The 144,179-nt window shown below is 43.0% G+C and overlaps 4 protein-coding genes and 2 non-coding genes across 15 annotated transcripts in view; 4 read left to right on the plus strand and 2 right to left on the minus strand.

Moving 5' to 3' along the window:
* GJB2 (gap junction protein beta 2) overlaps window positions 1-4,106 on the plus strand; it is a 4,717-nt gene extending 611 nt beyond the window's left edge. Inside the window, exon 2 of the mRNA XM_061133078.1 lies at window positions 2,242-4,106. Coding sequence (XP_060989061.1) covers window positions 2,264-2,944 — 681 coding nt within the window. The 5' untranslated portion in view covers window positions 2,242-2,263 and the 3' untranslated portion in view covers window positions 2,945-4,106. The remainder of the gene's footprint in view (window positions 1-2,241) is intronic.
* A 27,284-nt stretch (window positions 4,107-31,390) lies between these two features.
* On the plus strand, window positions 31,391-32,635 carry GJA3 (gap junction protein alpha 3). The gene has a single exon (XM_061133693.1). It carries the CDS (start codon window positions 31,391-31,393, stop codon window positions 32,633-32,635), a length of 1,245 nt encoding a protein of 414 aa, XP_060989676.1.
* Window positions 32,636-43,858: 11,223 nt separating this feature from the next.
* Window positions 43,859-43,931, plus strand: TRNAC-GCA (transfer RNA cysteine (anticodon GCA)). Its single transcript has one exon. It is a non-coding gene; the product is annotated as a tRNA-Cys (tRNA).
* Window positions 43,932-49,676: 5,745 nt separating this feature from the next.
* ZMYM2 (zinc finger MYM-type containing 2) lies at window positions 49,677-111,309 on the minus strand. Of its 10 annotated transcripts, XM_061133367.1 has the most exons (28): window positions 111,071-111,168; window positions 110,066-110,134; window positions 108,095-108,211; window positions 92,691-93,192; window positions 92,336-92,429; window positions 87,976-88,261; window positions 86,509-86,674; window positions 85,536-85,748; window positions 83,147-83,218; window positions 81,669-81,746; window positions 78,042-78,192; window positions 77,466-77,581; window positions 74,632-74,748; window positions 72,486-72,636; window positions 70,136-70,308; window positions 64,142-64,307; window positions 62,997-63,031; window positions 60,372-60,501; window positions 59,547-59,662; window positions 58,852-59,017; window positions 57,664-57,789; window positions 56,772-56,866; window positions 55,436-55,604; window positions 55,035-55,186; window positions 52,676-52,790; window positions 51,803-52,054; window positions 51,395-51,515; window positions 49,677-50,340 (listed from the first exon to the last, which is right to left on the minus strand). In XM_061133367.1, exons 3-28 carry the CDS (start codon window positions 108,139-108,141, stop codon window positions 50,148-50,150), a joined length of 4,002 nt encoding a protein of 1,333 aa, XP_060989350.1. In that variant the 5' UTR covers window positions 108,142-108,211; window positions 110,066-110,134; window positions 111,071-111,168; the 3' UTR covers window positions 49,677-50,147. The 10 variants fall into 10 exon arrangements, with proteins under 10 accessions (XP_060989350.1, XP_060989343.1, XP_060989342.1 ...); XM_061133360.1 differs by lacking the exon at window positions 111,071-111,168 and adding an exon at window positions 111,181-111,309 and having other exon boundaries at window positions 92,336-93,192; XM_061133359.1 differs by having other exon boundaries at window positions 92,336-93,192.
* A 107-nt stretch (window positions 111,310-111,416) lies between these two features.
* Window positions 111,417-120,909, minus strand: LOC133049336 (basic proline-rich protein-like). The gene is made up of 4 exons (XM_061133327.1): window positions 120,716-120,909; window positions 120,284-120,598; window positions 119,743-120,154; window positions 111,417-112,415 (listed from the first exon to the last, which is right to left on the minus strand). The coding sequence occupies exons 1-4, from the start codon at window positions 120,907-120,909 to the stop codon at window positions 111,417-111,419; spliced, it is 1,920 nt and encodes a 639-aa protein (XP_060989310.1).
* Window positions 120,910-139,262: 18,353 nt separating this feature from the next.
* On the plus strand, window positions 139,263-139,366 carry LOC133049792 (U6 spliceosomal RNA). The gene has a single exon (XR_009691472.1). It is a non-coding gene; the product is annotated as a U6 spliceosomal RNA (small nuclear RNA).
* The last annotated feature ends 4,813 nt before the right edge of the window (window positions 139,367-144,179 follow it).

Here is a 144,179-nt window from a genome sequence, read left to right on the forward strand (position 1 = left end):
CTCCCCGAGCTCCAGTTCCGAGCGGGGCTTCCAGGCGCAGTAGTGGGGGCGACTTTCAGGGCGCCGGTTACACACGGGGAGCAGTGCTTCGGGGTGTCCCCCCGCCGGCCGGGGCCCAAGCCTCACAGTCCTCCCGCGTCCTGAGATCTGACCCCCGCGCCCCCATCTCTAGATGAGGTGACAGCCGCGTCCCCATCCGCCCTTTGAGTCGGGGGCGGGGTCTGTGGAGACAAGGGCCACCACCCAAACCGTGAGGGTTGAGGAATTAACGGGTGAAGGACTCCTGGTGACCTTTCTTCAACCTGCACCTCACCCAGCAGCGCCCCCCACCCCCCGAAGGTCGCCCCTTCACCCACAGGGCAGGTGGTGTGGACAGGTCGGGAAGGGCAGGGGTCAGCGCCAGGATGAATTTGAGAATGCTTTCGTCCGGCCAGGTCACCTGGCCAGCCCTCCTCTCCTGTCACCCTGTCCCATGGGGGTCAAACTTTAATTAGCTTCTCTGCCTCAAGGATCTTTGGACAGGAAGCTGCCCCCCAACCAAGAGATTTTACAGAAGGACAAGGATGGGGGGTTTACTTGCCACTGTGTTTTCTGAACATCAGCCGCTGGTTGACTGGTTAGAGGAGTGTGGGTCCTGGGCTGGCACCCACTCCACCCCCAATCTTTAGCCAGTTGCACTGATACAAGTCAGACAGGCTGTTTCAGAGAGTGTCCTATTGGCACTTGGTAATTAAGGCAGAGAAGTGGAGGGTCTGATTTCACAGGGATGGTGGTCATGCTGCCGGCCAGGACGGGCCAGCTCAGAGGGACCTAAGGCCCCCAGGCCATCTGTGTTCAGGGTCAGGGCTGAGCCTTTTCCAGGTGATGTTTCCCTCTTTCAAGCCGAGCTGCCCAAGTGTCTCAGAGCTCATAGCTCTCCTGTCCTGACTTTCTCGTGTCTAGGCTGCCTCCTCTGAAGTGGCCATGGATGGTTTCAGCCAGGCCTGGGTGCCCCAAGCAGTGCCCCATAGGCAGCGGGGTGATCACACTACCCCCTCCCGCCCCCCGCCGCTGACCCTGGCTGCTTGGGAAGTCTAGCGGGAAACAGGACCTGACTTGCTCAGAATAAGAACACTAAGCTTTTAGGCAAGAAGAAGCACTGAGAACCAGTACGGAGAGTGTAGACACAGATTACTCATCAGATTGTGGAGGGTGGAGCCTTGTTATAAGAGGCTTGATTGAGACAGATGGGTGTGACTGCATGTAAATGAAAACAGTTCATACCCTGTGATGAGAAGGCCACCAGCTCCTGGAGCGAATGCCCGGGCTCCCCAGGTCCCCTCCAGCGGGCAGCACGTCACCCGGCAGCATCCACATTGACCCTCAATACCATGAGGATGCCTGTGACGGCCAGTCCCTGGGGATTCACTGAGTTAAACTTTCATTTATTTTCTTAGGATGCACCTCTTTAGAAGCACTTCTAAATTAAAACCATAGCCACAATAAAAATGCACCATCTGAACAGTTTTCAAACCCAAGTACTGACTGATTGGTCAGTCCTATCAGGACAGCAAGGACCCCAGCCCACACATAGGGCGCACACAGAAACCGAGGCACACACTGGCTCTTCTCTGAGGAAGGATCGTTTCTAACCAGCTCCCTTTTGTACAGGAAAAGGAGGTGAAGCCCATTGGGAAATGTTAAACATGAATTTTACCCTTGGGGGCAGTCATTTCGACACTGCATCCTATGTCCGGAAAACTGAAATACTTTAAGAAAGGAGTTGCTGTGGGAAGACATGGCCTCTTGGCCTTGAAGGCGAGGTCGGCCCCAGCAGGCATGAGCCCAGAGTACCACTCAGAGCTAGAGGCCAGCAAACACTTGGGAGTGCTGAATGCCACTGGAGGGTTGGGAGACCCGAACAGGGGGTGTCAGCATACCCAGGGCCCTGGGTCAGTGGGCACGTTTGCTGGGGTGCTCCCTCCCCACCCCACGAGTTGATTGTGCTGAAGGCTGGCTGCATTACTGGGGTGAGTACACCCCTCTTTACTAGAGAACAGAGAACGCGTCCACGATGGACTACCTGCTGCCCAGCAAACCCCATGACAAGCCTGGTTGCTCTTGTTTCCCCTTGTTGAGGGAGGCTGTGTAAGAACTGGCCCTTTGAGATGGCTGGTGCTCACGGGCTAGGCCCCCTGAGCCTCCCCAAGCCAGTCCCACACGCTCACCCCCTGTCACGCTGTATCACTCTGTCTTTTCCAGCACAAGCCACCCAAACGAGACAATGGACTGGGGCGCACTGCAGACGATCCTGGGGGGTGTGAACAAGCACTCTACCAGCATTGGCAAGATCTGGCTGACCGTCCTCTTCATCTTCCGAATCATGATCTTGGTGGTGGCCGCCAAGGAGGTGTGGGGGGACGAGCAGGCCGACTTCACATGCAACACCCTGCAGCCTGGCTGCAAGAACGTGTGCTACGACCACTACTTCCCCATCTCGCACATCCGGCTCTGGGCGCTGCAGCTCATCTTCGTGTCCACACCCGCCCTGCTGGTGGCCATGCACGTGGCCTACTACAGGCATGAGAAGAAGCGCAAGTTCATCAAGGGAGAGATAAAGACCGAGTTCAAGGACATCGAAGAGATCAAGAAGCAGAAGGTCCGGATCGAGGGGTCTCTGTGGTGGACCTACACAGGCAGCATCTTCTTCCGAGTCATCTTCGAGGCTGCCTTCATGTACGTCTTCTACGTGATGTATGATGGCTTTGCCATGCAGCGCCTAGTGAAGTGCAATGCCTGGCCCTGCCCCAACACGGTGGACTGCTTCGTGTCCAGGCCCACGGAGAAGACCGTCTTCACGGTCTTCATGATCGCAGTGTCTGGAATTTGCATCCTGCTCAATGTCACTGAGCTGTGTTACTTGCTGATTCGATTTTGTTCCGGAAAGTCCAAAAAACCAGTGTAACTATAGTGGTCGCCAGGTTTAGATAAAAGAGGAGTGCGATCTGTGCTCAGCTGAGAGGCACAGTCAGCCGGCCCCCCTGCCCCAGGTACAGCTCGAATTCAGGACCACCTTTGACCCCCTCCCCGGTAGATCGGACATGCAACCCCAGATGCCTCTAGAGGCTGTGCCCCCCACCCCACCCCTGCAAGTGTCCCATTGAAGGCAGACTCAGAGCCTCTGCCACTTTTCTCTGAAATCGGTCCTTGTGGGGCCGAGCTGGCCCGGGTGGCCATGCCTATTTAGACAAAGGACATGGCGTTTGTCTCCGTTTCTTTGAGGAAAGGAGAGAAACGCCAGGGCCTGAAAAGCACAGGGTCTGGTTGACCCACTTAGGGCTCTCTTTGCCATTTCCCCTGCATTAAAGGTGAACACAGAGAATCTTCGTTCTTTTATTTGCTTTGACATTTCAGTCTTCAACAGTGGACGCGCTCCCTAATGCTTCAAACTCTGTTACACGTTTTTTAAGTGAAAATTTAAAATATGACGTGTTCTTTTGATCTGCAAGGAACCATTCATTATAGGTTCCTCTTATTTCAAAGGCTCAGATTATGATATGTAAACGGGGTATAATTAGATGCTTTTGTTGAATTTAACTATGGCCTTTCAGGTGTGAGTGGTTTGCACTGCCCCCAAGAGGCTGTGTGTTGTGTGACGTGTGGTGTGTGCTACAGGGACGCATTTTAGCTTCCCTCAGTGAAACAAACTAGCAGCCCTTGGTGATGGCTTCTAATAGCAAACTGCCTCGTTTCAAAAGCTTAGATGTGATTTTGCATGAGGAATACAGACTTTATATACCATGAGTTACTACCAATGGTGGGGTGGTTCAAGACACCCTGAGCTTCCTTACGGTGGTGCCTTTTCCACTCCCACGGGAAGAATGCTGACTTACAGAGATTGCTTGGGATTATTTTATTGCCACAGTATGATTTAATGGTGCAGAAGAAAATGGCAAATTGAGGGGGATGGGGCAGTAAATGTTTCTAAAAAAGAGGTGTAAAAACTAGACTCTCAATTCTGACAATTAAAAATGAGTTTCATCTACTTCAAAGATTTGTTCACTTCCCTTTTCAGCATCCAGGCTTTTAAAGTGAAAATAGATTTAATAGACATTTTTTAAAAAGTAGAAACTAGGGTTTAGATAACTATTTAGCAGTTCTGTAAGACAGACAGAATCCTAATATTTTCATGATGCTTGACATGGTTTTAAAAAAATGGTCCTTAGTATACGTCAATGAGAGTAAATACTTTTCTGTTGCCAAGAATAGCTTTATAAAAACATTTTATAATAATACATAATAGTTTTAATTACGTACTTGTAATTAAAATAATTTTGTAACATCTCATATATCATTTAAATATTAAAATATAATTGATTCATATAATGGTTATTTAAAATCTATTACAGAATGTGTGCTAAGTAGCTTCAGTCACATCCAACTCTTTGCGACCCCATGGACTGTAGCCCTCCAAGATCCTCTGTCCATGGGATTCTCTAGGCAAGAACACTGGAGTGGGTTGCCATGCCCTCCTCCAGGGATCTTCCCGACCCAGGGATGTGCAACCTGAATCTCATGTCTCCTGTATTGGCAGGCAAGTTCTTTACCACTAGCACCACCTGGGAAGCCCTTTTAATAGAATAGGATAGTAGCTTTTAATTTCATCTATAGCTGGTTTTGTAAAAGTATGTGAAAATTTCATAACACTAAATGGGTAAGTTACCACTGTGTCTGTCTGAGACTCTGGGACCCTTCCGCCCCAGTTACAGAAAAGCCTGTGTCACCAGAAGGACAGTCGGGAAAGGAGGAAAAAGGGTTATTCCTGCCCCGTGCTCACCACTAGCGGGTTCCTGAGAAACACGCACAGTATAGGTGTGGACAGGCTTTGCCACTTAGAGGACGCTAAGCTGGGGTCATGTGACCAGGTTGGCTCCTAGAAGAATCATTCAAAGATGTTAAAATGTTATTCACAGTCAAAGTTGGCTGAGGCATGAGGAAAATTCAATCAGGTGTCTTTTCTATGGGGTTTCCTATGGGATTTCATGTCCATTTGTGTGCAACCAAACTGGTCTTATCACCTGTCTTCTGTTCCGGGAGCACCTTCCAGTCCGTGAATGTGGCCTGCTGCCCAGCGCACTCTTAGGATGCCAGAAACACCCAAGGTGGTCGGAGACCTCATCCAGGGACCTGAAAGCACTTTACACATTGGTAATTACAAGTGTGTTTATGGGGAACCATACACTCCTTTGTTGTTTGTTTAGTCTCTAAGTCATGTCCAACTCTTTGTGACCCCCTGGAATGTAGCCTGCCAGGCTCCTCTGTCCATGAGATTCTCCAGGCAAGAATACTGGAGTGGGTGGCCATTTCCTTCTCCTGGGGATCTTCCCGACCCAGGGATTGAATCCACATTTCCTGCTTGTTACCAGGCAGATTCTTTACCACTGAGCCACCTGGGAAGCCCATACAGTTTGTAGATGGGTTTAGAAGGACAGAAAGCAGTCACTTTTCCTCCAGATGATAGAGAAGGGATAAGAAATGGTCCCTGGCCACCTTCCAGGCTGCCCTCCACACAGCCTGTGACAGGAACACGTGACTTTTTAAATAGATGCACTCACAAGCTATGAAGATTATGACTCTTGGGTATTAAAAGACTGGGTCAAAATAATTACAGATGACTACTGACCGCTTTTAAGAATTTACAGACAGGTTTGGCCACATGCCTGAAAGTTAGAGCTTGAACTCTAAAAACGATCATTCTAATATATATCTCAAGCCACTCATTTATAATTTGTTGTAGGTGTAAAAAAGCTCTCCTTTTGTATTATTTGTGAAGAGTCCACCCAAGTTCCCCATGTCAGGTTGGCCACACTAAGCCTGTAAGAGGCAGTGGGAACAGCCCAGCTGCTAAGGCTTTCTTGTTTGGGGTTTATTAGGACACCTCGATTCTTCCATGCATGGGCAGCTGTGGGCAGGTAAATCTGGGTTGAATCAGGAAGACGAAGGTGGGAATCTGGGGGTGACCAGGGCCTGAGTGGTCCCTCACGCTGTCCCTGACCTTGGGGAAGGGCCTGGGGAGAGGCAGGGCACTGAGGGGTCTGTCGTGGGTACAGGGAGCTCACTCACTTGTCAGACCTGGTTCCTCATCTTAAAGCTCTGGCTAAACAGTACCCGAGGGTCACAGAAACCCAAGAAGGTAATTTACATCAAAGTGTCCACGCAGCAAAGTGCTAAGTGATATACACTTGTCTCTGTTTTCCACCAGGTGGATCCCAGGCTGCGGGGTGGATGGATGGGGTTCTCGAAGGAATGACCCTCCCAAAGCTTGGGGAAAGCGCCTGTTTACTCAAAGTCTGAAATAAGCACAATTTGGGGGGGGCAGGGGGTGGAGTGGCTGAGACCACCAAGAAGGGGAGGAGAGGCTCTGTTACCCTGCACCTGGAGAAAGATCTTGAAAGAAAAAAGCTTTTTTTTTTCCATTTATTTTTATTAGTTGGAGGCTAATTACTTTACAATATTGTAGTGGTTTTTGCCATACATTGACATGAATCAGCCATGGATTTACATGTATTCCGCATCCTGATCCCCCCTCCCACCTCCCTCCCCACCCCATCCCTCTGGGTCTTCCTAGTGCACCAGCCCCAAGCACTTGTCTCATGCATCCAACCTGGGCTGGCGATCTGTTTCACCCTTGATAATATACATGTTTCAATGCTGTTCTCTCAAAACATCCCATCCTCGCCTTTTCCCACAGAGTCCAAAAGTCTGTCCTGTACATCTGTGTCTCTTTTTCTGTTTTGCACATAGGGTTATCGTTACCATCTTTCTAAATTCCATATATATGTGTTAGTATATTGTATTGGTCTTTATCTTTCTGGCTTACTTCACTCTGTATAATGGGCTCCAGTTTTGATTCACATTGTTAGGGTCACTTCACACCTCCTTCTGAGTTACCAAGTGCTCCAGAGCTGCCCAGCAATGCCCCGGGGTGGCCACGCCTCCTCCGTGTGGGGGGTGCAGCTCAGGGCAGGAGCACGGTGGTGGGGGGAGCAATTCTGGAGCTGGGGAGTTACTTCCGGAAGCTGACAGCCCTTTCATCCCACACTGGCAGGGCTGAGGGGCCCCCTCTGGTGACACCGCCTTCCATTCCTGCCAGTCGCTAATTATTTATTTACTCAGCCAAGATTTACAGAGTGCCCACTGAGCACCAGGAACTGTTGGGCAACAGGACTGGGAGCAAACAAAATACCAACAAATACCTGAAGATGAGCGCAGTGGAGAGGAATAAACAGGAAAGAGGCGGTGCCAGGGGCCAGATGGTATGGTGTGGCCAAGGGGAGGCCTCTGGGCTGGGGTGATGCCTCCCCCAGGACACCTGCTTCCAGCATCTGTCCTGCCCTCTGCTGGACCCAGAGGAGTCTGTCTGCCTCTCAGGAACCTACCATCACCAAGAAAATGTCCAAGTTCAACCCTAGCTTCATTCTCCAGCCACACGGGTCCGCATTTCCATTAGCAGACTCTGACTTGTTTATTCATCACGATGAAGCAGCTCCTGTGTCCAGATCCACCAGGTCCAGGCAGAGAAGGAACAAGACAGGCCTCACCCTGACCTCTGCCATGGAGCCCTGGTTAGTCCCTGACCGGGTCCAGCAGCAGGGGCTCCTCCCGGTCCTCTGAGCACAGACAGCCTGGCCACAGACAGACGCAGCCTGTGGCTAAAGCGGTGGGATCTCGAGTTTGCTTTTTAACAGCTGCCCCATCTTTCCTCATGATCAATCAAAAAGGTCAGTGATGTGATGTATGAGATTGTGGAATTAATATAGAAGTACATTGGCTTTGAGATTAAATACGGAAGCAAAGTCCAGGTGCAGGTCTCCTCTGCAGCCCTGCTCGATGTATTAACCCCTGGATGCAAACCTGCCCCAGAGGTCCTGCACCGCAGATATTCACACTCAAACCCATGCAAATGCACACGGCCACGTCAGTCTGCTTTTCTTACGTCATTTTCTCTGTGATGGTGTCTCAGTAATACGCCCGAGAACTCTCTGCAGGTCTGTGTGTAGCTCTAACTTGATCTTTTTTTACAGAGGAACAATGTTCAGAGTGGTAATCCTGCCTTGTTAGTGCCTAGCTGTCACACTGTTTCCAGTTTTTCACAAAAGGTAACCCCCCTTCCCTGCTGCCCGCCACCTCCGTCTCCTTTCAAACTACCCTTCCCTTTGTGGCAAGCACCGTGTGGATTTTCAAGCCTAACTCAGGGCTTCACCTTTTCCTGGGTGGATTCCAACCTGCTGACCTTGGCCTATCCCTTGGCTCCATTAGACCCTCCGTGGCCCCATATTCAGTTTATATGAATATGTTGAAAGCAATTCCTTCCAACTTCATGTCACCTGTCAGTCTAACGAGCCTAAGGCCACTTCAGCCAGTAAAAACATTGACCGTGGAATGCCTCCAGACTCTTCTTTGCGCTCCACCACAGTTCATTTACCAGCAGGATTTGAGTTTGGAGTTTTCCAGGTAAATGTACTTCGCTGCCTCTGGTTTATACGTTTTCTTCTTAAGAGTAAGGATACTATGACAGACGGGGCGAACAGCCTTCCGCACACACCTGAGTGCGTTTACGACTCTGGTGTCCTCTCTAAGGACACGCTCACCAAGGTCTCCACGGGTGGGGAGTACTGATAAACACAGAGATGATTCTAGAAGCAGTCATGGTGTGGAGGGCAGGTGTGTCCAAACAAACCGGCGATGTGCTGGCATACCACGCACCACAGGAGAGACCTGGGCCAGAAACGGTTTCTTCAGGGCCTAAAGGAGCACAAAGTAAGCCTGGAAGACGCAGCCTTTGGCCAGGAAGGGAGACAGTGTGCAGCCTGGCATTCTTCCTTTTCTTTGAGATGCTGCATGACTTATCAAGGCCTCTTTCTACCACTTGGTGTTACAACTGGCCGGCCGGTTTCTGGGGGGCCCAGTATTTTGAAGTCTTACCATCCAGGGCCATAAATCCTCTGCTGAGATTATTTCTTATTCAGGACTCATCTATGGGGCAGGGAAGTCTCTTATTTAAAATGTTTTTTAAGCCATCATCTAATATTAACACAGCAACTCTAAATATTCAGTGTTATTTGGTCTTAATTCTGTTATATTGTCTAGGTGGGAAAATCACCTAATAACATTCCAATCAAAATTCTCAGGCACTTTACTAATTGTGATATTTACACAATTAATATTGACAAGACATAAAAAGTGGTTTTGGGCAATTGTGACTCACAAGAACTCAATAAAGCATTAATTTTTCTCATTTGCCCTGACTTTTCCAAAAGAAACAGATCTCAGTGTTAACAGATGTGTGTTTGCCCATGTTCATAGCAGTTTTATTCACACTTGCCAAAAACTAGAAGCACTACAGGTGTCCATCGATAAATGAACAGATTTTTTAAAATGTGGCTCACATACGCAACAAAATATTATTCAGCCTGCAAAAAAAAAAAAAAAGGGAAATTCCAACACAGGCTACCACATGGGTGAAAACTAACATCATGCTCAGTGAAATAAATCAAACACAAAAGGACAAATACTGTAGGATTCCACTTCCATGAGGTCCCCAGATTAGTCACATTCATGGAGACAGAAGGGTGGCTTCCATGGTCTGGTGGGAGAAGGGGCATAACTAATGGGCAGACGGTCTCAGCCTGAGAGGACAAAAAGCTTCTGGAGCTGGTGCTGGGGATGGTCTCACAGTGATGTGAGTGTGCTTCAAAGTGCACACACAAAATGGCTAATACGGTGAACTTTATGTCATGTGTATTTTACTGTAATTTTTTAAGATGTCTTTTCTTAACACAGGAGACAATGGATTGTCTTCACACAAGACACTGCTGGTGACCATAAGCACTAAGAAGAGTTCTGAGCTCAGACATACCTCAGACACTGCGAACGTCTCCAAACCAGTTTATTAGTGCTATAACGCCCCCAAATAACTCCCTAAACCCATAGATTAGCCGTAAACACGACACAAATACAGGTCTGAGCACAGGGCCTTCCTGCTCCGCAGAGAACACTCCTTTTCACGTCCATTCAGGTCGTCCAGAGAAGAGGCCCCATGTTCAGACACAGGAGGGACTTCCCTCACCTTGGAAGTGCGCACCGTGGTCTCCGTCACCTGTGTCAGGAGAACATTGCAAACAGAGCTACTCTCGGGGGGGAGGGGGGCGGGGGGATGGATAGAGATGAAAGGCTGAGGAAATGGGAGGTGGAGCACGTTTGCATCCCTGCAGTGACTGCCTGGGCTTCACTTCTGCCCCAGACAGATGCAGGAGCGCCTGTGGCACTCACACAAGTCCAGAAACACGTGGGGGAAGAGTTTGCTCCTGACGGCCAGCACAGCTTTTACTCACAAGAAGAATTTTGATGGATTTTTTTGTTCTCAAGCATCATGACTACCTTTGCATTTCTGAAAACGTACACAAAGCTCCCAGAACAGCAAACAGAGCCATCATCTTTACAAGAAGCAGAAAATGGACATCTCTGTGGTTGTCACCCTTTTTTGAAAAATGATTTATCTCTGTTTTGTCGGGACAGGAAAGTCCTTCTGTTTATTGCCTGTGAGGTGGTGAGGCAGAGCTGAGCTGCTGTGTGTGTTGCTGCCTCGGCGCCATCCTGAGCAGCCAGGAGACGGGGCTGAGGCTGGGCGTAGGGGGACCCCAGCCCCTCATACACTCAGACCCTGGACAGCAGGGGCAGAGCCCCCGTGATCTTTCTGTCCTGACCCGCCCGAGCCTCCCCCGTGTGCCCTAAGATGAGACCCTAAGGAACTGAACAAAATCCCAGTCTTTCGTTTGAATTGACCAGCCCCGCCTTACCCCCAGACCCTAATAAAGGGCACCCAGGTCCTGCCTCCCCTCCCCACTCTTCTATCTGTACCTGCGTCAACCCGTCCTCCCAGTGTGTCCTCCAGGACCCTCAAGTCCTCAGCTTCTCTGTCCCAACTCCCGGGTCACTGTTCAGACTGCGTGCCCTGCTTCACCGGGGCTCAGAGCAGAGGGTGGAGATGTGGTCCCGTCGGAAGGAGAGGAAGAGACCAGAACTGGTGGATGTTCAGCACTTGGACTTCCATGTGCAGGAAAGCCCGAGGCCGACAAGGAAACCCAGCTGACCCCAGGGATGAAGAGGGAACAGTTCTAGACTCGTCCAGGCTGGCCCCACATGGCTCTCCTTGCAGAAGGAGAGAGGACTGCTCACCTCCTCACAGCTGGTGACAGTGCCAGAGGGAGTAGGCAGAGGCGGCAGGGGGCTGGCCAGGCCTCAGGGCCCTTCAATCAGAGAGGACGGCGCTGAAGAGGGAATGGCGCTCACTTGCAGATTCTAAGACAAACAGTTCCTTGGTTCTTTCGCATTTGGCCATCCCTGAAGCAGAGAGCTGTGTCCTACCACTGATGACATCTCAGTATCATGACTGAGCCTTGATTCTAGTAGAACAAAGTACAGGGAGCCCTGCCTCTCAAAAGTTCACTTTACGTGGCTTTGCTTTTACCAAAGACCTGCCTTCATGCCCATTTACCATCGGTTGTGCTATGGGGTCGATGGAGCTCAGCGTGTGTGTTGGCGAGGTGCCTGTTCGGTGGCCGTCGCGTTGGACCGCGAGTTTCCAGGACGCAGTGACTGGCTCAGCCCGCGGCTGCACCCCCAGCCTGGTGGATGCTTTGCTGGGCCCCTGGCAGCCGGGTGGCGGGTCTTTCACGGGAAGCAGACTGTCCTTGCCTCTTCCACCAGAGCTCAGAGTCCCTGTGACGGCGCTGCCTGCCCTAGGCACTTGCCAAGTGAACGGCGTTCAAGCTGGATGGAGAGTGTCTACCCCCGACGGGCCTGTGTTCATTGAGAGAAAGGAAAGGATTAAACATGCCTCATTCTTCTCGAAGGAGAAGTGCTAGCAAGAGTGCACACGGCCTGTGTGTTCTCTTCCTTGGCCAACGGCCAGCCCGGCCTCTGAAAAGAGAGTACTGCTTCCTGAAACCTGCACACATGATCTTTCCTGTCGCCCTTGTGGCAACACTCTCTGCCTCGGGGACGTTACACGGGAATCACTTGAAAGCAGTGTCAGTTTTTTTTTCTTCTCCAGAGGGTCGGCAATGTGAAGACAATGACTCACCTGTATACTCCCGGCAGCTGTAAGCCACTTACAGACACGTTCCCACGCAGGTGAAATGAATCTGGAACACACAGAAAAGTAAGTCAGTCCCCGTGTGTGGGGACACGGGGCTCCTGGTCTGGGCGCCTCGGTGTGCGTGCACAGGGCAGGAGCTCCGGCCAGGTGCCCAGCATCCCTTCAGCCTCTGCCCTGCTGGCCCCCAGGGGGCCGTGGAGGAACAGAAAGGAGAAAGAGGATATAATAGGGTGTCCTGTGTCTGCCTGTTCACTCAGAACTAACCTGTGACACTGGGTCCCCAGTTGCTTCTCTCAGCAACTTTCTGAGGACTTCACTAATTATAGATGCACCTCTGGTCACTCTAAGGAGCTTTCTCTGAGAACAGGAATCATGAGGTGCAGACCAGTGTTTCTCAGACTGTCTGCAGTGAAAGATTGTTTTTTCCCCCTCATCTCTTGGGGACCGATACTTTTGTAAATTACAATATAAATGTCACAGCAATGATGATAAATTGCTGGAAAAGTTTCCAAGTACTAGTAATAAGAGCCATTTGGGGGCGGCAGCTGTGTACTGTATTAGACTACTTCATACACGGGCCACCTGGATTCATCTTCAAAACCATCCCATGGGGATTTCTCTGGTGGCACAGAGAATCTGCCTGCTAGTGCAGGGGACATAGGTTCAATCCCTCATCTGGGAAGACTCCACATGCCATGGGGCAACAAGTCTGTGATCTACAACTACTGAGTCCATGCTGCAACTAAGATGCAAGGCAGCCAAATAAATTAATTAATTAAGGGGAAAAAATCTGACCTCTTAGAGAAAACTACAGACTACATAGATGTTGTCCATTTCATGCCATTTTGGGCAAGTGAAACTTAATGAACGGGGAGCCGATTAGGGTCAGGTCTGTGATTTGAGTTTAGACATCCTCTCAGTTATCTGAAGAACATACTTAGCTCTTGTCTGATCATCGCTGCTGAGGGCAGGGACTCTGTCAGCAGGAGTTATCGAGGGGAAGGGGGCTTGCCCGCCCACCTCTGTTCATTCCCATCACAGATGTGGGGTGTGGAGCGGGAGCCGTCCACCCCGAGGAATATGGGGAGGGAAACAAGAATGATACGTTAGGTAAAAGTAAAATTAAAATGAGAGGGTGACAAAGAAAATGTATCTGGTAGAAGTCAAGAAGGAAACAAGTAGAAAGTAGTTGAAACAGGTGATCAGTGAAAAAAGTCTGGTTAATCAAGAGCCTGGCTGCGGTGGGGCCGAGCCTCAGACGCGGCTGTCCCCCCCAACACCACCCCAGGGCAGAGGCTGCGTCAGAAGCCATCTCAGGGGTCCCAGGGCGGCCAGTGCTCTTCTGGCCCCTCTCTCTCTGTGCCCAGAGGACCCCAGGCTCCCAGCAGGTGAGGAAGGCCCCCCTCCTCCTGCCCTTACACAAGACGGCTCAGATGTCCTTCTGACAAATGTCCAAAGTCAGCGAGGTCACCTAGTAGGTTTTATTTAAAGTGCTGACACTCTGAGCTGGTATCCAGCCTTGATGGGATCTGAACTCATTCCTCCCTTGTGGAAAGCTGTCCTCCTCATCTCTCCACCGTGCAGTTCCAGCACCTTTCACCGTGGTGTGTCCTTCCTGCCCCCCAACCTGACCCTGCAGGGCTTCCAGCAGCGGGACCCAACCCCTTCTAGAGGACTCCAAGGCACTTGTAATGGACTGAAGCAAAAGCCATTCTCCTTCCTTGGTGGCTCAGACGGTAAAGAATCTGCCTGCAATGCAGAAGACACAGGTTCAATCCCTGGGTTAGGAAGATCTCCTGGAGGATGGCATGGCAACCCACTCCAGTATTCTTTTTTTTTTTTTAATTTATTTTTTATTGAAGGATAATTGCTTTACAGAAGTTTGTTGTTTTCTTTCAAACTTCAACATGAATCAGCCATAGGTATACATATATCCGCTCCGTTTTGAAACTACCCCCCATCTCCCTCCCCATCCCACCTCTCTAGGTTGATACAGAGTCCCTGTTTGAGTTTCCTGAGTCATAACAGCTAATTCCTGTTGGCTATCTGTTTTACATATGGTAATATAAGTTTCCATGCTACTCTTTCCATACATCTCACCCTCTCCTCCCCTCTCCCCATGTCCATAAGTCTATTCTCTATGTTTGTTTCTCCATAGCTGCCCTGTAAATAAATTCTTCAGAACCATTTTTCTAGATTCCATATACGTGCATTAGAATACCATATTTATCTTTCTCTTTCTGACTCACTTCACTCTGTATAATAGGTTCTAGGTTCATCCACCTCATCAGAACTGACTCAAATATGTTCTTTTTATGGCTGAGTAATACTCCATTGTGTATATGTACCACAACTTCTTTATCCATTCACCAGTCGATGGGTATCTAGGTTGCTTCCATGTTCTAGCTATTGTGAATAGTGCTGCAATGAACAATAAGATACATGTGTCTTTTTCAACCCTGGTTTCCTCAGGGTATATGCCTAGGAGTGGGATTGCTGGGTCATATGGTGGTTTTATTCCTAGTTTTTTAAGGAATCTCCATACCATCTTCTGTAGTGGCTGTATCAATTTGCATTCCCACCAACAGTGCAAGAGTATTTCCTTTTCTCCACACCCTCTCCAGCATTTATTGTTTTTAGACTTTTTGATGATGGCCATTCTGACTGATGTGAGGTGATATCTCATTGTGATTTTGATTTGTATTTCTCTAATAATGAGCAATGTTGAACATCTTTTCATGTGTTTGTTAGCCATCTGTATGTCTTCTTTGCAGAGATCTTTGTTTAGGTCTTTTTCCCACTTTTTGATTGGGTTGTTTGTTTTCCTGGTATTGAGTTGTATGAGCTGCTTGTATATTTTGGAAATTAATCCTTTGTCAGTTGTTTCCTTTGCTATTATTTTCTCCCATTCCGAGGGCTGTCTTTTCACCTTGCTTATAGTTTCCTTTGCTGTGCAAAAGCTTTTAAGTTTAATCAGGTCTCACTTTACTTTTGTTTTTATTTCCATTACTCTAGGAGGTGGGTCATAGAGGATCTTGCTTTGATTTATGTCATCAAGTGCTCTGCCTATGTTTTCCCCTAAGAGTTTTATAGTTTCTGGTCTTATATTTAGGTCTTTAATCCATTTTGAGTTTATCTTTGTGTATGGTGTTAGGAGGTATTCTAATTTCATTCTTTTACACATAGCTGTCCAGTTTCCCAGCACCATTTATTGAAGGTGCTGTCTTTGCCCCATTGTATATTCTTGCCTCCTTTGTCAAAAATAAGGTGCACACAGGTTCATGCGTTTATCTCTGGACTCTGCAAGATAGAGTGTCCATTGGTCTATATTTCTGTTTTTGTGCCAGTACCATGGTGTCTTGGTGACTGCAGCTTTGTAGTATAACCTGAAGTCAGGAAGCCTGATTCCTCCAGCTCCACTCTTCTTTCTCAAGACTGCTTTGGCTATCCAGGGTCTTTTGTGCTTCCATATGAATTGTGACATTTTTTGTCCTAGTTCTGTGAAAAATGCCACTGGTAACTTGATAGGGATCACATTGAATCTATATATTGCTTTTAATAATATAGTCATTTTCACAATATTGATTCTTCCTACCCAGAAACTTGGAATATCTCCCCATCTGTTTATGTCATCTTTGATTTTTTCATCAGTGTCTTATAACTTTTTGTGTACAGCTCTTTTGTCTCCTTAGGTAAGTTTATTCCTAGATATTTAATTCTTTTTGTTGCAATGGTGAATGGGATTGATTCCTTAATTTCTCTTTCTGATTTTTCCTTGTTAGTATACAGAAACACAAGTGATTTTTGTGTATTGACTTTGTATCCTGCAACTTTGCTAAATTCACTGGTTAGCTCTAGTAATTTTCTGATACTATCTTTAGGGTTTTCTATGTATAATATCATGTCATCTGCAAACAATGAAAGCTTTACTTCTTTTTTCTGACCTGGATTCCTTTTATTTCTTTTTCTCCTCTGATTGCTGTAGCTAGGACTTCCAGAATTATTTTGAATAATAGTGGTGAGTGGACACCCTTGTCTTGCTCCTAATCTTAGAGGGAATGCTTTTATTCTCACCACTGAGAATAATGTTTGCTATAGGTTTATCATATATGGCCCTTACTACGTTGAGGTAAGTTCCTTCTATGCCCATTTTTAGAAGAGTTTTAATCATAAATAGGTGCTGAATTTTGTCAAAGGCTTTTCCTGCATCTATTGAGATTATTATATGGCTTTTATCTTTCAATTTGTTAATATGGTGTATCACGTTGATTGATTTGCATATGTTGAAGAATCCTTGCATTCCTAGAATAAAGCCAACTTTATCATGGTATATGAGCTTTTTTGATGTATTGCTGAATTCTGTTTGCTAAAATTTTGTTGAGGATTTTTGCATCTATGTTCATCAGTGATATCGTAGTTTTTGTGTGTGTGTGTGTATTGTCTTTGTCTGGTTTTGATATCAGGGTAATGGTGGCCTTGTAGAATGAATTTGGAAGTGTTCCTTCCTCTGCAATTTTTTGAAAGAGTTTTATAAGGATGGGCATTAGCTCTTCTCTAAATGTTTGATAGAATTCTCCTGTGAAGCCATCTGGTCCTGAGCTTTTGTTTTTGGGGAGATTTTTGATCATAGCTTCGATTTCAGTGCTTATAATTGGGTTGCTCATAATTTCTATTTCTTCCTGGTTCAGTCTTGGAAGATTGAACTTTTCTTATAATCTGTCCATTTCTTCCAGCTTATCCATTTTATTGCCATATAGTTGTTCATAATAGTATCTTATAATCCTTTGTATTTCTGCATTGTCTGTTGTAACCTCTCCTTTTTCATTTCTAGTTTTGTTGATTAGAAAAAAAAAATTAGTAGAAGGAAAGAAATCATAAAGAGCCGAACAGAAATAAATGAAAAAGAAATGAAAGAAACAATAGTAAAGATTAATAAAACTAAAAGCTGGTTCTTTGAGAAGATAAACAAAATTGACAAGCCTTTAGCCAGACTCATCAAGAAAAAAATAGAGAAGAATCAAATCACTCCAATATTCTTGCCTGGAGAACCCCATGGTCAGAGGAGCCTGGCAGGCTACAGTCCTTAGGGTCTCAAAGAGTTGGACATGACTGAAATGACTTAGTACACATGTACTGTCTTTGTTGCTGGTCAGTTACTAAGTCGTGTCCAACTCTTTGCTACCCCATTTACTGTAGCACACCAAGCTTGCCTGTCCTTCACCATCTCCCAGAATTTGCTCAAACTCATGTCTGTTGAGTCAATGATGCCATCCAACCATCTCATCCTCTGTCATCCCACTCTCCTCCTGCTCTCAATCTTTCCCAGCATCAGGGTCTTTTCCAATGAGTCAGTTGTTTCCATCACATGGCCAAAGTATTGGAGTTTCAGCTTCATCATCAATTCTTCCAACGAATATTCAGGACTGATTTCCTTTAGGATAGACTAGTGTGATCTCCATGCAGTTCAAGTAACTCTCAAGAGTCTTCTCCAACACCATAGTTCAACAGCATCAATTCTTCAGTGCTCAGCTTTCTTTATAGTCCAACTCTCATATCCATACATGACTACTGGAAAAACCATAGCTTTGACTACATAGACCTTTGTTGGCAAAGTGATGTCTCTGCTTTTTAATATGCTGTCTAGGTTTGCCATAGCTTTCCTTCCAAGGAGCAAGCATCTTTTAATTTCATGGCACTGTCTTAGTTTCCCCAGTTCCCAAATAGACAAAATAACATAACATCTCCCCAGGTGATGACAGGGGATAAAGCTTCTGCAGACAGTGACAGATGGAAGTGCATGAGGACCCCAGAAACACCAGCCCAGCATCACAACCCACGGCCTGACCCTTCCCGGGTGTTATAGGACTTTCCTCATTCATAAATGATGAAGTTCTTCTCCTCATCAGCCTCACAAGTCTTGTGGTTTTATACAAAAAGTACTATTAATAGATTCATAGTCCAAAGTGTTAGCTGCTGAGCTGTTTACAAGCAGTGGTAAAAGTCCCCTCCCTGCATCCCAGCTTCTTTCTCCATAACACAGGGAAGTGCCCCCATCCTCACACTTGTGCTGTGAGGCTCAAGTCTGATCAAGCAGATTGAAAGCTAAAAGTTAAAAACCACCCAGCAGCTGTGAGCAGCTGCATTTTTATTGTTAGAGGGAAGACCGTTTTCAACCAAAATGGTCTTTATTTCTGAAGAGCATGAAACACCAGGAAGAGGGCTGTGCTCTGGGGTGATAACCCGGTAGGCAGGGCCTCCCACACGCTTGTTTTATCAGCTGTGTTCTACTTGCTTTAGAAATCACACTCTTCAACTTGAGGAGATGGAATTCAGCTGCCCAAATCACCTCCCTGTTAACCCCTCTGTTCACGTTTCTTTTAGGGTCATACAGTATGAGGCTTTTTTCACTTTTTTATTGTGGTAAAAAACACATAACATAAAATGTATCATTGTAAATATTTCTAAGTGTGCAATTAAATGGTTTTAATACATTCAAAATGTTGTGCAATTACCACCACCATCTGTCCCCAGAATTCTATCTTGCAAAACTGAAGCTCTGCCCCCCCCCCATTTAAGCACCAGCTCCCCACCTCCCTCCCTGCCCTCACCCATCCTACTTTCTGTCTCCTTGAATCTGACTAATCTAGGGGCCTCCTTTATGAGGAATCACTCAGTATTTGTCTTTTTGTGACTGGCTTATTTCACTTAGCGTAATGTTCTCAAAATCCATCCACGTGCAACCTGCATCAGAACTTCCACCCTTTTGAATTCTGAGTTATGCTCCACTGTATGCATGGACCACATTTTGAATTCTGAATTATGTTCCGCTCTATGCATGGACCGCATTTTGCTAATCCATTCATCTGTCAGTGGACACTGGGTTTCCTCTGCCTTAAAGCCACTGTGACTAACACTGCTGTGAACACTAATGTACAAACATCTCTTTGAGACCCTGCTTTCAATTTTTTTGGTAATTCCCAAAAGTGGGATTATTGAATCATATGGTAAGTTTATTTTGTTTTATTTTTTAAAGAACTTCCATACTGTTTTCCATGGCTTCCCTGGTTCTTTCAGTGGTAAAGAATCCACCTGCCAATGCAGGAGACACGGCTTCGATCCCTGAGTCAGGAAGATCCCCTGGAGGAGAACGTGGCCACCAACTCCAGTATTCTTACCTGGAGAATCCCATGGACAGAGGAGTCTGGCGGGCTACGGTCCATGAGGTCACAGAGTCAGACACGATTTACCAACAAAACAACAACAGCAATTCAGAATAGGCTGCAAATTCCTCCAGTGAGCAGGATAGGGCCCAGAGCTCAGCACAAGAAATTCTTTGAGTGGAGAAAGTGGGGATCTTCACACCTCTTCCAGCACTCATCCGTGGCCTTGAATGAGTGGATGTTTTATAAAAATAGTAGTTGAATTAATTTTCAAAAGTACCATAGAAGATATGTACACCTCACAAGTAACTAAAATACCATGCATCACCTATTAGTATAAGTATGTAATGAATTTTAAACTAAAAGGAAAAAACCAAGTAACAACTTTTTATGAACCTTAAATCTGGCTATTTAAAGAAAAGCACCAAAAAATTCTGCTATCCACGATTACAGCAGGGTTACTGTGTTTACTCTGGGCCATCGTATTCAGGAAGGACATCTATATTGAAGGAGTATTTGTTGAACTTCTCTTTGTATACAAAGCGCAGATGCACCCAGATTCAACACAGGCCCTGAAGGTTAGTTCCGGCTTTGACCGCCAGAGGGCAGCAGAGGCGAGCGCATCTTTGCGGTCTCCGGGAAGGACCAGAGTGGGCGATGCCTTCCAGGGACCACGAGCGTGGGTCTCCGGGCTGTCTTCACTGCACGCTTTTTTCAGATACACATATTACTCGCATGTGGAAATGGGGTCTATCGGTTGAGGATTCAGCTCTAAGCAGGTTGGCATATGCGTATGTATTTGTATATATATGTATTTTCCCCTGAAATTATCCTAACCACAATCTCTCTTGAAACCAAATGGGCAGTCTTTACATCTAAAACTGAAACCATACGATTAACATCTTAGTTGTCTAGGTAGAGAATATACGTGCAAAGAAACCACTGTTTCCTAATTTTGGTAGTCTTTACACAATGTCACTGATATTTTTTATTGTAGTAAAACCTACATGATATAAAATTTACCATTTTAGCCACTTTAATCGTTCAGTTCTCTGTGTTAGTACATTCGAACTGCTCTGCACCACCATCGTAACTTCATCTTCTCAAACTGAAACTGTTCCCACTAAACACTAACTCCCATCCAGCCCTGCCCCTGCACCCACCACCCTACTTTCTGACAACTTTAGATACTTCATAAGTGGAATTATACAGTATTTTGTGACTGTTAACTTCACTTAACATCATGTCCTCAAGAGTCATCTGTGTGGCAGCCTGTGTCAGAATCTCCTCCCCTTTTTAGGGTGGATAATATTTCATTCTGCATAGAAGCACATTTTTTAAGCCATTCATGGAGTTGTCCCCACCTTTTGGCAATTGTGAATCAGGTTGCTATGACATGGTGTGCAAGTATTTGAGTGACACAATATCATTTTAAATCTGCATTTTTAATAAAAAGTTTTAAATCATTGCAGTGTTGTATTTACATATTTTAGCCGTGGGATACCAATAAGTGTTCGGCAAAGAGGCTATAAATATTAAGAAATTTTAGTTCTATGATCAAGAAAAAATAAAGCTATTCTTGCACTTCTCAGAGAGAATTAAAAAGTGAGAAAATATCTGAAGACCTATTGTGTGTGTGTGTGTGTGTGTGTGTTGGTCACTCAGACGTGTCTGACTTTTTGTGACCCCATGGATTGTTGCCTGCCAGGCTCCTCGGTCCTTGGGATTCTCCAGGCAAGAATACTGGAGTGGGTTGCCATGCCCTCCTCCAGGGGATCTTTCTGGCCCAGGGATGGAACTCTGGTCTCATGCATTGCAGGCAGATTATTTACTGTATGGGCCACCAGGGAAGCCTTCTATAGTAATATTTCTCGATTTAAAAACAAAACCTAAAAACCAAAAAAAAAAAAAAAAAAACCCAAAAACCCTAACAACCAAAACACCTAGGTCCAGATAACCATCACTTACTAAACACACACACACACACAAACACACACACACATACGTCCAAATTCTACAAGGGAAGGTGTTTTAGACGAGTCTTTAACCAGCGTAGCTTTCTTTCCCGTGGGTTGCCCTCAAGTTCAGATCCCACCTGAACAGGTAAACTCTGCGGGGCGCGCAGCTTGCTCGGCAGATCTGAGCGCTAATCAAGCAACCTTGGAAGCAAACAGAGACTCGGTTGTTCTTTTTTTTTTTTTTTTTTTTTCTATTTATTTTTATTAGTTGGAGGCTAATTACTTTCCAAAAAAAAAAAGAATCCCAGGGCCCTGGACTGAATTAAGTGTGTCTGACGCGCGCCAGGCTCGCCGCGCTATTTATAGCCCCCGGCCAGCACCACTACTGCCCCCGCGACAGCGTGGGCCGCTGCGACCGGGCACCCCGCACCCTGCGTGGAGCCTGCACTCCGCATTCACGTCCCACACCCGCACCCCTACTCCCCTAAGCGAGCGGGCGGGAGGTGCGGAGTGGGGGGTGCGGGACGTGGAGCCACAGCTTGGCCGGGGAGAAGCGGGAGGATGCGGGTGTGGAATGCGGGAGTTCTGCGTGTGAACTAGGGGCGGGAAGCGGGATGCGGGTGCAGGATGCGGGGTGCGAGCGTGGGACGAGTGATGTGGGCGGGACCCGGCGGGGCGGGGCGCGGGGCCCTGGCGCGGGGTGCAGGACGGGGGTGCGAGTGTGGGATGTGGGGTGTGGGCGGGGGATGGGGCGGGGCGCGGGGCGGGGCGCGGGGCCCGGGCGCGGGGCGCAGCGCGGGGCGCGGGGATGGCGCCGGGGCGGGGAGCCCGGGTGGCCGGGCGCACGCGTCGAGCCGAGCGCACGGAGACGGGGTGTCCGGCAGAGCGGCCCGAGACCTGCCCGCGGGAGGAGCGACCGGGTCGGCGCGGCGGGTAAGCGCGGACTGGGGGCGACCCTTGGGGGTGCGGGCAAGTTTGGGAACAGCGGGCCGGTCGGCGCGGCTCGGGCACTCCTGGGGACCTCTGGAGCTCGGTGCGACTATGGCTTTTTCGGGGTGTGGGGTGTGGCCGGCGATGGCTTCAGACCTTTCCCTGGGCTGCGCCCCTCAGGGGCCCCGGACCTGCCCAGAGACCTTGTGGGCGCCGGCGCTCCCGCTGGGCGCGCGCCGCTCTTCCCCAAGGTTTTGGCTCGCCTGCGCTCCTTTAAGAAACTCTCTCAAAGTTTTTTTAAAGACAGACTGGCTCTGAGCGCCTCGGCCTCGTTTCTTGCCTCGTGTGCGCGTGGCGGCGGGTTTCAGCAGAATTTGCGGAGAGTGGACTGGTCCCGCGTCTGCGCTCTTACGGCCGCGCTCTGGGGCTGAGGGCGCGGGCACGTGCTCGCTGTCAGGCCCGGTGAGACCCTTCCATCCCGGTGGGCAGACCCCTCGGTCCAGAGCAGCTGCGACATGGACTTCAGCAACCAGGGCAGTCCGACAGGGTTTGCTTCATCAAGGTTTCGCCCAAATGTGCCATTTAAAAATGTTCATATGCAAACAGCAGGGGAGTGGATGGCGCTTTGGTTTTTAATCACCCAAGAATTCAAAATGATGGTTTATGACATGGGCTTCACTTCGCTGGCAGGCCCTCCGTGTGCTGGGAAATGTATTGCAAATCAGACATTAAAAGATTAGAGTGGAAAACGGACTTATTTCCCAAAGGTCAGTGTATTCAAAGTAAACCTCAGCTAATCTGGCGCTGATTCCACTGGTTCAGCAGTTTGGTTCTTGCCGAGATAAGCATCTGTTGAGGGCAGTGCACGTGTTTTGTAGTGAAAAGTAATTCACAGAAACTTTACAACTGTAACAGATTAGACAATGCTGTTCTTGTCAACCAGCAAATGCTAATTGGCTTAAAGCTGCCTGATAATAATGGCGTGTAACAGAATTTCATTGTTGGCCAAGGAGAAAGAGAATTTTGACATAATTTCTTTGAATGTTCTTACATTTTGTGTTCATTTTCTTAACTAAGGTAACTTTTACCCTGCACATTTGAAACTCTAAAATAATTATAGTCACAGCCATTTTACACAGTCTCACACGAGTCAAGAATTTAAATCTAATTTGCCTTTCACTTGTTACCATTACTTGAACACACACCTTTTACAGAATAAGTAGGACACACATGTCTTTAGGATTTTACCTCAGTACAGCACGTAAATATAGCAATAAGCACATAGTCTTTGTAATGTACTAAAATATTCCCAGAACATTCTAGACAGTGTGAAGGCCTTTGAGGTTGCCCAGGGTCTGTATGGGAAAAAATTCAGCCAAACTCAGTTGCCATCTTAATGTACCCGCCTTTCTCCCTGTGCGGTGTTTGGTCTCCCCACCCACCATGGCCATGCCCAGCACCATGTAACGCGTGTGGTGCTACCTTTTGAGCAGTTTGACAAGCCTGCCTCTCCCGCTGGATGAGAGGGTGGACAGGGTCTGGATTATTTTGGTCACTCCATGTGTAGCACAGTCCCACACACGTAATAAGTATTTGATAAATATTTACTAACTTGAAGAGGGCAAAAAATCCAATACATGTGGCCCTAAATAGCACACACATGTCTCCAAAAACACTATGTTTTTGCAATTTCAATGTAATTCTTAAAAGCAATAAAATAGCAATAGATTTTCATGTTACTTTTAATTCCTACACTGGTGGAAGATGTATCTCAAGAGCTAGATTAGTACTATGCTGCTTGCTTTGGGGGATCTCTGTGTCTTCAAAGGTGTGACACTAATGATTCATGTAAGGTTTCTGCATTCTTACGTTTTCTTTAATTTGAAGTTTGTGGCTTGCTTTAAGTTTCCTGTTAATAGACTATTGATAAATGATGCTTAATGTAAAAATCACTTAATTTTTTTCACTTGGATCACATGATTAGCTCCTGAATGCTCATGTGTTCATGAAACTCCATTTCCTCTTAGCTTTAAAATGAATCTTTTATTCTAGAACAGAGAAGAGAGTTCTGCTTTGTACTAATAGAAATAGATTCAAATAAGAAAATTCTGTTTATACTATAGAAATTATTATTTCTGCAGAACATAGAAAACATTTTGACAGATATAATTTGTGTCTGTAATATAAATGGAACAATAAAATGCCATAATTATAAGGCTGTGAGGTTTTGTTCACTAAGCAAGAGTAAAGAAAATATTGAATTTGCTTTAAAATGACAATTCCAATTTATATGATGAGGTAGCTGGCTGTTGTTAGCAGTCAAAAATATTTGAAAATTTTAGACATTCTAGACTGGAAGAAAAGAGCAAAGCCTAAAACATACTCTAACCCGTGTTTCTACACGTCTCTTTTAAAGTGTGGTAGAAACAGCTCAAAAGGCACCTGTTGTCATCTGGACCGTGTGCCTGGTGCTTAATCCCATGAGGTCACGTGGACGGGGACCCAGAGCAGAAAGTCAGGAGTTCTTGTGCCAACTTCAGCCCTGCATGCTGTGCAACCTCAGGGAAATCACAGAACCTCTCTGGGCCTCCATTTTCTGATCTGCAAAGTGAGGATGACAGTAGGGCCACTTCTAAGGTCATTCCAGCTCTAAGATGCTGCAATTCCATGTTCCTTTCATGGATTATGAATAAGATTCCTGAAAGGTGTCACTGGGATTTAAGTAGAGAAATTACCTTCTAACTGCATTTATGAGGTCAGTGTCTGGTGTACTATTCAGACATCCTGACCTTGTGTTTCAGGCATAATGAGCTGCTCAGAACACAGGAAGCTGTCACACCCTATAGTTTTCTTGATTGTTATTTACTCTTGGCCCAAACCAGCCTTCAGAAGGTTGTACACTGACATGAGGGTGACCACTTCTTTTTTCACTATTCAGTTATTAAAACCTTGAGGGCTAATGTTGAAGTACATTAAAAGTAACACATCACTAAAATGTCTAGATAAAACATTTGAGTGAGTGAAAATTACTAATGGTGTTCTTCGGTCTTTCGCAGAGTTCATTCTAGAAATGTGCAATGTGGTTTAATAAAGGGCGGGAGGAGCTGACAAGGCAGTGGGCAGGGGACTGTTTGAAGGGCTTGGAGAGGGTGCCCAGCGTGGCATGAATAGCCTTGGAAGACAGTCATGTTTCTAATTTCACTGCAGACTATCTACGTTTTCTGTCAACTGAACTGAAGCACAACCAGCTGGTAACTTTCTAGCTTAATATTAGAACTCTAATTGTGGAACTGTGATGTGATACTCGTAGCTGAAGGGAATATTTATTTTATTCAAGTATTTTAAGAAAAAATGCTGTGGCTAAAATCTTAAGTGTACTTTTAATTTTGCCATTCTTGAATATACAAGCTTGAAGACATTTGTTCTTTAACATAGTTGCTTAAATTGCTTTTGACTTAAAATTAGCTCTCACTAAGTTTGTATGTTACAGAAGGTCAAAAACAAAGACTGGTGAGTCCTTCCTTTTGCCTAAAAATCATAGTGTCACCCATATTTACCTTCACCAAATTAAGATTAAGGAGCATATGATTTTTTGCAAATTCACAAGTAATTAAATTCCCCCCATGAAAGAGAAGATATGAGAATAATAATAATAATACATGGATAGCAGGAACTTTTATAAATGTTTTCATACATTCTTAATGAATAAATAAGATAATGAAATTAAAATATGAATTTAAAACAGTTTCATGTTTCTGGAGATTTATTCTTTGACAGTAAAATATACAACTTAGAAATGCTTTAGAATTACTAATAAGGAAGCTGAAAAGTTAGTTTTTTATAATTCCACTAAATCAGTCAGTTCTGGGTGAGAGTGATATTTCCTGCCAGAGCTTCAGATTATTGAAAAGTTAAATTTCCATTTAAAATTAGGAAGGGAAACCCCTAGATATAATAAGAAGTAATTTTACACTAAGGTCAAGGATACTCTTAAATTGCATATCAAAATTGATTCTTTATTAAAAGAAAAACTTCTAACAAGACTAATACTTTAACAGTCTCAAACAATATTTGGAACCAAACAAAGGAATCTAACTACAGATATCATGGAGTCTTAGCATCATAAGAAAATACCATGAATAATTTTATGCCAATAAATTTGAAACTTGGATGAACTGGAAAATTCTCTAAAAGATATAAATGATCAAAAATGACTTTAGCAAACCTACTTCTGTTAATAACAGCTAATGAGACTGAATTTGTGAGCTAGTCCTCCCAACCACTCAAAATAAACAAAAAGACTTTAGGCCCAAGAGCTTTCATGGGACATTTTTTTTTTCTCTCTTTAGGTAAGAAGTAGATTTATTCAGATTCAGAGAGAGCACACTCCGGAGACAGAGTGTGGGCCATCACAGAGGGCAAGTGCAGCCTATTGGACATTTTTATACAAGCTTTTTACACAGAGAATTTTAAAATAACTTTTTTTTCAAAATCCAATGACAGTACAAAAAACAATAAGATCAATCTCAAGTATGAACAAACAATAATCTAAAATAAAGTTGTAGCCAGTTTAATTTGATCATATATTAAAAATAAAGTCACGACCGAGAAGATGCTTTACCATCTGAAAGTCACCATAGATGCAGAGAAAAAAGTATTCCACCAAATCCAATATTCATTCATGATTTAGAAAATAAAGCAGACAAAGATTGAAGGAAAATTTCTCCACCTGATACAAGTTGAAACATCACACTCAATGATAAAACTTCAGAAGCATCATTTTCAGGCTGAAACCAGGGAAAATGTCACCATTCCACATTGTACCAGAAGTCCAAGCCAATGCAAGAAGACAAGAAAAAGAAAAAACAGGGATTCAAATTAGAAGAGGAAGAGACACATCTCTTCTTAAGAGGATAGGATTGTGCATCTTTCACAGAAAATCCAAAGGAATCTCCTGACTGGTCCATCTAGGAGGGGCTTTCTACCAGGTTGCTGAATACAAGATCAATATACAGAAATAAGATTCCTGCTGCTGCTGCTAAGTCGCTTCAGTCACGTCTGACTCTGTGCAACCCCATAGATGGCAGCCCACCAGGCTCCTCCATCCCTGAGATTTTCCAGGCAAGAGTACTGGAGTGGGTTGCCATTGCCTTCTCTGAATACGGTTCCTAGGTACCGATAACAACTATTCAGAAATTATAATGAAAACAACTATTTAGAATGAAGAATTAGAACAACTACAAAGTTATCTCTGAATAAGTCTAACAAAAGGTGTGTAAGACCTGTTGGGACAGCATCCTAATGGCATAAAGATGCCCTTCATCTATGGAGCAGTAGTGCTCAGCAGTGGGAGCACTAGATTGTAAAGAGGTAAATTTGATTCATCTGTGAATTCCATGCAATTCCAATCAAAACTGTGTCTCAGATTTTTGTGGAACTTGACAAGTTCTGCCTAAAGTTCATATGCAACAAATAAAAATAGATTGTTGTGACAAATATGAAGAATGAAGCTGGAGGACTTGTCCTTTGAGGCGTGGAGTGTGTCTGCAGCCACTGCCGCTGGGTGTCCTGCCTCTTGCTGTCGTCAGTCCCTTTCTTCTGGAGAACAAGTGTCCCGTTAGTCAGTGTGAAACTTTGGAGGTTCAGCTTTTTCCTCTTTCATGCTCGTCTCTGTGGTTGATCTTTTCTATGCTGGCTCTTACAGGCCTGGCTTCCGTCTTGCTCTTGGGATTCCAAAGCCACATGTTAGGGTCACCTCCAAAGAGCAGAAGAATGAATCTTTTGTTATTTTGAGAAACTTATTTTCAGTTCGATTTCCTCTTTAAAGAGTCAGACCAGAATTATAAAAAGGTGTGGTAAGTATGATAAAGGTGGTGCTAGAGGTAAAGAACCCACCTGCCAATGCAGGAGACATAAGAGATGCAAGCTCAGTCCTGGGTTGGGAAGATCCCCTGGAGGAGGGCATGGCAACCCACTCCAGTATTCTTGCCTGGAGAATCCCATGGACAGAGGAGCCCGGCAGGCTACAGTCCATAGGGTCACAAACAGTTGGACACGACTGAAGCAGCTTAGCATGTGTTGTTGTTCAGTTGCTCAGTCATGTCCGACTCTTTGTGACCCCATGGACTGCAGCACCCCAGGCTTCCCTGTCCTTCACCATCTCCCGGAGTTTGCTTAAACTCAAGTCCATTAGGTCGGTGATGCCCATTGAGTCAGCATGCATGCAAGTACGTAATGCCATAGGCTAGGTCTCTTGGCATATAGAAATTATTGTCTTAAGTGTGAGAGCTGGAAATAGGCATGTAAAATGTGGGGAAAAAAAAAAGCGAAAGAAACAGTCTTTCCAATGGCTAAAAAGATAACCAGAATAGCCCACTTTTCACTATACCAAACCCACTTTTCACAGCCTACCAATTCCTTTTAGCTTTGTGCCAAGTCAGGGGTTGCAAAAAAATAGCATCCAGGCCACTACTGCCCATGCCAAACTCTGGCAAACGATACTAGTTAAACATAGAACTCTTTCTGGTTTGGCTTGCACGTCAGTATCCAGATCCTACTTGTGGTGTTCCAGGAAATCACAAGAAAACACGGAATGAATATGCCTGGTCATTCTATTGCCTCCAATTCATAAACCTAGTAGGAGTGTTTCTAGTGTCAGTCTGTTACAAAAGGGAGTCTAGTGCAATGCAAATTGTACATTTTGCTCTTGTTCATTCTAGAGTCTCAACTAAAACTTGCATTTCCAGGTGGGCAGCTCATGGTCCTCTGGATGCTGGAGCACCTGGCTTGATCTCCAGCCCCTTTGCACTGCCTTCCCCACCCCCGGCCCCGCCCCTGGCCCCGTCCCAGTCCTTAGAGGACCTCAGTGTTGTCTCAGGGTTTCGTGATTACTTGATCTCTAATGCGTGTCTAATAGACATTTCAGGCTGAACGTTCCTAAATAAAACTGTTCGTCCTCTGACCCCACCGCCCCACCCTCTGACCCTCCGCCCCTCCGCTTTCACCCTTGTCCCGGAGATAGTTCTCAGCACCAGTACCACTGGTCCCATAAAGACGTGGGATTGTATCACAGCTGTTCAACGCTGCACCCCCCCCACCCCCCCACCCCCCCACCCCCCGCCCCGCCAGTACCTTCCCAACTCACCCAGAGTCAGAGCCCAGGCTCTGGTAACTGACCGCAGTGGTCCACCTGCCTCCCGTTCACTGGACCTCTGACCTGCTCCACGCAGTCCCACCCTCACCCCCTCCCCACCCCCGCTCCCCTCCCCACCCCCACCCCCCTCCCCAGCTCTACCCCCACCCCTCTCCCCATCTCCGCAGGGTCTCCTCTGCTCCGTCCTCACTTGCCCAGCCCAGCAGGCTTGCTCCGCTCTGAGAGCCCTGTTATGCCCGGTCTCTCCTCAAGCCCCGCAACCCACCTCCAGCTCCCGGCTTCTCCAGGGCACCCCGGCTTGACCGCTCTGTTCCCACGTTCCAAACTCTTCTCCAGCTCTGAGCCTGTCCTTGCCTGAAAGAAGCCCTCTTGACTCTCGGGAGAGGAGTCTCATCTCCTTGCAGCTGCCGCACCCCTCCCCCATCCTCCCTCCCTCCCTCCCCCCTCCCTCTCCCTCCCTCCCCCCCCTCCCTCTCCCTCCCCCTCCCTCCCTCCCCCTCCCTCCCCCTCCCTCCTCCGGGCAACAGGAGCCCACAGCGCCCATCCTCCTCCTCCGGGGCCCAGGCTGACAGGTCCCTGTCACCCCCTGGGTCTCCAACCCGCCCCACGTGCTCCCTGGGCCTGGCCCGCGGCCGGGTCACTGGAAGGGCATCCGTGGCCTCCTCGTCGTGAGATCAAAGGGCCTCTTCTCTGCTTCTTCTCCCGAAGTGGACGCCTTAGTCACCGGCTCCCCCTAAGCCCGCCAGCGTCCCCGGCTCCGCGGGTCCAGCCCCTCGGGCTCCCCTCCTCCCCCGCACCTGCTGCCCCGCAGGGTCTGGTCTGGGGAAGCTGGGAGTGCTGCTTGACCCTCTACCCCTAAGGTTAGAATTTCCTAGAAATCACTTTTCCCAGAAGACTCAGGGGAAAACCGTAATACAGATAACAGATAAAACAAGATTTCAGAGCATACGCTCCCTGGAGCACCCGCGGCCCCCATCCAGGGCCCTGCCTCCGTCCAGGCTCAGCCCAGGCCCTCCCCCTGTAGTTGGACCCCCCTCCCCCATCTCTCCGGCCTGTCTCCCTCCAGCCGGTCCTTCCGCAGGACACGGGGCCATGCGGCCGCCCCGCCCCAGCATTGCAGCCCGCAGTCCGGCCCCACGGGCGCGGGACACAGGCCCCTTCCTTTGGGAAGGACAGGCTATCGCCCCGCTCCCCCGGCCCGTCCTCCCTGGTTGGGCGTGCACACCAGTCCTGCTCTGTTCCGTTTTCACGAAGTGTCCCTTTCTGTCCTACCCTACACCAGTCGACCCTCCTATCACCCGCCGGCCTTCGGCAGTCACCCGAGACCTCACAAGGCCCTTCTTTCTGAACGACACCAGCGGTCAGGTTAGGAATCGGCCCAGCTGTGTGCAGAGCGCCAGGGCCAGAGAGCCACCGGTAGACGAGGCCGGGAAGGGGCGGGGGCTTCCCTCAGGCAGCCCTCCTGGGGCCTGCGGTTGCCTCCCTCCTGCTGGCACCAGTGCAGCATGACCTCTGCTCATGGCCACAGGTGCTGGGGACAGTTATCAAACCCCGCTCAGGGGGACACCGGGCATCCTCACACCTGTTCCTGCATCCATCCACACACACACACACACACACCTGTACTTGCATCCATACATATACATACACACACCTGGACATGTACATACAAACATACCTGTGCTGCACACACACCTGTACATGTACATACACACCTGTACACACATGTGCTTCACATGTACATACACATCTGTATGCGTATACACACGCCTGTGTCTGCAAACACACGTATACATGTACGTGCACAGCTGGGCATGTACACACACCTGTGCACGTACAAACATGTGCATGTACATACACACCTGCTCCTGCATAGGTGTATGGACACTCACAACCTTCCCTGGAGGGCTCCCGCTGGGGAGGGGGAGCACAGCTCCCCATATCCCACGCACATCGGGGCCCAGGGCTGCCCGGGGGCTGTGCCCTCGGCTCGCCTGGCCAGCCGGCCTAGTAACGAGCCTGTTCCCCTGCAGGTTAGCAGTCTGAAGCGATGGGCGACTGGAGCTTCCTGGGGAGACTCCTAGAGAACGCCCAGGAGCACTCCACTGTCATCGGCAAGGTCTGGCTGACGGTGCTGTTCATCTTCAGGATCCTGGTGCTGGGGGCCGCGGCCGAGGAGGTGTGGGGGGACGAGCAGTCGGACTTCACCTGCAACACGCAGCAGCCCGGCTGCGAGAACGTGTGCTACGACCGCGCCTTCCCCATCTCGCATGTGCGATTCTGGGTGCTGCAGATCATTTTCGTGTCCACGCCCACGCTCATCTACCTGGGCCACGTGCTGCACCTGGTGCGCATGGAGGAGAAGCGGAAGGAGCGCGAGGAGGAGCCGCCGAAGGCCGCCAGCCCGGCCGAGGGGCACCAGGGCCCGGCCCCGGTGCGCGACGACCGCGGCAAGGTGCGCATCGCCGGCGCCCTGCTCCGCACCTATGTCTTCAACATCATCTTCAAGACGCTGTTCGAGGTGGGCTTCATCGCCGGGCAGTACTTCCTGTACGGCTTCCAGCTGAAGCCGCTGTACCGCTGCGACCGCTGGCCCTGCCCCAACACGGTGGACTGCTTCATCTCACGGCCCACGGAGAAGACCATCTTCATCCTCTTCATGCTGGCCGTGGCCTGCTTGTCCCTGCTCCTCAACGTGCTGGAGATCTACCACCTGGGCTGGAAGAAGCTGAAACAGGGGATGACCAGCCCCTTCCGCCCGGACACCCCTGGTTCCAGGGCGGGGTCCGCAAAGCCGGTGGGGGGGAGCCCCCTCCTCCTGCCCCCCAACTCCGCCCCGCCCGCCGTCACCATCGGGTTCCCGCCCTATTACGCGCCCTCCGCCTCCTCCCTGGGGCAGGCGTCTGCCCCGGGCTACCCCGAGCCGCCCCCGCCCGCGGCCCTGCCCGGGACCCCCGGGACCCCCGACACCCCCGGAACCCCCAGCGGCGGTGGCAACCAGGGCCTGCGCGCGCCGGCGCAGAACTGGGCCAACCGCGAGGCTGAGCCGCAGACTTCGGCCAAGAAGGCCTCCCCGCCCGCGTCGACGCCTCCTGCAGCCGCGACCCCCGCTGGGGGCCCCCAGCAGTCCCTTCCGGAGGGCGCGGCGGGGAGCTCGGGCGACAGCGACGGGGAGGGGGCGGTGACGGCCGTGGAGCTGCACGCGCCCCCCGATCCCCCCGCAGACCCCGGCCGGTCCAGCAAGGCCAGTAAGTCCAGCGGCGGCCGGGCCAGGGCCGGCGATTTGGCCATCTAGCGGCGGCCCAGCGTCCAGGCCCAGGGCGTTCACCGGCGGGTGGCGGCCTGGAGGTGGGAGGGGCTGGAGCGGGCGGAGGGGGCGAGCGAGGGTCGGGTCCGTGTGTCAGTGCTTGCTGTTCCTAGCGCTGTGAGGTAGTGGGGGGCGCATCCGAGACGGGAGGGGGCACAGGGGCCGGGGGCCTCCAAAGATTCTCCCAGCAGCCTTCGAGCCCGGAGCCGGGCGGCCTTCCCGGAGATGCTGCGGCCGGGTGGAGGCTGTGGTGCCTGTCTGCTGTGGGAAGACAGAGGGTCTGCATCACTTCAGGTTGGGGCTACGCCCCCCGGAGCCTTTGGACCGCCCAGCAAGTCTAGAAGCTCTTAGCCTTATCTCTGTTTGAGACTTTAACTTAGAGTTGAATTATATTTGGGATATTTGCCAAACCGTACTAAAAAAAGATTCCATACAGTCACTGAGTTTCTGACAGGTCTCTGAAGCCCAGGACATCAAACCACACCCTTCATGACAAGTGACAAGCAGCCACCCAACAGGGGCAGAGATGTGGCGGGCAGGCAGGAGAGCCTGTGAGAGGCGGACCCTTGAGATAAGTTTGAATGGCCGAGGAAACTGAGTAAAAGTGTGACAAGTATGCCTTAGGTATTTATTTTTTAAATGGCATTTTGTGCTTTGATCTGAATTGTACAGATATGCCTATTTTTCCCCCATTTACTATCTTTCAGGAAAAATGAAGCAAATAGTCTTGTTAAAATGGATACTGATCAAGAGAGTGCACATTTGTCCTTTACATACTAGTAAAGATTTGAACTTTAAAAGAAATTCTTCGACTTTATGAGTCAGTTAATTACTGTGAGAATGTACCTTATACAACTGAAGCCAGCGTTGGGAAATCTCTAAGTACAGTTCAAATGCTTGAAGTTGTGAAGTTTTTGAGTGGGAGGTTAAAAGTTAACCACTGTTGCCAGAAAATTTATTTATACAGATGAATCCATGACCTACATTTTTTTAACAGTACAAAATAAAACTCTTCAAGTCTCCTGACCATTGTTTGTGGGTAGCCTGTTTGCTTTTGGAGGTGTGAGTGACAGTGTCGTGGTTGCCTACATGGGTGCTGGTTGGGATGGGGCCATGAGGTGTCCACACTGTTCTGCACTGACCGCAGAGGTGGGTTCTGTGCACCTGCGGCTGGAGGACAGCACAGGGTCCCAGTAGCTCCTTGTTTACAAGCCAGTGAACAGTGGTGATGCTGAGCCCGGTGCTTATCACACCTTACCTCGAACCTCCTCTGCATCTCATCAGTCCTTGTCCCAAAAACTGTACCTTGTCCCACCTGGTTCATTTTTTACTAATAACTTTACCTTCCTGATAATGTATGTGGGGCCACACTCCACAGCAGACTGTGTTTTATATCATAAACAGTGACCCACTGACAATATGATGAAAGGATGACCATGTGGAGCTGGCTGGTAGTGCCTGCTTGGAAGGCGCATCCCTTCTCAACCTCGCTGAAGGCATGGTTAAGAAACTAGCTCTTTAACCATTAACGCAACAGGAAAATCTCCATCCAGCATGTCTGCACAGCCAGGTCTCCGAGACTGCCTCCATTACTCAGATGATTTAATCTGGATGAGACACAAAACAGCCACCAGGAACCCTCACATCTTGGAGTTGACCCATTTGGCAAACCCAGCTGAAGCTGGAATGGTCCTTCCCTGTTCCCCTGTGTTTTAGGCCTCGAGATTCGCTCCACTCACCCTCTAAGCTTTGCCTTGGGACACTATCCCTGATGAGAAGTGATCCGTGGCCTCCAGATGGAGGGGGTGGGACCACAGGAGGCCCGAGGGCCAGGAACGGACACCCTGAGACTGTCCTGCCCAGCTTCTGTCTTGCTGGGTCCCCCATGGGTTGAGGGAGGGGCAGGATGGGCAGAGCTGCCTGGAAGGGGCACCCCCTCATCCCAGCCCCTGCACTTCAGATTGGGTTCTGCTCACATCTAAACTTCCTCTGACACAGGTTGGAGCAGTGGAGGGTATGGTTTCAGAGACACTCTCTCCTGGCCAGGCTGGTGGATTCCTTCTGTAAAACCAACTCTACTGAGACAGACCTCGAGTTTGCCCTGAGTGGGCCAAAGTGCCACCAGCTCTGGGGCTGAGCCCCTCATCCATGGGCTCCTGTGCCTCTACGGTCACCTCTCCTTCAGCTCCTCCCCCCAGGGCTCCACACTTCCACGGAAGGGGACGCAGGTTCAATCCCTGGTCAGGGAACTAAGATCCTACAAGCTGCGTGGCAAAAAAATAAATAAATAAAAGTTTAAAAAAGAAATAAATGAAATGAGGCTCCATGAGTGAGATTAAACAGAAACAACAGAAAGCAGAAATAGACCTACAAGGAATTCAGATTCTAGACTTATCAGAGTATAATTGAATTATGCCTACTATGTTAAAAGGCAAGGTTAATAATAAGTGCAGAGAACAAGAAATTATAACTAATGACCAAACAGGAGTTCTAGAAATTTTAAAAAATAACAATAGTTGAAATTTAAGACAACAGATAGATTTAACACACAGCTGAAGAAATACTAAAGGTACAGTTGAAGGGATGACCAGAATGCTGCTCAGAGAGTCACAGAAATGGGAAGCACGAAAAAGAGGTTCCATGTCATGAGGACAGAGAGGGAGGGTCCCAGGTATGCCTAATCAGTAACCAGGAGGACAGGGAACAGAGAGGAGCAGAGACAATATTTGAAAAGCCACAGCAGAGAATTTGCCAGGATTAATCGAAGATCCCACCCATAGCTTCAAAAGGCCCCCAAAAAGTCTATACCAAGATATGTGATACTGAAAGTACAAAGATCAAAGCAGGAAGAAAAATGTACAGGACATTTAAAATCCCACCACCCAGAGATAAATCTTTGCTAACATTTTGATTTTTCTATAGATATTTTCTAAGTGATCATATTTATTCTGATTTTTTCCCTACTATATTACGAACATTTCTTTAGGTTAATACATTTTCTTCAAATTCATAATTTTAAAGGCTTCCTGACTTTCCACCATATAAATTTATGATAGTTTGTTTAAGCAGAATCTATATGTTGGACATGTAAATTATTTCCAATTTTTTACTCTTTTAAATAGTGTATGTTGTACATAAATCTCTTCCACATCCCTGTTTCATTAGGACACATTCGTAGAAGTGGAATTACTGATCAAAAGACAGAAACCACACTGAGACTTGTGATGTATCTGCCCCTCTGCTTCCCAAAGAGACCAGCACTCCCATGGGAGGACATCTCCCCGCCCAAGATCACTCTAGCGAATTCCGGACAGCTTGGTGGACACACTTCCCAAATTAACCAACTTTCACTTACACATGGATCCAAAGCCAAATAACCCGATGCTGCTAAACTAGTAAAAGGGTATCAGTTCCTACACTGTGTGGGGACTAAAGTGACCCAAGTCCCTCAGGAATGTTAAAAATACGAGCATTTGAAAACTTTTCAACTCTTTCAAAATTTTGCCTCCCTGTTTTCCAAAATGACTGTGCTTCATTCACTTGAACAAAACAGTTTAAAATGCAGTCGTCATCTATTCTGTGCCTCCAAGAGCCAAGCGGCTGTTTATAATAAAGGTGGTCTTAGTTCACGCCGCATGACCAAGGGCATTCAGCCTCTAATCACAGCCGTAATCTCGCTTTCACATTCTCTCTGGCCCATCCTACTTGACCCTGCTTATTGAAGCACTTTCATTGTGCTGGCTCAAAGGACAAGAGATGAACAGGGACAAAAGTGAGGTCTGAGGGTTGTGTTTATGCTTGTCCCCTATCCAACTCCTCTGTCGATGAATAAACTCCCTGGAATCCAGCCAAGTCACGTGATGGAAAACTGATTCCCAAAAAGCATTCCTGGTGCTTTTTTAAAGCATTTCAATCTGCCCAGGTCGAAAGAGAAAGCTCTGACTGCTCACAATAGGAGCACAGCTAGCTAGGTAGCCAGCTGTATCTGCTAGGGTTCCTCCAATCTCCTGTGAAGGGATGGATAGTTAATGTTTTAGATGTTTCAAGCCAGACAGTCTCTGGTGCCACTGCTCAGTTCTTTTGCCACTGCTTAAAGGCAGACTCTGAGCCCCTGTGGCCTGAGTGCCCCGAACCACCCCAGTTCCCCAGAGACCCAGGGAATGACCTGGCTGGCAGGCAGCAGCTTCCCCTGGTCCTCACCTGACTGTTACCTCCAGGGTCCCCTCCAGCCCTGAAATTCTTTGAATCTGTCACTAGGCTTGGCATTCGGCATTTGGAGTTAGGCTGTGCCATGTTAGCTGGTGTAGGGGTTTGAGGGTGAAATTGAAATCCCATTGGTATGCAGAGATGGACCCCTGCAGCCCCACGGTCTAGCTCTTAGATACGCCCTGTTGGTCCTTCTCTCTCTTCTCCTTACATGTGGCCATTCCCAGAGTCCCTGTCCTTTTCTCTCTTCCCTTTAGAGTTCTCCTGAGAGCCTGTCCACACCTAGTCTGATCTGTGATCAAGGAGGTGCCCCTTGGTCTTCAGGGCCCCACCTGGATCCCAGATGGAGCACAGCCAAAGCTGACAGAGGGTTGGCCAGGGCTGGACGCTGCTCCCGATGGGCCTCCTTCAAAACCTCAGAATGACCACCAGCTCCCTTCCCCTCGATCCCAAATTGTGTCCCCTCTTCAGCCCGTTTCTCTGCTAGCAACTCTCACATTTGTTTCTGCCACTTGCTCCACTCGACTGTGTTCTCTGCCTGCAGGCTGGGCCCTGTTCAGCCCATCTGGAACAAAACCACTCAGATTTATATTTTAAAGCTCCATTTTAAAGTCACACACCTACTTATAAACCATCTGTGAGTCCCATTTAAATAAAGCTTTGAGGCCACACAATCCAGCTCCAGCTGTTACTGGCTTTTTGGGGCACTGTTTCCCAGCGTGGACTCTGCACCTGCACTGAGGAAGACCACCCACAGTACCCACTGTTCTCCCAACTCAGGTCCTTCCTCAGGAACTGCTCCTCTCAGTCTCTGAGAGTTGAATGTCTTCTGTCTTTCCCAAACCACTCTTGACCCCAATTTCAAGTCCAACCCCTCCAGATGTCTCCCCACACCACCGAGGTGGACGGCAGCTCCTTCAGCCTCCTTGCACCGCAGCCCTGAGTTTGCAGCCCTCTCATCCCCTGGGTCACGTGTCACCCAAAGGTGGAGGTGCGCCTGCTGGTCTCCAGGCTCCCTGACTGCTCTGTGACCATGCGTCCCCTGAATCGTCTTGTCCACTGCTGATGTCAATCAATACTGACCACGTGAAGAAGAGTGGGTGAGGGAATGGTGCTGTTTCTACCGTTCCTGGGGAGAATATCCTTTGTGTTTGGGGGCTGGGGTTTTGTTTTTTTCTCTTTTAAGTCATTTCACAGACTGGCACAGACACATATTTTACAGGCGAGTCTTAATCTTAACAAAATCAGCAGCAACGAGTAAAGTACAAGGGAGGGAGGCCTTTTCCCAATGACCTTATGCTTAAAAAAATTTAAGAAGTCATAGTAAACTACAGAAATAGTTTATGTAATCAACAATCCTCAGAGGAACTACATAAAAAATACTTATGCTCTATCAGTGCAAAAGCGGAATATGAATGTAATTGTATTTATATACCAGTTATATGCACGTATGGGTAAGGACCACGTGGGCAGAATGTGAATACTCCAAGAGGATGAACTTTCAGATATATTTGTTGTATTAAGATGTTTCCCCCTTATGGGAAAAATTTAACATTCTTTATTCCTTTCACAAAATAATCTGGCCCAAAATATTTTTTTAAGTCTAAAACAGAATATTTACCAAAAAGAGAATTGTCCAGAAAGCCATTACTTACACATCCTAACTCCAAAATGTAGTCACTTTCTACCACCTCTAAAAAGCTCTCTGGAATCTTCTTTGCCTCCTCCCCTATTTCCTGCATGTTACCACGTGTGTCCATTAGCCTCTCCCCACAGGGTCACTGAGTGGCTGTGGCCTTCTGTTGCATGCTGACTGAAAGCTTGACTACATGATTATTTCAGAGATTCGGTTCAACAAGGTGGAGTTCTGGGCCACATCACCAGACTAGGGGAGGAGAAAGACAAACGGGGATTTAAATAAACACCTCTTATTTCAGAAGGTTTGCTTTTTCACAAACATCTAGATTTGAGAGCTTCTATAATCTGTCCTGGTGATGCTAGTGGTAAAGAATCCAGCTGCCAATACAGGAGACTCAGGTTCCCTCCCTGGGTCAGGAAGACCCCTGGAGAAGGAAATGGCAACACACTCCAGTATTCTTGCCTGGGAAATCTCATGGACAGAGAGCCTAGTGGGCTACTGTTCGTGGGGTCTCAAAGAGTTGGACCCCACTTAGCAGGGACCCACATAATCTACCACAAAGCCGATTTCAGTTACAAAGGAGACCTGCTTCTTTCCTGACTCTTACTCTCCCGTGTCACTGGAAATGTCCCCCATGTTGCCAGGGGGTAAACCTGGTTCTTTCTGGCACACCGGGTCGTTTGTGTGTGCATATGTGAATGTGCCCAACCAACAAACACAGGACTTCCAAAACGTGGGGCCTGGAGCTGCTTCACCAGAGCTTGACAGAACACAGTTTTTTCACCCAAAGGAGTGAGCTCAAGTGTACCCAGACAGGTCCCCAGACAACAGCTAGTACTTTAATACAGGTTGTTTTTTTTTTTCTTTCAAGTTCTGGGGGAAGGGCATGATTTTCTTTCTGAAGCTTGTCAACTGAAATTTTGTAAGAATTTTGTCAGTCAACTTCCTGTAATAACAGTAACAAGGGTTGCGCTTCAGCACCCACTGTGCCCAAGCCTGGCTGCAAGGCCAGCCCCTCCTCTGTGGGTGGGAGGCGGGGGCCGGCCCGGTGATGGGGGTGTGCAGTCTACAGGCACAAAAGACGACCAGAACGGAACCAGGCGGAGAAAGATGGACTTTGCAGAAGGGGCAGCAGGTGTGGCTGACCTAAGCCATCTGATGGGAAGCGACACTGCGCGGATGCCCTGTCGCCTCTAGAGGATCCTCTGTCTGCCGACTGGGTACAAACCAAGGCCTCCCCGGCGGACTTTAGAGAGGCTGGTCCTCCATCCAGGCCTCTCGAGTCGCTGCCACTTCTGGGTCAGCAACCCCGTTAAAAAAAGAGCGATCAGATGTTTAAAAAGATTGTGTGGAAACCGTGCCAGCAGCGCACTCAGCCCTCCCCCCCGCGGCCTGCTCTGAGAAGCCAGTCAGCTCTGTGGCCAGTCCGGGCCACACCAGAGCCAGGTGCTCCGCGTACCCGGGACCCTGCGCATCCCGGACCCCCAGCGTTCGAGACCCCTGTGTATCCAGGACCCACCCTCACGCATCCGGGACCCCCAGCATCCGAGGACCCCACGCCCGCTCTTTGGCGCAGAAGCAGCCTCACCCCCGGTGCAAACCATCCTCTCGCCGGCCGCCTAGCGCCTCCCAGATGGTGACTCTACCCGGGGTCACGCCTGTTGGAGCCTCGGCCCCAGGGACCCCGAACACAGCGCTTTGTCCACCGCTCAGCCAGACTTGGACTCGGGGGTCTGCGGAACCGCGGGAGAAAGGCTTACCCCCTCCCCCACCCCCACCGCTCACTGAGCGGAAGACAGGGGTCCCGTGTGACCGCGGGGGCTCCGCGAGGGCTGTTGCCCACCCCCGCCCCCTGCAGCCGCAGGTGCGCCCTGGTTGGGGGAGGGGCGGCTGGGCCCCACGAGCAACTCTGGACACACCTGGTTCCTCTCTGGGGCGAGAACACGACCTAGGTGAGGAAGGGGCGCACCTTGACTTGGCACAAAAATTAGCTAATTAACTAACATTCACGCTCCAGCTGAAGCTCAAGTGCATGTGTGCTGAGTGGCTCACTCCTGTCCTCTTTTGAGATCCCACAGACTAGCCCGCCGGGCTCCTCTGTCCACGGGCTTCTCCAGGCAGGAATAATGAAGTGGGATGCCATAAAGATGACTCTTAAGTATGCAACCATGGTGGGGAATGGGGGTGGTGGGGACCAGCTGCTGTCGCCAGGATGGAGGGAGACTGCCCACCCCACCCGGTTGGACCTGGTGCGCCCGTGGCCTGCAGGGGGCAGAGGTGGGTGAGGGGCCAACACTGAGGTTTCCTAGAACCCTGGCAGCCTGAGGCCTGAAATTCAAGAGGCGCCAGCCCCTTCCCTCCTCTCCCTCCGCCGAGGCCCCACACCGATATGGCAAAGAGAAGGGATGTAAAGGTAAGGGTGCAGGTCCTGAGCTAGCCCGGCAGAGACCACCGGGTCCTGACCCTCCACCTCCAGTCAGTGCTCCCTCCCGTCCTGTCCCTGGGCCCATGTCTCCCTTTCCTTCAGTCACCTCACTTCGGGGAGTAGAATCACTCCTTGACAAATGCACCTAAGAGGTAAACTTTGAGAACTTTTATATCTGAGCACATTCTGGTAGTTTGAGATAACGAATTCCAAACTGGAATAATCATTTTTTGTCGGAATCTTAAAGGCACTGGGGCATCGTTTTCTAACTCGAAGCACTGCTGTTAAAAAGCCTGACACTCCCACTCCCTAGCCTCTGTTTGTGGGTTTTTTTGGATTTTTTAAAAAATTCTGCCTCTGGGGAACCTTTTAGAATCTTTTCTTCACATGAAGATTTTTTCCCAGCAGTGTGTCTTGGTCTGAATCCCTAAAGTGATCACTCTGTGGGCTGGGGGCCCTTTCACCTGGGGTGACCTGCTCCTCCTTCCTCCCCTGCACTTTATTCTTTCTGTAAGTCTGCCTGTTTCACATTGCACCTCCTGAACCTTGAGTTTTCTTCTCTTACTTTGCCTTTCTTCATCTTCTTGCAGGACTTTTATGAAAATCTTCTCAAACTTGTTATTTACTTGGTATTTCCAGTATTTTTCATTTTCTTGTCTGACATTCCTTTTCCATAGCCTGTTTATTATGTTTATCTTTTCCTGAATATCACTTCCAGTTTTCTTCCTTTTCCACTGCAGTTCCCCCTCCCCCCCACCTTCCTTTTATTCTGATGTCCATCTTCCCTGTTGAAAGCTTCCATCCTTGCTCTAAAACAAGAAGACACCTGACAGCAGGCTGCAGACACAAGTAGAGGCTCCTGCCAGGTTCAAGGACAGCTCACAATGCAGTGGGATCTCTGCCTCCCATCCTGGGCTAACCTGCTTTCCAGAGAGGCCGCCTGTAGCCTGCCCTCCAGCCTTCTGGGCGCCAGACCAGGTCTCCCTCCAGCCTCCAACTGTCACACATGGTGCCTGAGGCCCTGGGTCTCACCCTCCCCTAAACCTCCAGACTCCATGGGTGTGGGGAAAGTGCATTGCAGGAGAAAGGCTTCTTTCACAGACTCTTAAACCACATACTGGGGCATCCCTGGTGGCTCAGATGGTAAAGGATCTGTCCACAAAGCTGGCGACCTGGGTTCGATCCCCAGGTCAGGAAGATCCCTTGGAGAAGGGAATGGCAACCCACTGCAGTATCCCTGTCTGGGACAGTCCATGGACAGAGGAGCCTGGAGGGCTATGTCTGTGGGGTCACTTTTACACCCAATCTTCAGGCGATCTTGCTCCTCCAATTCTTGAGATGCTGGGGCATAAATCACTAGCTCTGTTGGATATGTTCAGCATCTGGACACCACAGTGCAGTGACTGAACACGTGGTGTCTGGAGCTGCCCGTGGGAACCCTGGTTCCATAACCTCCTGGGTGCTGAGCTCACTAAGTTATTTGGCCTTTGTAAATCAGTTTCTCCATCTGCAAAGTGGAGTAATAATACAGCTACCCCACAGTGGCTCATAGAGACGGCCATTTTGCAACCCACAGCCCAGATCTGGCCCACAGCCTGTGTCTATATACCCTGTGGGCTAAGAAAGGCTTTACATTTTTAAAAGGTTGGGGTGGGGGCGGGGGGAAGCACCAAAACTATTAAGAGGCTCACAAAGCCTAGGGGACTTTTCTGTAAGTCCAATGGCTGTGACTCCACATTCCCAATGTTGGGGGCCCAGGTTCAACTCCTGGTTGGGGAACTGAATCCCACATGCTGCAACTATGACCCAGTGCAGCCAAATAATTTTTTTTAAAGAGCACCTCCCCTCAAAATAAAATACATGAAACCGAACAGATTAATTTTGCAATCAACTTTGATGATAGTGAACAGACTCTGAAACCCAACTAAGCAAGGTGGGCGCTCCCCCAAAACCTTTCATCCCCCTCATTGTAGCTGTTAGGAAATCTTATTCTCAATTGTATTTGAATATTGTCAGTAAAAAATGTGTGGCAATTTGTTTTCTAAGTACCTACACACTGTGCTCCACATTGCCTAAGATATTGATCCTCTGGTCCTATTTACATGGGTTTGCTGACCTCTGAGCTTAAGAATGGGGGAAAGTATTAGAGATGTGAGAGGAAAAGGTCTGGAAACAGTGAGTGGATAGAGCAGTGGGTGGGGGGCAGGTACCTGCTCCAGGTGGGGTGTGGGGCTGTTCGTGGCCCCGTCTGTCTCCCTACCTTCCAGAATGTCCTGCAGCTCAGTCTTTACTCCTGCCTGGGTATCTGCTTACAAAATACCTGTTCTGTCAACAGCAGCAGCTCCCAGATGACTGGGGTAGACCAGAAGTGGCCAGCATGGGTGAAGGAGCACACTGCCTGCAAGATGACCTAAACTGGGCCCAGCTGCACCCCTTACTGAGTCAACACTACTCTGTGGGCTTTCCCACAGAAAGGAGGCTAGTGACTATTTAGCTTATCCCCACGGCCACTCTTGAGAAACAACATCCTCAAAGTCATGCAAACAGGCAGAGAAAAGGCCCATCTCAAATGAGCCACACGCCCCTTGGTTACAGCAATACCTAAAGACTGTGTCTGTAACAGTTCACAGTTCTCTGGAGCTCGACGTAAGTGAACGGGAGACTCCAGTTAATGAGTCCTTCCACAAACGTAGGCTTCCTTAGTTTCCCAAAGGCAGGCTTTCAAACTTTGAAAAGCATGTTCCAATACACAAGTACAAAACAATTTTCATAAGAAAAATGCCTCTATTGGCTTCTATTCAACTCTTCCATCTCTTCTAAAGGAAATGTTAGTGAGGTTTTGACTGTAGATATTGGGTTTTGAACCCAGCTCTCTGGGACCCACTCCGAATCTACTAAATGAACCTCCCAGAGACAGGTCAGAATCTGCATTTTGGGGGCTTCCCTGGTGGCTCAGATGGTAAAGCGTCTGCCTGCAATGCAGGAGACCCGGGTTCGATCCCTGGGTCAGGAAGATCCCCTGGAGAAGGAAATGGCAACCCACTCCAATACTCTTGCCTGGAAAATTCCATGGATGGAGGAGCCAGGTGGGCTACAGTCCATAGGGTCACAAAGAGTCGGACATGACTGAGCGACTTCACTTCACTTCAGTGACTTCTAAGTATTTCTATTTTGAACATAACTATGAACCACCAAACCTACATCCCAACTCCCTCAGCCCTCATAGACGGAAGGTCACAGGCAACCAGCAGCTCCAGAGAATGCAGGGCTGATCAGACTGACTCCTAAAGATGCAGACCAGTGTTCAGAGGTGAACCCAAAGCAGGTGCTCTTTCATGGATGATGGGTCATGCTTCCCACAGGTCACGTTCTAGGTGCTTGACTTTAAAAGTGCTTACAATCAGTAATTCACTCAACAAATGTTTATGAACACCTTCCCTGTGCAGGGTTTTTGCAGGTGCTGGGGGTGGAGCCGGGATGCACTCTCACCTCTGCCTGTGACCTTATCTCTGGTGAGACACTTGCTCCTGCCCTGCGGCCCCCTCGGGAACCTGGTTGAGGGGGGTGGGGGGCATAACCAAGGCAGGCAGCCGGGAAGCCAGTAACACAGTATGGACCTGGCCTGGCCTATAATCAGGGTCAGAAAGCTGGGCTAAGAGCAGTCTGTATAAATTACTTGACCTGTGTATTAAATTTTATTGTTTAATACAGGTGATTGTGTTTGGTAAGGCCCATGGCTCCATCTTATTTTGGCATTCCATCACACTTTCCCTTCTCCCCAGGTAGACCACACCTTTTGAGCAGAGGTACTGTGTTCCCAGCACCTTGCTTAGGTCACCTGAGAGAATAATAGTCACTTGAGAGTGTGTGTTGGATGAATAAACAGCTCTGGGACATAACATGAGCCACTCGAAAAAGGCTTTTGAGCAGAACAGTCATGCTACAATATCTGAGGAAAAAGGAAAATAAAATCAATTGTTCTTAAGCTTCAGAACTCAATGATAGTTCTACAACTGCCACTGTATTTATGCCTGTTCCCTGCCATTTTCAGTAGGCAAATTTTACAGAAAGCTTTCAGCTACCTCTACCCAACTGAGCAACACGAGAAAAAAAATACTAGATGTTTCATTGAATGAAAACAGTAGATCTGCCATTACTTTTATTACAGATCTGCAATCCCTCATCAGCAACTCTGAGACCCCAAGTCTTTTGTACTTTTGGCCCTGTTGCACAGCATGCAGGATCTTTGTTCCCTGAGCAGAGATCAAACCTGTGCCCTCTGCACTGGAAGTGTGGAGTCCTAACCACTGGACTTCCTGGGACGTCCCATGGCACATTTTTTTTATTTTTGAAAGAAAATTCTGGATTCTAAATCCCCAAGAATTTCTGATGAAGAGGTACAGTATATTTACAGTTGTATAAACAAAAAAGAGCAACTGAAGCTTGGGGCTGCACACTACTGCCACCTGCTGACAGCAGCTTAGAAGCACAGATATAATCAAAATGGAAAACTTTGACTCTTGCACACAGGGCTAGGAACAGCACACTGGGTGACTTAAAAAAAAAAAAACACACACCTGAGATTTTTTTTTTTTTTCCCAAAACCAATTGCTATGAAATAAATCCTCAGTGGATGAAGCAATATATTGGATCTTATGTGTTCCATGCACATCACACAACCTAGAAGCTGTTACCTTAGTTGCACGCGGTTCCACAGTTTGGTATCGCCTCTGACTCACCAGTGCTACCTGCCTCTCTGGGCTCTGTTACAAATTGGTCTGGACCACAGGTGAGCAGGGATGCCACCAAAATGGAACCATTAAACTAACCAGTAATGGCTCCTGACCACTTGCTACAGAGCCATGAGCAATGTCAAGATTACAGGAATCTAAATAAACCACAGGTGGTGGCTGAAGTCTATGAAGTCTATGCAGACTAGATCTTAACAGTACTATCAGACAATTTCCAAGTATCCATAATCTTCTCTGCTTTAAACTATCATGGATATATTCCCTAGTGCTCCTCAGTTCAATATCCTTACAAGTATATCTTGTTCACCCTCAAAATTGTAACCTTTGGAACCCTATCTTCATCTTTTACTTTCTCTTCCTAACTACCATAGTTCGCAGTAGCTCTCTGGCACAGAGAAAATATGAACGAAGATCTGTGGTTTAAGTTTTGTGATAACGAATTTCCATATGCTAAGTGTACCTCTGATGGGTTATCTAACAGGATTCATAAAACTAGGTCTAATGCCCTTTGTGTTCAGGCTATTTTAGGAAAGATTGCTCCACTCTCCAAAAAATCATGTTGCTAAATAAATCATATGGATGCAAACATAAATCTGCAAAAATTTAATAAAAACTCTTAAGTATAATATTAACCATACTTAATTTGAAATTCCACAGTCAGAAATCCAAGGCAAAGCCTTCATTTTACAAATAAACTGAGACCCAGACAGAATAAAGGACCCGGTCCCTTATTTATTCCCAGAGCTGACTGCTCTTCCCCTGGACCCCAGCAGGATCTACATCTGCTTCATTCAACAAAAACAGGGACCTCCAATGGTATACCCACAGGGTGTGTGGGCCCCTCTGGTTCTATTCCTAATATACACTTGATTCACAGATTAAATCTTAGTTTCTCTTTTGTTCTTTTATCTCAAAAGGTCTAAATTCATGGACCGTTTAACTCGGTAATGAATTAGGACATTATGTGTCCAGATATTAAGAACTTTCTCTTGTCCAGTATCATTTTCAGGCAGTAACCGCAATTTACTTGCAGTACCCCTCTAAGATTTAGCTTCTAAGTAATGGGGGGGGGGGGGGGGAGTACAAACTGAGACACCATTCTAAGTGTTTCTACTCAGACTGACACAATTAACCTGTTCTGGACATCAAATTCTAATTTGTAAGATTTTGTTAGTGGTATCATTTTCAAGCATGCTATATACTCAGGAATGGCAAAAAAAAAAAAAGTACTTAATATTGGGGGGAAAAAACCATTAACAACTGTCTACCTCTAAGAACACAGCAGAATGGAATAACTGAAATCCAAAGAACTGCTCTAAAAATGAGTATGGGGCTTACTGAGGGGGAAAATCCAACTGTATTATAATTTAATTAAAGAAATTTACTCTCTAAAAAATGTTTTCACATACTTTCGTGATCACATTGTTTGAGGGAAACAAGATGACGGTGCAGGCAGTGTTCACTTGGGAACATAAGTGATACCTGTGTAATAGTACATTCTGGAAATAACTGGAAAAATAAAAGTGTAAATTTTTATAGTGATTTGAGACTGCAAAACATTTAAGATCTCAGGTTAAATGGACCAGTATTAAGAGTAGTACAAACCAAAACTGTACAATGTTATCAGTTCTATATCACTGTGACCCTTAACATGGTGCACATACAACCACCCTAACCGCAAGCCACAGTCGCCCAGGACAGAATGAGACCCCATCAGGAGGCAGTAACAGACGTGTGACGCACAACACAATACACAGCCTCCTCTCCCTGTCTCAGTGTGTGTAATCCGCTGGTAACAACTCCACACAGCAGAAAAAAATTAGGTACTATTTAAAATAATGTACTGTTATGGCCAAAAGAAGAGTTGAGTTTCTTGCCTAGAAAAGTCCTTTAATATCTTACATTACCCAATACAGTCAGAAGTCTAGGTAAAAAGAAAAGCGTTAATGAAGATTCAATTTTGCATGGGAAATTCACTTTTCTCAATATGAATAAAAACTTTTTCATTAATTCATTTTAAATGGCAAAATCTTCAGAACAGAAAAACAGAGCATCTGCAACAGCAATCTGAAGGCAACAACATTATAGTTATAGGGCACTGTGATCAGAACCACTGAGGAGCAAAATGAACTATCATTTCATTGCCCCTTTCTCACGGTCATGTAGGACCACAAACCAAGGAGGTCCAGGAAGCAACAAAATGTACTCCAGGTGAAGTGGTTTCACAAAACAAACAGTCCTCACAAAATAGGATTATTTTCTTCTTTTGCCCCTGAGAGTCAAGTTAACCAGTCCTTGGACTGCAGTCAAGACAGACAGAAGTTCTAAATCCTCAATCGTATCAACATCAGAACTATGCGGACATTTCTGTTGAGAAAAGAGGGAAGCCTTTTTCACAAGAAAGAGAAAGAAAATAGCAAGACAAGGTGCTATGAATAGTGGGGCCACAGCAGGATGTATGGCATTTGGTAAAACACACATGAGGTGACATTTAGGGAAAACGTTATTGCTCTGGGTGGAATACAGCACCAGCTCAAAGAATAAAAGATGGTTAGAATTCATCTCCTTTAATCAACATGTGTTTATAGGAAAAGTGCTTAAAGCCATAGTTCTTAAAAAGGTGAGGATGAGAAAAATTTTGTATTATTGTAAATGTTACCTACTTCATTAAACAATGAGCAATCTGTATCTATTTAAGTAATATCAGATTTGCTGTCAATCTGACTATCAAATCCACAAATATAAAACCAGTTAAGGGACAAAAATGTTATTCAAACTTATAAAACAAGTTAGAACCTTATAATTTCTATGCCAAAAATATTTCTGTTAATTATTGCTTAAATATACAGCTGAATACACTCATGAAATTTCCCAAATCATGACTGAGGAGACGTTTTTCTGAACACTAACATTTATCCCAAGGAAGAGAGAAATGTTTAAGGGATGTACAGACACTGCTTAACCACTGTGGAAAGTAGCCCAATTTCCCCCAGTTTTAATAATGAACATCACTGTAGTGACTCAGGAACTGGAAACAAGACCATGTGATCACAATCAAGCTCTATGAAGTCGAAGCCAAAGGATTTCTTCAAGATAATCACAGTTGGCACTTTCTCAGTCTAGACAGTAGGATTTTATGTAAACTTCCTTGTTCTAAAAGAAAAGGTCTGAATGGATAAATCAACATGCAGCAGTACAAAGCTTTTTAATGCAATCTTCTATAAGAAGTAATTAAAAAAGCCAAACAATCTAACATGGAACGTGATTTCCTTCGAGATACACTTGATCCATTAGTCTCCTTCTCTGCCCTCCGATCACCTGAACTGGCAGAGTCATTGTACTGCTAATCCTCAGAGTGAAATGGCTCCTATCTTATTTCAACTCACTCTTTTCCATAATGACGGTCTCAGGAGTGGCATTTCTGAACGTAATTTTACCTAGCATGAGGGCAGGTACAAAAATTCTCATAATAAAGTTTTAAAGCTACAGAGTCCTATCCAGGGACCCAAACGTGATCTGTGTCCTCAAGGGCAGAGGAAAAACAATGCTTATATAGTGAAGGGGCACTTAGGGTTGATATAAAAAACAGAATTTTATATTTTCATCAGATGTTTTCACAAAGAAAATGTCTCTATGATGTATTAACATCATCCTTTATATGTGTGCGTGTACACAAACGTACACACATACACCCACACACATATATATACAAGTGTGTATATGTACCTGTGTGTGTATACATAAAAAACAATTGTTGTTTGGGATGCTACGGAAAGCCACAAGTGAGGAAAGGACACCAAGGTTTTAACACGGGGAACAGAGAGGTCGGCCTGCAGTATGGACTCATGTAACAGTTCACCATCATCCACACCAGGATCAATAGCATTCCCTCATCTCTTTTTGGTACAAAAGATGGTATCTCTCTATATAAGCTTGTACGGCTTTAGGAACTAAAGCATAAATCAAACAAACAAAACCCCCAGAAAAACAAAACAAAAACCCCAGCCCATTAGTTTACAGTTTATTTTAAAAATTCTGAAAGACACTGCAAGTTCTAAACTTTTAGTAGGTGCTCCCCACACACAACCATCTGGTCAGAAACCCAGCAGAAGAGCCCCCTTTCCAGGAAGCTTTGCAACAGCAGAGTGGTGCAATATGGATGTTTCTTACTACAAGAAAAAATTATACATGGCACATTCTCATTCATATTTTGTAATGTAAAAAGTTACAAACATACCTAATCAAATAAATAATAATAAAAAAAAAAAGAATTTGAATGTATTTGTAAGTATCCTAAAACCACTACATAGAATAATGGCAACTTCACTCACAGATTATTTACATGGTAGTACCCGGTGTGGGTGCACTGCTACAAAACCCAGAACAGGAGAAGTAAACCTGAAATGTTTCCATAATGAAGATCTAGCAGCATGACTGCCTAACGCTGTTATCCCGACTGCTTCTGAATCCTTCCTTTTTTTAGTCTGTGTCTTCATCCAGTTCGTAATTGTCTTTATCATAAATATCTTTTACTAAAAGAACCCGTACAAGCATGTTTTCCAAGGTGTTTCGGTCCAGTGAGGCGGACGAGTACCAGACAGGGCTGTCTGCAGAGCTAGAGCATTCTGGTTGCAAATAAAAAACATCCATTCTCTGATTAAGATTCTGTGGACTTTGGAAGAAAGAATAAAGTCAATTTCACAGTATATATAACAAAATTCCTCACAACTTACTTTTTTCTTTCAAGAATAACTCTGCTACCATTACCACATTACATGGGCAGACCACATGCATGATTAACTACATTAAACATTCTATCACTTGAGACATTCTGAAAGTTAATTTCTATAAAATAAGATTATTTTCCCAGCATAATTTAAATTCTGTATTTCACCGAATCCAAGATACCATTGATAGAAACATTATTTTTAATCTTATTTTAATACTGCCATTAAACAAGTAAAGCACTGCCAATTATAATTCTTCAAGATTCATCCCAGTTCCAGAGACAGAATAAAATATGACTGAAAGATCCAAATACTGGTATAGCCACACAGGGCTACCCAAAACCACCTGAAATACTAATTAATAAAAATAATCATCCTAGAGGTGACATTACTGTTTTTATGGTTCTTGACAGCTAACCTGGGGACAGTTTATAAAACTGATTACCTAAGAAAATACATGTCTGAGTTCATGTTTACCTTTTAAAAATTAGAGGGTGCATATATAAAATAATGAACAAGCATAAAATAATTTGTGATCTCTAAAAATTTCACTGGCTACAAGAGAGACTCAAAGTCCCCAAACCTTACAGTGTTTACTGTCTGACCCTTTACAACAGCAATAATTTCCTTAGTAGAGAGCAATTTCTTAACATATGCTTAGGAGATACAAGCTGGGTGCTTTATAATAACAGGACTAAAAATATTATAATTGAAGCAAGAAAAGAGAAAAATTTTAAAAAGGATCAATGAAAAAAAGTCACCTCTTGGTAATGATAAATTCACAGCACCTAACTGTTATTACCATTTAAAAAAATCAAGTATCATAGCAACCCACTCCAGTATTCTTGCCTGGAAAAGTCCATGGACAGAGGAGCTTGGCGGGCTGCAGTCCATGGGGTTACATGACTGAGCATGTGTACACGAGGGTGGAGGGAGATGGGTTGGTAGCAATAAAGTGGTAGAACTTAAAAAAAAAAATCAAGTATCATAAACACTCACCTCTTAGATAAGTAGCATTCAAACATTTTCACAGGACATCTAGAAGGATTGGTTGTATTTTCAATTTGTTCAAATACTGGCTCATCATCTTCATGTTTTCTTTTTCCAGTAGTAATTTTATCTTAAGAAATAAAAATCACATAAACTCTCTACGACCAGCCTTCAAGAAAGGTGACCCGACTCACTGTGTTCATTCCCACTGCTCTTACACCAAAGGACGGGACAGGTTGTGCTCAGAGCCAGAAGCTGTGGCTTCTGGTAATTCCTAATTTTAACACGACCTGGGCCGTCTTATCTTATGGAAGCGACAGTCCTTGAGTTCTTAACAGGGGACCCATATGGCCTCTAGTCAGGCAAGAAGCAGCTATCCCTGCCACAGCCAATCCCAAACGAGACCGGTTACACTACCTTCACTATCTGTTCCGCACAAGGAAGACACCTGGTACCGAAGACAGGCTTTATTTTCCATGGTTAAAGGGTTTTTTTTCCAGTGCCTAAACACAGTGCCAAAGGAAAGCCGTAAGTGCTGTTCCACTGTTTTCAGGCCAAAATACTTAGTGTTAAAGTAGAACAGGGTGTTCAGAAGAGCTACTGGAGAGTGTGATCCTAGCTGTTTTATCCTCCAGAGATAATCTTCTTCAACTCGAGAAAATATTGACCCTTAAATAGAGAGAAATATTTTTAAAGAATTATAATAAACAGTTTTCCTGTAACTGTCTAGGAACAGATAGTTAACTCAAGAATAAACCTAATCCAATCCTCCATTCACTCCAGGGCAACTAGAATGAATTTCAGCATCCCCTACTCGGCTCCAAAACAACACAGAGCCAGAACCACAACACACTACACAACTAGACCCTGGGGCCAGGCCTAGGGTCTGCTCCTGGTCTTCCAGGTGACGAGCAGACTGTGGTCAGAAGGGGATTTAAATCTGCAGAAATCCTGGAAAAAAACAGGTCATTTCCATTCAAACAAGCTTTCTTTATATATCTAAAACAGGTTTCTAAGAAAAATTTATATCAGAATCTCTACTAAAGGGCTTCAGAAACAAACATCCAGTTTCTTTCTTATTCCAGAGAAATTGAGTCACATTTATTACAAAGTTCTTCATAAACACTAGTTATCAATCACATTCAGTTCTAATTCAACAAAGGACAATCTGATGCATTCATGAATAAGTACTCCCTAATTTAAATTATTTCTTATTTTTAGCCACACTTTCTATAGAAACAAGGAGATCCCAGCAGAAAGTCATTGCCATTGTATTTAAAAGAGCATTACCGTCTGGAAGTATGCTTGGTTGCCAACTTCGGAGTATCTTATTCAATTCTTGCTCAAATGTCTGGTATCCTGGATCAATAAATATGTTGTCTTTTCGATTACTACCACACAAGTACTATTAAAAAAAAAAAAAAAAACAAACCTTGAAGGAAAATCAACTAATTGTATATCACTTATACTCTTTTATTTCCTAAGAAAAAAATAAACACCTTATGTCTCTCTATTAGCACACTTATAAAATGGGAAATTATCTTTATCTATATACTTAGAAAACGAAAGAAACATAAGTTACCAATTAATCTGTTCCTGAAAATACTGCAAGCTGAGGTACACACCTAAGAGCTCAGGATGTAAGAGTTTGAGAGCCTTTAGTCTGTCAGGTAAGAACAGAGCAGGTGGCTCCACTGCTACATGCAGGGTCCAGGGGATGCAGGGTGAGGCTCGGGGCAGGAGTTGGCTTCCCACACCTGTGACGGCCTCACAGAGCGGTCCGAGAGGCTCTCTATGCTCCATTCTCAAGTCAGTGCAAACTTATGAATCTTATCGCTTCCTATGACAATCCTTAACAGTGAAGGTTGTTAAAGAATGATGTAAACACCAAAGTCCATCTCCAATGAGTAAAAATAAAGTATAAGGGAAACATGTGACAGGCGCACAAAGCCTGGGAGGTGGGAACCAAGACCATACACAGCATGAGAGTGTCATGTGTATAACAGGGCACGAAGACATGGAGGGCGAAAATGAGTCACTGAAGATGCATGTTGTAAATCCATTAGAAATCATCAAGATGCATAAAAAATACCAATGGTGGAGGTAAATGTAACCAAAACTGTATGCAGAGCAGCTAAGAAAATCCTTTACAATTCCCTAGTATTTTCAAAAAGGTCAGTTTTCATTCCAATCCCAAAGAAGGGCAATGCCAAATAATGTTCAAACTACCATACAACTGCTCTCATTTCACATGCTAGCAAGGTTATACTCAAAATCCTTCAAGCTAAGCTTCAACAGAATGTGAACCAAGAACTTCCAGATGTACAAGGTAGGTTCCGAAGAGGCAGAGTAACCAGAGAGCAAATTGCCAACATTCATTAGATCACAGAAAAAGCAAGGGAATTCCAGAAAAACATCTACTTCTGCTTCACTGACTACACCAAAGCCTTTGATCATGTGGATCACAACAAACTGTGGAAAATTCTAAAAGAGATGCGAATACCAGACCACCTTACTTGTCTCCTAAGAAACCTGTATGGGGGTCAAGAAGCAACAATTAAAACTGGACATAGAACATCTGACTGGTTCAAAACTGGGGAAGGAGTACATCAAGGCTATATATATTGTCACCCTGCTTATGTAAATCATATGCAGAATACATCATGCGAAATGCCAGGCTGGATAAATCACAAGCTGGAATTAAGATTGCCAGGAGAAATATCAACAACCTCAGACAGGCAGATGATACTACTATATGGCAGAAAGTGAAGAGGAACTAAAGAGGCTCTTAATGAGGGTGAAAGAGGAGAGTGAAAAAGCTGTCTTGAAACTCACCATACAAAAAACTAAGATCACGGCATCTAGTCCCATCACCTCATGGCAAAACAAAAGGGGGAAAAGTGAAAGCAGTGACAAGATTTTATTTTCCTGGGCTCCAAAATTACTATGGACAGTGACTGCAGCCATGAAATTAAAAAACACTTGTTTCTTAGATGGAAAGCTACAACAAACCTAGATAGCCTATTAAAATGCAGAGACATCACTTTGCCAACAAAGCTATGGTTTTTCTAGTAGTCATGTACGGATATGAGAGATGGACCATAAAGAAGGCTGAAAGCCGAAGAACTGATGCTTTGGAATTGTGCTGGAGAAGACTCTTGAGAGTCCCTTGGACTGCAAGGAGATCAAACCAGTCAATCCTAAAGGAACTCAACCTTGAATATTCATTGGAAGGATTGATGCTGAAGCTGAAGCTCCAATACTTTGGCCACCTGATGCAAAGAGCCGACTCTCTGGAAAAGACCCTGATGTTGGGAAACACTGAAGGCAAAAGGAGAAGAGAATGGCAGAGGATGAGATGGTTAGATAGCAACACTGACTCAATGGACATGAATTTGAGAAAACTCCGAGAGATACTGAAGGACAAGGGACCCTGGCGTGCTGCAGTGCACAAGGTTGGAAAGAGTGGGACACAACTTAGCAACTGAACAACAACAACAACCCTATTTCAAGTAAATTATTTTTGCCTTGCTTGATAAGCCAATAAATCCTTGTTACATAATATCTTTGAAGCAAAACATTTTTCTCGAGAACTGCCATAACAACCTTCCTTTACAACATTATATTTCAGAGCTGTGGAACTACTGACCTCCTGAATTCCAAGGCAGAGATAGTAGATGCTATCGGGTGCATAGTTCTCCCCATTGGGCCTTCGGATCTCATTGACAAAGTGGGCCAGGCCATAGTCCAGCTCAGCCGTGGTGTGAGAGAGCAGATCCTCTTTCAACTTCACTGACTTAGCTAAGAAAAGAAATTTAAAGTAATTGCTATTTATCTGAAGTAATTGCTATTTGTCAGAATAGTATAGTAATCGCTGTTTGTCTGAAGAATAAGAAACCTTCTGAAATCAATATAAGAATTCAAATGTAAAAAAAAAAAAGAATTCAGATGTATTTTAAGTTCCAGTCATCCTTTTCAAAATCAAAGGTGGTGGGTAACAAAAATCTGATTTTAAACAGGAAACAGTGAAGACAAAACCAGAGCACTTACGAGGTGTCAGCCCGTCTAACACCAGAAGGTCTTCCTCGAGCCGCCTCGTCCGGACCCAGTGTCTCCAGGCATTGACCCCATACGCGTACTTGAAAGGGAAGCTGCACTCGGAATTGTCAGAGCTGTCGTCGTGAGACTGGTAGCCTGACACCGCCTTCCTCTTGGTGCCCTGGTCATGAAACACCATAGTCACATCTTCTCTTCCTTAAGCCTATTTATCTCATGACTTTATGTAAGCCACCTCTCAACAAATTATAGAGAGCTGACTGGAACTTCTGATTTGAGAACAGCTACCTATAACATGAAATCTCTCTCCAGGAATGCTGTATTTCTGCATAAATTACTTTGTACAACAAAATTATATTAACTTTTGCTGTGAGTTGAGAGTGACTGATGATGAAACAATAAAGACACAAATAATAAACTAAAGATTTGAAGTAAGAGGATTCCAAATATTCATGTAAGAGAGAACTAAAGAACTTCTCCCAGACTCCACCTCAGGGAATAACTCAGTGCCTCCTGCTTCCCTGATGTACTGTTTGCCACACAAAAACTTGAAATGTGGATATAATCCAATTCTCCTATCTTCCCTCTTATTCCTGAGCTTTTAGTGTCAGATCCAAGAAACTATGCCTGACACAAGTTAAACAAGATTTAGGCCTCTGTTTTCTTCCCAGAGTTCTAGTTCTTACATCCAGGTCTCTGATTCACTCTGAGTTAATTTCTGTGCATGGTGTCAAGTACAAGTCCCATTTCATTCTACCACAGGCCTCACTCCTCTTTCAATTTTTCCTTTCTTTACAGAGAAATTTGTGAAAGTCATATTTTTCTTTTATTTAGATCTTGCTTTATGTTGGAAACCAGAAATACAGAAAGTTGTTAATAAAACATTCAGAACACTGATACCTGTTCGTTTGTTTAGGCCTGAGAGCCCTGAATGACTGAACTCTCCAGCCCATCTTCCTATGTGCTGGAAGGTTTCACAGAGACCAGACATAACCAACTGTGAACCTAAACTTCACCAAAAGTCATAGGGGGAAAAACAGCATCAACTGCTATAAAAGTAGTGAATTTACTTTTGTAGAAAGTATGTCAGCCTTTAATCAAGATAAAAATAAAAAATAAAAGCTAAATTGCAATGATATTCCCTCTTCTATGAAGTTACAACTATAACAGGAGATCCTTTACTTAGAAATGAAGTAATAAAAACTTTACCTTTAAGCCATTTTAATCCTGGAAGAGGAAGTATCTTTCCACCAGTATCTCTGGTGTACAACTGAAGCTCACTACTCACACAGATGTGATGTGAGTACAAGAACACCATCACGATTCATACCTTTTTTTTAGATCGAGGTCTAGGCTGTTCCTCATATTCTTCTCCAAAAACAGGTGGTAATAAAAACTCATTTTCCATATCAAGCTCCTCAGCAGCTGACAATCAAATCAGAAGAACTTTCACTCCAAACATAATAGCACAGGCTTGTGTCACATAAACTCAACCAACAAAAGGACCAATCCCTGACTCTGCACAATACTACACACAGGGCAGCCTGTGCTGGCTGGAGAACCAACCATTTCTCTACCTAACCTGATCTATGAGATCTGATAACATCTGTTCAGACTCTTAAAACACACATATAATGCACATCAACATGGAATTCCATGGAATGTTTGATAGAAAAATTACTAAAACCTGAATTTCAATTATAAGATCTACATAATCTCATCACAAATCTGTTTCAACCTATTACATCTTTTCCGAAGTTAAACGCTTTACATCCCGTTCAGTACACTTACTGGCTGTAAGTAGATTAAGAAAATAATGAAAAACAGAATACACTTCTTTTACAACGAAAGACCTAAAAACATCTTCATTCCCTGTGAAGGTCAACTTAATTTTCAAAAAGGTTTTAAGAAAAATACTACCTATTTTATTTAAATTTTTAAAAAGACGCCAACACTTCTTTACTCTTTATCTCCAAAAGTTCCTATAATGAAATAGTTTTAAGGTTTTTAAGGCTCTGGGAAATCCTGTTAATTAAGCTCCTACAATTCAACATGTGCTTCCTTTTGGAAGAAAACTGCTGAGTTTTATTTGCATGAAAAAGACAAATAACAGTACAGGCAATGACACGAACATGAGATTGTTTCATAACCACAATGATGACCCCATAGCTCAAGTCTAGAAACACACTTCATACTCTAAGAGCAAACTGCACGCTCAGTACCTCTGGGAAAGTCTATTTCAATATCCAACTCTGGCTCATATGGCACATCAGGCATGCTGGACTGGGTCTCAGGCTCAGCACTCTTTAAGAGGTCAGAACCAATTATGTCCGTTTCAATAATGACACCTGTAATCAAGCCGTAGTATCATCAGAAATCAAAACAGAAAATTGTAACAATACTGATATTTAATCTGGGAAAAGCTACTTAATTATAAATTCAAAACAAGAATCTTTAATTTATCACAAAAGAAAAGAGCATGCAGCTACTTTCAAATGTAAGCTACTATAAGCTTTGAATTAGACAATCATGAATACACAAAACTTTCAATCCTGTAAGTTTTCACTGCGCCTCTACAAAGAGAAAAAGCATGTTTTTAGAGTAAACAACTCTATAGAGAATTGCTAAGAGCAATCTCTGGTCAAAAATAAACTTATGAGCAGAGACAACTGGAATTTTCAACATTCTTTTTGAATTGTGACCTAGGTTTTCCACATCATTCAATATATGCTTATTTACAACTGCCTTCTAATGTTTTGATCAGTTGTTTTAAACACTTTCGTACTGAAACCCACTGAGAAAGGCATCTTACTGAGTTCAGGGTGCAGTGGGAAACAGACATGCGCACACTGGGAACAAAAGTTGCACAAAATAACAGCCTTTCTAGGAGGGATTCATGCCAACACAGCGCTGCGCTCTGGGTGAGAGGAACAGGAGGACAAAGGTGGAGAAACGTGCTCAGACACAGAAGCGTCCAGCACACACGCGTCCAGCTACCCCATCTGGCCAGCACTGCCCTAACACAAGCCCTGGTTTAAATAATGCAACTTACTTCCTTACTATAAATGAATAAAACAAAACTGGGGATAACCATCATAAAATACTAGTTTGGATCTTTATAAAACCTCCGACAAGTCAGTTTTGTGTCTGAGCTCACTCACTGAAACAAGCATTAATTTAGATTTGATTTTAAAAACCAAATCTTGTCAACCATTAAAACAGGGACCATTTGAAATAGGTTATGAATTGCTGGGCTTGGCATCACAGAGCAACTGCAGATCTGACGTGGGTCTCAACCCGTAATCACCTCTGCAGCAGTGTGTCTCCCACACCCGCCAAGGCTGAAGTTCAGTGAGGGGCCAGCCCAGACCCCCACCCGCTCTGCCCACCCCGGGCAGTGGGGAGCTCACTGTGGAGGTCGGCGCCTTCCGCCTTCCCCTCGTCCTCAGTCATGTCCGTCATGGTCAGCAGCTCTGTACCCAGGGCATCTGAAGAACCTGTGCTTTTCAGCTCTTCGGCCACAGCAGTCTTCTCACCACTGTCCAGGGGGGCAGGCAGAAACACAGGGACTGGCACCTAAGGGAACAGAGGACCTATCATCAGGCTCACTTGCTTACAAGGTACTTTTCCAAATTAAAAATTATTCTGACATGTGATCTACTTCATAATACTGGATTTGTTAGAAGCTTTGAAAAGAACTTGTATGTTAACTGTCACAAGGGAAGCCCCAAATACAAACAGCTACTTTTTTTTAAGTAAAAATTAATTTCTGAGGTATTTCCATCGCCAGGGGCCTCCAGCAGCCACACCCTGACACAGGGACCCAGCAGTACACGTAATGACATCTGTATGTGGCTCCATACCATGTGTGAACCTTCTGGTTCACAAATCTTCCTTTCTTCTAAAACAAACATGAATACAAAACACAGTATATGTAAAGCAGACACAGACATCGGTTGGAACTATTTACCTAATTAAACACAGAGTAACCCTTGGCAGAGCCTCCACCAGACCCAAGTGACGGTCAGAAACAGCCAAGCCTCATCCTTGCCCCTTGAGCCCACACGTTTGGCAGGGGGCGGGGAGACCCTGCAGTGTGACTTACGGGCACAGGCACGGTGGTGGGCACGGGGATGCTCTGGCTGTACATGTGCATGGGCACTGGGACGTACACGGGCACGGGGATGGGCACAGGCACGTACTCCGTCCTCCAGTCGCCATCTGGGGACACAGAAGGCAGTCAGGAAGCAACCAGCCTCAACCGCCACCCACCCAGCTGCTCAGAATGCCCTGGGTACCCATTTAAAAAAAATGCCCAGTTTTCACAAAATTAGTTAGGTTAAAAACAACAAAACTGAATGCAGTAGCCGTTCTAACTTTTAGAAAGCACTGCATGTGGAAATCTTAGCTTCTTCAGTGGAAGTGGGGAGTCCTAACCCCTGGACCACAGGGAAGTCCCTAGACTTGTTTTTTAAAAAAGAAAACATCTTTTGAAATATAGTATGGTTCCAGACACCCCGGCACACTCCCCTCACACTCCCCTCAAAAAGGTTTACTTAAACAACAGAATACAGCTAACATTTAAATTTGGTGAAAATACAGGTTTGAATGATTTCAACTCACTCTGACAAGGAAACAGAATAGTTATGGTTACAGATCACACTCAAAGAGATGGTTTTCTCAGACGAGCTCACTTAACTTCAGTGAGCCCTGGCCCCCAAGGAAACCAGATCACTGGCGACATAAACTCGCACGCCTTTGTAGACACTGATCTTTATTAATGACTGTAAATGATATGCTGTACTCTGAAGGCATGTCTAGAACCAGAGAAGCAAAATCAACAGAAAGTGACAAAACCACCCAACAAATCTATTCTGCAGCCACTGCTGAAAAGATTACGGATGTCACTCAAGGGCAGGGCCTGGGTCACCTGTCTGACAGGACTTGCTCTGCATGTGGGGTTTGCAGTAGGTCGCCTTGGTCATAGTCAAAGGTTTGCACAGAACCGCCTTGTTCTTCATCTCCTTGTTGGGGGTTGGAGAAGGGGGTGGTGCTGAGCCCTACAGAGAAGCAAAGAGAGACATTTTATTTCTGCCTCGAATTTTTACTGCTTTTGCTATTAAAAAATATCCAGTGTGTTCTAGGGGAGGGAACACACATGGAACCAATGTGAACCTACCCCAACTATCGGCAAAACGCAGTAATTACCCCTCTACAGATCTGCTCATCAAGCCACCACAGCACACTGTCTGGTCCCGCAGCGTGCGGGGTCTTAGCTCTCCAACAGGGTGTGAACCTGCGCCCACCCCATTGGAAGTGTGGGGTCTTAGCCACTGGACCGCCAGGTAAGTCCCCACAACAAAATTTTAAAAAATATAAGAGACAAGTCTCACTCCTAAATGAAAAAGCAAGGTTGTTAACCCAGTATTTTAAAATAATAAGGCTCTTTTTATTTGAGAAAGAAAAAAATTCTTGAAATTATTATGGCTTTCTGATACTCTGGCTTTTTCTACTGCATAAACTGTTAATGTGGTACTAACTCTGAAAAGAAAAATGATGAAAAGAATTACCATAAGTGCTATCAAACCTTAAGCTGTGTGTTTCAGGGTAATTTTAGAAACGTATCTCAACAGTCTGTCAGATGCTTCAGCCTGTTCACCTGTTCACATCACACACACCTGCGCACACACGCACACACACTGTAAAGGAAGCTGAAGCCCTGTCCCTAAGGGCAGACACAAAGGTGCTATGGGGAAAGCGACAGAAAAAATGTGGGCACCAAACCCAGGCAAGTTGGGTCTGAACAGAGAAATGCTCTTGAAGCCCCTTATGAACCAGGGGTCAAAGTCAAAGACATCCTGGTCACCCATGCTCCACTCCTGTCACTCTGCAAACAGGGCACCATGTCAACTATACCTGGTCACCTGGTAAAAGTTCCTTCCTTTCCTGCTAGTCAACAGGCAAGGTCTATACCTATTGAAAACGAATACTGAAGGACCCCCAATAATGAAGACTACAATGACGACAGCCACCACACCTCCTGAATGCTGCAGGACTGGGTGTCTGTGTCCCCTAAACTTCACACCAAGATGAAACCCCAACTGGATGGCACCTGAAGGCGTGGCCTTTGGACGGTGATGAGGTCATGAATGGGCTTGGAACCCTCACCGAAGGGCCCCCGCAGCCCTTCCCCTCCCATGAGGACACATGGCAAGACAGGAAGAGGAAGCAGAAAGAGGCCCTCACTAGGCCCTGGGTCTGCTGGAAGCCCCAGAACTCTGAGAAACTCATGCTATTCTTGGCAGGCCGTCCTTCTGGCTACAGCTCCTGTTATATACAACAGCTCCCATGGGCGGGACTCCATGCACAGCACCCTTGCCGCACCTTATGACATGAGCCCTCTAACCCTCTCAGCACCACATGGGCAGCAGGTGTTTTCTCCTCCCATTTTACAGATGAGGCAACTGAGGCTCAGACAATGCATGGCTGGGAGAGGTGACAGAGCAAAGAGCTCTGAAGTCAGGGCCCCAGCAGTTCCCTGATGCAGGCCTCTGTCTCAGCGCTCTTTGTAATGATCCTGAGGAGGTTCCACTGCAAGGAGCAAAGCCCCACTTACAAACAAAGGGCAAAGTCACACAGACAACCATGAAGTGACTCGCCCCCAACTACACAGCTAAGCTCTTATCCTCCAACACTCCTCAGCAGGGAACTAAGGCTCCCAGAGCTCACAGGACTAGGTGGGGAGAACTCCGGATGGTGGAGAGTGACGCTGCAGAGGTTCGGCTCCCCTCCAGGTCACACCCCCTCCGTCCTCCCATCTTCCCGTGACGAGGTCTCATGGCTGCTGGAAGAGACAAGTATTCATTCTCCTCGGTGCAGGTGATGGGGTGTCTTGAAACCTTGGTCAAAAGCTTGGAAACAAGCTTGGGAGTTGCCTTATGGCTGCCATGAAGAGGACCAACAGGAAGCAACCATCTTTACACTCCTCAGCGTGGACCAAGTGCCTGGTGAGCATGGGATGATTCCACTGACTGTGCTGTCCTGGCCCCCAGCACAGACCCCATCCTGTCTGAGGGGCACTGGCTGGCCCACCCTGCCCCGGCTCCCCAGGACTCCACCTCAGGCCCCTCCAAGCTTGGCCTCAGGGGGCAGTCTGGACAAACGTGCACACCTCTGCACACCACATTCCTCCGGCTCATCGTCGTCCACTGGCAACCTTCTGCTTGGCTGTTCAGAAGCTCTGTCACAGCCGCCGGACCACACACGCTCGCCCACTGCAAACGCTCCACTACTCTTGCCCAGGGACATGAGTATTCATGTGTCATCTCGCCCGACGTGGGTGAGGGCCACAACTAATCCACCTTTGTGTCCCTCAGCAGGCAGAAAAAGACCTGTTTTTATTTTGGGTAATTCAACAGAATATGAATACTTCAACCATCTCAACAGGTAAGTAAAAAAAACCTTTTATTATTATAGTCAGATTAAAATGGACTAATTACGTTTTATGCCCACATTATAAAATCAGTCTTTAGCACTTTACTTAAGCAATACTTACTGTCATTTTGGTTCGGGACGTCTGACAACCCTGATCTAAAAACAAACAAATTTAAAATAAGACAAATATCACTTTCTTCAGGATTTTCTAAATCCGTATTTCTCATTAATTTTTATGGATTTTTTTGAAATAGTCACTGATGGAAATATTTCATATTCTTCTGAGAGCTGAAATACAGAGCTAAGTAGTGGAATTAACTCTTTCCCCTTTTCGTCCCATTAGAAAGTATATACTGCTTTGGGAGCAATATTATTTTCTTAGATTTAACTCTTAAATAAGTCACATCTTCTAAAGGGTTCTTGCTGTTTGTCCTATCGACCCTGGAGTGCGTACAATTTGCTGAAAAAGGTTTTCATTTAAATTGCAAGTGAACAGGCAAATTTTTTTTAATTGGAAGGTAACTGCTTTACAATGTTGCGTTGGTTTCTACCATACATTAGCCATAAGTGTATACATACATGCCCTCTCTCCTGAACCTCCTGCCCACCCACCCCCATGCCTCTAGGTTGTTACAGAGAAGCTGGGTGGACTCCTTGTGCTATACAGCAACTTGCTACTAGCTGTCTATCTTACACACGGTCACGTTTTCAATGCTATTCTCGCAATTTGTCACACCCTCTCCCTCCTACGCTGTGTGCAGAGTCTGTTCTCTGTGTCTACATCTCTATTCCTGCCCTGCAAACAGGTTCACCAGTACCTTATTTACTGATCCCATATATGAGTATTATTATACGGTATTTGTTTTTCTCTTTCTGACTTACTTGACTCTGTATAACAGGTTCTAGGTTCATCTACTTCCCTAGAACTGACTCAAATGCATTCCTTTTTATGGATGAGTAATATTCTATTGCATATATGCACCAAAACTTCACTGTCTATTCAAGGCAGATGAAATTTTTTTTAAACAATTTTTGTTATAATTCTGTTTAGATTCTCTCTACCCCAACTAGACTCTTTTTATCAACTACCATTAAATTTTTAAGAGTAAAAAAACAAAATGCAAAACGTCACTGCAGGCACTTCCACCTGGAGAAACCACAGAAACTGATGTTAAACTAACCCTGAAATCAACTATTCATTACCACCACCCTGAATCCAGGTCTGCTCAGCGGGCTTTTCAGGTCACTACCTGAAGGGACCCTTACCATAGTGTAAGTTCTCGGGTCCCCGCTGGGTCGTCATGTTGGGCTCACTCTGCTGGCAGTAGAAGCGTAACAGGCAATGCTGGTCACAGAAGTGCTTCATCTCACCACGCCACTGCACCCTCTCCCGAAGGGCTCCTTGAGACTTACAGCAGTCACACCTGGCAGCCTTAATGAAGCAAGGAAGGGGTCAGTATCTCCCAGGAGGTTTACAAAGCCAGACATGTTTTACAAGACATGAGTTTTATAAGAGTTCTAGCATTTCAGTGATTATTGCCAAATGTGACAAAACAATGTCTAATAAAGAAAAAATAAAACTGTACTGTAAATCATAAGAGTAAAATCCACAAAAATTGTAAAAGTAGTAGTTTAGCTAATTGTCAAAATCCCTTTCTACACTTACCAGAAGTCAAAGGCCAGCATTACAAAGATGATAACCAAAACAAGTGCACAATGGTGGACCAGGCTGGTCCAGTGAGATTTAACATTATGAGATAACCGAGAGCCACACTGATACACAGGTCCAAGTCGCCCACAGTCACACTACACTGGAAATCTCTGATTAGTGAATAGACTTACCAGGATCAACTGACTCGTAACAGACCAATTTATACAACAGTACAGGCCACAGTAATTTTGAAGCCAGCACTTATGCTAAGAAAAATAATGATGTTATTTTGAAGTGTTTTGTTTCAACAGTTTAATAAATCTGAAGGGCTTTCATAAATACAGTTTTAACACCTAGAACTTCAACTTTTTGTTTTAAAACACTCAATGTTTAATTAATTAAAAACCAATTAAATTTTAAGACCACAAATTTGAACTACATCTAGGAAAACAATCAGTCCTAACTAGTCTACAACTTAATATGCAAAATAAAACCAACTAGAATTCATACATAAACAAGTTGTACTTTTGACGGTCGATCAATTAACCTAGGGACAGAATTTTTAGATTCCATTCTGCCTAGATTTTGCCCATTTTCACTGTTTCTTAATACCCTGATCAATGAGGAGACCAAAAGGTATAAATAATTAATTTTAAAGATAGTAGTTTTCATAATTTAGTTCTTATCTAATTATAGTAGAAATAAACTACTGTAATTTAAGAAATTACCCTTTAGTTTAGCCATCAACTTAGAAGTTGTGACAAAGCAATAAATGCCAAGTACTTGGCGGTGGGTAACAGCCCCAAGGGAGCTCCCTTCACTATTCTGAGTCAGCCTTTCCCTGCCTCCATGGGAGTCTCACACATAAACATGACAAATTCTAGCTGGCACATGAACAAAGCACTGTGTGGGTAAACAGGTCTTATATAACAAACATACCCCAAGTTAGAACATGGGTTCTTTATTTCTCCAGGTCTGGTATTTCTCCTGCTGAATAAATGTTAAATGAATGAAGATGGACAGTATAAGTTATGACTATTAAGTGATGCCAATATCACATCTCTCGTCCAAAAATTTGTGAGCTTAAACGTCATACTACTGGTAATATTACAAGGTAACCTCAGTAACATTAGCACTATCAACGAAGTCTCGGTTTACTTGATAATGAAAAAGTCCCTACATAAAACTCTCACCAACAGAGATTGTTCTTTAACCACGGACATGCTCCAGGTTTCCAGGGTTTTTCCCCTTTATGCTTTATACTCAAAGAAAAGCCAAAGCACCAGCTATATGTCAAGAACACAGCAAAAGTGAAGATAAGGACCTAAAACAAGGGCCCAACTGCCCCCTCCACTCACAGGGCAGTGAGTGACTTTCTAGGGCCCAATGCTGAAGTAAATGCAGGGTCAAAGCAGATACAAATCCGAATGAAGGCTCTCTGTAGGGCACCCCATTACAAAGACAATGAAAAATCCAAGTGAGTTACTATGGCCAACCAGAAACAGAAATTCTAACAGATGTGAAATGCAGTAAGATGGTTCTCAATAACACCTAAAACCCACATTAATTTGCACTTGCACACAAAGTACTTGCACATGAAGTACTGACTTCTTACACACAGTAGTGTTTCTAGTTACATAGTAATTCCATAGGCCGAGTGCCAACAACCAAGCACATTCCACCCAAAGAATCTGAACAATAAACTCACTTCACTATTTTATAATTACAGACACTTGGAATTTTGTCCTAACAACACCTTAAGCTCCCTTTTTCCAGAAAATTCAAAACAAATTTAAAACATTTCTACCCCACTTCCCCTCAAAAATGAGCAAGATTAATGCTAATTTTCAAAAGGAAACAAAATATTTATGTATTTTTTTAAGGATAAAGGATAATAACAGAACTCAATACCAATTTGAAGTTTAATACCAAAATCACAATTTTAGAGGTTATGAGCCTCTTGCTTAGGGCTGTTTCTCCCTTACTCAGCCACTCAAACAAACTCCTGGTAAACTGTGTGGAACCCGGGTCAATAGAAAACCTCGTGAAAGACCATTCCCTACCAACACCAACACCACTGTCTCCCACTCATGAGACGGAACTCTTAGGAAAGCTTAACATGTCTACAGCGTAAGAACTAAGTATGACAAGTTTCTGCTTTAACAAATGCATTATCATTCACTTCGTGGTTTTCCTGTCACTGTAGAAATTCGAGGATTGTATATTACTTTTAGGGGGAAAAAATGTTACCGTTTCAAGCAATTTAAATAATAGGCAAAAACTAAATTCTTAATTCAAAAATGTTAATCCCCCCTCGCAACTAATCCAGGAGCCCCTCTTCAGTAACCTTTAATCCCACCTCTCAGCTAATCTAGGAGCCCCTCTTCAGTAAGCCAGGGAAGGCCACTGGACAGACACTACACTGACAAAGCCCGTGACCTGTTGTGGACAGTTTGGGTGGATGTACCCACATCCTTAAAACCTTCACCCTCTTGTTCCCTACTTTACCAATCACACCTGATTTTCTAAGGGGGAACCATGAACGGAATGGAAACTGAGGATTTTATAGTCATTTATTTTAAAAAAGAATGCAGAAATAAAAGACTGGGCACTGGGTACTATGCAAAGCATTAAAGTGTTAAGAATTCGTCAGTTATACCCAAAAGCACATTAAAAGCAAGAATATTAGGTACTTCCTTTCTAAATCTAATGTCAAAAAATGAATAATTTTTAAAAGCAATATTTCTAGCAGTTTATAGACAAAAAAGAAAAGAAGCCCAAAATATTCTTCATTCAGTCATCCTTTCATAATTAAGGCTTATTAAAATCTAAGTATCAATCTGACTACAGCTCAAAGTCCCACTACTCACCCATTTGGACATTTGCTAAAGAATTTAACACTGTCACCCTTCCCTACTGGTTTTTAAAACAAATCAAAACCAGTACTAAAAATCTGTAATTTTTAGAAAGTTTCAGAAAAGCTCCTTAGTTCTATTAAACAAAGTACTAGGAAAGCATTCTTAGGACACCATGGGACCCTTGAGTTATCTTCGCTGTATATCAAACACCTACCTATCATTTTATTACAATACTAAATCCTTTTTCTCCAAAAAACGTAAAACTTACAGGAATGAAAAGAACTATCCTCCCACCTGGTTTCACATTATGCCTGGAAACATTAACTTTGAGGAAAAGTAAAACCTATTTCCTTCTGAAGAGTTATCTGGGAGAAAAAGAAACATTAATTTTACTCTCAGCATTTCCTGGTTGCATGATTTCAATGGTCTTTGTATCGTAATTTAGATGAGACAGTACTTAATTAACCTCTATGTTAAATCCAAAAGCAAACCACTACAGAAACCTGAACAGATTATTCAAAATGTCTTGTCTAGCTAAACAAACATGGGCAGAAAAATTTTTTAAATAGTATCAAATACTTAAATAAACAAAAATGTAAAGCCATTTATACTCTAGTTGGTCTCCCAAACTGAAGAAGAAAGATGAGAAAAGGTGGAAACTTGGTGTGTGTGCTCTGCCGGGCTACCTGCTCTCGTTAGTAAACATTCCCTAATGAGGCACTTTTTATGGATTATTGGTCACATTGTTTAATTAACTAAAATCTAAAATTTTGAGTTCTTAAATTTAAAAAGTGGCAAGGAAGAGAGGCTCAGGAAAATGTAATTTGGTTGGGACTCAATTTAACACATTTTCAAGATGACCACATGATAGTAACAGTGAATAAAGTGGACTCATGGTAAGTGCAGAAAACAAGATGGCTGAGGGAAAACTCACAGGCAGCAACTCTGAATCAGTACCGGCTGCCTCCACAGGGGCACAATGATCCATCAGGAGGGGCAACAGTCTCCTCATTTTGTAGGTTGTAATCCTACTGATTACATTAAAATCATCACTGCTGCATGCCTCACAAACTTCTAACAAGTACCTTTACTCCTCCTCAATTAGGACAGTTTATAATAATGCTATGTCATATATTATACAAAGATATGCTGGGTTTAAAATAAAGCAAGGAATAATTAAAATGTGTTTAATGTATAGAATACTGACATTAAACATAACTGTCACTAATTAATTTTTCAACTTTCTGAAATGTACTGCCTCACTGAAATTTCATTATTGAGCACATAAAAACATGAGCTACAATCATCCTTTAAATAGACGACATCTAGAATAACTTGGTCTTTTGCCAAAGAATACTTCTTTGCTTCCCCAAAAAGAAAAAAAGAAACCAAAGGATTTCTACATTTTAATTATAAATAAGATAAAAGAGAACAGAAAGAATCAAATCAAAGAAAGAAACCACAGAGAAATACAGTTCATGTGCTGTGAACAGAAAGCAATATCCTCTAAGATATTTTTTTAAAATCGAAGCTTTGAATTCACAATTACACAATTCAGCAGAAATCTGTATAATAAAATGACAGGGAAATCCTTAGTACCACATGGTAACAACTTCTGTCTCAAATAATAAAACAGATGATGGAAAAGGTGACAGTAAGACTAAAATGGAGTTTCCACATTTGTGCCACTGAACACCTTCACTATTTTCAAATGATCCAAAACAGATTTTTAAAACCTCTACATGATGTAAGAAAAGGTGTATTTGTGTGTGCTGAACTGAAACTGAGCATTTAAAGTCACTGAAGTAACATCTTCTGAGTGACGTCTCATCTGCAACAAGGTGCTGCTTCAGACAGAAAGGCATGTGTGTTCAAGTGAGTTAGTTGTCCTGTGTGTTTCTAAAATCTGAACCTTAATTCTAAAGCTTAAAATAGTCAGAAACAACAGTAAAATAGTGAACTAACTTTAAAACTGCAACAAAATCTTTGCCTATGACAACTTGTAAAGTATCACTTTTCTCTTTCTATTTAATAGATGCTTGTTACTATGTCAAGCTGTATATTCAAGATCTACACTGAGAATTCCTACAATTCTCTTAAGTAGTGTCACTTTACCACTAGTAGCTTTCATTAAGAGACTAAATTACTGTACATGTTTCAACCATTTTATTGTTGGTTTCTTTAGCAGCATTTCACAAATCTGAGGTTACAATGACATCTGGCCTTAAGTGCTTTAGAACTGTATTCATAGCAAAGCTTTAGCACTAACATAGTTTTCACCAGGTAATAAAAGTTCTTATTTGACTAAATAAACCCCAAATTTATACTCATTTTCTTACTGAAAAAGAAATCAAAGCAATGGACCAAAAGGGGCTTCTCTTCTACTTTTTTAAAAGTAGATATTTCTAAGACACTTACATATGTATTCACAATTTCAAGGTAAATGTTTCTAGTCTCTATTCATCCATAGCGTCCTTTCCATTTGAAATTCTTCAAAGATCCACAATTAAAGGGGGAGGGAGGAGGGAGAGGATAATATTTTAAAACACATCCTGAGTATCTAAAACAATAACCTGCCAATATTCATAATTGATAAAGAAGTCATCAAAAATATTTCTATTTAGTGAACTATTGACACACGAACTTTAGATAAATACTCCATGTTGTTAAACAGCCCAACTGCAAACAAAGACACACCCTGCTGAGGGAGTGATGCCTCAAGGCTGGAGTGAGGCCGGCAGGGGTACTTGCCTTGTAGTACCAGTCCTGGAAGCGACGGCAGCACTCCTCGCTGCAGAAGTCCCGCACCACGCCATCCAGCTCCCTTGTCGCCCCCTTCTTACACAGCTGAGAGCAGTAATTGCAAGTCACACACCTCAGTCCTAAACGCCTTGCAAAGTCCTGTTTGTACAACAGTTTGCAGCCTGAAAAATATAAGGTTTTAATATTAAAACAAAAACTGATTTTTAAGGTAAGAAAGAGTTGACATGTCAAATAGATCACTGGCTTTAGAAAGTGTTTATAAATTCACACATAAAGTCCTCTTTCTCTCCTGATCAAAACTGTGAAATCTACTGTGATCAACACCAGCCTGTGAACAGTGGAACAGAGCGTGGAATATTAGATTTAGAATATCATGCAGGTTCAAATAATGTAGTAAGGCTTTCAAATCTGGTAATGACTCAGAACTGTTATACCTGCTCTGTGCAAATATAATCCTGCTTGAGTGTTATCAACACAGCACAAATGGGCATTTAGAGAACTGAAACATGGAGACTGTTGAGAGGCACTGAGCAGACATTCAGCTAAATAGGCATTTTAGCTCAAGTCTCTAACCTTACAAGTGGTCTGTCACCCTAAAGGACCTTCAGGGAAGTAAAACTGGTTTAATAACTTGCCCAAAAGAGCAGTGTTACTCTATTCTTTTATTAAAACACTTCCTTTACCTACTATATAAATACATTATTTTAACTTACATTTAAATCTTATTTACTCCCTGTATCTTTATAAGGATTAAATAATCTTCACACTTCTACTCATGATGTGCACGTAAGAATGAACTTCTGCTGTTGTATCTACGAAATCCTACCCACTCTTTAATAAGGACGGCAGCTGTTTCCTATGTAATTTACTAGGCCATTATTTATGAACCATCCTTATGACTTCTTTTCTATTACTGTGAATAATATTTTAAAACATGTTTAATATTTTACCTTTATTAGCTTTATCTTTCTAACTAGCTTTTGATGGTAGTACCAGGTATTACATATTTTGTTATTTCTGACAGGTTCCAGCAGAGAACTAGGTGTAGTTAAGAGAAAGCACAAAATATATTATTAAACAGAAAAAAATACACATCCCTTTTAACCTTTTATTGCCCAAAGTTATAAGTTCCTCTAACTGAAAATTATGTTCTTCAATGTCAATTACCTATTTGTTGCTACTTGTCCCTCATTTCCATAAAATCCACATAATCCAAACGGTACAAGACCATTAATGTATGTGCTAGCCCTTGACAAGGACATGTTCCGACTTGTGAATCACTGATACTGCCACTGCACAAAAATTCAGGTAGAAGAACTAAATTAACTTAGCCATTCTTTTCAATGAAGCATATGTCACTTTTCATTAAGCTACAATCTTCACAGTAATCGTGACTGCTCTCCTCCACGGGGCTGGACCCACATGTGCAGGAATGCCTGCTGTAGGCAGTGCCGCCTGGAGTCATGGTCTCGTGTGCTGAAGATGCCTGATGATGGACTGAGAGTCTTCTGATACTGCTGTCATTCTCTACTGCATTTAGGATCGCCCAACCTTGCTCTCACCTCTAACCAGCAGAAGATATCTATAGAAAAAGAGGATCCAGGAAGAAGGGGGGAAAAAAAAACTGGGAAATAATAGATGAGGACAGCAGGTAGGAAAGCAGAGTCTAGTGCCTGGGGCCAAAGAATCGAAAGGGAGAGCCACAAATAATAAATAAAGAGTCCAAAGCCCATAGCTACAATCCTGATTCCTACCTCTGGAGAATCAGAATGAGAAATGGAGTTCATCTCTATAACCTGCCGCCTGGCACCAGAGCAGCAAAAACTATACATGAAAGAGGATTCCTGGATGTACTGTAACCAGGGCCAGCATCTCCCTGGCCTCCCAGACTGAAAACCTGGAGGTCTTTTCTGGCTGTGGTGATGCCCGCACTGATACAGGGAGTACCTCTGCAGACCAGCAGTCAACTGGGCAGGGAATGGAGCCAGTGGACAGAAACTAATCCACCTGGAAAATCAACTTTCAGATCACTATTTGCCTGTTTAGAAACGACCTGTTGTGGCAATACTTTTCTTTTTTTCACCCTCAAAACTTCCTTGTAATGGAAAAACATGTTATCAAATTCTTAGAGATCAAATACTGTGAGGCCCAGAGATCGATCAATCTATCTATCTATCCTATTAGTGACAGTAGAAAAGCAAACAATTTTTTTGTTCAGCTATACTAAAATTGTACCGCTACTCTAAACATATGTAGTGATAGAGTTCAAAAATACTTTGGCAAAAAATTAACATTAAATATTAATGAAAGTTATGAACAACACTGTATATACACTTGCCTTCACTACAGAAAGGTCTCTTAACGCCAGAGAAATTTACTGTTTCATGAAGAGTCTTCTCCTCTTGACAGTATTCGCAATATGTAACTATGCAATGCAGCTTCTTATAGTCATCTGAACAAGTTTTGCTGCAGAATTGATGAACTTTGTTCTAAATGCACAATGGGAACCTTGGTAAGTATATGACAACCACCTCAATAACAAGTTTAAGAAATAAACAAGCCACTTTTACAGAAACAAAGTTAAATCATTACCTACTTAATGTTACAATCCTTAGTGATACATTTCCTATAATAGGCCACAGACACCTAATTTAACTAATTCACTGCTGTGTTTAGACATAGCTCCACAAGATTCAATACCATTAACTACCCTAAAATTACTCGGTGAAAGAATAAAAGTGCAAGTATCACTAAGAAAAGGTGGCAGTCCAGTGTTGCTAACAAAACTGGAGAAATGGGAAAACAAAGGAAGGTACAACATGGGTAAGCTACAAAAAGATAAGAACTAGGACAATAATATGATTTTCACTCAAAAAGAAGTATTCTTTGTGGAGTACAGTCAAGTAGGCTCAGTCGCATTCCTGCCACAGCATTAACAGTAACAGTGGCCCCTACTAGGGGCTACTGCACAGTGTGTGCCCAGTCTGAGCTGGTTCCCTTGAGTGGAGCAGGTTAATAATTAACGAAGTTGTGTCTCCTGTCCCCAAACCAACCAGAGCCAGAGTGACTTCGCAAGTAGTCAGCTGAGCAGGGGTAAGGTAACATGTCCAGGACGGCAGCCTTCCCTCTCTTACTACAGAGCACAGAGACGAGGTCCAGACCATTTGCCTGACACTCACAGCACTATCCGAAGACCAAGGGGACAAAGGCCAAGGTTTTGGAAACAACCCCAGGAGTGAGGCGAGCTGCCCCACAGGGGACAAGCCCTCCCAGAAGCCTCACTGTCAACCGTGGGACAAGAAGCAAGAGGCCTGCGGGACAGGCTCACTCAGCCTCGTGTAAAGACCCACAGCTGGGAACACAGAGTGGGCAGCACCAGCATGGGGCTGCTGTGGGGACCCTGCTCACCTGGGTCGCCAGGCCCAGTGTGTGCAGGGCCCTCGGTTCCTATGTGAGCTATGTTACGCACCCTCCCCTCCTCCTTCGGCACCCCTTCACTCCCTCCTACGGGCCTAATGTCCTTCCTGCTGTGATTTAAAGAGGGGAACAGTCACTGAAGACCATCACTGGTGCAGATAATAGTCTCAAAGAATGACCAGTTTAAATGCTCTTAAGACAGCACCAAACAAAATAACAAAACAAAAAAAATTTAGGGGCTAAATAATGCAACCTCAGATTTCCAAAGTACTTCAGAAATCACATGGTCCCATTCTGGGGACCATCTTCTGCCTTAGACTAAGACACCGGGGACGAGCCAAGAGCCACTAGTTAGGTTTGGCTCAAGGGCAGTGGCTGTTAGCACTACATCTTATGACCATCTTATCACACACTCCATGCCCTCGAAAACATGAAAGAATGACTGCAGGTGAACAAAGCTCAAGAAGCTGCATCTAGCCAGGGCCACCCTGTCCCTCCCTCTCTGCCTCCCTCCATCCACTCCTTACAGTCCCTTTCCAAAACAAACGTTAAAGCTCAGAGTTTCTACTTTGGCGAAAAGATATGGCAAGGTAAATTAATACACTGGTGAAGACAAGGGTGGTTAAGAAAGGGAAAAAAAAATTCATATTAGGATTCTTTGATAAAACACAACTATAAAATGCTACATGACAACATAAACCTAAGGCAGTATAAGATCCTACAGTTCACAGACAATGCTTATAAATACAGGGTGGGGAGAGAGGTGGGAACAGCAACACTCCACACAGAAGACACTGTAGGTATGTGGCCAAGCAAAGACTCCTTACACTACCATGAACACAACGTGGAGTATGACTTCAGTGTGCTCTTTGACTTAAAAAGAAACAGGTCCTTTCCTGGTGCTATTCCCACATTAAAAAAAAAAAAGCAAATAATCCAATCTTCACTAAATCTGAAAAACGAATCCTTATTCACTAATAAATAGTTGCTCAAATGAAAATGCCATGATTACTATACTAGACTTTCACTGTAGCAGAAGATAGCATGCATAATGAAACACGACTTGCCTCCCATTCCAAGATTTCTGGCTTTGAACAGAAAGAATTTTTGCAATAGTTGCACTTCAATTGAATATCACTTGGTGCTACAAACTGGCCGTTGGGAGACGACTGCATGCTGAGAGCCTAAAACAGAGCACAAGACACACCACGTCTGAGGCGGTTTTACAAGTTTCATTTGTGACAACCATCGAGTATCAACTACATCCAGAAAATAATACACATCTTTAAGTTATCTCCTCAACATATAAAATGACATTTTTGAATTTTGTCTAAAAATACTAGTATACTAAGTTTAGTTTGATGAAACTGAATTTCATTTTTTACCACACAATTTCTATTAAAGATGAAAAAAGAAAAAAATATAAAGTTCAACTGCGATTTTTTTCTTTAAGAAAATATAAACAAATAATAAATAGTGAGGTTACTCCACCAAGTCTTGAACCAGTAACGAAACACAGAAGAACCAATTCCTAACTCTGCCTGTAACAGCTGATACTGCAATCATTTTCATTCCAAGTGCATCCGTGAAAATAGTCTTTTCATAATTTTTCTCAATTGATGTTTTTTACATGCAATGTTGGGGAGGAAAAGATTTGTAGAAGGGAACAACAGAGGACGGGATGGTTCGTTGGTATCACTGACTCAATGGACATGAGTTTCAGCAAACTCTGTGAGATGGTGAAGGACAGGGAAGCCTAGAGTACTGCAGTCCATAGGGTCACAAAGAGTTGGACATGACTGAGTGACTGAACAACGAATGGAAAACCAGGAATTTTAGTTTCATTACACTTTAAAAAAGTTAAAAGGATTTACAGGTTGAAGTGAGATAAGCAAACATGAGTTTGCTCATGTCTTTAAGATTTTCTACAGTTTGCTGTGATCCACAGCCAAAGGTGTTAGCATAGTCAATGAAGCAGAAGTAAAATTTTTTTTTTAACTCCCTTCTTTTTCTATGATCTAGTGGATGTTGGCAATTTGATCTCTGGTTCCTCTGCCTTTTCTAAATCCAGCTTGAACATCTGGAAGTTCACGGTTCACATACTGTTGAAGCCTGGCTTAGAGAATTTTGAGCATTACTTTGGTAGCATGTGAGATGAGCTCAACTGTGAGGTAGTTTGAACATCCTTTGCAATTGCCTTTCTTTGAGATTGACATGAAAATTTACCCCTTCCAGTCCTGTGGTCACTGCTGAGTTTTCCAGATTTGCTGGCATACTGAGTGCAGCACTTGAACAGCATCATATTTTAGGATTTGAAATAGCTCACCTGGAATTCCATCACCTCCACTAGCTTTGTTCGCAGTGACACTTCCTAAGGCCTACTTGACTTCAAACTCCGGGATGTCTGACTCGAGGTGAGTTACACATCATGTGACTCGAGGTGAGTTACACATCATGGTTATCCGGGTCATTAAGACCTTTTTTGTATAGTTCTTCTGTGTATCCTTGCCAACTCTTCTTAATCTCTTTTGCTTCTGTTAGGTCTTTACTGTTCCTGTCATTTATTGTGCCCGTCTTTGCATGGAATATTCCCTTGATGTCACCAATTTTCTTGGAGAGATTCTAGTCTTTCCCATTCTATTGTTTTCCTCTATTTCTTTGCATGTTCACTTAAGAAGGCCTCCTAATTTTTCCTTGCTATTCTTTGGAACTCGAGTTCAGAAGGGTATACCTTTCTCTTCTCTTCTTTCATCAGCTATTTGTAAGGCCTCCTCAGACAACTTTACCTTCTTACATTTATTTTTCTTTTGGATGTACACTGCCTGCCTGTACAATGTTACAAACCTCCATCCATAGTTCTTCAGGCACTCCATCAGATCTAATCCCTTTAGTCTATTTGTCACTTAAACTGTATAATCATAAGGGATTTAATTTAGGTCGTACCTAAATGGTCTAGTGGTTTTCCCTACTTTCTTCAATCTGAGCCTGAATTTTGCAATAAGGAGCTCATGATCTGAGCTCAAGATCTGAGTCAGCTCCAGATCTTGTTTTTGCTGATTGTACAGAGTTTCTCTATCTTAAGCGGCAACGAATATTACCAATCTAATTTCGGTATTGACCATCTGGTGATGTCCATGTATACAGGCATCTCTTGGGTTTTTTGGAAAAGGGGTGTCTGCTATGATCAGCATGTTCTCTTGACAAAACTCTTATTAGCCTTTGTTTTGTACACCAAGGCCAAACTTGAGTGTTATTCCAGGTACCTCTTCACGTCCTATTTTTTCATCCACTTAGCACAAAATAGAACCCCCTTAAGAGTCAGATGCTACTCAAGCCCTCCATTAAGAACACACTGCACAGCAGGCACTGAGCACAACGACACTGTATGAAAATGAATCAAGAAAAATCTCACTGAAAAACAGAGCCCAAAAGCCTGGTCGGCTCACCCCACAGACCCCAGCAGGAGGGAGACTGTCTCCACAGCCAGCAACAACTCAGATTCTCACCAGCCTCCAGGAACCTTGGGCTCAAAATCACTCCCAAGGCAACCCTAACCCTCCTTTGTTCTCCAGACTTGTCTGTGGCGCCTCCTGGTTGGCTATTCCCAAATGAACTCGATTTTGCTGGCTAGACCACTTACCCTTTTAAAGATTGATAACTAAAATATATTTTCCTTCAAGATCAGTATCACAAATAACAGTTAAGAAGCCAATTTGAGTAACCACACTAAGTAGATCACTGGTAAAGTCACACCTGCTGTAGCTCCAGAATCTCCACCCTCCAATCTGACTGTCAACAAAACCATGTAAAACTTAGCATGTTAAATGCAGATGAAGTATGTCACACTGTTCATTTTCTACCTATATTTTATCAGAAGCATTAAGCAAAATAAAGAACAAACCTGGAATTTAGCCACACAACTGGAATTGCAAAAGTTATACAACTTTCCATCAGGCATTGTGGCTTGATACTGAGGTAAAGAGTTCCGCTTACAAAAATGGCAAATAATTCCCAAACCTAAGAGAGAAAAAGTATATATCAGATTTTTTATGAAATAGCCAAGGTTTTTCCTAAAAATTTTAATTGACTTCTCAGACTCATCTACTAATGAAACTTTCTATATACTATTATTTTATTAATTTATGAAATTAGTTGCACCTTAAAAAAATACTGTCATAAAAGAGTCTGATACCATGTCTCCACAACATACACAGATACATGAAACAATCTCAGTTTTAGATAATGTTTAAATGGAAAAACAATTTTAGCTAAGAACACAGACATGGACAGAACTCCACCAATAATTTAAAAACTAAATGATCAAAACCATTAAAAATTTTTTACATTAACAAAGTTTAGTGTGATGATAAAAATAAACCATTTATGTGGTTTAAAATGAGCATAAAAAGAGGAGAAATAGTTAAGAAATTATTAATGTTATTAAAATTCTTAAACTTTCCAAATACCTGAAACTTACTTTGTGATTTTGCATATTTTGTCTTATGACTATTCATGCAAGCCGTTGAACAATATGGCTCCATATACCCATTAGGACCTATACACTGAGTCATATCAAAAAATCTGCATTGTGTTCGGCAACCAGTACAAGTGGTCAGTTTTCCATATTTCTAAAATTTGAAACATAAAAAGAAAATTAAGAATTTAACTAGAAAAGTATTTTTCATTATACTTTTTCTCTCTGTAAAACAATCCTATTCACCTCTAATCAGGCTTAAGCTAAGTCTCCTTCAAAAATAGTGGTTTTCCCTATTAAGTTAAACCAAATCGTTACACATAAGTAAACAGAAACTGAAAATCTAAGGCAAACTGTTTATCTGTTCACCATGATGACACACTTCTTCATCTTATGGTAGAAGAAATTAATGAATCCTAATAATCAAACAACTACAGTCCTTCAAAGGAATAATTTGAAGATGTTAAATACTTTTTCCATTGAGCTGCTGCTGTTTCAAGCACTCTGACACTTCCCTTAAAACTGATTTACCACGCTTCTACTGCATTTAAAACCTCATTCAACCAACATAAAACATAGAAACATTTACATTTTTTAATTAAAAAAAAACTTCATTCAAAATTATTTTTGGTTATTAAAGTTAATAAATAAGTCGATAGGTAATAATAAAGTCAATTGTGCCAAACATGAATACTGCCAACCCTGTGTAGTTGAGAAAACAAGGAGAGAGTGAAGGAGGGAAGGCATAGGAGGCCCACTCTGGAATCTACTGGACAAAAGCAGCATCACTGCACAGTCTCCAACAACACACCCAGAGGAACTGGTATGTCTGTGTATACAAGAATCACCTTGACGTCAAATAAAACTAAAGGTAAATCTTTAAGTGCAACTTTCATTTGATGTTTTTTTTCTGAGTGGTAACAGAACTATCATAATCAGTTACATCAAATGTCACATTTCATGACACAAAAGTAATCATCTTTTCAGTCCTCTGCATTTGCAGACACAAGCTCATCACATGGCATGGACTTGAGCATCTGTCCTTCCACGTGATGTTTAGATTGTCTCCCTTATCTTCACACCCAACACCACGCAGTACAATATGATGATATAAGAAGGCCTCAGGACATTCATGGACAAATGAATAAGAGATGTCAGGGGAAAATGACAATCAGGCCAGAAATAACAAAAAATGACCAAACTGCATGAATAAATTTCACAAATGCCACAGGAATTGAGAAAACAAAATAATAAACTGAAGGTAAAAACATTAGGCAAAAACAACACTGATAAAAGAGAAAAACTTCCTCAGCATATAATAAATGGAAAAGTTATGAGAAAACAGCTAGTTACATTCCAGGAATGCATGTCATATTCATACTGGTTCCTTACTTACTCAAACAACACCTAAAGGAAGCCATAAACTTCTCAAAGTGGAAACCAACTCATCTCCTTATTCAATCTCTGAAAGTCTCAACCAAAAAAAAAAAAACCCGGAAAAACTTACCAACAGCAAAAGAATGCTAACATGGAAAAAAATAAGAATAACTGCAAACCTGTTAAGTCTAATTATGATTCTCCCAAGGTTACAGGACAATAGAGGAAAAGGTTGGTTTTTTGTTTGGAATGAAATATGTTTTCCTGGAGCCCAATAATTTAAATTTTATATTGGAAGAAAAAAATCAGTAAGACAAGGAAAAAAGAAAAGAATGTTTAAAATCTGGCACCACAGCACATATAAGGACTACTAAAAATACCAGACACCTGCCATTGTGTCACAGATCTACACAGAGAAAAGCAAAGTGGCTCCCAGCAGTGGACAGGAGACCTCCACAAGGCAGCTCCTAGAAAGAACTGTCTTGTTGCCAACATAACTGAGGCCCAATAATCCACTCTAACCTGCACTACATGTTTTAACTTATTACAAATATCCTTCAAGTTGACAATGAGTTCACTGTCAGAACGGCTAAGTATCAATAATTAGTAACTTTTAAGACATACCAATAAACAGTAGACCAATTAACTTGGGTTAAGAAGAAGCTAAGCAACTGGTCCCCACTAAGAAATAGTTTTGTATGAAGACACTGAGACAGAATCATCAATACTGAGAATACTTTAACAGCCACCTTTACATTTGCCACTACTTCAACCCTGAAAGGGCCCACCTAACGGGAGAGTATTAGTAAAAAAGACATATACTGCCATGCCGCGTTTTCTCTGCTTCCTATGTAAACAATCAACATAATAATATTTAACCTTCATGCTTCTATAAATATGCACTGAGTGGTTTAAGGAACAAAATTAAGTGAAACAAATTCACAATTATTACATTCCCCATTCAAGCATGGGGGAAATCTACTTATAAATTCAGTAAAAAAAAAAGTACGAGGTAGATCTGATTGAAACAGCACTGGTGTAAAAGGTAAAAATAACGGGGTGTTTGTTGCAAATGGACTCATTTCCAGTCTACTCATTGAAAAAAAGTGCCTTATTAACCACTCCACATGAATATAAAAATCCATCACATGATTCCAAAACTTTCCCCTATTTTTTCCTTTACTATATAAGCAAAATATCTCATTTATTACATTTTTAACCAAGGGAGTGGACAGCAGTGGTAGGTGCTCAAAGCAATAAAAGTTGGATGGACTTGTAACTGAGAATCTAACCCAGGAAATGGGCATGTGGGTGGCTGCACAAAACCAACTCCTGGCCACGTCCAGAAACAACTGAAAGCTAACTTGTGTCCACAACACTGCATGGAGAAACATACCCCTTTGAATTCATTAACATCCAACCGACCAACACATAGCTTTGTTTTTCATTCCAATTAGAGGCAATAAACCACATTAGTTAGCAGAACATGTGACTTTGCCAAAAATAAAAATTCCCAACTTTTTATCTATACTGGCAGGTGTATCAATGTATCACAGATGTCAACCTCAAAAAACACTGTAGTTATTAAACACTATACCTTACTACTTAATGCATTAATACCATGCACATAAATCACATTTCATTTAATACTTTTATAACTACATTTTGAATAACTGGTCCTATTTGTAATCATAGATATTTTACTTATGCATCTAACAGCATTCTGAGAATCCATCTAACCATGTTACCAAAGGAGTCCAAAGCATGAGAATAGTGAAGAACTAAATCTGTGGAGAGGCAGTGGTAAACTGTCAACAATGACATGATATTATACTAATTTCTATACTAAGTGAAGATTAAGAGATAAATTCAAGCAAACCTTGTAGTTCATGCATTCAAAAAAAACCCTGAAATTCTTCCTTCATGTTGCAAGATGTTTGTGCAGAAAAATAAAGATCTAAAAAATTTACACACCATCATGTTTGACTTTTCTTCACTACTGTATAGTTTACAAGTTTTCTTTCAATATATATACTAGTTTTGCAATTTTTAGAATTTTTCTAATTGATAACAGATGCTAAAAATAGTGAAAAGTTTGCTGAGCAACATGGTATTTACATAGTATAAAATACATCCCCTCAAAATAACATATATGGAGGGAAAAACAGCAACTGCCCTGGAGAAATGGGATAACGCCCCCTTGACCAAGTGAGCCAAGCCAATGCACAAGAGCGGACAGCAGACATCACGTGCCTGCTGGTCTGATGTTGCACAAGGACGTGTACTGCTGCCGAGGTATTCGTGCCCACCATGCACCACTTCAGTGTGATCCTGAGAAAACAGCAGACAAACCTAACTCAAGGGCGGTTCACCACCTGTCCTGCAGTTCTCAGCAATATCAAGGTCACAAAAGACCTTGGGACCAGACAGACCAGGGACCAATTCAGAAGTCCCTTATATACAATGGTATAGTATGCACATCTCCTTTAATTATTTATAACAACTAAAACAATGTAAATGCTATGTAAACAGCTGGCAGTGTGCAGCAAATTTAACTTGTGATTTTCTGAAGCTCCTGGAATTTTCTGCCACACCCCCACCCCCAACACACTTTCAGTCAATTGAATCCATTAGATGCAGAACCTGTGGATATAAAGGGCCACTGTATAACTCTCTAAAACATAGAAATTTTATATAAAAAGGACATATGAAATGAGTAGGCAAAGCTATTAAAAGGGCTACTATGATAAATATGCTGATATACTCAAGAAACTCATGGAGGAACAACATGAACATAATGAGGCCAGAAATAGAGGACATAAAAAAGACCTAGACAGAACCTATAGAGATGACACAAAAGCCAAGCCAAAAACCACACCACACAGAACTAACAGTTGGTTAGAAAAGATGAGTAAAACCAGTAAAACCAAAGATACAACAGAAAGTCTCTACAAGGAAGCAAGAAGGAAAACAAGATTTTAAAAAAACCTCAATAAATAATGAGCCACTGCGACCAGGGGAAGGAACAGGAAGTCTAGCACACCTGGAACTAGGGTCTCAGAAGAGAGGGAGAAACTGAAAAAAAGGTTTCTTTAAATAATGGCTTATGACCCTGGATTAGGTTATATAAATTTTTTTTCCAATTTGTTATAACAGACATTAATGAACAAATTTTGAATAAGGTCTATATACATGAATCAAACAGCAGTATTAGATTAATTAAAAATGTCTTATTTTGATTGCTGTACTACAATTTTAATTACTGTTAATTGTATACATTTATTATTCAAATGCGAATTTACTCATGCAGCTTAACAAATATAGATTTGGAAACAGTTTTTGAAAGAAAGGGGTTTTTTCCCCTTCTTTCAGGTAGGTCCAAGAAAAGGACTTTAATATTCTACATTTAAAAATAATAATAATAATAATACTCTACATTTAAATGTTCACTGTGGTCAAGGACTATGAGTTAAAAATCTGTATCTTAAACTAATTTTTAATAACATAAATACCTAAAAGCAATAGAATACACCATACACCACAAGAAAACACATAATATTTAGTGAAATGAAAGTTTGTCTGAAGAGATAAAGAAAACAATCATCATCATAACAGATTTTAAGTTCAGAAATGTTAACATGCTTCCAAACGGACATGATTCTCACACACACAATAAGGCAGTAGCAGCACGCGTCATATAGAGGCCGTGGCCAGGCCACACTCCCACTTACCTCAGGCTGCGTGAGGAAAGAGTCCGGTGTGTGATCTCGAACCTCCTTCAGGAAGCCTGGATGGCTACCTACCTAAAAGAAGATTTTAAAACGCTTTATTTTCTTTTATTGAAGGATAAATGCTTTACAGAATTTTGCTGTTTTCTGTCAAACCTCAACATGAATCAGCCATAGGTATACAAACATCCCCTCCCTTTTGAATCTCCCTCCCCATCCCAGCCCTCTAGGTTGACACAGAGCCCCTGTTTGAGTTTCCTGAGCCATACAGCAAATTCCTATTGGCTATATATTTTACATATGGTAATGTAAGTTTCCATGTTACTCTTTCCATACATCTCAACATCTCCTTCTTTCCCCATGTCCATAAGTCTGTTCTCTATGTCTTGTTTCTCCAAGGCTGCCCTGCAAATAAATTCTTCAGAACCATTTTCCTAGATTCTGTATATGTGTGTTAGAATATGATATTTATCTTTCTTTCTGACTCACTTCACTCTGTCTAAAAGGTTCTAGGTCCATATAAAAAGATACAAAGAAAGGCTCCCAGACTGAAAGGTCAACAAGCAACCTGTAAAAGCTGATTCTTAATTACCTATTTTGTGACTTAAAACAACCTCATCGAACTTTACAAATGCCTGTCTGCTCTACCCTAGTGCCAATGACCAGCTTACAGATTAATTATCACATAACTTTAATGATCCTATAGAAAAGTAAGGCTCAGATGATGGTCAGTATTTTTAACTAAAGTATGTACATTATTTTAGACATGATGCTACTTGCACACTTAGTAGACTAAGTCTCGCTTTAATATTCGTTCTGCTGCCTGCCATGCGGGAGATCTGGGTTCGATCCCTGGGTTGGGAAAACCCCCTGGAGAAGGGAGAGGCTACCCATTCCAGTATTCTGGCCTGAAGAATTCCATCGACTATATAGTCCCTGGGGTCGCAAAGAATCGGACACTAGTGAGCGATTTTCAGTCAGTCAATCAATCAATCTACTGCAGTGGTCTGGAACTGAACCCAAATCATCTCTGAGCTGTGGCTGTGCCAGGTTATTCACCATCGCTTATCTGGAGCAGCAAAACAATGGAGATAATGCGATACCATCCACAGCAAAGTAATCAAATAAACAACAGTCAGCCCGGTGTTGTCTTGTATACTGGTGACCAGTGGCTCTTGGGAGGTGAAAGGAAGCACCATAATCCACACGGCACCAGCAAAAAATGAACATGAAGTTGGGGAGGGAGACATGGATGCCCTCCGTTACGTACAACATTGCCACCATACAAATATAGTCATGGAAATAACTTCAAGAGCAGAGATAACATTAAAATGTAGTAAAATAATTAGGAATTTCTAAGTTTTAAGTATTTATTTTCTTTGTTTTCAATACTCTGTGTCTCCCTCCACCCCAAATACATTATCTTTAAGCCTTTACTCCCAATGAGACTTTATCTGGAGTAGGGGCTTTAGGGAGGCAGTCAAGACTAAATAAAGTCCTACAGGACACTCTGTCTCCTAAGCACAGAGGAAAGACCACATGAGGACAGAGAGAGAAGGCTCCCTACAAGTCTGGCAGAGTGGCCTCACCAGAAATCACCCTGGAAGGGCACCTTGACCTTTAAGTCTCCAGAACTGTGAGAAAGAAAATTCTCGGCTGTCTGAACCCCTCAGTATTTTGTTATGGCAGTCCTAGCAGACTAATACAAATGGAATTTTTAAGTTTCTCAAACTTAATTTTTAACAATGGCTTAATAACCAGCTCACAAAATACCTAAAAACTAAGCCGTGAAAAGAAGAAGAATAAGGAATATATTGACAGGGGATGCGTCCAACATACAAATGTACAGTAAAGCACATACAGTATGCTCCCTTTTGTACAGGAGAAAAAGAGAAACTAAGAACAAATTATTTCCTTAATTTTTCAGAAAATACAGAAAAGAAAATACTATTAAAAATTGATATGTGTAAAGAATAAGTAGGAACCAACAGAAGAAAGAAATGGGGGCCAACTTCTGACTTTTGAAATCATTAAAAAATAAACTAAATCAAAAACATCTTAAATTTCAAATTAACATTACAGATGAAATAAGATAATCATTCTTAAGCATTAACAATCTGAAAAATCATATTTGTGACCCCTCTCTACCACCCAAAAAATATTCAAAACAAGAATCACTTTGGTAAGCATTTACCTATGGTAAAATCACAACCTTATGTCCAACTAACTATCTACATATATTCCCACATTTATCTGAGATAAGGTTATCTCTAAGATGTTAAGACAATAATGGAACTAAATGAGAGCCCAAGATAAATCTGGTTACTAAATGCTGTTAAGAGTAAAACTATTACAGCAATTTAAAAACACACTCAAACCAATGGTGAATTACCTGCTTGTATTCACTGACACAACTCTGGCAGCAAAACCTCTTCTGCTGACCATCAACAACCAGGACATTGTTTCCAGCTCCTTTGCTGGGCAGGTACTCGCCGCACTGCTCACAGCAGTTCATTATAAGGCCATTAGCCATCCTGTATCTGTTAAAGCAATGGTCACTGCACAGCTTATGAGTCATGTTTTTAAAGCTAACTTCATGGCGAATCTAAAAGAAAAACAACAAGCAAAATTTTAAAACACAAATACACAACATGTAGCTTAAGTCACAAGGTGCTCCAACAGAAAGAAAATGCCTGTATTTTTCTATGTAAGGCTTGTTTAGGAAAAGGGCAAAACAAAGTACATTTCATTATTATTCTAAACATTTTTTTAATAAACACACGGAATACACGTATGGCAGGAGGCTGGGAAGACCACCAGGATCATAATACAAGCTTCTCTAGAGGTCTCTATAAGTGACAGGAAACAACCCAGTCTGGGTAGTATTAGTATAAAACTTCTAAAACAGATCGGAAATCTTTAGCTAAATCCAAACGGAAATATAAATAAAGTACAATGCTATACAGAATAGGGAGAACAATTATAAATAACTCAAATAAGAATGGATACACAGATTTCTTTTTATTTCATCAAATGCCAAAACCATAATATATTTTTAATGAAATCCTCAGAAATATCTCCACCACTTATTTCACTGCTTAGGCAAGATTGTTTGCTGCCTCTTGTTTGAAGGTTAGCACCATTTAAACACTATGGTTTTGTCAGTGAGTGCTCCCAACTTCAAGGAAAAAGTCAACTGATGTTATATTTCAATTTTTTCATAACTGCATAAAGGGACAGTTATAAGACAGATTTCATACACCCTCACTTTTAAGGAAACACACACTGATGATATATCATTAACAGCTAAAGTCAGAAACATTCCTATTAATCAGAACTAAGTGATAAAGCACAGAAATACAAACCTCTGTTAGTTTACCACAAATTGTACATCTTGATTTATTCAGAGCTCCTTTAGTAGGATTCTGTTTGTCTTCATAGAGAGACAGACAAGATGTGCTACAGAACTCCTGGAAGGATTCACTCGAGTCCACTTGAGCAACAATGGTTCCTTTCATTGTAGTTATATCTCTGAAAAGCAGCAAAGTCAAGCTCTACTTAAAAATAAATACAAAAAAAGTAAGTGACATTTTTAATTTCCATAAATTGGAACCATTTTTAGATTCATTAAATCACCTTTACTATGTAAAAACTCTTGGTTCATAAAAATATGATGAACACAGAAGCTTGAGAAGCAGTACTATTAAACCCCAGCCACCACTCAATTCATCTTCAAGCTCCTTAACAAGGTTTTCAGACACTGGAAACACTTTAAAAAAAATTTTTGTTATAAACGTGGAGTTTAATGTCAAGGCCTAATTTACTGAGGTATAAATTATGATACCAATGCAATTTTCCTCTCCAGGTAAGCAGAAAGCATGAGGTATCTAGGTCACAGGAATACAACATCCTTTTAGAGAGCAAAAGTAAATTTAAATACATCCCATAACCCAGAATAACCCCACTGACCATTCTGTACAGCTCTCAACTACAATTAAAAATGTTAAGAAACAACCACATTGATGACTTTCGAAATTTTCCTTTAATTCTGAATTTCCAGGTCTTACACTATTGTATGCAAGTCTATTACTGTAAAGTAACCAAAAAATATATAACAATTGCACCAATATTTGAATTTACTAAACTTACACAGAGCACTCAGCCCTTTTCAAATTTCTAAGATCTAAAACATCTTCACAAACATGGGCTGCTCAAGAGATAGTACAGAAAATCCACCCGCTTGACCTTGTACAGAACATGCCGTATTCACCTCATTTTTAACTAGTGAGGCCAGATGTAGAAACAGCAGGAGAGGATTCACTACAAGGCTGTCAAAAAATTGGTACCTGAGTCATCAAAAGGTGAGTATTAAAAAATGACCTAACATTTAAGACAAACATAAATAAATACATACAATAACCAAAGTTCTGCCAACTTTAAACAATCTTAACATGAAAGTACTCTAAATTTTTACCTATTTTAATACAAAACTAGTCACACATAAATTGCTTAAGAATTTTATCAGGCTAGAACTAAATTCTTATAGTTAGTAATGTAAATGAGCATGTTATGTATTTTTACAAACTCAAGAAGTGCAATGGAGATCACAGATAAAATTAGGATCTAAATCAACCCCAAAGCCCATCCAAGTAGGAGGCTCTTATTCCTGAACCACCGCAGCTTGACAGAGAACACTCTAATGCTCTACAAATTTGAGCCTGGCTTAGCTTATGCATTTTAAAACACGGTAATTCACCTCTAAAACAATTTTCCTCAAATTTTATATCACCAATATTCAACCACATGGAAATATGCTGAAAGGTAAACCTTACTTTTTACACATAACACAAAGTTTCTTTGGAGCAGGCTTGTGAGAGAAGGAAGAAAGGCAGGTGGTAGAACAGAAGAGGTGAGCTGATCCTTTTCGCTGATAAGCTGTCTGTCCCTTCTGCAGAGGTTTTTTGCAGTTTGCACAAGTGACTTTAACTGGTTTAGTGGGTTGCTGTTGGGCAGAAGGCTGGAAAATCTGTTTAGGAAGCGAGGCCACTGGTGATAAAGAATCCACCCCTGGCTGTTTCTGATTACGGGGAAAGGATGCTGACTGGGAGATCCAAGAATCTAAAAAAAAACACACACACATTGAAATTTGTATCAGAGAAACATTCTGTACATGTTTCAGACATCAGGAAGGCACAGTACAGCAGACGGTCAAAGGCATAGACTTTGGAGTCAACACAGCTGACATGCAGGCTTCATCACCTACCAGCCCGGGAAGTTACTCACCTGGCACCTAACTCGTCTCTCAACTGCAAATGGAAACTTTAAATGAGATAATACATGGTTTTAAAACCAGTGACTGGCATATAGAAGCACTAAAAAGTATTAGCCATTAGTTATTAAACAGGAAGAACTTAAGAATATGACTTTAAGCAAGGAACACATATATCAACATAAAAGTATAATAAAATCTTGACCAACCAGAACCTTTGACAAATATAACATAGGTTTGATAAAGTTTACAAATGATTATACTCAAAACATCCCTTCCCCTGCAGTCCACTGTTAAGACTCCATGCTTCCACTGCAAGGGGGCATGGGTTTGATCCTTGGTCAGAGAACTAAGATCCCACAGGCTGCATGGCACAGCCAGAAAAATTAAAAAATAATAAAAATGTTAAAATAAATCTTTCTTGGTAACGATAACCCTATATGCAAAACAGAAAAAAAGACACAGATGTACAGAACAGACTTTTATACTCTGTGGGAGAAGGCGAGGGTGGGACGTTCTGAGAGAATAGCATTGAAATAAGTATACTATCAAGGGTGAAACAGATCACCAGCCCAGACTGGATGCATGAGACAAGTGCTCAGGGCTGGTGCACCCAAAGGGATGGGATGGGAAGGGAGGCGGGAGGGGGGATCGGGATGGGGAACACATGTAAATCCATGGCTGATTCATGTCAATGTATGGCAAAAACCACTACAATATTGTAAAGTAATTACAATACTCCAACTAATAAAAATAAATGGGGAAAAAAATAATAAAATAAATATTCAAAATAAATAAACAAATCTTTCTGAGAACAGCTTTTCCAAATACATGTTTCATTCCATGGCCTCTAAGTACATCACATAATATCAAAGAAATCAGAGTGTTACAGAGACGTGGGGACCAATGCACCACTACCCAGGGGTGCTGCCCCTGCCAGCAGCACAGCCTACCGGGCATGGCACTGAGAGCTGGGAGCCCAACGCTGGGGAGCAGAGGTCCACCCCTCTCTCCTTCACAGTCCGCTTCAGTGGGATGAGAAGTGAGTTTCCAGCCCACCGCTGGTCACTGCTCCACAGCCTCCCGCTGCAACACCAATGTGTGTGTGCGTGCTCCGTTGCTCAGTTGTGTCCAGCTCTTTTGCAATCCCATAGACTGTAGCAATACCAATACTGCTAACGTTTTGCATTTTGAAACTTTTCAAGCTACTGCTTCTAACTTCTACTACTTTGTTCTCTTGTAATATTTTTCCTTTCGAGCTCCTTGTGAAATTTGAACTTCCATACAAAAAAGATGTCCTTTCATGTGAAAAACAAAGTACAAATATATTTATATAGTATGAAGACATTTCTTTACTATCAAAACCTTAAAGAGGGTAAGTTCCTGGTTCTGACCAGTCCATTGACCAAATGGTTTCCAGGGGCTACATACACTGCTATTCAAATTTTCCTGAATCCACAAACCCCTCCAAATAAATCCATACTTTATACAGAGAGTAAACAGAGATTCCGGAATCCTGTCACCCTGCTACCATGAGGGCCGGTTTTAAAGAAGAGGTAAAAATACTAATGAACACAAAGAATGCAAATCACTGAAATGGCAGTTCCATCTCATGAAGGGCCATCAAACAAAAATTTTATTTAAATATATGTTAGAAGGAATAGCTTTTACAACAAAAAATAGTGGCTCCTTACAATTTTCAACTCTGTAGGCTTCTCATTGAATATATACTTAAAGGAACCTATTTAAATCTAAAATCATCTATTAACTTGATTTTGAAAAATGGCAAATTTTTTTCAATTTAGTTTTAGGCCTGTAAACTAAACACAGTAGCTCCTTTAGCTCTTACATTTCCCCTACTTTCAAATTTTCACCTCCTCCAACATCAACACATTTTTAGGAATGGAAGGGACCTAAGCATTCTGTCTGAAGCCTCTGCTTTATACAAGAGACATCAAGGAATAGAGCTTAATTTGCCAAAGTCATCATTAGTCTAAGAGCCAGCATAAACAGCCAGGATGTTGTAATTCTCCATTACAAAACAAAGACCACAGATACACACAAGAACTAATCCGTAAACTCAGGGGCACGAGGTGTATCTGTCTGGCTTTCCAATGTGCACTGGACATTCCCTGACTCAGCAACAGTCCTCAAGTACTAGGGGTCCCAATACACATGGATTTAAGAGTTAAATACTAAAAACTAAAATTGAACTAAATGGAGAATTAACAAAATCAAACATATACTCTTGATATGGTCAAAAGTTAAAGATCTACTGTTAGGTATTTAAAGGGGTGGGAGGAAGGGAAAGTGTGCAAAGCTAGTCCTATCCTGCAATCTCAGGTTACAATTAAATGTACCATCCTCAACAGTGAAGACTGCACACTATGTTCTTTTTCATATGTTTTTAATATATTTAAAATTATAAGAGACAAAATAGCTGTTTTGAAACTAATTTGACTATTATCAAGTCTTAAACTTTTATGTGAGCCAGAAGGAAAGACATTCTAATATACAGCTGATAGCAGTTTAAATTGGTAAAACCTTTCCAGAAGGCAGCATGACAAACTATTTCCACAACTTAAAAATGCTCTCACAAATTCACATACACATATACACATCAATGACCTACCAACAAATATACGTCAATACATACAAGGGGAAATGGTCTTGGGAGACATTAGAATTTTTCAAAACTGAGTATTAAGAAACATACTTTTTTCAAAATCACTATAAACCAGAACACCTTTTTATAACCAATGATCTTTAGATGGATGAAGAGTGACACTCTCTGACCCAGTAACTTTACTTCTAGGAGTAAATGCTAAGAAATCATCAGAAATTTGAGGGGGAAAAAAGTTCATCATATACCAACAACAGCAAAAAAGGAAAATGGTGTAAAAGCCAAATATGGCGACTGGTATAACGAAACCCACTGTGCAGTCACTACAACTTTCATGTATAAACAATTTTAGTGGTATGAAAAAATACAGAGCCACATTAAGCGGAGGGAAAACAAGGAGGAACATTATGAAGAACTGCACTCAAGCAAGTTAAGAAATAGAAGGGAGAAAGAATGACAATCAGCCACTCAAACCATTATCAACAGTGGTAGGTAACCTTAATCACCTATAAGGGTTCCCCCCACCCCATTTTTTAATTATGGATTTTCCAAATATTCTTCAGTAATTAGATATTACTCTCATAACCAAAAAGAATAAGTAAGAAAAACAACCAGCATTTCATAAAACATTCTACACAGCCTCGGTTTCAGTCATTTCTTATTATTCCCCACAATCCGAGGCTGATAAAGTTGCTAACAAGCTTAAAATGATGAAGCCTAAGAAGAGAAGGTACAGAGACAGGCAGGCCTGACATGGTCGGGAAAAGGCACAGAACTCTTCTCACAGCTTCCACAGAGTAAAGCTGCCTGCAGAAAAGTATTTTCAAAGAGTCAAGAAATTTACCAATCTTTACATATTAAAAAAAATTAGTGCTAATAAGTAAAAATTAAAATCAGGCAGTCAAAATTAAACACAAATCTAAATGCAATTACACAACATGATATTGCTCCTCACATGTACTAAGTATCTTTTCATTCTCTATTTGCACATTAAAACCATACCATTAAAAACACACGAGCATAAAACAAGTACATGACAAATAGGATGCCAAATCATTAGACTTGAGTATGGTGAATATAAATAAAGAGTATTTTGTTCTGATTAATTTTCTAATACTCTACAGAGAAATATTACATACATAGTTTTACATCTCTTATTACTTAAAATTTGAAAGTCAATAGAATTAACACACCTTACATGAGTAAATTAACCAAAGTAGCACCAATTAGGACAATGAAAGAAGAACCTGCCTGTAAACAACCCCTAGATGGGGGGCGGGAGAGGACCCTTACTGCTTACCAGGGTTGTGATGAGCTGCAGACTCTCCGTTCTGAAACGCGTCTCCTGCCACATTCATTCTACCAGGATTGAAAGGTCCTACTGCAGTCTTGGTCTGTGAAGTTAAAGACGGGGTGTATGTTTGCATATTAACACCAAAATTACTTGACTGCAGTCCATTAGAGACATCTCCCAAGCTGGCATTCTGCAGGGATGTTACATGTGTGATCATCAGGTTCATGTCTCTCCCGTCAGTGTGTTCTAACTGGCCATCACTCACAGAGCCGACGCCTGTTTCTAAGGTCGTAACGTTAGCGATCTGAATCTCAGAGTCTGGTTCTGTGGTGATACCACTATTACCCATTCCTGCATTTACCTTACTTCTTGAAAAACTGGAAGGGGAGAAATCCACATCATTGGTTCTGTTTTTAGACTCGGATGGTCTCCGTTCAATAAAACTGGAGGAATTTTTCTCTTGCCCTTGATTTGTTTCCATATCCTCCTCATCGTCAATGACGATCGTCTCACTTACACTCCCCTTCTGAGAAGCCAATTCTTTTGAGGAAGGAAGAATTTTGGAATCATTTCCTGGCAGATCTTCATTTTTCGATGATGTAAATGTTATGGTTCTTTGATCAGCCACCACTGGTGCACAAGGAGGAGGTGGTTGTACTGGTTCAATAAACACAACATCATCATCGTCTTCTACTGATGAGCTCTGAAATTTATTAGATCTATTCACTAAAGGATTAGGTGGCCCACTAAACGAATTTCCTACATCCGTGAGACTAGCTGCCATGGCCGTCCTCCCCAATAGAACAGGAGTCTGATCAGTCACTTCCAATCCTCCTGCTGAACCTGTGTCCATGCCAAAGACCCTGTTAAGGAGATGGAAAGAAGACACACATTACAAATGTCAGTATATGGCTTTTGATGTGACTCAAATTCAAAGAATTTTTTGAAGGTTCTTTTACTTTCTTTCTTACTCTAAGTGACAACGATTCTTATCGATGATCCAGGAAAAATTTGATATCCACTCTGTGATGTTCCCTCATTCACTAATCATTTCATATAGTTTAACATGTGAACTTGTGATATAAAAATACAGGTAATTATATAATTTTCAATAAGAATATTCAGTATGTTTGCAACCTCCTCTTCTCTACCACTGCCCACCCTATAAATTTTAACACTGAAAACATAGATAAATCACCCCACACACATGTGAACAAAAAAATAACTAAAATCTGATCATGACAATCTCCTCTTGATATTTATTCCACTTATTCACTGTACTGAATTACAATGACATGATTTAATCTCCAACTTTCCTTACCTTATTTTTTATTTTTTTTTAAATCCACTGTTCTCACATTCCCTGGCTCCATGTAGCTGCGTGATTAAATCCTTCTGAGAATCTGAAATCTTTGTCAATCGCATCCACAAAGCGTAAATGCCCACTGCCCTGCCCTTCGTGTCCATCTATTGGGCTGCGTAACAGTCCTGACGACATCAGATACTAAGCCCTGGAACCTATAATTGTTACTTCACATGGAAAGGGGGTCTGTGCAGAGATGATGACAAGAAAGGACTTCAAAATGAGCTTGGCTGACTGAGTGGGCCCTGCACACACCTCTTGTACCCCATCAAGAGGTGGAGGAGACGACAGGCACTGAGACCAGAGGCGGCTGCGGAGAGGCAACGAGACAGCCCAGCATGTCGCAGCACCAAAACCTACAGGAGGTGAGGAGCGAGCCCTCCCCAGAGCCTCCCCAGCAAGCTCAGCTCTGGTGACACCTTGACTTGAGCCACCAATTTCTGACTTGTGACTTTCAGTTTTAAACTGCCAAGTTTGTGGTAATTTGTTACAGTAGTCCTAGGAAAATATTATCCACCCCTTGGTTACATCTTCAAAATAACCCTGATATAGCTGTAATATCTGCCCCATGTTCATGACTTAGAAATTGTGGCTTAGAGACGCTAACTAACCAAGTCACACAGCTAGAATGCGTCCCCAGGTCTTCACCACAACAGTCCAAACTCCTCATGACTCTGCCACAGTCGACTCATATTTCTGAGCAACTACTACACAGGCAGAGCTGTGCCGAAGCCAAAGAGACAGCAGAAAGTTAACAATAAAACAGTCAGAAAGGAAAAAAAATAAGTTACTGAGCAGATAAACAATGAGGTGATGGGCACAGATGGTAGCAGACCCAGTCCTGAACATGGATCACCTTCATCTTAGAGGCTAAACTGGAAAAAACAAGGAGGGAAAATGCAGGGTGAGTACAGACTACAGGTCAATTTGCAGAAAGACAGACAGGACCGTGAAGTGGTTTGTACCCTACACCCTCAGAGGAGACAAGACTGCAGCTGTGCAGGTATGGAAACCTGGTCTAAGGGCCCAGTGCCAACTCTGAACTGCCTGGTAACCCTCCTTCTCTCATAAGGCCACTGAGCCCAGCCTGAAAACACAGAAGCTTACAAACACGGCTTCATCTATACGGCCATTCGCTTACACTGCGACAAAAGCCTCTGGACGGAAGACGACCACCCTAATATAAATAATTATCATGCTGACAGATGGCTGACAAGCATGGAGAAACTATTCACTGTGTGTGTTGGTGCATTTTCTGAATTTGTGAGCATGATTTCTCACTTAAGTTAAATTTTAAATTTTAGAAAAAACAATGGGTAACAGGGTAAAGAAAAAAGACTTCTGTGAGCAGGTGACACTTCACTGACACCTGGAATGATGAGCAAGAGCTAACTGGGAAACTGGAGTGAGGGCAGCTCCCACAGAAGCCCAACGGGAACAAGGCTGACACTTCCAGCACCAGGGTGAAGGCCAAACATGGCTTGAACAAGGTCCATGGAAGGGAACAGGATGAGAGGAGATACAAAAACAAGCAAAGAACTCACCAAAGTCAGCAAGTCAGGTTAATAGTTGCATTCAACAAAGATTTGTGGAGCACCCAGTATCTGCAAGACACGGTCTGAGGTGTTGAGAAAAATCAATAAACCAAACAGGTCAACACCCCTGCCATCACAAATCATGAACCTGGGAGTCACCTGATGGTCTAGTGGTTAGGACCCCAGGCTTTCACTGCCAAGGCCTGGATTCAAGCAACCACCAGAAACTATTCTAAAATTCCACAAGCCAGGAAAAAAAAAAAAAAACCTGTGAATCACTATGTTATACACTTGAAACTTTTAGAATATCATAAATCAATACTTCAATTAAGAAAAAGCAGTAGCTCAGATATATAAATCAAAAGTGCCCAAGGTTCCAAGACAAAGTCAGGACTCCACACACTCTGCACAAAGCTTGGCTCCAAGGCTTCCCTGGTGACCTAGTGGCTAGGATCCACCGGCTAATGCAGGGGACACAGGTTTGGTCCCTGGTCCAGGAAGATCCCACGTTCAGTGGAGATTATGAGCCCATGCTCCGCAACTACTGAGCCAGCACCATAGAGCCCATGAGCCACAACGACTAAAGCCTACACACCACAGAGAAAGCCCACATAGCATGAAGACCCAGCAGAGCCAAAAATAAATAAATCTTTTATTTTTTAAAAAAAGCTTGATCCTACAACTCTCTTCATTCTTCTTGTTTAAGCTGTTTGTTTTAGGATGGAAGACATGCTAATATTGGAAAATGAGAAACGACACATTTATATCTGCTTTAAGGAAAATGGATGATTTCATTTCAAATCAAAATTTAAGGGGTGACTATTTTGCCTTACTCAAAGGCCTAAAAATTATCATTCTATGCTCTAAGACACTTTAATTGTTATTATTATTATTATTCTTAGCTGTACCATGCAGCATTCAGGATCTTAGTTCCCCAACCAGTGATTGAACCCAGGCCCTTGGCAGTGAGAGTGCAGAATCCTAACCACTGGACCACCAGGGAATTTCCCGAAGACACTTTAAATATACTTTCAAATACTAAAATATATACTATATTAACCTAATGAGGAAGACTTGTTTATAGTAAAACAACAGCATGTGCTGGGAGAAATCTTCATACAAGGCCTTCACTTAACTTCAAGTAAACATAAAAACTTTTTAACCTCACTACAGAAAGTTTTAAATGCTGAAATAAGTTGAATAACATTTGATTCAAAATTTTAATAACTGATTCAATTAGGTTCCTTAAAATACAAGTACATTCATCCAGTAATAGTTAACATCTACTTAATACTTATTATGAGCCAAATATTCATGACAATTAAACATTTAAGCAACCCAATGAAAAGTTAAATCATTATCTCCCTTATATAGATGTTTTTAAAAATGCAATCCTCTAAAGTAAACTGCCTAGGACTTCCCTGGTGGTCAAGTGGTTAAGAGATACCATTGAAGGAGGCATGGGTTTGACCCCTGGTCAGGGAACTAAGATCCCACATACCACAGACAAAAAAAAAAAACTAAAAGTAAGCTGCCAAGACCATGGTGAGAAAATGAGGGGATCTGAACATTTATAACTACTATATAATATGTTATTAAGTATTAAGCAAAAAATAATAGAGCACAACTCTTATTAATTTAAAAAAAAAAAAAAGAGCACACCATTCAATAAAAAAGTAACCAAATCAGTATGTGAAATATACAAGTATCAAAAGGAAGAAATATCAAGCCCAAAGTACAAGGGTAAGATGAGATGTAACATAAATGGAACTGACTTGTAGTTAATATCCATCTGTCTGAAAGAAGGAAGGATCTTCATCAACATAACAATTTTCAGAAGAATGTGGTGTAAATCCACTGAGCTTAGGGAATGCAAAAGCTTTTAAAGCATGAGTTTTTTGCATCTTTTCTATATTTCAGCATACCTAAAACAAGATGACAATTTCTGGGGCTTAAGACAGAACTGAATCCCCAGTGCCCTCTGGTGGCCGTGAGGTATCCCCTCATGTCTCCTCCCAGTGTAACTGTGGGGAGAGGAGAAGACTTCTCTTACTGCACAGTTCTCATCTCCTCATTTCTCCTGACAGTGTAACTGTGGAGAGAGACTTCTCTTAACACACAGTTCTCATCTTCTCATTTCTACTGACAGTGTAACTGTGGAGAGAGAGAGACTTCTCTTAATGCACAGTTCTCGTCTTCTCATTTCTCCTCACAGTGTACTGTGGAGAGACAGACTTCTCTTACTGCACAATTCTCTGCAGTAATCCACACTTCAAAACAGAGTAATTACTCAGCCATAACAGTTCTTTCCAAATCCTAGACTATAAATAAATGTGGTCACTTCTATATGCCACAGAGAATATGCTTCAACTACCACTCACTGAGTCCTATAAAGAAAAGACAATCTGAGTCAAGTTGGTCACTTCTATCTTATCCAAATAAAATCTATTCCCTTCAGCCACTTTTCTATACTAAATCAATTCTAATTAGCTATTTAACACCAAGTAAATAACTTCACCTTTCTGGACTTCAATTTTCCCTAAAATAAATAGCATTTATTTTATGGTTTTTCTTAGAATTTAAAAAGATAACTGAATGTGAAAATCAATTAACACATTGTTAACTCCTAACAATTACCAGGCAGTTTTGTTGGTACATCAAGATTTCCGTAAGTTTCTAGTTCATTTTTAGGCTTCCTTGTGATACTGCTTCACTGTAATGGACCACATGCTTGTGTCCTCCTTTAAATTCATGAGATGGTATAAGGAGGCAAGGCCTCTCCGAGGCGATTAAGTCAGGAAGGTGGGGCCCTCATGAGTGAGATGAGTGACTGTTTTATAAAAGACACCAGAAAGCTCCCTCTCCCACCACATGAGGACACAGCAGGAAGAGGAAAGCCTGTGTGAACAGGAAGCAAGCCCTCACCAGCACGTGGTCTGCAGAAGCCCCAACCATGGACTTTCCGGCCTCCAGAACTCTGAGACATGAAGGTCTATTGTCTCTGGTACTTCTGTTATACCAGCCCAAGTGGACTGAGACAATCGTCATAAACTATAAATGCTTTCACAGCTTTACTTGTTCTCTGATTCCATGAGAATCACTTAACCCCAATACTTGATGTTCTCATGAAAAAATGAAAAGGTAGTTAAAAAAGAAAATGTTTGGGACTTCCCTGATGGTCCAGTTGGTTAAGACTCTGTGCTTCCAATTCAGGGGGCATCAGTTCTATCCCTGGTCAGGGAACTAAGATCCCACATGCCATGTGGCATGGCCAATAAATAAATAAAATGTTGACATTCATAACAATAAAGGATTAGCAGTCGCTAAGAAAAGCTGGTGAACTTTCAATGAAAATCACAAAGAAAGCATTTCAAAATGATTCAAGAAAAATCTTCATTCATCATTTTCTCACTGATGAGCCCGAGCTTTCCAGGTACCAAAGGAGGTACAAAGAAAGCTAAGGCAAATTCTTCTCTACAGTAAAGGCTATTATTCAACATGTGTTTATGGCACCTATAATAGTTCTGAGGCAGTATGACAAACTAAATGTTTTTTAAAATAAAAATCCCTGGGAATTCCCTGGTGGTCCGGTGGTTAGGACTTTACACCTAACCACTGCCACTATCTAACCCTATGCTTCCAATGCAGGGGGCATGAGTTTAATCTCTGGTTAGGGAACTGAGATCCTGCAGGCCCTGTGGTGCAACCCCCCAAAAAAGTAAACAAACAACTGGAGAGGGTGTGGACAAAAGGGAACCCTCCTACACTGTTGGTGGGAATATAGATTGGTGATGCCACTATAGAGATCAATATAGAGGTTCCTTAAAAAAAAAAAACTATAAATAGAGCTATCATATGATCCAACAATCCTACTTCTGAGCACATATTTGGAAAAGATGAAAACTCAAACTAGGAAAGATATATATGCACCTCAATGCTCATAGTAGCACTATTCACAAGAGCCAAGACTTGGAAACAATCTAAGTGTCCACTGACAGGGAAATGGATACAGATGTGGTGGATATATACTCAGTAAAATATTACATGGTCAGAAGAAAGAATTCACAGCAACATAGATGGACCTAGAGATTATCATACTAAATGAGGGAAGTCAGATAAAGACAAATGTCATATGACATCACTTATAGAATCTAAAAAATGATACAAATTTAGACTCATAGACACAAGATAAACTTATGATTACCAAAAGGGAAAGGGGGGTGGGGGTGGATAAGTTAGGAGTTTGGGATTAACAAATACACAGTATTGCGATTTCTCTGGCAGTCCAGTGGTTTAAGACTTCACCTTCCAATGCAGTAGGTTCAATCCCTGGTTAGGAATCTAAGACGCTAAGATCCCACATTGTCTCCTGGACAAAAAACCAAAATATTAAAACAGAAACAATACTGTAACAAATCTAGTAAAGACTTTAAAAATGGTCCACAGGGGGGAAAAAAAAGTCGTTAAAAAAAAAACCACATAGATACACACTGCTATATATAAAATAAACAAGGACCCACTGTACGGCACAGGGAACTACAGTCAGTATCTTACAATAACTTATAATAGAAAAGAATACGAATAAGAATGTATATATATAAAACTAAAATCACTTCACTATATACCTGAAACTAACACAACATTGTAAATCAATTATACTTCAATTAAAAAAAAATTAACCAAACAAAAGTCCTGGAGATGAAAAATTTACTAGAAGTAGTCACTAGAGGAGATTAATAGCAGATCTAAGCAAGCAGAAAAAGAATCAGTAAAAATGAAAGGCAGAATATTAAAATTATCCAGTCTGAAGAGCAAGAAAACAAGAATGAAGAAAAATGAATAGAGCCTAAAAATCTGTGAAATACCACTATGTGCACCAATATATGTAACAAAAAGAGACAGAAAAGAACAAAAAACATATTTGAAGAATGGCTATAAACTACCCAAATATGATGAATATAATGAGGATAAACACATACACCCAAAAAGCTCAATTCCAAGATGGCCATACCAAGACAGTAATAATCAAATTGTGGACCCAATAGTAAAAGAGAATTTTGAAAGTGAGAGAGAAGTGACTCATCCTATGCAATGGGTCCTCATTACCAGATTTCTCATCCAAAATCATGGATGTGAAAAGCTATGGCATAACATTTAAAATGGTGAGGAAAAAAATCTGTCAACCAAAAATTCTATATCCAACAAAACATTCCTCCAACCAACATGAGAAGTTAAGACATTCCCCAGAAAAACAAAGGCGAATTTATTACCTGCAGACCTACCCAATATGAAATGCTAAAGGGAATCCTTCAAGCAAAAATATAAACAAACTACAGAGTAAGTTGAAGCTGTAAGAAATACAAAACACAAATGAATACATATATATAAAAACAAAAAAGCAACAGGAAGCCAGTATTAATGTACCTTTGGTTTACAACTACTTTTTCCCCTATGATTTAAAAGGCAAAAGCATAAGACAATAATTATCAATATGTTAATGAACACACACATATAAAGATGTTACTGGCAACAAACCTAATGTAAAGGGAAGGAAAGAGATGTGTAACAGGCAGAGCACTCACAGATTGTTCAGTGAACAATGAAGAGTATCATTCCTAGTTAAGTTGTTGTAATACTAAGATTCTTATTTTAATCCTCAAAGTAACCATTATAAAAACAATTATAAACTATACAGGGAAGAAAGGAATCAAAATGGTACGCTAGAAAAAATTAAACACAAGAGAAGGTGATAATAAAAGAAACGGGGGCCGGGGAGGGGGGTGGTGTGGATTTAAGACAGAAAACAAATGACAAAATGGTGGAGGTAAACTTCTCCTTACTCCTTACTACCAATTACTTTAAATGTAAATAGACTAAATTACTGAAAGAGCTTAACAGACTGGATAAAAAGACACACATGATCCATCTATATTCTATCTAGAAGATACTCATCTTAGATAAAAAGAATACAAGGAGGTTGAAAGTAGGATAGACAAGATACCACATGCATATAATACCCAAAACAGAAATGCAGTGGATGTGTGGATATTGGACAAAATAAACTTTTAAGTCAAAGAAGTTTACAAGAGGGCTCCCCCAGTGGCCCAATGGTAAAAAATCCATCTGTAAATACAGGGGACACAGGTTCAATTCCTGACCCAAGAAGATCCTACATGACACAAAGCAACTAAGCACTTGAGCTACAACTACTGAGCCTAGCTCTAAGAGCCTGGAAACTGCAACTACTGAGGCCCGCACACCTGAAGCCTGTGCTTCGTAACAAGAGAAGGCCCAAGTACTACATCTAGAGAGTAACCCACGCAGCAACAAAGAGCCAGCACAGCCAAAAATAAATAAATAATTTTTAAAGCCCTAATTAAAAAGAGAAACATGGGAAATGAGAAAATACTCATGAAACAAAAGAAAACAAAAACACAATATATTGAAACTTAAGGGATGCAGTGAAAAGTTTTACTCAGCAGAAAACTTACTGCTATTAACACCTACATTAAAAATCTCAAACCAATAAACTTTACACCTTAAGAAATCAGAAAAAGAGCTAAATAAACTAAAACTAGCAGAAAGAATGCAGTAATAAAGATCAGTGCACAGATACACAAAACAAAGAACAGAAAAATAAAGGAAGGTCTTCCCAGGTGGCGCTAGTGGTAAAGAATCTGCCTGCCAATGCAGGAGACATAAGAGACATGTGTTCGACAGCTGGGTCCGATAGATGCCCTGAAGGAGGGCATGGCAACCAACACCAATATTCTTGCCTAGAGAATCCCATGAACAGAGCCTGTACAGTCCATATGGTCACAAAGAGTTGGACACGACTGAAGCAACTTCACACACACACACAATCCAGTACAAAATAAAAAGGGGGGGAAAATGAATGAAAAAAAAAAATTTTTTTTTATAAAAATAGAGGAAATAAAAAATAACAAATATGTGGCTCCTTGAAAAAATTAACAAACCTTTAGCTAGAATGACAAGGGAAAAACTCTCTAAAGTTATTAAAATCAGAAACAAAGGGAATTCTCTGGTGGTCTGGTGGTTAGGACTTGGCACTTTCACTGCCAGGGCCCACGTTCGATCCCTGGTCCAAGAACTAAGATCGCACAAACCAAGCAGTGCAACCAAAAGAGAAAGAAATTGACATGTGACTAGCAGAACAAATATAAAAAAAATTTTTTAAATCAGAAATAAGGTATCACTACTGACTTTATAGAAATGAATGAATATAATTTTTCACAATTATATGCCAAAAAACTGGACAACCCAAAATAAAAAAAATTTTTTAAAGGGTAAATTTTTAACACAAACTACAAAAACTGACTCAAGAAGAAACACAAAATCTGAATTATAACATGCAAAAAAGACTAATTAAGTAATAAAAAATCTCCCAAAAAAGAAATCAGGACTAATCAGGTTCACAGGTGAAGTCTACCAGACATTTAAAGAATTAACACTGTTCTTTCTCAAATTCTTCCCAATGATGTTCAACATAATCAGTCATTAGGGATATGCCAATCAAACCAGGAAAGACATCACATCCATTGGGATGGCTACTATCAAAATAAAGAAAAAATAACATTATTAGTGAAGGGAAATTGGTTAGCTGATTGAAGAAAGGGTGATTGCTTGTGCACTGCTATTGGGAACGTAAAAAGGTGTCACCACTATAGACAACAGAATGGAGGTTATTCAAAAAATTGAAAAATGGAATTACCATAAAATTCAGCAGTATACTGAATTTTACTATATCCAAATACTATATCCAAATATTTTCTCTATAGTTAATCATTGTTGTATGGTACCATATGTATCTATTAATATTAAGGGATTTAGTCAGCTTTTCATTGACTTTAAACTTATTTGAAGAAAAAAAAATTCTTTTATGTTATTCAAGTGTTCCCATTCAGAAATATGTAAATCTGTCCATTCTGGTTTTCTTGCATGTCTTACTGTATTATTTTACAATTTCCTTCATAAAATTCTTGCACATGTTATAGTTGTTCCCATTACTTGCAATAGTGAAATGGATTTTTCCCATTACATCATAAAATGTTTACATAGCAAAGAAAAACTATAAATAAGGTGCAAAAATATGAAAAAGATACATGCTATATAATGTGTATATACTTGTAATTGAAATAACAAGAACTGACATCCATACTTTAGAAAGAAGACAAATTAAACTGATAAAACTTTAACTATTTATTTGATAACATTCAGTGTTGGCAAGAACATGGAAAAACTAGTAGAAAGAGCAGTGAGTTTTGTGGTCCAGTGGAAAGCAAACTGGCAGTGTCTATAAAAACATGTAATATGCACATGTGCGTGCTCAGTTGCTAAGTTATGTCCAATGCTTTGGGCAACTATCGCCAATCAGGCTCAACTGTCCTGGGATTTTCCAGGCAAGAATACTGGAGTGGGTTGCTATTTCCTCCTCCAGGAGATCTTGCCAATCCAGGGATAGAACCCCTGTCTACTCTGTCTCCTGCATTAGCAGGCGGGTTCTTTACCACTGAGTCACATGCTGACTGGTTTCCAGAATCTCTCCATGAACCCAAAGAAACTACTTCACATATATTTCATGCAGCATTGTAAATAACAAAGAAACCCAAATAGACGAAATGTCCACCAACAGAATATCTGAACTGCTAAGTGCATGTCATGAAGTGCCACACAGCATTTTAAAAAGAAATCCTTACATACTAACTCAGAAAAATGTCTAAGACATACTACTAAGTGAAAAAACCAAGATGTAGGAAGATGTACATAGTTGTTTATTGTTGTTCACTCACTAAGTCATGTCTGTGTCTGACTCTCTGAGGCACCATGGACAGTACCTGCGGCACACTGGGCTCCTCTGTCCTCCAATATCTCCAAACTTTGCTCAGATTCATGTCCATTGAGTTGGTGATGCTATCTAACCACCTCTTCCTCTGCTGCTCCCTCCTCTTGCCCTCAATCTTTCCCAGCATCCGGGTCTTTCCCCATGAGTCGGCTCTATGCATCAGGTGGCCAAAATATGGCATATAGCATACATGTTTTCAACATGCACATATAAGTTTAATTTATTATTACAGGTACATGTTAATATACGCCCAGGAAGGATTTAGAGTAATACACACTAAACTGGTAATACTACTAATCTCTGGGCAAGTGAGGAAAGGAGTCAGGAGATCAATGATAGATGAACACAGATTATGACTTCATGTTGCATACCATCTAGCCACAAAATCTCTTCTAAGAAAATCTCTTTTAATATCTTTATCAGATACGGGACAATGCTACTCTGGTTTTAGAAGCTGATAGCAATCATTTTATTAACATACTAAAAACCCATTCAAGGGCTATGCCAGCATCTAAAAAATAATCGCTCTTGATCTTGTAAATAAATGAATAAATCAATTAATTGATTCAAGTTACATCTAGAGTGTAGAATTTCCAAGTTAAGGAATAATCTCTTCTTTTCCATAGGGTCAAACTTTAACTGCTAGATAATTTCAAATAATTTTAACTTTCTCTGGGGATCTCATCCACTCCCCTGATTTTAAATAAAACCTCAATGCCCAGACTGATTAACTCATCTCAGTTGAGATGTCTCAAAGCCCCAAACCGCCTACTCCTACATCCAAGTCATCTTGAACTCCCTTTCACCATTATCTACCCCTCCTCCAATCTTGACCGTCTGGGGGAAGTTAATATATCTAGCTTCCCAGGTGGCTCAGTGGAAAAGAACCCGCCTGTCAAGCAGGAGACTTGGGTTCAGTCCCTAGGCTGGGAAGATCTCCTGGAGAAGGTCATGGCAACCCATTCTAGTATCTTGCCTGGAGAATCCCTATCCATGGACAGAGGAACCTGGCAGGTACAGTCTATGCAGGTGGCAGAGAGTCAGACAGGACTGAGGATGGAGCACACATGGTTGGCTGTGTACTTGCCCTGGACCTGACACTCTAAGGCTCCTCCTGACCTCACCCTGCTGACATCAGGCTCCTCACGCTTCTACTGAACTAGTGCTACTACCATCACACAGAACTGAGACTTGTGGACTAGCCTAACATACTGGTCAGTACAATGCAAACATTAATCTGCTGAAGACCTTGGCAACATAAGGAAAGGGATTATCAAAAATGTCAACTGCTTATTTATGTATTTATTTGGCTGCATTGGGTCTTAGTTGCAGCATGTGGGATCTAGTTCCCCAACCAGGGATCAAGCTGAGCCCCTGCACTGGGAGCTTGGAGTTAGCCACTGGACCACAAAAGAAGTTCCCAAAATGTCAATTGTTGATAATAGTATATATGCAAAATGACTAGTATGCTGAGAATGAAAAAAATCATAATGTTATTTTAAAAATACAAACTTTGAGGGACTTTATAAACTTTTTTCTGTCTGAAACCTCTAGCTTATGTCACAATCTTACTTCAAATACTTAACTTAAAAACCTCAACATCTGCTTCATTGACTATGCCAAAGTTTTGACTGTGTGGATCACAAGTGTGGAAAAGTTCTTAAAGAGATGGGAATACCAGACCACCCTACCTGTCTCCCATGAAAACCTGTATGCAGGTCAAGAAGCAACAATTAGAACCAGACGTGAAACAATTGACTGGTTCCAAATTGGGAAAGAAGTATGACAAGGCTGTATTCTGTCACCTTGTTTATTTAACTTACATGCAGAGTACATCATGTTAAATGCTAGGCTGGATGAATCACATGCTGGAATCAAGACTGCTGGGAGAAATATCAACAACCTCAGATATTCAGATGATACCATTCTAATAGCAGAAAGTGAAGAGGAACTAGAGAGCCTCTTGATGAAAATGAAAGAGGAGAGTGAAAAAGCTCCCTAAAAATTCAACATTCAAAAAAACTAAGGTCATGGCATCTGGTCCCATCACTTCATAGCAAAATAGAAGGGGAAAAAGTGGAAGCAGAGACAAATTTTACTATCTTGGGCTCCCAAATCACTGTGGACAGTGACTGCAGCCATGCAATTAAGATGCTTGCTCCTTGGAAGAAAAGCTATGACAAACCTAGACATTATATTTAAAAGCAAAGGCATCGCTTTGCCAACAAAGGTCCATATAGTCCAAACTACGGTTTTTCCAATAGTCATGGATGGATGTGAGAGCTGAACCACAAAGAAGGCTGAATGCCAAAGAACTAATGCTTTCGAACTATGGTGCTGGAGAAGACTCCTCAGAGTCAAACCAGTCAACCCTAAAGGAAATCAACCCTGAGTATTCATTGGAAGGACTGATGCTGAACCTCCAATACTTTGGATACCTGATGTGAAGAGCTGACTTACTGGAAAAGACACTGATGCTGTGTAAGACTGAAGCCAAAAGAAGAAGGGGGTGGCAGAGGATGAGATGGTTAGATAGTGTTACCCATTCAATGCATATGAATTTAAGCAAAATCTGGGTGATGGTGGAGGACAGAGGAGCCTAGCGTGCTGCCATCCATGGGGATGCAGAGTCAGACATGACTTAAGAGACTGGACAACAACTGCTACACATTACAACTCTAGACTTCAATAAAGAAAGAAAGTGAAGTCGCTCGGTCGTGTCCGACTCTTTGTGACCCCATGGACTGTAGCCTACCAGCTTCTCTGTTCATGGGATTTTCCAGACAAGGGTACTGGAGCGCGGAGAAGGCACTGGCGACCCACTCTGTAAGGCACTCTGTACCTCAAACAAGGGCAACATACAAGAAAACTTCTAAAATAGGAACACTGTTGTACAAAGACGGTATGTCAAGCTCCATACCCACACAAAGGTCTGAAATGTTCACTGTCAGCATCGGTGTGACATCTAAGTATTCAGAGTTGTCCCACCACATTGGGTTCAAGAGTCCAGCACAAGAGAACCTAGAGAACTCGGAAAAGCAGGGCCACTCTCCCTTTCCCTCAACGATTTGACAAAGCACAGGAGGAGGAACACATACTATTAAGGATGCACTAAAGAAGGTATCATAAACATGTGAAGTATTTTTAAATATCAAAATTCTTCATAAGTACAACTAAACGTACCTACCTCACATTAAGTGCACGATAAATTTAAGTATAATAAAGAATTTGCTTTAATCTAAGTGAATTTAAAATTGTCAGGTTATCTTTTTGCCTGGTGCATTAAAGCACCATTAGTTGATGCTTTTAAGTAAAAGAATTTTTAATTCTGAGCTAAATCGTTAAGGAAAACAAGAACCACATCCCTTCAAAAACTGAGACTTCCCTGATGTGAGTGGTTAGGACTCCGAGCTTCCACCACAAGGGTCACAAGTTCAACACCTAGTTTGGGAAAGAAGATCGCACATGCTGCACAGCGCAGACAGAAAAAAGTATATCCATGAATAAATCATAGTTGGGCCTCCCTTTTACTGAGTTCCTTCATATCAGCAGATCCAACTGCCTGCAGCACTATTAAAAAAGATTCAGGCATAAGTGGACCCACAATTCAAATCCATGTAGTTCAAGGGTCAACTATATTTGAAAGAATCACTGCTTTCATTAGTATACATATGTTGACATTACAGGAAAGTTCTGATTATACATTTTGTGTCCTCATCTCCAAATGTGTACTTAACATAACCAATTAACCTTCCTCCACTGACATCACAAATAAGTACAAAATTTTAGAATGGTAAATCTTTTGGGAAAGTATGTGGTGATAATATAAGCTTTATCCATCTACTGATAGTTGAAAGATCTAATCCCTGATCCACTATATCTGAATGATTTAATGCCTGAAAAGACCTTTAAACTCATTACAGAAGTTATATTCATTTTAAGTTACAGTATTTAAGAAATAGATACTAGGAGAAGGAAATGGCAACCCACTCCAGTATTCTTGCCTGGAAAAGTCCATGGACAGAGAGGAGCCTGGCGGGCTGAAGTCCATGGGATTACATGACTGAGCATGTGTGCACGAGGGTGCAGGGAGATGGGCTGGTAGCAATAAAGTGGTAGAACTAAAAAAAAAAAAAAAAAGAGAGATACTAAATTGCACACATACACAATGAAAAAAGAGAATATATTATTTCTGATTCATATAGACCCTATTAGTTTAAAAGCAGTCAAATAATTATCTAATAGTTATCTAATTGATAACTGTGGTACTACTTTTTTTTTTATTTAAAGATACTCGATAGGATTTAATATTCCATATTTGTTTACCACTGGTCTCCAGGAAAAGAATACAGGCTGAAAAGACTGTAACTTCCAGTTTTTTTTCATTTTCAATTTCTAAATTTGTGAAACAAGCATATTATATATTTTAAAACAGGACAACACAAAGGATTTCCCTAGAAATCAGGTGGCTAGAACTCCACACTGTCAATGCAGGGGGCACAGGTTTGATCCCTGATCAGGGAACTAAGATCCTATAGGCCTGAGTGTGGCCAAAAGATTAAAAAATAAATAAATAAAACAAATGAAAATTTACAAATAAAATAGGACACCACAGCTGCTGAACTTTAGGCCTGTAACCAAAACGAGTTAATTTCAAATCCTTGTTTAAATGAATACTACTACCTGGGTTATCTGCTTATGCCTGTTTCCTCCTCTACCAATTAGGAATAAAAACACTAAGCTTTTATAAAGAGTAAACTACTTAATATGTTAAAAATTAGTCTGGACATGTGTTGATAACTATAGAATGTAAATGATAGGTACACAGAGGTTCAATATATTATTCTCTCTCATAAAGTTGATAGTTGCCATAGTAACTTTTTAAAAAAAACTCATGCTGGCATACAATACAGGCTCAATACATGCTATTTTTATGACCCTGCAGGCCATTTGCCAAGATTTCCTTAAAGGAAATAACACATGAAAGCACCGCGGACCTGCCTAAAGTGGTATTTGCTTAATACAAGTTGCCATCCTCACATCATCCTTCATAATCAGTACTCAGTTTGTTTATCGTCTATTATTTTTTGACCCATTTGAGACTTAATATTTAAGCATAAGCGACCATACTCACGACTCACCTTTGACAGATATCTGCAAGTTAACCATCGGCGGGCTCCAGAGATACAATGGGTCCAGAACAGTGACTTCACTGATTTTTTGTAACTCATTTCAACTGACGGAAAATGACCCATTATGTTTATCTTACTGTCTAGCATATTACAAGGCTACTTTAAAACCGACAAATTGCAAGCATTAAACGATAACTCTCAGGTAACACGTCAGGAACAACTCAAGTGAAGACTAAGCATCACAAAAGATTTGGGGCTAAGAGGAGCCAGAGCAGGGAACTAGATGATAAACCAGACAACAGGAGGAGGAGGCCTCACGCCTTTCCTAAGCAAACACGTCAAAGACATCCACCAACTCATGAACCCTAAGAGTCAAGGTTTGTGTTTTACATCACACACTCAGAGCTAAATCCGTCTTTCTGCTTCTCCAACCTCTTCAATCAATTCTCCATTGAAAAGGAAGAGAAAGTGTTAAAAGATGGTTGCAGACCAGGCGTCAGACGAAACGACTTCAATTCCCACTCTGGAACTCTAGAGGGCGCCAGCAATATGCCCTCCTTCCTCCACCCCTCCTCCCGGGTAACGTGAGCAGCTGCAGGAGCCCATCGTCTGGTTGCTGAGGTTGGTATTGCAGCAGGAGCGCTGTCTGCAGCGGTGCAAACAGCAGCGCCCACTCCCAGCTGCCTCACCAGCCATTATCCAGGCTGCGCCCCGGGGGCAGTGCCACCCAGGGGTAAGCTCCACCCCCTCAAAACAACGGGGACGCACCGGTCCCCAGGCCGAGGCCCTACATTAACCTGCCAACGTCCTCTAGGAGCATCAAATTAGGGTCAAAAGACTCACAATCGGGGTGTTGTCCTCCTCACGCTCAGCCAAAGATGCACCAGGTAGGGATGAATTCGACTCCTGGTCCTAGGATAAAACAAAAAATGAAAAATGGATCAACATCTAACCAGGTGGGAGAACCAAGCCTTTTCCACCAGGAGGAGGCAGAGAACGGAATAAGAGGTCAAGGAGGTTCGGACCTTCGATTATTGCTCCCCAGCCCGGCGCCAACAATCCCCTCCAACGTAAAGTAGAGCAGAACGGCATAAGATTTTTATTTGGGACCAAAACCCACGTGAAAGGCAAACCCTGGAGGGAGGAGGCGGAGGGCAGCAGGCCTGCTCGGGGAGGGGGAGGGGGAAGGGAAGGGCGAGCGCAGCCTCGACGCCAGCGGAGACTCCGATCCCCCGGATCGGCCCGCCCAGCGCCGTCTCCGCCGCGCCCGCACCCACGCCGGGCTGGGGGGAGGCCCGCGTCGCCGCGGGGCGGAAACCCCCCGCGTGTGCCCCCGGCTCTTGCCCGGAGCCCGAGACTTGCCCCCCCGCAGTCGGCGACCGGCAGCGCTGCCTCCCCGTCCGCCATTAGAGACCCAGCCAAACAATACGTGCGGAGCCGAGCCGCGCGCGCGCCGGGGCCGGGGCGGCCGAAGAGGGGACCGGCGCGGGGGGCCCGCGCCCTCGCCCCCAAACTCGGGGACCTCGCGCCGTCGCCGGGAGGACGCTAACGCGACCCCGAGCCCCCACGGAGGTGCCCCTCCCCCACCCACCCCACCCCCACACCGCGCGACCCCCACAGCCAGCCCCCGCCCCAGGCGGCCCCGGGCGACCCCCGCCGCCGGCGGCCGCCTCACTCCGCCCTCGCGGCCGCGCCCGCACTCCCGCAGCCCGCGGGCCGCCCGCCAACGCGCCTGGGACATCAGCGGAGCCGCCGGCAGCCGGAGGCCCCGAAGCGGCAGCGGCGACGGCGGCCGCGCCGCGGGGCGCTCGTCCCGGGTCGGTGGGAGGCTTCGGAGGCCGCCCTCACCCATCTCCGCCTCCCGGCGCCTCCGCCTCCGCCTCCGGAGGCTGCGCCGCTCCCGGCCACCCCCACTGTCGGCGGCCCTGGGCTGGAGACACGGCGGGGACAAGCCTCACCCGGTTCTGGCTGCGGCTCCGCGGAACGAACCTCCCCGCCCCCGGCCCACCCCCCTTCGGCAACACGCGCAACTCCGCTCGGTCCAGTCCCGGCTTTAGCGCTGGTGAGGAGGCGGAGGCGGCGGCCGCGGCGGCGCGGCCCGACCTGGCAGGCCCCGCCTCCTGCGCCCTCACTGGCGGCCGGGGAGGGCGGGCTGGGCACCTCGGGCACGCCCATTGGCTGCGTCCACCTTCCTTCAGGACCCCCCCTTGAGGGGGTGGTCCGATGCCCTGTCCGTCAGCCGCAGGCCACACCCCCGCGCCTCCATTCCACCCCCACCTTCCCCGCCCCCACCGTGGCCCGGCCCGTCAGGGTCGGGCCGCCGACTCCAGTTCCCGCAGCACCGGCCGCGGCTCGGCCCCTGGGGCTGGGCGCTGTCGGGCTCCGGCGGCCCGAAGACCACAGCTGGGCCACCTGCCCTCGCAACGGCTGCGAGCGCCGCCGCCTCGGGAACGCCGCGGCCTCGATGTCCCCCAAGCCCTCCCTGTCCAGTGTCTAGGAGCCCCGTGAGGGCTGGGAGGGCAGGGGCTTCGGCGAAGGGGGCGGGAGCCGGGGTCTGGAAGGCCGGCGGCGGGGCCCTGCGCGCTCCTAGGGCTGGAGGCGCTTCCCCTCTCCTCAGCCCCGTGGGGAGGCGTCCCCCGTTCCCGTCATGGCTGAGGGAGGAGACGACGTCCTCCATCTTGTAGGGGCCGCGGGGGGAACTGGGGGCAACTCCGACTGTTCCCAGGAAGCCGGGGCTGGGCCCCACGGCGGGGACGGCGCCTGCTGCCGGCTGCGAACCTGGGCCCGGCCGACACGACGGGGTCCGGCCCGGACGCCGCTCCCGCCTCCGCCGGTCAAGATGGAGGCGACTGCGGGTCCCCGATCCCGGCGCCCGCCTGTCGGAAGGGCTGGGTCGGGCCCGCTGGGCCCCGGCCTCCGCGCTCGTCGGCCTCGCGGCGAAGAAGGCCGCGGGGCAGGAGGGTGCGCAGGTGCGAGGCCAGCCGGGCGGGGCCGGGCAAGCTCCTACCGAGGAGCCACCTGGGCCGCGGGGCTCGGCTTTTGTTCGCCGTCTACACCTACGTCCCGGGCGCGCGTCACAGGCTGTGCGGGTCCGGAGGTTCCACGTAGGAGGCGGGCGGGGAGGCCGCCCTGGCGGCGGTCGGTGGGACTGCAGCCGGCGCCGTTGGGGCGTAAATGGATGGCTACAGTGGACCTAATTTCACACCGCCTGCTAGTGTAAACAGACGCGTGATGTTCAACTTTAAAGTTCAACACGATGGTGGACAACATGAACTTTCTAATGAAATTATAATCATCCATGAAGGTCTCAGAAAAGACTGACCTTTAAGAGACGCTACTTACAGAGCACAGTCTAGTAGAAAGTCTCAGTGTATAAATCTAGTAATAAATGTACTGCTCTTTATTTAAAGATATACAATATGCATTTCAACCCGCTTTCTCAAAATGGTATCATTTATTTTTCTGCATTTTATTTCTTAATTATAAAGTTTTTCAGTTTTCAGTAAAAACAAAATACCCTTGTAAGACTATGTGTATTACACACTACCGTTTTACATTGACATTCTCCACGTCACCATCTTCACGACAGAAACGTCCGCTATTACAAAATGCGGGATAACATTGTAATCAGTCCATGAAAACTTACATCATCCCCTTTCTGTTACCACATACCATTGCAATAACTTCTCTTCATTTAGTTTATAATTAGTTGGCTTAAGTAACTGCTGCTAGCTGCTAAGTCGCTTCAGTCATGTCGGACTCTGTGCGACCCCATAGACGGCAGCCCACCAGACTCCCCCGTCCCCGGGATTCTTAAGTAGAGATACTCCCAGGTAAGCTCTGTCACAGACTTTAGTGACAGATTGGATTGCTGCATGCTGTTCAATTTAAGGAAGCTCTATATTGACACTATCTAACTGTATTGCTGTTGTATATAATTAACAAGAGTAATAATTGCTTATTAGTATATATTAGTCATATTTTGTATTCATTCAAATCCATTTGTCCGTGAAAATGTTCACTGGATTACCTACATGATATCAGGGAGAATTTTAGTTGAGACTTGAAAACTAGGGGAAAAAAGTTTTCTGTCCTAATTTAAATAAAAGCTACATTTGATTTTATAGAAAAGCACTTATAAAAACAAATATTTGAATGTTCACAACAGAATTATTTGTAATTTCCAAAAGGTGGAAACAACTGAAATATCCATTAACTAATGAATGCATAAACAAATGTGGTAGATCCATACAATGGAATATTATTCAGCAATAACAAGGAATGTAGCTATGACACTGGCTACAATATGGATGAACTTTGAAGACACTATGCTAATAAAAATAAGCTAGTCTGTACATTATTGGAGAAAGAAATGGCAACCCACTCCAGTGTTCTTGCCTGGAGAATCCCAGGGACGGCAGAGCCTAGTGGGCTGCCATCTATGGGGTCACACAGAGTCGGACACGACTGAAGCGACGTAGCAGCAGCAGCAGCAGTCTGTGCATTGTATGATTCTATTTATGTGACTTGTTCAGGTGAGGCAATCTATAGAGATAGAAAGTAGGTTAGTTCCCTAGGCCTGGGGAGGTAGGGAGTGATAGCTAAAGTGTAGGGAGCTTCTTTTTGGAGCAAATTGATTGCATTGATAATTGGACAACAGCTCTGAATATGCAAAAAAAATTGAATTGTTCATTTTAAATGGATGAATTGAAAAAAAATGGATAAATTATATGGTATGGAATTCTACAGTCCATGGGGTTGCAAAGAGTTGGACATGACTAAAGTAACCTAGCACACACGCATGCATGAAATTATAACTTGAGAAGGCTGTTACAAAAATGTGTGTGTGTGGAGTTATTCTGCACTAATCACAAAAGCAGACTAAGCTTTGCAAGAAGGCAACATGAAGATTTGAGTAGAGGACTTGTATTTTAAATACTTGTTTGGCCACTCAAACTCTTGAGCAAGTTTCCTTCTCTTCTGATTTGGACGAGAACGCAGAACTGACATGGATGTGACTCCACCGTTCCTCAGCTCTGTGACCCTAGACCTTCCAGAGTCTCAGTTTCTCCGTCAATAAAATGAAGGAATTGTACATAATGTGCCCTTGAATAAAAGTCCACTTGTCTCTTCAGTCTTTTCATCCCTCGGGATCCCAATGTCTCCTCCATTTCTTCTCACTTTCCCAACTTATTATGAACATTGCTTTCCTCTCAGTTCCTGTGGCTATTAAAAAATTATTAAATAACCCAATATATTTACTACATATATATATATATATATATGTATGTATATATATATATATAATTTCCCCTATGCTAGAATGCAAGGACCCACCATGTTTCTCATTTTACTTCCCAGGCAGCATTGCCCACCCACCTGCCTTCTAAACTTTAGAGGTCCTGACTACAAAATAGAAGCAAATTTTAAAAAAGAAAATTGTATTCTGATTATGGAGGTCCTTTCCAGTAATCAAATTCTATGATTTTCATAAAATCATTAGCTGAAAATAATGATTTAAAGCTTAATTTTTGCCCATTTAAGAGTTCCTTATATAAAAAAAAAGAGTTCCTTATATTATCAACTATTGTTTTTTGAGTTTCTGTACTAGGTTACAGTTCTCTAAGAGACTGAGACCTAAAATTAAGCAAATCCAACAACTTTGAATTTAGCATACTTTTTTAAAAAATATTTTTTGTACTTCCATAGGTAACAAACACATAGTGACTAAAACAAAAAGCAAACAATAACAACAACAAAAATTGGAAAACCAGTGCAAAAAGAGCAAAAGAAAAAAATTACCTGTAATTCTTCACCCAAGTTTGGCTCTTGGTAACAGGTCACATTCTTTTCCCCAGCAGTTTTAGGTTCACAGCAAAACTGAGCAATAAATACACAGTTGCCATGGACCCACTACCCTACACATGCACAGCCCACTCCACTATCAACAACCTCTATAAAGTGGTGCATTTGCTACAGGGAATGAACCTGCATTGACACAACACTCTCACCTCAAGTCCACAGGTTACACTAGGGTTCACTTCTGTTACACAGGTTACACTAGTATATACATTCCATGGGTTTTAACAAATGCATGTTGGCATAGTTTCACTCCCCTAAAAATCCTCTGTGTTCCACCTATTTAACTCTCCATCTCTATAGCTTGTGCCAATCACTGACCTTTACACTGTCCCTAGTCTTATATTTCCCAGGATGTCATATAGTTGGAATTATATAGTAAACAGCCTTTTTAGATTGACTTCCTCCATTAAGCAGTAAGCATTTAACAGTCCTCCATGTCTTTTTGTGGATTCATAGCTCATTTCTTCTCAGTGCTGAGTATTATTCCATTGTCTGGACATACCACATTTATTTATTCTTTCACCCACAGAAAGGAGCCTTGGTTGCTTCCAAATTTTTGGCAATTATGAGTAAAACTCCTATAAATATTCATGCTCAGGCTCTTTTATAAATAGGTTTGCAACTCATTTGGATAAATACCACAGAGCACGACTGTTGTATCTTATGTTAAGAGTATGTGTAGTTTGGTAAGAAACTGTCTTCACAGTGAACTTCTGCATCTCCTCTGGTAAAGAGGAGAGTTCCTGATGTCCACGTCTTCATCGGCATTTGGTGCCTTCAGTGTTCTGGTTTCTCGCCACTCAATGGGTATGTAACAGCAAGGTGGTTTCTACCTGCTGTCAACATTCTGATGTATCAGTATTTTTCCACAGAATGTTTTCAAAAATTTATATCATCCTTAAGAAGTATATCTTGCTAATTTTTTATTATGTGATATAGAAGTGAAAAAGAGATTCAGTAAAAAAAAATCTGGTGATACCTAGAAGAATAAAATTGTCCTTGAGAATAGTCATCATCTTTATTGTTGTCAGATAAGTAAAAAGATTTTAAGATGAGATGCATACAGTGGAGACAAATATGTAGCTACGGAAGACTTGCACTTTGACTTCCCTCTGCCTTTAAGACAGAAATCAAGTCCAAGAATCCACCTACGGAAAAGCAGGACCCAGAATGGCTGCATACTCATGACAGGTAGGGAGACTAAAAAAAAAAAAAAAGCTTATTTTTTATGTGATGTGACATAAAACAGTTAGTGGGAAATGCATTTGAGACACAATAGCTGTACTGATAAGAAACTAATTTTGAACTCAATCATCATTTTTTAAATGTAATAAAGAAATAAGAAATGTAACCAGTGTAAGAGTCATCAAGCTTGATAAGACAGAAAGGTTTTATCAACTAATGCTTAGTGATACTATAGAGCACAGGAGCTGTATTCAATATCCTGTGAGAAAACATAATGGAAAAGAAAAGGAAAAAGAATATGTATATATATCACTGAGTTACTTTGCTGTACAGCAGAAATGAACCCAAAATTGTAAGTCAACTCTACTTCAATAAAATTGAAAAAGAAAAACCTAATGCTTAGTGGTAGTAACAAAAATTAGTCATTATTAGCGTAGTGTGGAATTTTTAAGACCTGTATATTCATTCATTCCACAAATATTAACTGAGCGTCTAAGTTAATGCCAGATACTATGATAAGTGTGAGGGCTAGAACACAGAATAAGACAGATACAATCCTTGGCCTCATGGAGCGTATAGTCTACCCTAGATTAGATAGACACGACAAACAAAGAATCTACAAAATGAATAAAGTAATTACAGTGGAGAGCTAGGAAGGGAACAGAGCTGGTTAATAGGGAGTACCATTGGAGACCTGTTGAGGTCTGTACTAATGACCTCCATTAGTATAGGACCTGTACTAATGACCATGGTACACCTTTCTGAGCAAGTGATCTTTTCATTGAGATCTGCCCTGAAAGTGAAGTGAAAGTCGCTCAGTTGTGTCCTACTCTTTGCAACCCCATGGACCATACAGCCCATGGAATTCTCCAGGCCAGAATACTGCAGTGGGTAAACTTTCCCTTCTCCAGGGGATCTTCCCAACCCAGGGATCAAACCCAGGTCACCCACATTGCAGGCGGATTCTTTACCAGCTGACCCACCAGGGAAGCCCAAAGAGGTTTGCCCTGGGAGCAGCCATTAGAATAACAAGAGGGAGTCAGAGGAGAAATATCATAGGACATTTCTTATGTTCTTGTTCAGTCACTGAGTCGTAACCAACTCTTTGCAACCCCATGGGCTGCAGCAAAACAGGCCTCCCTGTCCCTCACTATCTCCTGGAATTTGCCAAAGTCATGTCCATTGAATCAGTGATGCTATCCAAGCATCTCATCCTCTGCCACTCTCTTCTCCTTTTGCCTTAAAGCTTTCCCAGCATCAGGGTCTTTTCCAATGAGTCAGCTCTTCGAGTTAAGTGGCCAAAGTATTTGAGCTTCAACTTCAGTCCTTCCAATGGGTATTCAGGGTTGATTTCCCTTAGGATTGACTGGTTTAATCTCCTTGCTGTCCAAAGGACTCTCGAGAATCTTCTCCAGCATCACAATTATATGTGGACTCTAAAAAGAAAGTATACAAATGAACTTACTTACAAAACAGAAAGAGACTCACAGACGTAGGGTTGTGGAACAGGGGCAGGGGGATGGGGGGAAGAGATGGATGGATACGTACACACTGCTATATTTAAAATGGATAACCAACAAGGACCTACTGTACAGCACATGGAACTCTACTCAATGTTAGGTGGCAGCCTGAACAAAAGGGAGTTTGGGAGAGAATGGATATATGGATATATGTGGCTGAGTCCCCTTGCTGCCCACCTGAAATTACCACAGTTAATCAGCTTACCCCAATGCAAAATAAAAAGTTTAAAGCTTGCAAGGTGGAAAAAAAAAGAATAACAAGGGGAATATTATTCTAGACAGCAGGAAAAATAAGAATTAAGCCCATCCTCCTAAGATTTGGAGATGACTAGGGTAGACAGTAGAGGATCAAGTGAAGGGATGACACCACAGGTGCCAGGAGAGCCGGCAAGAGTATAGTTCAAGGAGGGTTTAGTAGGCCTGATAAGGAGTCTGGATTTTATTTTAGTGCATGAAAGTGAAAGTGAAGTCACTCAGTCGTCTCTGACTCTTTGCCACCCCATGGACTATAACCTACTAGGCTCCTCCATCCATGGGATTTTCCAGGCAAGAGTACTGGAGTGGGTTGCCATTTCCTTCTCCAGAGGATCTTCCTGACCCAGGGATCGAACCCAGGTCTCCTGCATTGTAGGCAGACTCTTTACCATCTGAGCCACCAGGGAAGTCATGGAGAAGTCACAAAGAGGGTTTTTAAGTGAAAAGGTGATAAGAAACTGACATGTTAAGCAGATAACCCTGAGCACTTTGGGAGGCTAGCTTGAGGGTGGCCAGGGTGGTCTGGGCCAGACCAGCCTCCGCTGTGAGGTCAGTAAAGGGGACTGACGGTGTGAGGTGCCAAGACTTGGAAGGGACTGCCCTGTGATCTAGTGGTTAGGACGCCAGGGTTCGATCCCTGGTGGGGGATGTAAGATCCCTAATTTCAGGGGGCGGGGGAGGCAAAAATCTTTGACTAAGAAGCTAGTTTGAAATTTATATGCAAAGACTTTCTGATCTCAAAGTGTTAGCAAATCTGATCAATTTTGTTCAAGAACAGATGAGAAGATTCGCAAAAAAATAGAAGCTAGGGACTTCCCTAGAGGTCCTGTGGCTAAGACTTCTTGCTTCCAGTGCAGGGGACCCGGGATCAATCCCTGGTCAGGGAACTAAATTCCACACGCCACAACTGAAGATCCTGCATGCTGCAACTAAGACCTGGTAAAGGCAAAAAAGTACATTTTTTAAAAAAAATAGAAGCTATCAACAAGGACAGCTGATTGGAGGCATCCTAAAGAGAACAAGAAATTAATCCTAATTTGAATTGATTGGATTTTTGAGAGAGTCCAAAATTTGTAAGTAAAATGTTATTGAAAAAAAAGCATTTTACTTACGAATGCTTTTTACTTTCTTTTTTTCACAAACTTGGAAAAACAGCAGTTAGGTGGAAAAACAGCAGTTAGGAATACATAAATGCTTCTGAATACAAATAAATGGCTGTTATTTATAACTAATTTCAAAACTATCCAAATTCTGTTTTTCTAACTTAATTATTTTCGTATAACACCACAAAAGTTCTTTTTCATATTAGAAATAACCCAGTATGAAAAAAAAGTGAAGCGGATTTTCTCTCTTTCTGTTCTTGTTTCCCCTGTTTTCCAGTTAACCAAGCTGCCCCAGGGTCTATATGTAACCGCCCAGCTGCCCAGGAGCATAGACAGTATCACCCAGTTGCCCAGGTGTCTTATAGATAATCGTCCAGCTGCCCAGGGTTGGGAAGATCCCCTGGAGAAGGACGTGGCCACCCACTGCAGTGTTCTTGCCTGGAGAATCCCATGTACAGAGGAGCCTGGCGGGTACAGTCCGTGGGGTCTCCAAGAATTGGAAACGACAGAGAGACAGAGCACAGCACAGGCTGCCCAGGTGTCTATCGATAACCATCCAGTTGCCCAGGTGTCCCAGAAATAAGAGGGGAGGTACCTGGCCACGTGGACAACAGGGCAGGGCTCCGGGTAGCCTCCCAGGACAAGGCGCAGCCCCCATTACAGGACCCCCCAGAGGAGGCGGGTGGAGGGAGACCGGACGCTGGAAGAGGGAGGGAGGCGCCCAGGCCAAGCTGGAAGCCCCGACAGGGCGGCCAAGTGCAGGGGGAGCGTGGTTTCCCGGTGTCTCCTGGACGTCCCCGCGGAGGCCGAGGCAGCGCTTGGGGCGGGGGGAGGGGGTTGGGGTGGGGGGGCGGGGTTCGGGGCGGGGGACAGCTGAGGGCGAGCGGAGTGGGGGACAGCTGGGGGGCCTAGCAGAGGGGGAAACAGCCGGGCGGTGAGCTAGCGGCGGCCGGGGGGCGGGGGAGCGGGGCGAGGTACAGCTTGGGGGGAGCGGATGGGGAGGACAGCTGTGGGGCCGAGAGGGGGAAAAGCTGGGGGAGACAGCCTGGGGGGCGAGCGGGGTGGGACAGCCGGGGGGTTAACGGGGGGGGGGGGGGTGGGCAGCCCTGGAGGGAAGCGGGGGTGGGGAGGGTCACAGCTGGGGGGACGAGGGAGGGACAGCGGGGGGCGGGGGGGACGAGCGGGAGGGAAGGGGACAGCCGGGCGGGGTGAGAGCCGGGGTGTTACAACTGGGGGGCCGAGGAGGGGACACCTCGGGAGGTCCGACCATGGGGCGGTGGCGGCAGAGCCTTGTGGGTCCCGGGCGGGGGTGGCCTCGCGGCCTCGGGGGTTGAACCGCGTCTGGACGCGTGGTGAGCGGCTGGATCCCAGGTGAGGGCTGGCGGTTCCGCTCCCAAACCTCCGGCTTCAGGTTGCCCCCTGGATCTGTCCCGCACGCCGTTTCCCCCCGGCTAGGTCACGGACCCCCAGTCCTGCCCCCGAGCTACACCCCCTAGACGGCTTCCTCCGGGTCCACCCTCCCCAGCGGGAGGGTGGACAGCAGAGGGCCTTTCTGCTCCCTCCACTACGGTCCTTCCTGGTAGTAGAGAAGGGGCTCGGCCCTTCTCGGGGCGGGTGTGGGTGTGGGAGCGTATGTTGGAGAGCAGCTCCAGGATGGGAAGGTACCAAATGGTGGACCGAACCATCTATCACCACCCTTTTCACCGGGATCCTGCGAGGACTGGGCACTCCTGGTTCTTCGCAGACCTCCCCAACCATCCATCGTGGACCAAAGGGCCCTCTGTCCTCTCCTGAGCGGCTGACCCTTCTCCCCCGCTTGCTCAGGTGGCCACACTGGCTCCCCTCTGCCCTGTGCTCTGCTCACGGTGCTGTGAGTTGAATGCTGCCTGGGATGAGTGGACGTGAGCGGCAGACGCAGGCTCCTGGGTCAGCTTTCTTCCTCTGCATCACCCTGGTCTTAGGGGCCAGAAAAGCATCCCTCCTGTGAGAGCCGCGGCCCTCACCCGCTGACTGCGGAGTCCTGCCCTGCATGGTCCTCAGAGTCATCTTCCCTGAAGACAAGCATCTTCTCTCACCATAACAGCATGAAACTATTACCAGAAATCAACCACAGAAAAAAAATTTAGAAAAAACGTTTACACTGAAATTAAACAACTTGCTGCTAAAAAAAAACACAATGGGTCAAGGAAGAAATCAAAACAGGAATTTAAAAAATAACCTTAAGTAAGTGTAAATATAAAATTCTACTTTTTATAAATTTTTAAAATTACTTATTTATTGGTTGTGCTGGGTCTTGCTGGCTGTGTGGGCTTTTTCTCTGGTTGTAGTGCAGGGGCTTCTCATGGCTGTGGTTTTTCTTGTTGCAGAGCACAGGTTCTATGGCTCCTGGGCTCAGCAGCTGTGGCTCCGGAGCTCTAGAGCACAGGCTCAACAATTGTGGCACATGGGCTTAGTTGCTGCAAGGCATTTTAGGGAGCAAACTGGTGTCTCCTACATTGGCAGGCAGATTCTTTACCACTTAGCCACCAAGGAAGTCCTACTTTTTATAAAATATTAATTGAAGTGTGTAATACATTGTGTTGGTTTAATCAAAGAGTTAAGAATTTAGTCCATATTTCATTCATTAAAAAATGTTTAACACTTAGTATTATGCACCTATAAACTTTTCGCTTGAAACTTATTTACATATTTCTGTTGCAGAGCAATATCCTAGCATGATTGTCAGAATAAAACTTTTAAAAATAAATATGCCAGAAGATGTGGTACATGTATTTGTTGTTTTTCATTGCTCAGACGTGTCTGACTCTTTTTCGATCCCATAGACTGAAGCATGACAGTCTTCCCTGTTCTTCACCATCTCCTGGAGCTTGCTTAAACTCATGTCCATTGAGTCAGTGATGCCATCCAACCATCTCCTCCTCTGTTGTCCCCTTCTCTTCCTGCCTTCAATCTTTCCTAGCATCAGGGTCTTTTCCAATGAATCAGTTCTTTGCATCAGCTAGCCAAAGCATTGGCGCCTCAGCTTCAGCATCAGTCCTTCCAATGAATATTCAGGACTGATTAGATGCAGTCTCAAAAACAACAGAATGATCTCTGTTTGTTTCCAAGGCAAAGCATTCAATATCACGGTAACCCAAGTCTATGCCCCGACCAGTAATGCGGAAGAAGCTGAAGTTGAATGATTCTATGAAGACTTACAAGACCTTCTAGAACTAACACCCCAAAAAGATGTCCTTTTCATTATAGGGGACTGGAATGCAAAAGTAGGAAGTCAAGAAACACCTGGAGTAACAGGCAAGTTTGGCCTTGGAGGACAGAATGAAGCAGGGCTAAGACTAATAAGAGTTTTGCCAAGAGAACACACTGGTCATAGCAAACACCCTCTTCCAACAACACAAGAGAAGACTCTACACATGGACATCACTAGATGGTCAATACCGAAATCAGATTGAATATATTCTTTGCAGCCAAAGATGGAGAAACCCTATACAGTCAGCAAAAACAAGACCAGAGCTGACTGTGGCTCAGATCATGAACTCCTTATTGCTAAATTCAGACTTAAATTGAAGAAAGTAGGGAAAACCACTAGACCATTCAGGTATGACCTAAATCAAATCCCTTGTGACTATACAGTGGAAGTGAGAAATAGATTCAAGGGATTAGCTCTGACAGAATGCCTGATGAACCATGGACTGAGGTTCATGATGTACAGGAGACAGGGATAAAGATCATCCCCAAGAAAAAGAAATGCAAAAAGGCAAAATGGCTGTCTGAGGAGGCCTTACAAATAGCTGTGAAAAGAAGAGAAGTGAAAAGCAAAGGAGAAAAGGAAAGATATACTCATTTGAATGCAGAGTCCCAAACAATAGCAAGGAGAGATCGCAAGGATTGCAAGGAAGAAACAAGCCTTCCTCAGTGATCAGTGCAAAGAAATAGAGGAAAACAATAGAATGGGAAAGACTAGAGATCTCTTCAAGAAAATGAGAGATACCAAGGGAACATTTCATGCAAACATGGGCACAATAAAGGACAGAAATGGTATGGACCTAACAGAAGCAGAAGATAATAAGAAGAGATGGCAAGAATACACAGAACAACTATACAAAAAAGATCTTCATGACCCAGTTAATCACGATGGTGTGATCACCAACCTAGGGCCAGACATCCTGGAATGCGAAGTCAAGTGGGCCTTAGGAAGCATCACTATGAACAAAGTTAGTGGAGGTGATGGAATTCCAGGTGAGCTGTTTCAAATCCTGAAAGATGATGCTGTGAAAGTGCTGCACTCAATATGCCAGCAAATTTGGAAAACTCAGCAGTGGCCACAGGACTGGAAAAGGTCAGTTTTCACTCCAATCCCAAAGAAGGGCAATGCCAAAGAATGTTCAAAGTACCGTACAATTGCACTCATCTCACATGCTAGTAAAGTAATGCTCAAAATTCTCCAAACCAGGCTTCAGCAGTATGTGAACCATGAACTTCCAGATGTTCAAGCTGGTTTTAAAAAAGGCAGAGGAACCAGAGATCAAATTGCCAACATCCGTGGGTTTATCAGAAAAGCAAGAGAGTTCCAGAAAAACATCTATTTCTGCTTTATTGACTATGCCAAAGCCTTTGACTGTGCGGATCACAATAAACTGTGGAAAATTGTGAAAAAGATGGGAATACCAGACTACCTGATCTGTGTCTTGAGAAACCTATATGCAGGTCAGGAAGCAACAGCTAGAACTGGGCATGGAACAACAGACTGGTTCCAAATAGGGAAAGAAGTACATCAAGGCTGTATATTGTCACCCTACTTATTTAACTTATGTGCAGAGTACATCATGAGAAATGCTGAGCTGGATGAAGCACAAGCTAGAATCAAGATTGCCGGGAGAAATATTAATAACTTCAGATATGCAGATGACACCACCATTATGGCAGAAAACAAAGAACTAAAGAGTCTCTTGATGAAAGGGAAAGAGGAGAGTGAAAAAGTTGGCTTAAAACTCAACATTCAGAAAACTAAGATCATGGCATCTGGTCCCATCACTTCATGGAAGATTGATGGGGAAACAATGGAAACAGTGTCAGACTTTATTTTTTTGGGCTCCAAAATCACTGCAGATGGTGATTGCAGCCATGAAATTAAAAGACACTTGCTCCTTGGTAGAAAAGCTATGACCAACCTAGACAGCATATTAAAAAGCAGAGACATTACTTTACCAACAAATGTCCATCTAGTCAAGGTTATGGTTTTATGAGTGGTCATGTATGGATATGAGAGTTGGACTATAAAGAAAGCTGTGCACTGAAGAACTGATGCTTTTGAACTGTGGTGTTGGAGAAGACTCTCGAGAGTCCCTTGGACTGCAAGGAGATCCAACCAGTCCATCCTAAAGAAAATCAGTCCTGATTATTCATTGGAAGGACTGATGCTGAAACTGAAACTCCAATACTTTGGCCACCTGATGTGAAGAGCTGACTCATTAGAAAAGACACTTATGAAAATCATACACCATGACTAAGTGGGCTTTACCCCAGGAATGCAAGGATTCTTTAATATCTGCAAATCAATCAATGTAATACACCACATTAACAAATTGAAAGATAAAAATCATATGATTATCTCAATAGATGCAGAGAAAGCCTTTGACAAAATTCAACACTCATTTATGATTAAAACTCTCCAAAAAGCAGGAATAGAAGGAACATACCTCAACATAATGAAAGCTATATATGACAAACCCACAGCAAGCATCACCCTCAATGGTGAAAAATTGAAAGCATTTCCCCTGAAATCAGGAACAAGACAAGGGTGCCCACTCTCACCACTACTATTCAACATAGTGTTGGAAGTTTTGGCCACAGCAATCAGAGCAGAAAAAGAAGTAAAAGGAATCCAGATAGGAAAAGAAGAAGTGAAACTCTCACTGTTTGCAGATGACATGATCCTCTACATAGAAAACCCTAAAGACTCTACCAGAAAATTACTAGAGCTAATCAATGAATATAGTAAAGTTGCAGGATATAAAATTAACACACAGAAATCCCTTGCATTCCTATATACTAACAATGAAAAAACAGACAGAGAAATTAAGGAAACAATACCATTCACCATTGCAACAAAAAGAATAAAATACTTAGGAGTATATCTACCTAAAGAAACAAAAGACCTATACATAGAAAACTATAAAACACTGATGAAAGAAATCAAAGAGGACACAAACAGATGGAGAAACATACCGTGTTCATGGATTGGAAGAATCAATATTGTCAAAATGGCTATTCTACCCAAAGCAATCTATAGATTCAATGCAATCCCTATCAAGCTACCAACGGTATTTTTCACAGAACTAGAACAAATAATTTCACAATTTGTATGGAAATACAAAAAACCTCGAATAGCCAAAGTAATCTTGAGAAAGAAGAATGGAACTGGAGGAATCAACCTGCCTGACTTCAGACTCTACTACAAAGCCACAGTCATCAAGACAGTATGGTACTGGCACAAAGACAGAAATATAGATCAATGGAACAGAATAGAAAGCCCAGAGATAAATCCACGAACCTATGGACACCTTATCTTTGACAAAGGAGGCAAGGATATACAATGGAAAAAAGACACCTCTTTAACAAGTGGTGCTGGGAAAACTGGTCAACCACTTGTAAAAGAATGAAACTAGAACACTTTCTAACACCATACACAAAAATAAACTCAAAATGGATTAAAGATCTAAATGTAAGACCAGAAACTATAAAACTCCTAGAGGAGAACATAGGCAAAACACTCTCCGACATAAATCACAGCAAGATCCTCTATGACCCACCTCCCAGAATATTGGAAATAAAAGCAAAACTAAACAAATGGGACCTAATGAAACTTAAAAGCTTTTGCACTACAAAGGAAACTATAAGTAAGGTGAAAAGACAGCCCTCAGAATGGGGGAAAATAATAGCAAATGAAGAAACAGACAAAGGATTAATCTCAAAAATATACAAGCAACTCCTGCAGCTCAATTCCAGAAAAATAAATGACCCAATCAAAAAATGGGCCAAAGAACTAAACAGACATTTCTCCAAAGAAGACATACAGATGGCTAACAAACACATGGAAAGATGCTCAACATCACTCATTATTAGAGAAATGCAAATCAAAACCACAATGAGGTACCATTACACGCCAGTCAGGATGGCTGCTATCCAAAAGTCTACAAGCAATAAATGCTGGAGAGGGTGTGGAGAAAAGGGAACCCTCTTACACTGTTGGTGGGAATGCAAACTAGTACAGCCGCTATGGAAAACAGTGTGGAGATTTCTTAAAAAACTGGAAATAGAACTGCCATATGACCCAGCAATCCCACTTCTGGGCATACACTGAGGAAACCAGATCTGAAAGAGACACGTGCACCCCAGTGTTCATCGCAGCACTGTTTATAATAGCCAGGACATGGAAGCAACCTAGATGCCCAACAGCAGATGAATGGATAAGGAAGCTGTGGTACATATACACCATGGAATATTACTCAGCCATTAAAAAGAATTCATTTGAACCAGTCCTAATGAGATGGATGAAACTGGAGCCCCTTATACAGAGTGAAGTAAGCCAGAAAGATAAAGAACATTACAACATACTAACACATATATATGGAATTTAGAAAGATGGTAACGATAATCCTATATGCAAAACAGAAAAAGAGACACAGAAATACAGAACAGACTTTTGAACTCTGTGGGAGAATGTGAGGGTGGGATATTTCAAAAGAACAGCATGTATACTATCTATGGTGAAACAGATCACCAGCCCAGGTGGGATGCATGAGACAAGTGCTCGGGCTTGGTGCACTGGGAAGACCCAGAGGAATCGGGTGGAGAGGGAGGTGGGAGGGGGGATCGGGATGGGGAATACATGTGACTCCATGGCTGATTCATGTCAATGTATGACAAAACCCACTGCAATGTTGTGAAGTAATTAGCCTCCAACTAATAAAAAAAAAGAAAAGAAAAGAAAAGACACTTATGCTAGGAAAGAAAAGATTGAAGGCAGGAGGAGATGGGGACGATAGAGGATGAGATGGTTGGATGGCATCACCAACTCCATCACCGACTCAATGGATGTGAATTTGAGCAAGCTCTGGGAGTTGGTGATGGACAGGGAGGCCTGGCATGCTGCGGTCCATGGGATCACAAAGAGTTGGACACTACTGAACGACTGAACTGAACTGAACTGATTTCCTTTAGTATTGATTGGTTTCATATCCTTGCAGTCCAAGGGACTCTCAAGAGTCTTCCCCAACACCACAGCTCAAAAGCATCAATTCTTTGGTGCTCAGCTTTCTTTATGTCCAACTCTCATATCTTACATGACTATTGGAAAAACCGTAGCTTAGACTAGTCAGACCTCTGTTGGTAAAGTAATCTCTGCTTTTTAATATGCTGTCTAGGTTGGTCATAGCTTTTCCTCCAAGGAGCAAGCGTCTTTTAATTTCATGGCTGCAGTTACCATCTTCAGTGATTTTGGAGCCCAGGAAAATAAAGTCTGTCTCTGTTTACATTGATTCCCCATCTATGCCATGAAGTGATGCGACCAGATGCCATGATCATTGTTTTTTGAATGCTGAGTTTTAAGCCAGTTTTTTTCACTCTCTTCTTTCACCTTCATCAAGAAGCTCTTTAGTTCCTCTTCACTTTCTGCTATAAGGGTGGTGTCATCTTCATATCTGAGGTTATTGATATTTCTCCCAACAATCTTGATTCCAGCTTGCGCTTCATCCATCCCGGCATTTTGCATGATGTACTCTGCATAGAAGTTAAATCTTCTTTGTGACAATAGAAGAATGACAACATACAACCTTGATGTACTCATTTCCCAATTTGGAACCACTCTGTTGTTCCATGTTCAGTTCTAATTGTTGCTTCTTGACCTGCATACAGGTTTCTCAGGAGGCAGGTAAGGTGGTCTGGTATTCCCGTCTGTGGAATATTACTCAGTCATAAAGAAGAATGAAATCGACTCAGCTGAAGTGATGTGGATGAACTTAGAGCCTGTCACAGAGTGGAGTAAGTCAGAAAGAGAAAAACAAATATGATATATTAATGCATATATATGGCATCTAGAAAAATGGTACTGATGAACCTATTTGCAGGGCAGGAATAGAGGTGCAGACTTAGAGAACAGACTTATGGACACAGTGGAGGAAGGAGGGTGTATGTATTCAGAGAGTAGTATTGACACATATACACTGCTGCTGCTGCTGCTTGGTTGCTGAGTTGTTTCTGACTCTTGGACCCCCTGGACTGTTGCTCACCAGGCTTCTCTGTCCATGAGATTTCCCAGGCCAGAATACTGAAGTGGGTTGCTATTTCCTTCTCCAAGGGATCTTCTGATTCCAGGATCAAACCTGCGTCTCCTGCATTGTCAAGTAGATTCTTTACCACTGAGCCACCAGGGACTTCCTAATTTATTTCTATCATATAGTTCATAAAATTTTTCCTAACACAGAGCATGTCCTACAGTTTACCGTGGTAGCAGGTTATAGCATCCCTCTGGGAAAATATGCATTTTAATCCCCAAATGCACTGAAAAAATGTCTGATTCTACCTGGAGAAATTTAATTGGAACTGAGTATATGGCCCCAAGCCATCTGCAATATAGTCTAGTGGGCTTCTCATACAGAAACATCAGGGAAGCTAAATGAAGATGTTTTAGAGAAACTAATGGGCTTAAGAAACAAAATCATTTGTTGTTTTCAGAAAAAAATCTGGAGACCAGTTAGTACAGCAACTAAAGGATGGACAGGAAGCTGGTGTCGTAGTGACCAGTGTGTAATGTAGCATGACTGGAGAAAAATTAATGACTTTATTTATATAAAGTAAGGGAAAGTGTTGGCTTTGAATTGCTTCCAAAATCTGAGTAGATTAAAAGTTTTTTTTCTCTGTATCACTCTATGGAAGAAAACAACTGCTTAACACATGGCCTAGCCCCCAGTTTTGGCTCACCATTAAGGATGAACTTTATTTTTTGGCCTTGTAGCCTATGGGATCTTAGCTCTCCAACCAGGGATCCAGTTCATGCCCCCTGCATTGGAAGCGTGGGGTTTTAACCACAGTGCCACCAGGGAAGTCCCAAGGGTGAACTCTATTTCATATATTTATTTTACTTCTTTTCCTTCCTTATCTTTTTTTTCCCTTTATTTCCTTTAAAATTAGGTAAATTAGATACTTGAAGAGGGAAATAATAGCCCACTCCAGTATTCTTGCCTGGAAAATCCCAGGGAGGAGGTGCCTGATGGGCTACAGTCCATAGGGTTGCACAGAGTCGGACACAACTGACAGCCTAACACACACACACACAAATTAGATACTAAGACATCAGTTGGAACCTGCTTCACAAATCGTTCAAGTCCATATTATTAACTAAATAATATTCTGTATTTAATTCTGTGTTAACACAGGTATGTTTACATAAACATTCATATTCTTAAAATATCAAATAGAATCCTATCTTTTCTCACTCTCACATTGGCTTTTTCAGCTAGCCATATAGTACAGATGTGTTCCAGATCAGAACAAATATTAATAGGTCCACCTAATCCTTTTCAATTGCTGCTTTGTAGTCCACACCACTGCTATGCTATACTGCCTTGCTTCCCTCATTTGCAGTTGTCAAAGGGAAAAATTACAGGCCCAAAATGGCATCACTTGTGCTAAAGCCAATGGTACAACCTAGATTAAATATCTAATCTAATTTCAGTTTCAACCTTCCCCAGAAATGTAATCTTAACCAATCAGTTTGAAGTTTTCTGGTTGGCACCAATGAAATAACTTTCATGTGGGTTCTCTCTAATCCTCACACTCTCCTCAGCCCCACCCAGAGGAAGGAGAGGCAGTCTGCAGGATAGAAACCAGTCCTTTTGCCCAAAAAACAATGTCCTGGCCCCAAATAACCCTTTGTTTCCTTTTGCTATGACTTCCTTGCCCGCCCTACAGCTTATAAAAACTTCATGCTGCACAGCTCCCTCAGAGGGACGTGCTGTCTACTAAAATGGATGCTACCCAGTTCATGAGTCACTGAAAAAACCAATTAGCTCTCCAAATTTACACAGCTAAATTTTGTTCTTAACACAAGTTAGGTATGATGATAGTCCATTTTTATCACATGGGATTGTAATCAGAGTTGAAAGCCTTGATGTACTATTATAATACTGTCCTGGCACAAGGGCCTATGCACTACCAGAAGTTGGGGAAAAAAACCTGTAGATCCACCTCTTTCTTTTTCATGGCTAGTAGTAGGTATTCCATAATAAATGGACTTCCATGGTGGATCAGATGGTAAAGCATCTGCCTGCAATGCAGGAGACCCAGGTTCCATCCCTGGGTCGGGACAATCCCCTGGAGAAGGGAATAGCTACCCACTCTAGTATTCTTGCTTAGAGAATCCCATGGACAGAGGAGCCTGGCGGGCTACAGTCCGTGGGGTCACACACAGAGTTGGACACAAATGAGTGACTAACACTTTCACCTTCATAATAAGTATATTCCCTAATTTGCAATTACTCATATAGTGATTACTGTTTAGGGTATTTTCAATTTTTTACTGTCACAAATTTAGCTTCAGTAAGCATACTAAAACAAAAATTGCACAATTTTTATCTTCTTAACAATTTTTTGCTTCTTCAGTTCAGTTCAGTCACTCAGTCATGTCCAACTCTTTGCGACCCCATGGACTGCAGCACGCCAGGCTTCATTATCCGTCACTAACTCCTGGAGCTTACTCAAACTCACGTCCATCGAGTCGGTGATGCCATCCAACAATCTCATCCTCTGTCATCCGCTTCTGCTCCCGCCTTCAATCTTCCCCAGCATCAGGGTCTTTTCAGATGAGTGAGTTCTTTGCATCATGTGGACAGAGTATTGGAGTTTCAGCTTCAGCATCAGTCCTTCCAATCAACACCCAGGACTGATCTCCTTTAGGATGGACTGGTTGGATCTCCTTGCAGTCCAAGGGACTCTCAAGAATCTTCTCCAACACCATAGTTCAAAAGCATCAATTCTTCAGCGATCAGCTTTCTTTATAGTCAAACTCTCACATCCATACATGACTACTGGAAAAACCATAGCTTTGACTAGACAGACTTTTGCTGGCAAAGTAATGTCTCTGCTTTCTAATATGCTGTCTAAGTTGGTCATAGCTTTTCTTCCAAGGAGTAAGCGTCTTTTAATTTCATAGCTACAGTCACCATCTGCAGTGATTTAGGAGCCCAAAAAAATAAACTCTGTCACTGTTTCCATTGTTTCCCCATCTATTTGCCATGAAGTGATGGGACCAGATGCCATGATCTTAGTTTTCTGAATGTTGAGCTTTAAGCCAACTTTTTCACTCTCTTTCACTTTCATCAAGAGGCTCTTTAGTTCTTAACTTTTTGCTTCAGCAAAAACTGTTAACAACCAGTGCTGATGAAGTATGAGAAATGTTAGTTACTCTCATATATGAATAGTTGGAATACAATCTGGTAGATGAATGCAAGTAAAATTTACAGATACTGTGATCTCATCCTTTTAATTTTTTTCAAATTAATTGAAATTTTTGAATTAATTTAAATTTTTTGAAATTAATTTGAAAAAAATTAAAAGAATGAGATCATAGTATATGTAAATTTTACTTGCATTCATCTACCAGTTTATATTTCTACTTAGGGCTTCCCTGGTGGCTCAGAGGGTAAAGTGTCTCCCTGTAATGTGGGAGAGCTGGGTTTGATCCCCGGGTTGGGGAGATCCCCTGGAGAAACAAATGGCAACCCACTCCAGTATTCTTGCCTGGAGAATTCCATGGACAGAGTAGCCTGGCAGGTTACAGTCAGTGGGATCACAAAATGTTTTACACCACTGAGTAACTTCACTTTATCTACTAAATTAAATGCTTATAAGAAAATGTTTTAAAGCTAATCCAGATACATTCTTTCTTTTGTCAAAGTGGAAGGTTAACTTGGGTCATGTGGACAAAAAATGTGATATCAGTAAACAAAGGATGTAGTGATAATGTCCTCAGGGGCTGCAGCCCCACCCCTACCCTAAGGTCTCCTGACTCCTGAGGGATTCAGTTAGTTCAGTCGCTCAGTCGTGTCTGACTCTTTGCGACCCCATGAATTGCAGCTCGCCAGGCCTCCCCGTCCATCACCAACTCCCGGAGTTTAATCAAACTCAAGTCCATCGAGTTGGTGATACCATCCAACCATCTCATCCTCTGTCATCCCCTTCTCCTCCTGCCCCCAATCCCTCCCAGCATCAGGGGCTTTTCCAATGAGTCAACTCTTCACATGAGGTGGCCAAAGTATTGGAATTTCAGCTTCAGCATCAGTCCTTCCAATCAACACCCAGGACTGATCTCCTTTAGGATGGACTGATTGGATCTCCTTGCAGTCCAAGGGACTCTCAAGAGTCTTCTCCAACACCACAGTTCAAAAGCATCAGTTCTTCGGTGCTCAAATTTCTTCACAGTCCAACTCTCACATCCATACATGACCACTGGAAAAACCATAGCCTTGACTAGATGGACCTTTTTGGGCAAAGTAATGTCTCTGCTTTTTAATATGCTATCTAGGTTGGTCATAACTTTCCTTCCAAGGAGTAAGCGTCTTTTAATTTCATGGCTGCAATCACCATCTGCTATGATTTTGGAGCCCAAAAAAATAAAGTCTGACACTGTTGCCACTGTTTCCCCATCTATTTGTCATGAAGTGATGGGACCAGATGCCAAGATCTTAGTTTTCTGAATGTTGAGCTTTAAGCCAACTTTTTCACTCTCCTCTTTGACTTTCATCAAGAGACTTTTTAGTTCCTCTTCACTTTCTGCCATAAGGGTGGTATCATCTGCATATCTGAGGTTATTGATATTTCTCCTGGCAATCTTGATTCTTGTACTTCTTCCAGCCCAGCCTTTCTCATGATGTATTCTGCATAGAAGTTAAAGAAGCAGGGTGACAATATACAGCCTTGACGTACTCCTTTTCCTGACTTGAAACCAGTCCGTTGTTCCATGTCCAGTTCTAACTGTTGCTTCCTCACCTGCATGTAGGTTTCTCAAGAGGCAGGTCAGGTGGTCTGGTATCCCCATCTCTTTTAGAATTTTCCACAGTTTATTATGATCCACATAGTCAAAGGCTTTGGCATAGTCAATAAAGCAGAAATAGATGTTTTTCTGGAACTCTCTTGCTTTTTTGATTGATCCAGAGGATGTTGGCAATTTGATCTCTGGTTCCTCTGCCTTTTCTAAAGCCAGCTTGAACATCTGGAAGTTCACGGTTCACATATTGCTGAAGCCTGGCTTGGAGAATTTTGAGCATTAGTTTACTAGCATGTGAGATGAGTGCAATTGTGCAGTAGTTTGAGCATTCTTTGAGATTGGAGTGAAAGCTGACCTTTTCCAGTCCTGTGGCCACTGCTGAGTTTTCCAAACTTGCTGGCATATTGAGTGCAGCACTTTCACAGCATCATCTTTCAGGATTTGAAATAGCTCAACTGGAATTCCATCACCTCACTAGCTTTGTTCGTAGTGATGCTTTCTAAGACCCACTTGACTTCACATTCCAGGATGTCTGGCTCTAGCTGAGTGATCATACCATCGTGATTATCTGGGTCGTGAAGATCTTTTTTGGGATTCAGGATGGAGAAAACAGGATAGTGGCCCTCTATAAGGTGCATATCAAAATAATGATTTCAGGGAATTCCCTGGCTGTCCAGTGGTCAGGACTCAGAGCATAGGGGACACAGATTCCATCACTGGTCAGGAAACTAAGATCCTGCTTGTGGTGTGGCCAAAAAAAGATCTAGTAAATATATGAATTATAGCAATTACTAGATACTAGGAAAGAAACTAAGAACCACTTTTACTTGGCAGACTACTCATCAATGCTTTTCAAGGTCTTTCTCTTCTTTTGCAAAAAATTATATGACTTCTCCTGACTTAGAAAATCCCTCATCTGCAAAAATAAGCTTTGTAATAGTACAATCCATGATTAAATGAGCAGACGAGAATAAAATATTATATGTACCAAAATCACTAAATGTTCTTTCTGAGATCCATGTGACGAGGTTATTTTATGGGAAAAATTGCATACGACACAATCCTTTAATTCTGGAAAAGCCTGAAGCAAACCGTCCTCATGATAAAGCTTTTGGAAAAGTATTTGGAAAATAATATTACAAAGACATTCTTCCATGTTATACTTGTACATGTTGGACTTTGAGAATTAATTAAAAACGTAGAAGAGACTAGGATTTTCAAATACCTTATTGTTGCTCACTGGAGAGGCCCTCATTCCATTTAACAAACACAAATCATGCTTAGAATTTTAAAAAGACTCTCTTGAAACCCTCCTCGTGCTTTTTGACTCCTGACATAGAAGCTGAAAAAAGGGTTATAGTGAGGTGAACACCCTTGCCATTCACATAGCTAATGAGTGTTTGCTAATAGTCATTTTTTACTTCACTGAAAAGTAGCTCTAGAACAGATGTCTAGACTTGGGCATTATCTGATAGTCTTTCCTAGGACATTCCTCCATATCCCACAGTAGGAAATTTACTCAGCCGCGACTCTGGCCCAAAGAATTGGTGAGGAAAATATCAGTACAGCAGCCATCCTTTACAGTTGGGCTGGACGCAATGTGATGTGCAGCTAGGGGGTGAGAGACTTGCTGTAGAAGGGTTTTCAGTGGATAGCTGGGCTGTCATCCCTGACTCTCTGAGCACTATGGAGGTGCTGCAATGCCAGACGCAGTGCGATAAGCCAGTGTCTACCAAGCAGCAGTGTCTCCAAATGGACAATAATTTGTGTTGCAACAACAGCATTTAGGGGATCAGGAATTGCTGGCAGTTGAACTTGCAGCTTTCTTGAAAAGGAGTTAGAAAAAGATGATGGATTACATTTCTGTTAAGATGGGGCCTAGCTCAGGAGGCTGGCTTCCCTCACTACTGAAGTCAATTTGGGGAGAATTTTGTCTATAAAATGGCTGTTACAATATTACTGAGGTGGTCTTGGCCCCCTTGCAAGTCACTTGACAGCATTGGTGAGGATTTATACTGGGCTCTTTATTTCTTCTACTTGTTTATAGGTCTATTTTTATGCGAGTACGAAACCCAGCAGGGCCTTATGAGGCTCCCAGGCATGGAGGCCTTTCAGTCCCCTATTTCTTGTAGGCAAGACTCCAGCCTCCATGACCTACCTTGAGTTCCAAAGGGTGGATTTGAACAGTTGCTAACCAAGGGAGGAGCAGCCAGAAAACCACCTGAGACAAGACAAAAGGAGTCAGAGAAGCTCCTCATTAGGAAACTGATCACCTGAGATGAGACCCCCAGGTGGTGCTAGTGGTAAAGAATCTGCTGCTGATGCAGGAGACGCAACAGACTCAGGTTCAATCCCTGGGCCGGGACGATCCCCTGGAAATGACAACCCACTCCAGCATTCTTGCCTGGAAAATTCCATGGATAAGAGGAGGCTGTATGGCTACAGTCCATGGGATTGCAAAGAGTTGGAAATGACTGAGCATACACATACATAGTCTTGTCACACCCTAGTCTTGTCAGAGACTCCATCTTTGATCCACTGTTATAAAAACCCTCATGAGTTTCTCTGGGGTGGAGACACATATTTTTCCAGGCAGAAGCCAAGAGTGTCTCCCTTCATCTCCCTTCACCTGGCAAAGCAATAAAGCTATCCTTTTCTTCTTCACCCAAAATTCTGGGTTTTGAAGAGGCATAGGAAGCAGAGATCAAATTTACAACATTCTCATGGAGAAAGCAAAGGAGTTCCAGAATAAAACCTGCTTCTGCTTCCCTGACTCTGATAAAGCCTTTGACTGTGTGGATCACAACAAAACTATGGATCACAAGAAAACTGTGCAAAATTCTTAAAGACATGGGAATACCAGACCACCTTACCTGTCTCCTGAGAAACCTGTGTGCAGGTCAAGAAGCAACTGTTAGAACCGGACATGGGATAATGGACTGTTTCAAAATTGGGAAAGGAATATGTCAAAGCTGTATATTGTAACCCTGCTTATTTAACTTATACACAGAATACATCATGAGAAATGCCAGGCTGGATGAATCACAAGCTGGAATTAAGACTGCCAGGAGATGGCTGCCTGAGCTCCTTGGGCCAGGGCAGGCACAAAACGCAGGCCCAACCAAGTCTGCGCTTTTGTGGAGTACCCAAAAACTGGAACCACACGCAAGTCAGGGCCTGTTCCCTATAGAGCAGCCTGGAGCCTGAGCAGTGTAGACGGGGGAAGCACACACGCCGCTAGCGGGGGCAAACCCAGCGTGGCCGGAACACTGCGAGTGCTCCCCACACATGCCTGTAATATTTGTCTGCAATGCCCCTCTCTCCCCACAGTACGACTGAACAAGCAAACCTAAACAAGAGACCACCTCTGCCCGCTTGTGTCAGGGCGGAAAGTAGATACTAAAGAGACCAGCAAACAGAAGCCAAATAAACAAAGGGAACCGCTTCAGAAGTGACAGAGGCAACATTAAAATACCTGTAGTTAACACTGACTACACTGGAAGGGAACTATAGATATCGAGAAGTGTAAGCTGGAACAAGGAGCTATCTGAAACTGAACCGAACCCACACTGCCCACAACAGCTCCACAGAAATTCCTAGATATATTTTTACTTTTTTTTTTAATTAAAAAAATTTTTTTCTTTCTTTTTTCTCTTTCTCTTTTTTATTTTTTCTTTTATTTTCATTTAAAATTCCTTATTACTCCTCTATTACTCCTTAATTTTCATTTTCTTTTATTTTCTTTTAAAGTCCTCTGTTACTCCTCTATTACTCCTTAATTTTCATTTTTATTTTCATATATTTTTACTTTTTTTCATTAAAGAAATTTTTTAAAAATTTTCTTTTAAAGTCCTCTATTACCCCTCAATTACTCCTTAATTTTCATTTTCATATACTTTTACTATTTTTTTAATTAAAATTTTTTTTCTTTTATTTTCTTTTAAACTCCTCTATTACTCCTCTATTACCCCTTAATTTTCATTTTCATTTCACTATAACCTTGCAAAAAAAAAAAGAAGCCCTATTTTTAAAGCGAACTTCATATATATTTCTTAAATTTTTTGTGTTTTTGTTTGTAATACTGTATTTTTAAGAGTCTAACCTCTATTCTAAATGGCAACCCACTCCAATATTCTTGCCTGGAAAATCCCATGGACTGAGGATCCTGGTAGGCTACGGTCCATGGGGTCGCAAAGAGTTGGACACGACTGAGCGACTTCACTTCACTTCACTTCAACCTCTACTCTAGATTTTTAATCTCTGTTTTTCTATATTTGATATCAATTTTGGACATTTAAGAATCCAATATTCAGTTCCCATTTTAACTCAGGAGTGTGATGATTACTCTCTCCCCCTTTTGACTCTCCTTTTTCTCCCCCAGATCACCTCTATTTCCTCCCTCCCCCTTCTCTTCTCAATCCAATTCTGTGAATCTCTGTGGGTGTTCTGGGCTACAGAGAACACTTAGGGAACAGAGTACTGCGTAGATCTGTCTCTCTCCTCTTGAGTCCCTCTTTTTTCTCCTCCTGCTCATCTCTATCTCCTTCCTCCCTCTCCTCTTTTTCATGCAACTCTGTGAACTTCTCTGGGTGTCCCTCACTGTGGAGAATCTTTTCACCATTAACCTAGAAGTTTCATTATCAGTGCTGTATAGTTGGAGAAGTTTTAAAGCTACTGGAAGAATAAGACTGAAATCCAGAGGCAGGAGACTTAAGCCCAAAACCTGAGAACACCAGAGAACTCCTGACTACAGGGAACATTAAGTAATAAGAGATCATTCAAAAGCCTCCATACCTACACTGAAACCAACCACCACCCAAGAGCCAATAAGTTCCAGAGCAAGACATACGACACAAATTCTCCAGCAATGCAGGAACATAGCCCTAAGCGTCAACATGCAGGCTGCCCAAAGTCACACCTAACACATAGACCCATCTCAAAACTCACTACTGGACACTCCATTGCACTCCAGAGAGAAGAAATCCAGTTCCACGCACCAAAACACTGACACAAGCTTCCCTAACCAGGAAACCTCGACAAGCCAATTGTCCAACCCCACCCACTGGGTGAAACCGCCACAATAAAAAGGAACCACAGACCACCAGAATACAGAAAGGCCACTCCAAACATAGCAATCCAAACAAGATGAAAAGGCAGAGAAATACCCAGCAGGTAAAGGAACATGAAAAATGCCCAAAAAAGCAAAACAAAAGAGGAAGAGATAGGGAATCTACCTGAAAAAGAATTTAGAATAATGATAATAAAAATGATCCAAAATCTTGAAAACAAAATGGAGTTACAGATAAATAGCCTTGAGACAAGGATTGAGAAGATGCAAGAAATGTTTAACAAGGACCTAGAAGAAATGAAAAAGAGTCAATTAAAAATGAATAATGCAATAAATGAGATCAAAAACACTCTGGAGGGAACCAACAGTAGAATAACGGAGGCAGAAGATAAGATAAGTGAGGTAGAAGATAAAATGGTGGAAATAAATGAAGCAGAGACGAAAAAAGAAAAAAGAATCAAAAGAAATGAGGACAACCTCAGGGACCTCTGGGACAATGTGAAACGCCCCAACATTCGAATCATAGGAGTCCCAGAAGAAGAAGACAAAAAGAAAGGCCATGAGAAAATACTCGAGGAGATAATAGCTGAAAACTTCCCTAAAATGGGGAAGGAAATAGCCACACAGGTCCAAGAAACACAGAGAGTCCCAAACAGGATAAACCTAAGACTGCCAGGAGAAATATCAACAACCTCAGACATCCAGATGATACCACCCTTATGGCATAAAGTGTAGAGGAACTAAAGAGCCTCTTGATGAGGGTAAAAGAGGAGAGTGAAAAAGATGGCTTAAAACACAACATTAAAAAATCTAAGATCTTGGCATATGGTCCTGACACTTCATGGCAAAACAGAAGGGGAAGAAGTGGAAGCAGAGACCGATTTTATTTTCTTGGGCTTCAAAAACACTGCAAACAGTGACTGCAGCCATGAAATTAAAAGACACTTGCTCCTTGAAAGGAAAACCATGACACACCTAGACAGCCTATTAAAAAGCAAAGACAGTGCTCGCTTCGGCAGCACATATACTAAAATTGGAACGATACAGAGATTAGCATGGCCCCTGCGCAAGGATGACACGCAAATTCGTGAAGCGTTCCATATTTAAAAAAAAAAAAAAAAGCAAAGACATCACTTTGCCAACAAAGGCCCATAAAATCAAGGCTGTGGTTTTTCCACTAGTCATGTAGGAATGTGAGAGTTAAACCATAAAGACTGCTGAATGTGGAAGAATTGATGCTTTCAAAATATGATGTTGGAGAAGACTCTCGTGAGTCCTTTGGACTTAGGAGGAAATCAAATAAGTCAATCCTAAAGAAAATCAGTCCTGAATATTCACTGGGAGGACTGAAGCTGAAGCTCCAATACTTTGGCCACCTGATGACAAGGGCCAACTTATTGGAAAAGACCCTGTTGCTGGGAAAGATTGAAGGCAGGAGGAAAGGCGGTGCTGCAGATGGTTAGATAACATCTAAGATGGTTAGGTAGCATCACCAACTCGGTGGGCATGAGTTTGGGAAAACCCTGTGAGATAGTGAAGGACAGGGAAGGCTGGTGTGCTGCAGTTCATATGGTTGCAAAGAGTCAGACACAAGCTAACAAGTGAACAACAACAACACAAGATATTAGTCTTTAGTTTTCTTGTGTGTCTTTGTCTTGCTTTGATATCAGATTGTGGTAGTTTCACAGAATGAATTAAGAAATCACTAGAAAAGACATCTAATTTTCTTAATACAAGTGTTTTGATCACTAAGTCCATCAGTCTATTAGGAGATCTAATCAGATTTTTTGGGGGGGCTGCTGGGCAGACTCTGTATGGTAGAGCAGAGGCTTCTCTAGTTGTGGCAGGTGGAGTAGGGGGGAGTAACTTCCCCTGGGGGATGGGGGCTCTCCATATGTCCAAAAAGACTCATCAGCACCCAGGGCTCAGAGTCCCCACTTTATCCAAGGTCTTCCTACACACTTTCACCCCACTATGCAGCATCCCATCCTCCCAAAGCAGCACCTTCAGGTCAACAGCAAACACACTGCCAGACTGGCCGTCCAGGCTGCAGGGTGATAAGTTGCAAATCACAGGACAAGACTGTGCTTTTCTTTTCTCCATCTCAGCCCTGAGGCTACAGAGATAAATGCTTAAAATATCATATACGCAGTCATCTACCTCCTTGCTTCATATAAGTGGTCAGTTAGGAGTAGTCAGTGGAGATACTTTGTGCATTTCTATTGCCAAATCACACCATGGACTATTAGTAAACTCTTAACTACTGGAAACAGTCAACAGCATCTTTATATAATTAGATTAGGGGCCAATCCAGAAACCCCAGAACCCATTCAGAAAACTCACTCTTAATATTCTTCTCCTATAGAACCACTGGATACCAAAATCTGTTGGTCAGGATTCTCTAGAGAAACAGAACTAATAGGATAGGTGGAAAGAAACAGAGATAGAGAGATCTTAAGGTATTGGTTCAGTGACTATCTGCGGTCAGCAGGCTGGCAGCCAGAGACAGCAGACAGGACAGCTGCAGGCCTGAGAAGAGGAGAGGTCATGGTCTAAGTCTAGTCCAGATCCTGGGGCCTGGGAACAGTGAAACGCTGTAACTTCCACTCTGAGTCCTAGTCCTAAGACAGGTGAAGACCAACATCCCTAGTGGAAGACAGTCTGGGAGGTAGAACCTTCCCTCACTTAGCCTTTTATTTATCCGGGCCTTCAGCACATTGGCTGAGATCCACCTTCACTGCGGGGAGGGTCTGCTGTTTTCAGACGGCCAACTCAAACAGCAACCTGATCCAGAAACACCTTTCAAGACACACTCAGAGCACTTCCCTGGTGGTTCAGTGGTTGAGAATCTGCCTGCCAATGCTGGGGACCCACGGGTCCCATCCTTGATCCAGAAAGATTCCACATGCCAGGGAGCAGCTAAGCCCGTGCACCACAACTACTGAGTCTGTGCTCTAGAGTCTGGGAGCCACAACTACTGAACCCACGTGCTGCAACTGCTGAAGCCTGAGCACCCTAGAGCTCATGCCTAGAAACAAGAGAAGCCATTGTAGTGAGAACCCAGCACAGCAGGTGGCAACTAGAGAAGGCCTGAGCATCAGTGAATACCCAGCACAGCCAAAATAAATAAATTAACTAAAAAAACCCCACACACACTCAGAATAATGTGTAACCAAATATTTGGGCACTCCATTATCTGGAGAAGCTCAGGCGTTAAATTAGCCATCACAGCCTAGTTTCCACTCCTCCAACCCTTCAGTACTTCCTGGTACTGAATCCTGTATCAGTGAGTGCCATAAGAAACTCAGCAACTGGAAGACATTTTATTTTTATCTTTTTAGTATTTATTTTTATTTACGTATGTATTTGACTGCACCAGGTCTTGGCTGTGACACGTGGGATCTTTAGTTGCTGCATGTGAACTGCCGGAGATCAAACCAGTTAATTCTAAAGGAAATCAATCCTGAATATTCATTGGAAGGACTAATGCTGAAGCTGAAGCTCCAATACTTTAGCCACCTGATGCCAAGAGCCAACTCATTGGAAAAGACCCTGTTGCTGTGAAAGATTGAAGGCAGGAGGAAAAGGGGGCGACAGAGAACAAGATAGTTAGATAGCATCACTGACTCAATGCAAATGAATCTGAGTAAGCTCTGGGAGTTGGTGGAAGATAGAGGAGCCTGGTCTGACGCAGTCCATGGGGTCACAAAGAGTCAGACACAACATAGCGACTGAACAACAATGACAACAGGAGTGTTAAAGATTTAAGCAGCTCAGAAACAAAGGATGAAAAGGAAAAAGAGACTCCAGATAAAACAGGGTTTAGTGGGAGGCAGGGTGAGATCTCAGAAAGTCAGTGGCCTTTTAATTTTTAGCTTTTCATAAAGGCAACAGACTTTATTGCTTTATTGACTATGACAAAGCCTTTGACTGTGTGGATCACAACAAACTGTGGAAAATTCTTAAAGAGATGACCACCCAGTATTCTTAAATATCAGACCACCTCACCTGCCTCCCGAGAAATCTGTATGCAGGTCAAGAAGCAACAGTAAGAAGCACTTATGGACCAACAGACTGGTTCCAAATCAGGAAAGGAGTATGTCAAGGCTCTATATTGTCACCCTGCTTATTTAACTTATATGCAGAGTAGAGTACATCATGAGAAACTGGATACTCTTCATCCAGCTGGACTGGATGAAGCACAAGCTGGAATCAAGATTGCTGGGAGAAATAACAATAACCTCAGGTATACAGATGACACCACCCTTATGGCAGAAAGTGAAGAGGAACTAAAATGCCTCTGGATGAAAGTGAAAGAGGAGAGTAAAAAGTTGGCTTAAAACTCAACATTCAGAAAACTAAGATCATGGCATCTGGTCCCATCACTTCACAGGAAATAGATGGGGAAACAATGGAAACAGTGACAGACTATTTTTGGGGGGCTCCAAAATCACTGCAGATGGTGACTGCAGCCATGAAATTAAAAGACGCTTACTCCTTGGAATAAAAGTTATGACCAACTTAGACAGCATATTAAAAAGAAGAGACATTACTTTGCCAACAAAGGTCCGTCTAGTCAAAGCTATGGTTTTTCCAGTAGTCACATATGAATGTGAGAGTTGGACTGTAAAGAAAGCTGAGCACCAAAGAATTGATGCTTTTGAACTGTAGTGTTGGAGAAGACTCTTGAGAGTCCCTTGGACTGCAAAGAGATCCAACAGTCCATCCTAAAGGAAATCAGTCCTGAATATTCATTGGAAGGACTGATGCTGAAGCTGAAACTCCAATACTTTGGCCACTTGGTGTGAAGAACTGACTCATTTGAAAAGACCCTGATGCTGGGAAAGACTGAAGGCAGGAGGAGAAGGGGATGACAGATGAGATGGTTGGGTGGCATCACCGACTCCATGGACTTGAGTTTGAGTAAACTCTGGGAGTTGGTGATGGACAGGAAGTCCATGGGGTTGCAGAGTGTCGGACACGGCTAAGCGACTGAACTGAACTGAAAGGCAACAGAAGATGGCGCCATAGAGCTGTAAAGTTAGAAAAACAATACTGAATTACACTTCCCTTCTTATAGTTTGGGAAACTTCTATTCATATAATGTAAAAATAAATTAACTGAAACAGATCCATGCTGAATTTTATGCAAAGTTAATATTTTTTTAAAAATAGAGAAGAAACAAGACAAGTTCCACACAGAAAATGAAAGGATTACATGCTTACAAAATAGAAACTAGTATTTCACAACTAGATTAAAGGCATTATAAAGAATTGAAAAACAATGTAAATAACAACCAGAGAAATCAGGAATCAGGTAACAGAATTCAGAAAAGAATCACCTCAGAAACAAAAAAGAACTAAAACAAAAATGAATGTGAGAAGTTCTTAGAGAAGAGAAAAAGACAAAAAAGAGGAAGAACAAAGAGTAGTGAAGAAGGACAGAAAATACTTAAGAGGAATTGCTGATAGAGAAGACAGTCAGACAAGGCTCAACAGGTAAGAATGCAGCCAAAGTCACAAAGCAAAATTAGAGCAAGGAATAAATATTTTAAGATAAAATTCAAGGGACTTCACTGGTTGTCCAGAGGTTAAAACAGTGTTCCCAGTGCTGGGGTCATGGGTTCCATCCCTGGTTAGGGATCTCACATGCCACATGGCATGGCCGAAAATAAATATACATATAGAGGAAAAATAAGTAAAAGAAATATATATATTTCAAGAAAATTTTGTACCAACATTTAAAAACTGAAAGGATAAACTCTGCATCTAGGAAAATTGACCCTGAATGACAAACATAAAAACATATTTTTTTTTTAATTTAGACTTTTAAAGAAATTATTTATTCATTTATTTTTATGTATTGTTTATGTATTTATTTACTTTTTGGCTGTGTTGGTTGTGCTGGATCTTTGTTGCTG

This window comes from Dama dama, chromosome 30 (genome assembly GCF_033118175.1).
Source record: "Dama dama isolate Ldn47 chromosome 30, ASM3311817v1, whole genome shotgun sequence".
Classification (NCBI taxonomy): domain Eukaryota; kingdom Metazoa; phylum Chordata; class Mammalia; order Artiodactyla; family Cervidae; genus Dama; species Dama dama.

Bases quoted from the DNA above. Each gene is read 5' to 3' on its own strand.
- GJA3 (XM_061133693.1), top strand. From the start codon at position 31,391: ATGGGCGACTGGAGCTTCCTGGGGAGACTCCTAGAGAACGCCCAGGAG.
- ZMYM2 (XM_061133360.1), bottom strand. From the start codon at position 108,141: ATGGACTTCAGCCCGCCAGGCTCCTCTCTGTCCATGGACTTTTCCAG. The intron at 78,193-81,668 runs GCACGTGATGTC...TTCAAATTTTAG, and splicing joins GTGCAACATCAGACCAGCAG to AAATATGGAAAACTGACCAC. The intron at 57,790-58,851 runs GTGAGCTCCCCA...GCTTGATTACAG, and splicing joins GGAAGGCGCCGACCTCCACA to GTGTCATTATTGAAACGGAC.
- LOC133049336 (XM_061133327.1), bottom strand. From the start codon at position 120,909: ATGGATGGTTGGGGAGGTCTGCGAAGAACCAGGAGTGCCCAGTCCTCG. The intron at 120,155-120,283 runs GTGACCCTCCCC...TCGGCCCCACAG, and splicing joins CCTCCCTCGTCCCCCCAGCT to CTGTCCTCCCCATCCGCTCC. The intron at 112,416-119,742 runs GTACCTCCCCTC...GTGTGAAATTAG, and splicing joins CCTGTTGTCCACGTGGCCAG to GTCCACTGTAGCCATCCATT.